This window comes from Columba livia, chromosome 1, assembly GCF_036013475.1.
Source record: "Columba livia isolate bColLiv1 breed racing homer chromosome 1, bColLiv1.pat.W.v2, whole genome shotgun sequence".
Taxonomy (NCBI): Eukaryota; Metazoa; Chordata; class Aves; order Columbiformes; family Columbidae; genus Columba; species Columba livia.
The window spans coordinates 79107035-79232651 of record NC_088602.1 but is presented as its reverse complement, the minus strand read 5'-3'; the positions used below and the strand labels follow the sequence as shown (position 1 = coordinate 79232651).

Genomic DNA, 125617 nt, shown 5'->3' with positions numbered 1-125617 from the left:
CTGGCCATCGCCAGGGAGGTGTGCACTGAATTCTTCATTGGCCAGAAATCCGCTTCCCAGCCAGAGGCAGCAGGAGCAGTTTGGGGCTACTCAGAGGATTTATAGCCCCAGAGTGCAGAACCACGAGTGTGAGGAGCTTCCTTCCAGCAGATGTCTCTGCCAGGCAGCCCTACTTCCCCATGCCGCTTTCAGTGTTTGACGAGTACCTGCAGAGTCATACAGAGCATATTAACCTTTTGCGATTGTTACCCAAATTCTTGTAAAGGCATAAGTCATGAAAACAGTGCCTCATTTTTCACTACAGTTTATTTAATTGCCTTGACATAACCATTTCACTGAACCCTCATGAAATCTTTTTGAGGTTAACAATGAATTTACTATTTCCCCTTTCATGAATACACTTGCAGTGATAATAGTATAACACAACCCAGTAGATGTCCAGGAAAAACAGTCTGGAAGAGAAATGAGATTTTCACAGGTCTCTCTCCCACTTCTCCACTTGAATTTCAGTTGGTCTGTGTGCTTATACAGCTTGCTGTGATGTGAAACAAACAAACAAACAAACAAAACGCAGAGCTTTTTTATTGAAGAGGCAAAGCAGGTTTGGCACTTACTGGAGTTACTGGTCTGGTAACTGAGAGTTTCTCTTCCCGCTTTGCCTCTGTGCCATCTGGGGTAAGTGTTGCAAGACCAACAGCTGAATGGCAGCTGTGAAATTGGCTGAATGCACCCCAGCCACTGGCAGCCTGGGTTAGTGGGGCTGAATCGTGTCTTTGCTTGGATCTGTGCTGATGTCTGGAGCACATCATCCACCCTCTGCTCAGCTTGGGTGTCCTCTGTGGAAGCAGGGAGAACAATACTGCAGAAGCTCCAGGGGTGACAGGGAGACTGCTTGCTTGTTCAACCCTTTGGTGACAAGAAGGGGCTGCAAAGTGCAACCTAGAGCACAAGGGGGAGGATATGACTGGGAGTCTCATCATCTGCATGAATCATGATAGTGATAATGATAATGAACAAGAGTCCAAACAGTCTCCCAGGAGGCCGTTTTCTCATTCACGTTGTTGCTGTGTATATGAAATCCATATGGACGTCAGTCAAGCTTGTCAATTTTATCTATTAGGAATGACAACAAAAGGATAAACAGAGGAATGCACTCAAATAGAGCTGCTTTAACAGTGAGCTCCGAAGGCAAAGGAAAAGAGGTTTTGCAATATGTGTGGTTAGAGAAGTTCTGCTTTTCTTTTTGTGGGGTACTGCAGCTAAAGTCTCAGAATATCTATTTTTACACTTGTTCTTTTCCTGAAGGTATCACTTAGAGTACTTGAGTGAGTCTGTACACTGGGTAAGAACTTTTGGACTTTTGCAATGAATCTTTCCACTGGCACAGATCTATTTCAATTATCCCTTATAAATAATGTTGTGGTATTTTACGAGGAACTGTGCCATGCATATTTTCATAGAAGAGCTAGTTCCAGACCCAAATTATTTCTAATCCAAGTATATAGGAGAAATAATAGGTAAGAGCGTATGTTATTCCTCTTTACACAGTGTGAAATGGAGGAACACAGAAACTCGGTGAGTCAAGAACAAACAACAAGACTGGGAGCCCAAATACAGTTTGAAGCAAGATGTCTCAAACACCATTCCTGAGAGCTGATGAGAACACTGGCCTTCTTCCATTCTTTTAAGGAAAGGAATCTGTATAAAGGAGGGTCAGCAAAAATATGATGGGAGAGAAGTGTCGTCATTTATAATTGCTGTTTGGGAAAAGTGATAGTGGCATTTCCTAATGATCTTTATAGCACATCTGTCCTGCAGGAACCAGATTTTTCATTATTGTATGAATATCCATCACACTTCAGTTTATTCAATACATAGTTCAAAGATGACTAAGATATGAGCAAGCTCATCTACCGTTACACAAATTCAGTTTGGTTTTATTTCTGAATGTGATATGTAAAACCGATAGCACTTGACAGCGTATCACACAATGCCTCTTCCATACTCTAGTCCATCTGAAATAGGGAAAGAAATGTTGAGAAGAAAACTCAGTGTCATCTGCCTCAGTCAAGGTCCTTAGTGTTGATTTGTACCTTCCTAGAACTTCTGGACAGTTGGCATCCACTTCACATTAGAGTTTGCCTGTGCCAAGGCTTGCAATGTACCTGGAGGGCTCTTAAACCTATTTCTGACAATACTGATGGAATCATTCCGACATTAGTCAGATTACTCTTACAAGACAAGCAAAGATGTTAGCCACGGCGTGTCTTCTTTTCTCAGCATCACTCCCGCATGCACTGTCATGTGAGTAGCAAGTGTCTGTTTAGCCTGGAGAGAAGTTTGTTGGAAGCAGATACTGTAAAGCTAGAGCCATTCTGGAAAAAGTCTGCGTTCCTACTGAAAATGATCCATCCACAGAAGCAGAAATGAGTCTTTCTGTGTGATCACAGTAAAAGTTCCATGCCAGCTTTCCCTCTCTTTCTCGAATGATTGTGCTGTGTACAGGTCTGCTGGACTTCTTCAATACCTTCTTGCAGCCAATAATTCTTTGCCATGCTTTTGGCTCAGTCCTGCTGCTCAGATATGCAAGTGCATGCTTTTGCCTATTTGAAATATCAGCTATTGCATATGCACACACCAGCACAGTAGTAGACTTTACAAGATATGTGAAATCTGTGTGCCAGCATATTTGTGGGCACTGAGCCCTTAAGCTTCAGAATATTTTTACTGAATACAAAATACTGATAAAAATGCAACAGTATGTTTACAATGTGGTTCTAAGAAATGTTTCTGACTATGTGCAAACAGTCTCATTGGGCAAGGACAGCTTTTGTTTTGTTTTTTTCTGTTTGCAGTACAAAGCACAAAGAGGGCTGGGGCTTTCGGGATGTTGAAGTGCTCCCACAGTACCAATGATTTACAATTAAACAGTGGTGAGAGGGACAGATTTTGTGATCTCAGAAAGATGTAATAGAAGTATATTCATTTCTGCTGAATTGTTGGGACAGAGAGTGAATCTCTTCATGTGTTCTGGAGAAGGCCCAAATGTTTTCCATCTCAGTATAATAGCTCTTTTCTTCCTGTCAGTCAGTCCCAAAGTGAGCAGAGCTGACACATGTCGATTCATTCAGATTTTCCCTTTCCTACGGACCTTGACAGCTTCAGCTGCAGGAACAACAAACCTATTCCTTTTTTATTTTTTTCCTTACCTGTTTACTCCCACCGTAGCTGTCCTCTCTCTCACAAGGAGACATAAATTCAGTTTGTGTCATGCGACATCAGTGTGTTATCCTCACTTTGCTGAAAAGGATCCAAGGCACAGTAAAACATGCCACCTGTCCTCTGTCTGCTGTATGCTATGGTGACCATCTTCCATGCTTTCATTTCATTAGCAGTTAGGTATGACAGAAGAACTGTAGGATAGATATAGAAATATAACAATGTGCTACTCAAAAAGAATATAGTTAGGCAACTGCTACACCTCTACAATACCTGCAGTACTTGTATGTTGAAAGATGTGTATGCATTGTTGTTACTATTACATTCATTTAAAACAAAACAGCAGTTGTATGTCAAACTGTGTATGGGCACAGTTAGGCAGCTTTTTGAAGTTGGCTTACACATTCTAGCTGAATATAGGGAAAATATGGTGTGTCTGGATAGTTCAGAAGGGTATGTGATTGGGAGACAAATAGTTAAACCTCTTCGGTTATTTGATTTTGTACAGTAGATCTCCCATAAAATAACATTGAGTTGACTGTTACCTGCAGTCACAGAGGGCTAGTAATACACTGCCGTTCTGTTTCTTCATTCTGATTTCTGTGTGTGCTATGGATAAGCCTGTTTCTGTGTGACTGGTTTATATATTTTAGTTTTGAATTGCATGACCCTAATATCTGATCAGGACCAGCAAAGCCTATTTATTTTTCGTGGTAAGTTCATCAGTCAAAAAGCTTCACTAGCTTAAACTTTTCCCCAGTTCTCAGAAGAACTCTTTAATTTTTTTCAGTGCACGTTGATGGATTTTAGCTCAAATGTGTGATAAACAGTTAGTAGCAGAGCTCTTCCTGTAAAAGGCCGTCCTAATAAAAATGCAGTTTAGTTTGCAGGCTACGATAATCTTAATGAGATTATTAATGGAGGGTCTGTCAGGAAAACCAGCTCACCATCTCTGTATCATTTTTAAACAACGTATACTATCTATCTGTTTTTTCCTCCTTTTTTGACAGAAACATGAAGATTTATTCTATACCCAAAGATGGCAAACGAAATGGAGAAAAAAAAGCAGTTTTCTTTTTAAACACAAACATTTTAAACAACTTGGGGGAAATGACTGCTGCTGGGAAACTGATCCACCTCTCTGCTCCTCCTGCTGCTGATCTCCATCCAGCTGGGTGCTTTGCAACCTCGCTTGCACCTGTGCTGTGTGGCACTGCTGGCTTTTCCAGCTCATGGAGCACTGGGAGAGCCCGACACACAAAACACGGTGAATCACGTGCCTGCCCCTCTTGTGGGGGAGCATGCAGTCTGATAAAGTGCCATCCAATAATTTGGTCTTGCTGTCTCGTTTTCAGAAGTTAACCAGAAAGTCCATTGCAAACCCACCTATGCAACAATATTTAGAGCTAAACAAAACTGAGAAAGTCAGGACTCAGGAGAAAACTGTTCATAATGAAATAAAAAGGCTACACTTGTTGGATAGTGCTTTAGCCAGCCCAGCTCTCTGGTTCAACCTGCTCTCACCATGTTACACATTTCCACATCTGTTTCCCAGCTCTTATTTTTTTTAATATAAAATAAATGTTCTGTCTACCATTACATTTACGTTATTGTATGTGACTAAAACATTCTGCTTTTCTATTTGAGCAGGCTCTGTTCCATCTGAATGGCAAAATGGATAGAGGATTGTAGTAGTTAGAGGAGGAAAAACCATGAGACTGGAGTCCATCATCCTGTAAAGGTATGATATAATACTGTGACAGAGGCCATATCAGATATTACATTGATATAATACAGAAGTGTTTTACACTATCTGAAATTATAATGAGAGAAAGTAGGCAAGGAGTGGATTTCTAGTTGGTGCAGTAGCTGGGAGAAGGATGTAATGGCCAGACTATTACAAGAAACAGGCCATCGGGTTAGTTCACGCAGTGAAGTCTCCTCCAGCATCAACCCTGTGTGTTTGGGACTGTAAGGTCCTGAGCGACATGCTCTTGCACCACGGCGGCATGCTGTGATCCCTTCAGCTCTCGCTAGCCAAGTAGGAAGGGGTTGATACAGTCTTCAGCTCTTGAGCCAAAATTTGTCAAAGCTGAGGGGAGTTTCACCTATGGTTTCAGACACAACTGATGCCAGGCTCTGCGCAGCCCTGGAGGGGAGGACAGGGCTCGGTGCCGCGGTAGGTGGCACTCTGTCCCCAGACAGCTTGGCCTCCCTCCCTGCATCCTTGCAGGAGGCACTGGGCAGCTTAAGGTGGTTGATTTTTGCTTAGCATCTAAAAGCAACTCTGATGTGTTGCTGGGAGGATGAAAAATCCCATGGCATGCTTGCAGAAAAAGGGTTATAAACCTTTTGGTATCCTGGCTGGACCCAAAATTAAATAGAACTGTTCTATCTAATTTCTCTTTCATTTTAATTGATTCAGCTGTAAGTGATGCCTTGCTTCTCCCAGACTGGAGACCTTTAAATATCTATTCCCTCATTCCTCCCCACAATGTCAGGTAAAACAGCATATAACAGTGCTTGTTAAATTTGCATTGCACATTAATACAGTTGTGGAAATTGGCACTGTAGAAATATTGCTTTTCATAAGTATTTTATGTGACTTTTTTAGTCAGAGTATGAAACCGTGGAACAGAAATGCTCTTACACTCTTCTGCTGCTGGAGATATAATTGTGAGACAAGAAATAACTTTAAACTCTCACAACAGTTCTTTTTCTCAAAATACTTGTAACAAAAATACATTGCACCAGGTGCCCTGGTTTCATTTCTGCATGCTCTCTTCTCAAAGGTTTCAGATAGCTCAGAAATGGAAAGTTAAACTACACAGCATGCATTTGCTGTTGATGGGCATATATGCAGGGTTAGACTAATAAAAATACCACATTTCTTCTCAATACAGTGTACAATTCCAGTGCTAAGTAAATACTAAACACAGTGTCTGAAATATCCTGTTACTAAGGCAACCAGTTCCCATGTTATCTTTATATATATATATTCATGCTCCCTATGCTACTCAAAATAAAAGAAGTTCTTGTCAAGATTGGTGAACTGAATTCTTGATGAGATCTGCCTTATTAAATGCTAAATATTGTAGATGCCTCAGACTGGACTTTGGGGTTGACAATAAGAATAAGAACAGAAGCTGATAGATAGGATAATGAGTTTTAAGTTGTAGAGCGTTGGCCAGCTTGTACAAAACAGGTGTTAGGACAAAACTTTTCTAAGGTCTATGTATGCCATAAATGCCCTCGCAGAATTCACATACGTAAGTATTTCATAGTATCTCCTTCTGAGACAGCTCTTTTCACTTGCTCTGTTATGCAGACCAATTTATTTCTCTAATATGGTAATTCTTGTTACTAATGAGCCTAAGCAAGGAAATTGCCAGCAGCATGGAGTTTGGTATGTGTTAATAGTCTCTGCATCTTGCTGTTAGTATTTTTTTCCATATACATATTTTCAATATTAGAACATGCCATATACTATAGCAAGCAAGTGTGCATAACTCAGTGCTGCTCCAAAAGTCAAGAGTGTAACTGAGGCACTACTTACACAGTAGTTCTTGTTTAGCTGTCTTGGCCATGACTGGCTGGTGATGGGTTTTTTTTGCCATAAATGTTATTTTGAGGGTTACTCAGCTGTATTTCACACCCAATAAAAAAAGGGGCATTCCCTCAGTGGGGGTTTAGTGCTCATGGTGCTGGTGCAGTGTCAGTTTAACTCAGAATTGAAAATGAACTCAGCAGCAGCACCTCAGCAGGGAGGGTATCTGAAAGACCAGAACTTCATGGGCTGACCTAAGTCATCCTTGGAGGCAATCTTTGTTTTCATGGCATGTTGCCTGGGAAGTACATGTGCTTGTGTGGACCTTGGACTGAACAAGTTTGCAGCTTCTTACAACTCTCCATGCTTTCAGCAAAGTGCTACAGGTGATAATAAGGTCTATATTCAAGTTTTTAGGAGTTACTTTTTAAAAATAAATAAATAAATAAGTAAAAGGATATTAAATAACTCCAGCATAGTGCCATATCCCAGCAGCTTGGGACACTAAATGAAGTTATCTCTGAAGGTGTTATTCAGCCCCATGTATTCACTGACATTGAGTGTCCCTGAAGAGCCTGTTTTCGGCAGGTGTGAAAGGTGTCACAGAATAAGATTGAGAAACAGTGAAATGGTATTAGGTGAGAGTTCCTCCTCCAAGTATTGACCCCAGTCCATCTCTCACAACCATAAGTACTGAGACAATCCTTTTTCCATCTTCTCCATTATGTCTAAAAATTTATTTTCCAGAATTGGGGAATTTTACCTGTGCCACACAAAAATCTCTCGCTGTGTTTGTTTTATTTCTGTTTTTTTCTTTTTTTTTTTTAAACTCTGAGAGAAGTGTGTCCCTTCTCTCAGGTCATTTAACAAGGCTAGGAGGTCCTTATCCGTGTCCCTCAGTTAGATTTCTCTCTCTCCATGGCTTAAGTCGAAGTACTTTCAGCAATTTTTGACATCTCAGAAGTGACGCCATTCTGTTCCCATTTTTAGAAAATACCAGTGATACACTGAGGCTGAGAAAAATCCTTCCTCCTAAATCTTCCTCCTGTTCTGAAGCAACTTTTCTTGTCTCATTTCTTTGCCAGCCTTTTCAGAGGTTTCCCTCATGTGGTTGTAAAGGCGGTGCTTATAATTAGGGAAATGCTTAGTTCCAAGCACAACTAATACAGTTCTTTTGCCAGTTATTCCCCAGCAGGGATAATAGTATTTTATTATCCTTAAATGCAAAGGTTAAGTGCGTTTTAACCAAAGTGCCCAAACCCAGTGCTTAATGCAATGTAAAAGATGTCTGTCCTGTACAGTCATTTTCCTGGCTCACCAGCAGATGCTGGAGGAACGCAGCCTCCCCTTGGAGGCTTCCATCCATCTGGAGTTCCAAGCAGCCCTTAGGCTGCACTTCCCCCTTTTCATCAGCAGTAAGCTGCTGGCTTTCAAAACCTTCAGGGAACAGGGATTACACATGCATGGAAATGGGATTTTTAGTAACAAGTGGCCAAATGTTCAGACATCTCTAAAGACATTTGTGCTTCTAGTGAAAAAAAAAAAAAAAAAGAGCCTGATCCCAGTAAGGAATCTATTTCTAAATTAATAATAAATTTTAAAACTCCCCAAGTCTGAAATACATTAAAATAGAAGGTGACATTTGAATATGTACTGTGGGTCAGACTCTGATGCTCTAAGGCACATTGAGTGCTGTTTTACTTGCAAGTAGTTCTATTAATTTCAGTGACCCAGTTATGGAGTAACACACCACTCATCAAGAGAAAATATGTTAAAAATCTGCCCACAGTATTGGATGATAATTTGATTTCTGCACTGCCTCCCAGACCCAGTCACCCCATTTTGCTTTCACCACAGTGCAGCGTCTCTTTCACAGATGCTGACATCTCTAGATGGCTGTCAGCCTTTGTGATGAAGAATATTAGAATAACATTGTAGCTATGTCAATAAAGCAGATATGCATCCATTCATAAGGAGGATATTTTTTCAGTGATTCTTGTAAAAATCTTTGGCTTTTTGTCTTTCAGGTTTGATATTCAGGTTTTTGTGGCTATGGTAACTTCTGTGCATTTGCATATTGTAGGCTGTGCAGCCACAAATCTGCATTGGAGATAATTGATTTTCTCCCTGAAGTAATTTGGTGCTCTTCACTTCAGAGATCAACCTTTGGATTATCGACTCCTTATTATTAGTCATTTGCAAAATTATTGCTATGGCTATGAGGTTCATAGCCCTGTCAGACTTTTGGCTTCTTTTCCTCAGGGTTTGCTTCCTGACCAGGAAGGTTTTAATCCTCTTGTACTTGTGAAAAAAATTAAAAAAAAAAAATAAAAGTCAGCTAGCTGTGCTGACACCTTCTTCCATAACGACAACATTTCAAATCAGGTCTTTATCAACACATGCTTCTTGCTTGCCTCTACGATAGCCTCAAAAAATGTTACAAAGAGCTCAGTCAGTGATGATAACCTCTGCAGAGCACTGACCTACAGCAAGGAGAGGAGTGTTTCCAGATGACTACAGTATATTTAGCAAGTAAGTAGTTTGTGCATGCGCTTGACTACATTGTCACCCTTTTCAGTGTTTCACAGTTGGACTAATGCTTTGTTTATGATAGCTCCACGCCATTTTTTTTTCTGCTTCTAATGAATTTATAGCTTCAGCACCAAACCCAGTTTGAGGCTAAATGGCACATGAAATGCCTGCCTGCAATTAATTGTATTATTTAGCCCAAAATTTAAAAAATTAACAGAATAGCCTTTGAAGATTCAGCTGAACCAAATGTATGAGCTTTTTTGGTTAGGGTTGGTTCTTCTACTGGCAAAAGGTGAAATTCAAGTTTTAGAAAAATTTCACCAAATGTGTTGGTAGCTATTAAACTTCTAAAAGCACAGTGGTTGCTTAGGCTGATTTTGAAAGCATTTAGGACTTCACAGAAGTGGTAGTGATAATCTAAATCTAAAGGAATATTTGATCTTCAGATACTGCCATGTCTCTGCACTCTATTTTCATAGCAAGGAAGTGGCATTTATCAGGCTCTACAGGGTTCAAAAACTGCAGGTAGTAGGAGTGACTCAGTACTTCCATTAGCATCTGTGGTTTCCCGCTTGCATGTTTGATGATTTCTGGCTTGCATTTAAGGTAACCATTGAGTAGGAAGAACCTGGGTTTAGTTGTGCAGTTTTATCTGAACTGGGCATAGGGGTGAAAATGCTGTCGCAATAGCATCCATGGCAGTAGCACAGTAACTTGCACCATTGTATGTTCTTTTTGTTGGAAATCAAGCTCCATCCAGAGTGCTGGAGAAAGACTGATGTGGAAACGTGGCATTTTGGGACAAAACATAGGAGAACAACAAGGGCTGTGACTACTGATAACATTTCTTTTGTTGTATAGTGTTAATTTCAGCAGTATTTATATACATGCACATGCATGTGCGTATACACAAACTACTCATTTTCCCCTGAACGGATAGATTTCTGTTTACTAAGAGCCCATCTTGTCTGCCCCTGAGGGGATCAGGAAATCCCCATGCACTGGGATTCTGATTGTCATCAGTCTTAGCCCAGCCCTGACAGATGAGTCTCTAATCTCAGCCATTTTTCCTCTGGTGAGGGCGATTCTGCAATCTTCTCTGTAAACTTGTTCAGTTGCCTAACTTTTCCAATAGTTATAACGTTTGCCTGATATTATATCTAAATTCCCCCCTGCTGCATCTTAAACCCATTACCTCTTGTTCTGTCCTTGTTCTCTAATGAGAATAATTGGCCTACGTCCTCTCTATAACAGCCCTTTGCATATTTGTGGACAGTAATGCTTCCCCTCAGTCCTCTTTCCTCCAGACCGAGCAGGCCCTGCTCTCATAACCTTTTCTCAGAGGTCTTATTTACTAACTCTTTAATCATTTTTGTTGCTCTCATCTGAGCTCGCTCCAATTTTTGTCTGCTTTAAAATGCGGTGCCCCAAAATGAATGCCATTCTCCAAACGAGGCCTAGCCCATGCTAAGTAGAGCAAAATAATTGTCTTGCTTGTTTAACATGAGGTATTTCGCAGCGTGGCTCTCGCCTCATCTGCCAGAGCTTGGTCCTCTGGTCTCTCTGTCCATTTGTTATCCTTTATAACACCACAGAAAGCAGGAGCTTTCTAATGCAATTTGTGTAGGGCAAAACCAAATAAATTAAGTACTGATGTGTTAACTATGCCCCTTTCCAAAGGAGAGACACTCCCCTCCCTGTTTCCTTACAATATAGAGGAGCACCCAGCAGCCAAGCTGTCGTGTCTTAGGGAGGTCCATGAAGCTCTGAGGTCCCTCATCCCACCCCACCAGTGCTCCTCACCACAAGCCATCACACTATGGCCTTGTGCTCCCCTTACCCACACCCACTGGGGGGCTGTCACCTCCCACGCCTTCCCCTCACACTTGTCCTGCCTGCTGCTCATGGCAGCTCCTGCCATGGGGACAATTGCCCTGTGTGCCATTAATGGGGACCAGCCCTCCCCTGAAACGCTGCCATGACCGAGGCTGCGAGAGCCGCCAGTCCCCAGGAGGTTTTGCTTGGCGAGGTAGTTTCATGTTGGTTGTCCCCACGCAGGCACAAGGGTGGGAATTTCACCACTGTCTCCTCACACCACCACCTAGTTCAGTGTTACTTCTCAGGTAAAACCAAATGTCGAGCCCAGGTTGGCTGCTGCAAGTCCACCTCACGTGGCGCTGTGGCATCAGTGCTGCCAAGGTCCCACCTTCAGAGGAGATGCACCCTACCATTTTCAGTGAGGATCCACCATTGCCCTTTTGGCCTCCTAGGAGTTGAGCCTTGTGGCTTGGCCATTGGATTTCCCCAGTCTGCTGTGGCTCTAGACAAAGAAGGTTGTAGCGAGGTGGGTGTTGGTCTCTTCTCCCAAGTAACAAGCAATAGGATGAGAGGAAATGGCTTCAAGTTGCACCAGGGGAGGTTTAGATGAGATAGTAGGAAAAAATTATTCATGGAAAGGGTTGTTGGGCATTGGAACAGGCTGCCCAGGGAAGTGGTGGAGTCACCATCCCTGGAGGTGTTTAGAAGGCATTTAGATGAGGTGCTTAGGGACATGGTTTACAGGTGGAGTTGGCAGTGTTAGGTTTGCGCTTGGACTTTATGATCTTAAATGTCTTTTCCAACCAAAACAATTCTATGATTCCCTGACAGGACTGGGGAAAGGGGATGACTGTCACCAGCACACTGGTGACAGAAGTAGCAGCCTCAAGAGAAGGAAGCATGCATGATTTTTTTAAGTCACACCCAATGAGAGGAGGATGTATTTATCTTTATTCAGAAATGGTTATCAAGGCAAGGGTTTTTATTTTGTTTTTGTGTCCATACCACAAATGGTTTTCTTGAGCATAATTCTTGATAACTTGTTTGGGCGCTTGGTGCAGAAGGTTTGAGGGGTGAGGCCACTTGGCAAGGGCTGCCCAGCAGCATGGGAACTGCTCGCACAGCGTGGCCTCACAGCTGGTGTATTGCTGCCCCTGACAGGCAGCAGCATTTCAAAGCTTCCTTGCTGATGGTAGCTGAGGTTATTTCCAAATTCTCCCCCAGCTCATACCAGTGAGAGCTGAAGTGGTGATACCCTTGGAGGTACATGATCCAGGGAGAATGTAGGGAAACACAGAGTCATGCTCATAATAGCAGCTGCCACTGTTTTGTGTAGGAACCTGTAGCAAAATTTGTGTCTCTTTACATTACAATTTACTCCCATAGTACAGGGACAGCAATACTGTTCAAGGAGTGCTACGTGACATATTCAAAATGTCTGACAGGCTTTGAAGCTGAGTCCAGAGCTGTCTCTTTCAAATATCCCCTTTGACTTTGCAGAGCTTGGAGTCAGCCCTGGAGACCTTCTGACTGGAAGGGCTGCTGAAGATGATTACTTCTTTCAGTGAGCAAGACAATACCTGCTGACACACGATTTGGCCTGTGAAGAATTAAAAACTCAGGGAATGAATTCTGCATAGATGTTGCAGTCTCAGACTTTAAGGGAGAATGCAAGTGGTAAAAATACACCCACATCTCAGGCTCTGTGTTCAGCAAAGGCGCTGGGCCAGAGCTTCAGCTTTGCTGAGTCCACGTTTGTTGAAGCGGAGTGAGGAACTGGTTATGGCTTCTTAACTCCCCGGCTGGCTGCCAGCCCACAGCCAGGTTGGGGCAGCCAGGGAGCTGTTCTGACACATAGCATCTAGCGACATCTCCAAGGCTTTAGTCACAATGAATATGGATGGGCAGTGCTATTATCTGGGCGTATGCCCTGTGCCCTTCTTTCTCCTCGTTGTTGCCTCCCCTGATGACATGCCCCTTGGAGCAAAGGTGGCAAAGGAGCAGCAGCATGCTCTGAGGGAGTATTTCAATGCTGGCAATCAATCATGCATGCAGGTCGCACAGCTTCTCTCTTTTACCTCGGTACCTTTTAAGCGATGCAGAGAACATGCCCACAATTTACGAGGCTCGTGCTGAATGCAGTCAGCATCATTGACTGCTACATTTTTCTAGATCGCTGCACCAGTATGCTGCTTAATAGACCTCTGGCATAATGTGCAACAGTACCGAACACTATACCTTAGAGCTGAAAATGAGGAGACAGGAAGAGATGAACAGCATAGTTGTTTTTCATGCTGCACAAAATGAAATTACACAGGAAGTAAGTCACCTCCTGAAGAGACTAGATGCAAGAGGAGTTATCTTTCTCAGTTAAATTAAGAAGAGTGATTAAATGACAGATAGAGCACATATGGCAGGTACTGCACAAGCACTTTTCTTGCTAAAAGTGACCACATAAGTTAGCAACTGACTTTAAAACGACTGAGAAAGTGTAGTTGTAAAAATCGCTACTGCTAATTTACCTTCTGGCAGGAGCAGGAGAAACCAGCTTTGGCAAGGCATATTACTTCACACAGTGTTAAAATACTGTGGCTTGTAAAGAGCATCTGAGCATGTGAGGACATGGTGTCTAGGTTGTTCCATGCTTGACTGATGAACTTGCATGGCCCTCACGAAAGCTTCACATATTGAGCAAAGAACTGTGAAACCCAAAGCCAGCTGATTGCATAGTCTGCTGTCTCTTTTGGCTTTGCAGAGAAAGGTATGGGACGCTGGGTTCATGTAATCTGACTGAAGGTGGGGTCACTGGAACAAGGTGTCCTCAAACCTCAAATCAAGCATCTCTTTGCCATTTCTTATTAGCCAGGGTCAGCACACCCACCAGAGGAAATCCTTTTCCCAGGGAATTTCTCTTGCTATCCCAATGCTAACCCTGTTCTACCTCAGTCACATCAGGTAAGCGGGACAAGAATGGTCCCTCCAAAGCATTAGAGGCTTTTCAGCACAGCCTGCCCAGAAAATATCTCTATATCAGATCTTGTACCCAAGGACAAATTTTTTCACCTTGCTGATTTAATCGCTTTCACTTTTCACCAGCAGGCACATTACTCATATTTAAAGGAAAAGTTCAATTCATTTTAAAGACCATTCCACTCTGTATCAAAACCTTTCCACTCATCTCAGCAAATGTTGGTAAGTTGTAAACCTAACTACTAAGAGATAGTTCTACAGGGAGGGGGACTCATCCCATTTCTAAGCTCTCTGATTCTGGAGTTTAGCAATTTTCTCTTTGTGAAGATTTGCCTCATCCAAAAAATATGTGCATTAACATTTTGATTGTTTTGGGCTTAAGTGGAACTGATCTGTACAAAACCTTCCCCTATAACCCCAGTTTCTTCATGAAGAGGAAAGAATTACTGTATTACAGCAGGATAAAATTGTCTGCACAAAGACGTGGCACAGTATTACTGCCCCACATGGGCTGTTTCATGCCATCAAGCTTTAAGTTAGAACCTTTCACCCACAAGCCTTTCAGCTCCCCAGCAAGTTGGAAGTTTGGGGAATTTCTTCATAGGCTCCTGCTCTTTCAAACTCCCAGCATTACCACAGATTCTCTGACTCAGTGGAATAATAGTTAAAAATAAAGGAGGGGGTGTGAACACATCTGTCTGGTGTCCTAGGACGGAGAGAGAAGCAGAAAAATTTTATTATTCAGATCAGCAGCCTATAAACTCAGTTCTTCCGTGCTTGTCTTTGGTTACTTCTCTGATTGCTGTCTGAGGGCAATAGGGGAAGGAGAATACCACAGCCTAATATTTTCAGTTCATACCAAAAGCTAACCAAGCCAACTTAGCCTCTTTATCCCCCACTGTTAAAAATGATAGCAATAACCTTTACAGGGTAGAATAGGAAGGGATCAAACAGTTGTTATTATATCTTGCTTCTTTGAAATATGTAATTCCAGTTGTCCATATCTACTTTGCTACTGAGCTCCTAACAACATGATAGACTATCTATAAACTTTTTTTTTTTTTTTTAAATAATCTTTAAAGGATGAGTGGGACAGAAAGCCCTTCTATCTTTTAGAGACCAACCCCCAAAGCAGATTCCTTCTAAATCCAGTTATTCCAGTTAATAGGGCTTGGCACAGCCACTATGTCTACTATCACAGACTTTAAAAGATAATTTATAACAGAACTTTGAATGTTTCCTGGCTCAATGCATTTTTTAATATACTGGATCGTTTGCATCAGTGTCTCTGTTCACCTTATATTTCGTGAGTAAGTAAATTGTGGAAGGTTAGCCTTTTCTATAAAAAAATAGGACTTTATGTGGAAGTCAGTATTGGCACAGTCTGTAGAAGAAGAGTGTCTCAGCTGTCTGTGTGAATGTTTAGTTTTGTTTTCCTTACAATTCTTTCCCTCCCTTCCTCCCTCACTCCATCCCTTTCTTTCTTTCTTTCTTTCTTTCTTTCTTTCTTTCTTTCTTTCTTTCTTTCTTTCTTTCTTTCTTTCTTTCTTTCTTTCTTTCTTTCTTTCTTTCTTTCTTTCTTTCTTTCTTTCTTTCTTTCTTTCTTTCTTTCTTTCTTTCTTTCTTTCTTTCTTTCTTTCTTTCTTTCTCTTTCTTTCTTTCTTTCTTTCTTTCTTTCTTTCTTTCTTTCTTTCTTTCTTTCTTTCTTTCTTTCTTTCTCTCTTTCTTTCTTTCTTTCTTTCTTTCTTTCTCTCTTTCTTTCTTTCTTTCTTTCTTTCTTTCTTTCTTTCTTTCTTTCTTTCTTTCTTTCCTCCTTCCTTTCTTTCTCTCTCTCTTCCTCTCTTTCTTTCTTTCTTTCTTTCTTTCCACTTTCCCTCTTTGTCTCTCTTCTTTTCCTTTCTTTTCCTTTTTCTTTTTCTTTTCTTTTCTTTTCTTTTCTTTTCTTTTCTTTTCTTTTCTTTTCTTTTCTTTTCTTTTCTTTTCTTTTCTTTTCTTTTCTTTTCTTTTCTTTTCTTTTCTTTTCTTTTCTTTTCTTTTCTTTTCTTTTCTTTTCTTTTCTTTTCTTTTCTTTTCTTTTTCTTCTTTTCTTTTCTTTTCTTTTCTTTTCTTTTCTTTTCTTTTCTTTTCTTTTCTTTTCTTTTCTTTTCTTTTCTTTTCTTTTCTTTTCTTTTCTTTTCTTTTCTTTTCTCTTCTTTTCTTTTCTCTTCTTTTCTTTTCTCTTCTTTTCTTTTCTCTTCTCTTCTTTTCTCTTCTTTCCTTTCCTTTCCTTTCCTTTCCTTTCCTTTCCTTTCCTTTCCTTTCCTTTCCTTTCCTTTCCTTTCCTTTCCTTTCCTTTCCTTTCCTTTCCTTTCCTTTCCTTTCCTTTCCTTTCCTTTCCTTTCCTTTCCTTTCCTTTCCTTTCCTTTCCTTTCCTTTCCTTTCTTTTCCTTTCCTTTCCTTTCCTTTCCTTTCCTTCCCTTCCCTTCCCTTCCCTTCCCTTCCCTTCCCTTCCCTTCCCTTCCCTTCCCTTCCCTTCCCTTCCCTTCCCTTCCCTTCCCTTCCCTTCCCTTCCCTTCCCTTCCCTTCCTTCCCTTCCCTCCCTTCCCTTCCCTTCCCTTCCCTTCCCTTCCCTTCTCCACTCCTCTCCGCTCCTCTCCCTTTTTTCTTTTTTCTTTTTTCTTTTTTTCTTTTTCTTCCTTTTTCTTTCCTTTTCTTTCCTTTTCTTTCCTTTTCTTTCCTTTTCTTTCTTTTTCTTTCTTTTTCTTTCTTTTTCTTTCTTTTTCTTTCTTTTCTCCCTCCCTTCCTCCCTCTTTCCTTTCTCTTTCTTTTCTCTCTAACAGTAAAAAAAGAAATGTAATAAGCCAACATTATTATCAAATTCTTTAAATAGTCAACTCATACTTTGGCTAGCCTTTCCCCCTATATAGTACTTTGTGCCATGGTGAACATTTATGCTTATGGCACATACTTTCTTGAGCAATTTATAGCATTTAAAAGCTTAGATGATCTTGTGGACTTCTCAGTTCTTTGGTGATTAAATGCCTCTTGGCTCCATAGCAGTGATTCCAGATCTAGCAGGCAGGAGTGTTTCACTGCTGATTGTTGCCATACTCATCCAAGGACAGAACTAGCAGTGTGAAAGATTTCACCAAAGACTGATACACACAATTAACTGAATTACTTCAACAGGCTGTAGATAGGATAGATTTAAAGTGGAACCTGTTACTGTGCCAGTGGCTGGATGAGGATCCTGCTGTGCCAGTCGAGGGGGAAAATGCTTCTCTGCCAGTTCTCAATGAAGAAGTTCTTGCTGTGACAGCAGATCTAGCTCACATGCTTGATTTAATGCCCCCAATTACCATATCGTTGTAATTATCATCCATGTCTGATAAGTCTTGTGGAAACTATCAGGTCTTGAGTAGAGGATCTAGGAGTCTTGTAAGAATATAATGTCTTGAATTGATCTTTCTGTTTAATGTTTCATCACTCTGCTACCGATTGATCATTCTTTGAATAAAATGATAGCATAGCTGTATGCCAACACTTGTGATTCATTTTCACTTAGCTAATCAAAATGTTGTTTCACAAGACCCTGATGATGTTCAGGATGCCTTTTAGGAGGTATTACCTTACTCCAAGCTGGCTGACTCAGATTGTCTATTTCTTTTAATGTTTGCAGATCAAACCGTATGATTTACGAGGCATGTTTTCCTCTAGCAAGTAGTTTGTATGGGGGTACAGAACTGTTTCGTTGCAAAGTTTTTCAACTGGTGATAAATCATAGTAAATATATTTTATTTTTTTTTCAGTTAAAGAAACTGCAGGATCTCAGCATATCCTGGATCAATAACTGCACATTTTCTCTTTTTACATGAAATTTAGAGATTAGCAGAAGATTTCAAGCCTGGTCCGTACAGATCAATCATTCATCATTAGCTAGCCAAGCCAACCATCTGTTTTAACTCTGTCTCATGCTGAAACCATAATGCTAAGGTTCAGACACTGGCTTGTTTTTAGGAGGGCTTCTTCTAGCAATGTGAACAAATTAAAATGATTTTTTTTGCTTCTTCAGTAGTCATGAACTGTGTTCATGTTTGTAGCTGAATTTTGAAAGCACATACCCATCAGCCAGGGATGTGACTCTTTTATGAAGAACAGTTGCTCTTCTTACTGATGTAATCCTAGTAAGTTAAACATTGTAATGAAGTTTGATGTTTGCTATAGCAATGAAGTGGTAAGTGAAGATCACCTTTAGGAACACTTAAGCACTGAAGTAGGAAGGAGCGGTGAGTCAGGATACGCTAATGTTGTTAGGAGACTCTGCAGTTCTTAGGCTACAATAGGAAGCAAGGGTTTCATAGGCCTTAGGGACACAGGTGAATTTTACCCAGAAAATGAAGCATTTTCCTACCTTTTTATGTCTAGTATAATTATGTTCTCAAGTTTTAGCATATTTTTTTATAGTACATGAGCTTCAGTAGCATTGGGAAAATTACACTCAACGCTGTCTGCCTACAGCAAAGACAAAGTTCGTAAAAGACACAGAAAGCACAGAGCCCCTGTTAACCTTCTGTGAATGAGGTTTTGTTAGTACACTCTGAGAAAGCAATCTTTTTTTCCCCCTAGGTCTTTCTATAGTCTCGTATGTTTTCTTTTCTAAAGAGAGAAGACACCACTGTAGTAATTTTGTAACTACCATCAGCTTCAAAAAGACTGTAGAAACATCTGGTAGGGCCAGAACTGAGGTTCATTATGTCAGCCACTGCCTTTTGTGTTATTTTTTAAGAAGTGAGTTAAACCATCTCTCAAACACTGATAGGTTAAGCAAAGTCTGAGAAAACAAACCTTTTTCTAAGTCCATTGATTCACCTTTATATTCCTGAGTGTGATTATAAATATTCCCATTTAAAGTGTTGTGCATATTCCTCCTTCACAGACCAGTATGTCAGACTTCTAACCACTTGCTTTGGCTTTCTACAACATTGATAGTCCTTCGAGTTAGTGATGCTTGTGCAATTCCAGATGAGAGCTCCCAGTGCCCATGTGGTACAATTTCTTCCTGATAAAGCAGAACAAGTGAGCACCTGATTGACTTTTACCATAAATGCTGACATTCTGCAGCCAAAGGGGAGAGGGGGGAAAAAGAAAATCTTTGATAGTGCTTAAAGCACACAGGCCATTTGCAGCAAAGATTTCCATTTCAAGAGATTTGTTAGTGTAGTCTTGGATTAGTGTATGCATCAAAAGCTTTACTTAGGAAGATTTTCAGCCTTGCACACACTTATTAAAGCTCTTTGCTGTTCTGAATCCATATGATTATATGCTGAATAATGAATATTTTTTAAAGCTTTATGCAGCCACACTGTGACACCTCACCAATTTCAGCCAGTCTCATTCTCTCTCTTTTTTGTTTTGGCATTTCCTAGCTTAAAACTTTTAGCAAAGACTTTTTGCAGTTTACAAGTTCTTCAGTGCCAGGCAACTGAATTGCTGAGATGCTGACTTAAAAAAAAAAACAAAAGGTATCTTATGCTGATTTTGTTTTAGAACACGCTGACTAGTTGCAATTGAGGTTAATTGACCTTTATAATGGATACACAGGACAGTACTAAAGCTGTATACATAAACTGCAAGTTTATTTGAAAGCAAATTGTGTTAATTGACATTCATTGTGCATCTTTCTGTTGTTTATTGCTAGTTGCTCATGTGAATAGTTTGTTGATATTATAGATAGGACAAACATTTGTTTCAGATAAATAGGATTTTCAGTTGAATAGGTTTTAATTAAATGATGCCCTGTACTCAGTTTTGAAACTGTGAAGCACTATACAGTATGTAGCTAATCTTGTTATCTAGGATCTTAAATTGTTGAATCACATCACACACAGATTTGTTTATTTTTGCCAAATAACATCTAAATTCTCTGCCAGTTGTGCAAGATTTAGGTCTTTTTCCAGAGTAAAATCTGAAATTATTGTGCTGCGGAGACTGAGTTTATGCAAGAATTATAAGTGTTTGGTTTGCCTCACAGGGCAGACCACTGTTGTATTAAACACATATTCACTGCTATATTAAAAGCATAAGTCAGAGTGTTTATAGCTTCTCTCATACATGGGTCCTGTTCTACTAGACACTCGGACATTGTCTTTAATTTCATAGGCCTCACTAACCACCTGTAGGGCCTGGCCTATAAAGCCACAGTCTTCATGCTTTTCACAACATACAGTATTTTTGATCCCATAGCTAAATTCTGCATATGTCTACAAATTCAGTCCAAACCAGCCCGCTTTCCCATTTCTTTCTCTAATGAAGGGAAACCCCAGCTGACACAGTCATGGGTCACACAACCACTTCCACTAACGATGGCTTTTCCTTCACTCTGAAGGCAGAATGGAAAAGCGACCCTTCCAAAGCCCTAGATGGAGGCCTTTTCTAGGTTACAGAGCATATTTTGCTTAACAAAGTTAGGATGAGCAAAGATTGCTAATACATTTCATCTAAAAATAAAGCAGAACTGAGAAGACAGGTAGATGTCCTGTAGGCATGTTCATAGCATTAATTGAGTGGTGCAAAGCTATCAGCTACACTACTAATCGAGCTCCTTCTGATACTTCATCACTGTCTTTAAATAGCCATGTAGCTAAACAGATAGGCAAGGAAATAAAATCAGTATTAACTGTATATTGTTACCACAAAGGTATTTAAAGAGAAATAACTGCTCTTCCAGTAAGTTACATTTTATTTTAATGTGCTGGTGTAAAGAATGATGCTAGTCATTCAACTCTTATGTTAGAGATGAGAACAAACTTAGGAGGCAAAATAGTTAGGTAATACACAGAGAGATTTCCTTGAAAATTTGCAAGTTCCTCAGTTTTACTGTATTCGATTTTCTCTGAAATGCATTTTCCCCACATGAGTGGCTTTCTCTTTCTATTTCTTTTACATTTGCACTCTGTAAAGTGTAAGGTTATTTCCAATAGTATTTTAAGATGTGCTTTCCCTGGTGGATGTTTTTTTGATAGCCAGCAAGGGACTGCTCGCAAATATGATGGTGAACGTTTCAGAGAGATTTGTAATATAATGTGTTTCCCAGATACAACTTACAAGTGCCTTATTTCTTGTCACAGAAGAGTGGCAAGAGGCTGGGGCCTGATTTTCAGCTCTCGCTGAGCTAGCCAGCCCCAGGAGCAGTGCCTGAGACCTGCACGAGTACTGAGCACCCAAGCAAAGCAGGTCAGCAGTGCTTAGATGAGGACGTTTCAAAATCTGAAAGAGTAGAAGCAGCAGAAGCTGTATACTGCTGTATTCAAACTTGATCCCAAATCACCAAGTAATTACTTGTATGTTAGTTTGCACTCAGGGCAGCTACATGGCACACAGTCCAGCTCCTGCAGGAAAGCTAAGACTTGGGAATGATTCAGGTTGAAATCCTCCCACTTCCTCCTTTGGCCATATGGACACGACTAGTGGTGAAAAAGTGTCAGCCAGCTTGCCCACAGTCTGACAAAACTACTCCACAGCCCCACACCCTCTTGGCCTGTCGCTGTATCCCAATGCTGAGTTGCACAACATTTCTACACCTTGAATGTTCCACCCCAAAAGGCTGAGATATGGCACACAACAAGACAGCCCTTCCATATGTGGAGAACACCTCCAGAAACCATGACTGAGGAAGGGACACAGGCATTCTGGAGAACCTCGGTTGCACCCCTTCTATAATGGGAAAGTAATGGGGCAGCAGGAAGGGTGCATCTGACCTTCACTCACTGCGAGCACAGAGAAGCCGTGGAGAATCAGACTGCAAAATATGAGGTCTCTGACCATCATTTGAGAAAGCCCATGGTTTGCCACAGCCCCACATCAGAGCACCAGCGGGTAGGGGGGCATTAACGTAGTTGGTTGGTGTGGGGAATGGGCCCTAGGAGGTGAGGACATGCAGGCGTTGCCCAGGGAACACACGCATTTTGGAATGCTGGCCAGGTTTAAATTAAGCAGCCAAGGTATGTGAACTGCTAAGGAGCACCCCTTGCCCTCCAGCTCTCTTGTTCCTCGTTTGTTCATGACTTCCTGGCACAGGCAGATTTTCTGTGTTTCTGCTGTCAGCAGACAGATCTCATGCCTAGCAGAGATTGCTAGGCATGTCAGACCAAATTCTGCGTAGCCACAAAAAATGAGATGACCATCTCAGCTCCCCCTAGCCTATCATAGATGCTCTCCCACCTGTTTCCTCCTTCTAGAGAATACATATTTCCTAAGAAATTCAGGTTCATTACAATGAATGCTGTTTATTATGTTTATTAAAATCTGTTCATTGCCTAAAATAATCTGTTCATTGCCTAAAATGGATGAAAGATCAGGGACGCAGAATCACAGAATAACAGGATCACAGAATGTTCTGGTTTGGAAGGGCCCTCAAAAGTTCATCTAGTCCAATCCCCCTGCTGGAGAAAGAACACCTAGATGAGGTTACACAGGAACATGTCCAGGGGGGTTTTGAATGCCTCCCGAGAAGGAGACTCCACAACCTCCCTGGTCAGCCTGTTCTGGTGCTCTGGCACCCTCATCGTGAAGAAGTTTCTTCTCATACTTAAGTGGAACCTCCTATGTTCCAGTTTGCACTCATTACCCCTTGTTTTACCATTGGTTGTCACCGAGAAGCACCTGGCTCCATCCTCATGACACTCACCCTTTATATATTGGTAAACATGAATAAGGTCACCCCTCGGTCTCCTCTTCTCCAAGCTGAAGAGACCCAACTCCCTCAGCCTTTCCTCATAAGGGAGATGCTCCACTTGTTGCTCTGTGTTGGACCCTCTCCAGCAGTTCCCTGTCCTTTTTGAACTGAGGGGCCCAGAACCGGACACAATATTCCTGATGTGGTCTCAAAGAAGGTGCTTATACGGTCCTGTGTAAGGTATTCCTGGAACTGACCAAAGAGCGTCATTGCACATAAGCAGTAGTACAGCACACACAGCCAACAAGCATCACGGTGTGACACAAATAACCTCTTCAGTGGCTAATGTAACCAAAAACCTCAACTTCAAGCTGTGAAAAAGAGCCAGAAAGCTTGCCGTGCTGTTACTAGACATGATGGAACTGCTTCCATCTGATATGAAGGAAGGCTCAGCCATTGATGGTGACATGTGACTCAGTTGCAAAGCTGCTATTGAGGCTGTCTTAGGGCAGACATCAAGCTGCTACTGTGACCTAGGGCACCAAAAGAATCTATGGCATTTCTTCCTTTAACTGTTGACACTACAGATTTGTGTGCTTTCATGTGTGTGTGCCTATGTGTGTATTTGTGGGTAGAAAGAACTGTACTGACCTTGGCTTGTTGGAACAGCTAATTTCCAGGGAAAGGGGCAGGTTGTACACATCCTGTGAACCTAGTGATATCTAGAAACTGGCCTGTCAGGTTCACAGTACCCAAGATATCCTTTTTTTCTTTCAATATTGTCTTGTGCTTGCTGCACCAGCCTTTTTTTATAATAGCTCCACCAGTGTGATGCAGATCCCCTGACAAAGCCAGAAATTATTTTAATTGCCACTACCTGGGAGCAGGCACTATGGTATCAAGGCCCCTTTTATATCATACCAAGAGAACTGTAGGCTTTCTCACATCACAGTAGAGACTGGTCACTCAATGGTAGGACTGGTAGGGTATGGGGTGGATAACTGGCTGGTCAGGTGAGTGGAAAATTGGCTGAACTGCTAGGATCAGAGGGGTGTGCAAGCATTGCAAAGTCCAGCTAGCAGCCAATAATTAGCTGAGTCCCTCAGAGACCAGCCTTTCAGAATTTCTACAGGTATGCCCTTGTTCTGCCTTACGCTTCATGTGCTCATTCACACCTCAGCAAAAGGAATGCCAAACCCTCCTTATTGCTAACATCTACCCACAGGTGTCAAAGTCATTTTCACCGGGGCCACATCAGCCTCACGGTTGCCTTCAAAGACCTGAATGTAATTTTAGAAATGTATAAATGTGACTATTCCTACAGTTATACAGTCCTAAAATTACATTTGGCCCTTTGAAGGCAACCACGAGTCTGATGTGGCACCTGGTGAAAATGAGTTTGACACCCCTGCTCTACATTGATGCATTTGTACCCACTGACTTTTACAAGTTTTGTTACAACATCTGAAGAGCATCTGAAGATCACTCCAGTGATCTGCAGGCTGGTCCATGTGGATCACAGAGCTGTGATATGGCGCTCTGCTACCCTCTTTGAGAGTAGAGTACTCACATGGGGTTGAGCATGAGGCAATGCCACTATAAGCAACATTAACTTTGACGAGAGATGGTTCTTCTCTGAGGACAAGGGTGCTGCTACCACCTGAATTTTTCTGTGGGCCATCTAATTCTTCCTGAGTTACTGGCTTTGTGCCATGGGCAGGTGACAGTGGCTGTGCCAGCAGCCAGCCCAGCACCACAGCCCAGGGGGAGTCTGATGCACCTGCACCATGGCCCTCTGCAGCAGAGGAAATCCCCACCAGTAAAGGTTGGCAGGGCTGGCCTCCTTAGCTTCACCTCCGCTATTAGTGGCTGGTTTTGCATCATTTAGTTACACTTTGTAACTGCAAGGAACAGTGGACTCTCAGTTATCTTCAAATAAGAGACTAAAATAAAGAAGGGGAGATAGAGACTAGACATAAGGAAGAAGTTTTTAACAGTGAAGGTGCTGAAACACTGGCTGAGGTTACCCACAGAGGCTGTGGATGCCCCATCCCTGGAGACATTCAAGGTCAGGCTGGATGGGGCTCTGAGCAACCTGATCTCATTGAAGATGTCCTTGCTCATTGCAGTGGGGTTGGACTAGATGACCTTGGAAGGTCCCTTCTGACTCAAACTATTCTGTGATTTTATGATTCTAAGAGACTTACAAACCATCTAGCCCTCCTTAATCGTAGAGAAAGGTTAATGAAAATAAAAAGGGACATGACACCATTGAGCAAGTGACAGCGAGGAACGAAATCTCTGCTGCTTGCTTTTCTGTCCTGTCTCTGGAACATTTCAAAGATTCCTCAAAAGTAGTTCAGATCTGCACCTGACTGTCTCCAGTGGTTCCTAGAATTATCTTTTATTCAGATTACTAAAGCTGGTTGGAGAACTGTTTGTGCTATTACAAACAGTTTAGTCCATGATCAGTGTGATTAACAAGACCACTGAGAGATGAAAGAAGGTTGGGTACACTTCTTGTAGGAAACACACTTTTTTTTTTTTTTTCTTTGTGGTGTGAAATTTCCTCATTCTTTTTCTCAGAATAGCTCGAGAGAACGGAAGTTTCTCAGTTTGAGATCTAATCTGTTCTGCCTACTCAAGAGGTTACAAATGTCTCGAACAAGCTTTCAGTTGACACATTTTCTGAACAAGAAGCCCTTTGGACAAAGTCTTACTGATTAGAGACAGCAGTGGTTAAACCACAACTCATGCCCATAGTTACCAAGTAGTTAACCTTACACCTTTATCCTCTTGCCATCAGCCCAAGCTACGCAGGGTTTGATTCCTGTAAAATAATAGCAGTTGTTGGGTATTTTGCTGTGTTTGAAGCCTTGCCTCTCTCACTGTAACTAGTTAGGGAGGGCTGTTTTCATTTGCAAACCTATGGAAATAAACATTCTCAGAACATTTGTATCACAGTACATCTCTGGTGTCTATGGTTGTTAGTCTTTGACACAGCTAACTTAGCTGTTTCTTGGCAGTGATAATTGTATTTAAACTCACCTCAACACATTTTTACCTGTTCAGCAATTTTATAGATGTCTAGATAGCAGCAACTTGAAGGCTAAATGCCTCTGCTGCAAAAGCCAAAAGACAAGACCCTCTTAGAGGAATTCAAGCCCTTCTCTAATACGAGATGATAGAAGCTAATCCAACTACATTATTTCAGAAATTATTAAAGTCATATTAAGTGAAGTCAGTACTGTGTGTCATGATACACTACCAGTTAGAAAAGCATTAAGAAATAAATATAGCTCTCACATGCTTTGTCCCATCAAGGAATTCTGCATCCTAACCATGCCTGGTAATACAGGGTCATTGCTGCTAAATTATGATGATTGTTGCCAGTGTAAAAAATTAAAAATATCTCCATTCCTGTTTATATTTCTAAGCATTTTCTTTATTCCAAATCTTGGAGTCTAGTTAATACATTTTTATAAAACGGCCATTTTTATACTAGCCTTCAAAGTAGATCTGTATATCAGGAGTCTGACAGCAGTTGCCGTTTAAGGGGTCATGAAAACTACAGAAAGCATTTTAATTGGTGGCAGGGGGCGGGGAAAGATAAAAGCTTTCCATTTGTTTATAGAGCCTTTGAAAAATATTCTTTTGGGGGTGGAACTTCCTGTGTTTCGTCTCTTCTGAAGGTGTTTTTCTTTTAAGCTATCAGCAATATGTGAAAACTTTTTAACATAAATGCAAAATGCCTTAAAATAATTAAAATTGTGTGACTAATCAGTGAGCAAAAAGTTTCTCTATTGATTTGATACACAGATTATTATGCATGATAAAAATGCTTGGTGGAGTTGCCATTTACAATGTTAGTCTTAGAAAAGAGCAGTCTTTGAAATGTAATAGTCACATTAAAAATCATGTTTTTAAGGGGCTCAAACACATGATTCTGTTTATTATTGAATGAAGTACTCTAAAAGAAGACAGGTGGTTAAAATGTGTATTCCAGTGCAAAATATAGTGGGAAATGACAATAAAATCTCATATAAAAGACAATAGTGCACAATAACCATATTAGCTTCTGAGTTCTGTATACAAACAAATACTCTAGTAAGAAACTTCACACCACGCACAAAAGGCAAGAGTTTCACAAAAAGTGGTCATAAAAGCATTGCATTGATACTGATTTTCTTCTTGCTCCAAGCTTGCATCCTCGATATAATGCTTGGAAAGAATGAGAACAGGTGTGAACATAACAATAAAGAAATTGCCTGTGCATGAGCCATTCAGATGGCTATGTTCTCTAAAATAGAATGAACACAGAGAGCTTGATTCAAATTCATACTACAGTTCTTTTGTACCTCCAGGATGACATGTAGGAGAGATTAGTCTACTTTAGAGCCTGTTTTGGATAAGAATGAGATGAAACAGCTTTAATATCAATGAGAATTAGCTTGGTGCTTTTCAAAGTGGGATGAGAATGTATCCACCTTTTTATTATGATGATATATCAGTGAAAAAACATTCTGTACAAATTTCAACAAAACACACCTGAAAATAGAGACAGTGTGATTAATCCTTATATTTTTAAAATAAATATGTACAATATTTACATTTTGGACAGTTCCAGAAATGAACATGTCCATATTATGTACCACTACCTAAAACAATTCAGTATTATGAAGAAAAATGCATTTGCTGTACAAATCTTTATAAATACATGTGTATAAACTCTTTCAGTGAAATGTCTGTGGATTCATTGAAAAGAAAAGCATGAGATATTCTTCTTATCAGCTAATATTTAGCTATTGGGTGTCCACATATTAGACAGTCTAGAGCATCATACATCAGACAGAAGTAGATTTTCGGTGCTGAAAATATTGTGTGTTCTCCTTCTGTCCCATCACACTGCAAATCTGCTTGTCTTTTCTGAAAATCTGCAGAAAAGCAGCAGGACTGTATCAGTTTGACTCAGTGATTGTTATTGACTGCACCATGTCAGACAGGGTTTCTGGGTCTCCTTCTTCTTTACCATTATCTGAATTTTCTGATGAGATGTAACAGCCAGAATCTCTTGGACAGTCATTTAACAGTGATTTGTCAAAGCCGTGGTGAGGGCTTAAGCTCTGCGTTTCCTGGTCACCCTCACTTTTCTGCTGTTGTTCAACTAGAAAGAAAGAAAGAAAGAAAGAAAAAAATTGTCAAAACAAGTATCCTGCGAAAAAGTTTGAGATAGAAACGTGACTGATCTTGAAGAACTGTAGAAACAGAGTAGGTAATATACACATGATGAGATCAATATCTTTTTTCTGTCAGAAACAGAAACCTCAGCATCAAAGAACTCAGAATATGATTACAAGAGTATAACATCAACTAAGTTGATGTTGAGATTGTCTTTGATCCTGTAGTATGTTGCTCAGAGATGAATACTGGAGATTTTGGCCTCATCCTTTAGACTGAGGTCCTTTAGGCTGTCCACAGGTGCAAGAGTCACCATGTGTGGTCGCTATGACCACAGGAAAGGTGGCAGCTTTTGCCCTCCCACACTCACATATTCCAGAGCCTATTCACGCAACCAATCACGTAGCCTTACTGCACCTTGTTTATAACGTGTTGCATTAGAGATGTTGCATCTTCTGAATGCAAGTTCCACCATTTCACCTGCTCTGTGTACTGTGTAGTGAGATACAATGTGCTGGTCTTCAGAGGTGATAGATGTAAAGATGTGGTAATCAGGTTTTCTAGAGCACTGAACTTTTCAGTGGGAGTGGGTGGCTGATGGAAACTTCCTAATTTTAGCTTGATATCCAGAAGGTTATTTGCTGAAACACAAGGGCCTCAGAGAAAGCTAAAATGACTAACTCCAGTTGTATGGTTTTTGAACACTGTTCCGACACTAAGTAGAAACAAATTATCTTGCAAAAAGCTTGTCCTTGTTTAGCTGCTGTATGACTAATTTATTCAAGCTCAAAAATCTACAACTTAGGAAGGGTATCGACAGAACTCTCAAAAAAAGCCTAACAAGCTGGTGCCTTGTAGACAGGATATACCTGTATATCATCAACGTAACATATCTTGTGGTTAAAGTTCATATTCATATCTTCTGGCTGTGAAATACATGATGTTTACTCACAGTAAATTTCTTCAGAAAACAAGCTATAAGATATAAAATCTTTCATAGTTTTCTTTTTCCTTATCACCCTCCTGTAACTTCATTTTTACTTCAGACTGGGGCTTGCTTTCCAAAGTATAAGGAACGAATCTCATGGGAAACAGATGGTTTTACCCCAGATTTTAGCCCTTTGGAAAAAATGAAGCCTTTTTGCTTTAAGGTTACCTTATAATAAGGTTCCCTTATTTCACTTGACTTGTTTCTCAAGGGTTAATTAGTTAGCTTCAAATATTTAGTCAGATTTAAGTTGTCTCAACTCAGGTACAGGCAGAATGGAAGTTCCAGTTCATGAAGGATTTTATCCTTTGTCAAAATCTTTATCTAGTTTAACTCCAGGATCAAATCCCAGAATAAAATTTCCACAAGGAGAATTTGTACTGACATTTGTTTCGGTTGTTGGAAATGATAAGCTTTGGCAACATGGGAAAGATTCACAATTTGGATTATTATTTATTTTTTCAATCTTGTGTTGTATTGTGTAACAAAGAATAACTTAGAAATTAAAAACTGAAACTTTTCACTCTGAAAATATTTAAATGAAACAGCAGGAGAGTCAGGACCTGTCTTCATTGTGTGAGATTTCAATGAGCTTATTTCACAACATATTTTGATATATTGAGAAATATTTCTAGGTCCTGATGGAAGTCTTGTAGATTTGTTTGGGCTGATTAATTCTGTTTAATATTTTCTGTATTTCAGTTGCCTAATTCAGTTATCAAACTGATCTGATTTTGAAGCAAAGAATACAATGACCCAGTCATTTTTGCATTAATAGGTTATAGGCATAATCTAATGTATTTTTTTAAAAAGTCTGATTACTTTAAACACTTTCCAAGGAATAGAAATCTCACCTTGTTCCCAAATAAATTAATGATTAATTGCACTTGCATGAAGGAGTACAACTTTAATCAGATTTAATTGATAACTGTAACTGTTTGATCTCACCTTACAGAGCACAGTTTGTCATGTCCAATGTTATCTCTCTATGCAGGGAAAATATTTGGTCACGTAGGGTCCAATTGATTTTTGATTTAAGTCAGGGAGGAATTACAAAAAGCATTACACCAGTGAAGGTATTACTGCTGCTATTAGTAGCAACAGAAGTAGTTTAGCACAAATAACAGCAGATGCTCCAGCAAAGCCTTGTCTAAACTGTGTCATTAGCTCCTTGTACCCATCCCACAGGCACCAAGATGACCCAGGTCTGGGTCGCCAGTGTCTGGGTGAATCCCCCCACCCTACTGCGGTCAGGGCTCCCCTGCCCTCCCCGTAATCCCCTCATCAGCCTAATGCTGCTTGCCGGTGCTTTTATCAGCTTCTGGAACATCATCTGCTGCCCCGGGAAGCAGTGACCTAGAAAGTGTTAATCCTGTTTACATTTTCAAGGTCAAAAGAGGAACCTCCATCCACTTTGTTTGTTTTACAATGGAAAGAAGACCAAATAATAGTGGATTAAAAAGAAAATACACTTTCATTCATTATATTAGTGCCCTGTAACTAGTTCTGATAATCTGAGTAGTCCCTATGTTAAAAACAGATCCTAAATTCTGTTGTAGCGATGGCTTTCCCTTGTGAATTTCAGTGAAAAAGGCACAGACAAGCTTGGAACTGAGATTTTTTTTTTTTTTAAATCTGAATTTAGATCAGTTAGGAGAATAAGAAATTTCTAGTTAGAAAACATATAGTAGTGTAAAACTTCTCTCTTTTCCCCTGACAGTAGATTTTTTTTACATGAAAAACTGAAAACCAAAGATGTCCAGGTGTTTGAGACAGTAAAAATACTGTATTTTCCATTTTTCTTTCTGAGCAGAAGTTGAACACACCCCTCATATTTAAAAAGAGAAGACTGAAAGCAAACTTTGGCACTTTTTTTGTTTTTTTAATTTATTTTTTAAACTTTAAAAAAAAAATTTAATCTCTTTTTAAAGCAACCTTAAATATTATGCGCTAGCTACAGAACCACTTGAACAGGATGTTGAGTATTATAAATATATGCAGCAGACAACTTTTTTTTTTCTTTTCAATTCAATTCTACTTAATTCCTTCCTCTAACACATACATGTTCAGGTTCCACATTAGTAAAGGTAAGTTTGCTGTCAATCTTTTGGAGATCAGAAGAAAGAGACAGTGCACAGGAAACAGGAATTAATAAAGTTAAACTGTCATTAGATGTTGCAGAATCATCAGAAATAACCATCTTATTAACAAATGGAAGTCCTATCGTTTTTCTACAGTAAAGCAGTTTCAAATAAGATAAATAGCTTTTAGTCTCTGTTGTCTATATGGCCAGGAAAGTCCAAGATATGCATCATTTTGACACACATATTTTAATTCTACTTTAAACGGTAGGACTGTATTCAGACTTCTGAAAAAAATGTGAGGCATTTAGCCTTAATAATAGATGTGTGATGCATACTAATCTTCCTTGCTGTTTGGATCTTTGAAATGAATATTTGTTATTCAAGGACATAAATGTGCATGGCATATGCGGGGATAGATCTCCTTTTTCCTTCATCAGCTTTTTTCCTTTTTCTAATGAGTTTAAAGTCCTGATTAGGAAAACACTTTAAGCTTAAGTTTAAGGCTATTCAGCTCAAGAATGTACAGAGGTCATACTGGCTCCTGTGTGGTTATCTCGGTTTAAACCAGATGAGTGGCAGGAGGCTTGGAGCTTGTCTTGGAAAAAAAAAGTCACCCATCAGCAAGCCATACTTCATGAGTGTGCCCTCTGAGAGTTTGCTTTCACGGGTTTTGCCCAGAAGGCGAACTGGGTTAGGAGCACCCTGCTTTAGGCAGAATCACTTGTGCGCTTTCCTGTAAGGTGCAATGGTGACAGACAGAGCAGCACCATATAATAACTAAGTGGAGCAAAGTGTGTCTTCAAGGCTGATGTTGGACCTCCGAGGTACATACGAAGGCCATGTGTCAACCTGTAGTGCCCATATTGGTTAGAACACCTAAGTGTTGAAATGAAAACTCACAAAGCGTCAGACTCAGAAAGGATCATTTTGAAGCAGCAAATGGCATTATTTCTGGAAAAAGAAGCAGAGAAACCTGAAGTGGTTCTGCACACACATGCAATACTTTGGGGACTCAAAGAAGTAAACCTTTTGTGGATGTTTACAGACATGCAACCTGAAAAATTGCACTTACTGAAGTCAGTGGCACAACTTTTGTGGGAGGGATACTGAACCAACACAAGACTCTATAGTGAAAAAGGAAATGGGAAGCTTCTTTTTTTCTCTAAAATCTGGAAGCAAACAGATGTGCCTGAAAAAGGGTGAAAAATACTCATGCAAGGATGAGCTTCCTTGAGAAATCTGAAAGTATTAATGTCCAGATCAATAATTTGTACCACAGTATAGAAGAGGAGAGTGTCTTTGAGCACCATTTGACCTTGACATGATATTGTATGATCCCAAGCACTTAAAGGGACTGCTCAGAATAGAATGGTACTCTTGATGTGCTAGGTCCTCACTTAAGGAGTGCAACTGAGAACTGAAAGTTGTGTCCTCAGCTATGTACTATATTTCTGTCCAAGCACAATAAATAATGAACAAACATTATCTGGTACTGGCAGTGGGATTTAGAGTACGATCTGGCACTTAAATAAGAAAAATAAGCTAAGGAAGTGGGTTTTGGGACATAAGTGTAAAATATTGTCTGCCAAATTGCACATATGCACCTTTTTTTTTTTCTACAAAATGAATTGTATGCACATATCTGATGAAATCTGACTCTTCCTTAACTCAGAATAGGTTCACACTAATTTAATCCACTGGACTTCAGGAATGAACATCTTGACCTGCACCATCTAAATGAGAAGAGAGTCAAGGCTATTTTGCACACACAAAAATGTCCTGGGAAACGGTCAAGAAAAAGTTCCAACATCCTTTTATTACTTTGTTCATTAACCATCCAGCAACTGCTTCGCTTTAAAAATAGCATCCTACAAAAGCACAGACATCCATCTCCTGTCTAGAGACCATCTGGGAGAAGAATGGAAAGCTATTAAGAAACACTTTATGAAAAAGAGATTTTTTTTTCTTTTTCCTCACCAGCCATGAATTCATGGAAACCAATATTTTTTTCCCAAATATATAGGTCTAATAAACTTCTAGAAAATCTAAAAAGAGATCTGGGAAGGGAAGGAAGGTCATGAGTAGCTTACAAGACCTTGCAGTTCTAGGATAGCATTCCTGCATGTAGTGCTTGAAGATGGTGAATTTGGGCCTGGACTCCCAGGAAGTGCAGAAAAAAAATAGTGCAGTACCAGGAAGCAAAATATGATTAAGAAACACGATGTGGTAGCATTTGCTAAATAAAATTTTTAATTCTGGGCGTAAGATGGGTAAATCTTTTCCTTTCAAATTCATTCAGGTCTAAATAAAATGTAAGACAAAAAAATTCTTACTGCCAGAAATCCTACATTTTGGATGGCTTTAAGAAGCATATAATGTGGAAACTATTTCTGCAGGTCTTTTGGTTAGAAAATTCAATAACTGTTTATTCTGCAACATTAATTATATGGTCACAAGTATGTGGCATGAAGAAATCACTTACTATAACAAACAATAAATGTCAAGAAAAAGCCAAGGCAAGAAAAAAATATCAAAAGCCCTATAAAAACATCTGGACATTTCACAATATCAGATATCACATTAAAGAAATACTAAATCTTGTTTTACTACATTTATAGTAGAATCTAGTAAAATGAGGGTATATTCCAGCACACTTGGCTCTTCTAATAGTAACGGAGTCACAAAAACTCAGATACCCTTGCATTCAACTCTGGACCACACCTGAGACTCCACTCCTTAATCAAACTTGTGCTTCACTGAAGCACAAATGTAATGCAAAGACATGGAAGTCTTCCACACCCTGTGAGAACAATGGGCTTAGATCTTTAAATATGGTCTATGGTCTTAGTATTTTTTTCACAAAGCTTATAAAAAGAATGAACTTTTACCTGGAAAAGTGCTGAAGTTATACTAGAACACTCTTGGCCAGTAAACAGATTACCTTGTAGTTGTGGGTAATTATGCTGCTCACTTCTAAGCAATGCAGAAAATCAATTTTAATTAAAAAATCATTTATGCTGGACTGAGTCATGCCCATTTAGGAAAAAAAAAATATTGACCTAGGAAAGTTCAGTTCAGATTCAGAATTCACTTTCACAGTAGCACCCAGTTCTTTCAACCCAATTTTCCAATCAGATTGACAGAAGGACAAAGAGGTCAAATGATTCAGACAAAGTAAGACTCATACTGAGCTTATCCCCAAAATCATTCTAACTCCCTGTCTTTCGCTATAACAACTTGACAGATAGTTTTTATCAATTTTAGTCTTTAGTATCTTCCTTTTTAGGGAAGGTTGTTAAATTCTGTCCTGTTACTACCAGTCACATGACAAATGCTATGAACCTTTGGCAACCAGACAAGGCAAGGCTTTGGTTCAGTCCTGATTCAAGGCAGTATCCCAAACCAAGAAAGTGTTTATGTGTGACTTACCTGAAAATATGCACCAGTCTTATGCACCTCAACTGGACTTAAATGAATACTTATAGCTGTCATGGTATATAAATACATCTCGTTTCTGGGCCTTGTGAGTATTCACAAATTCCGGGAATATTATTTTATTGAATTTGAATATTAGAAGGATTTGGTATGCCTATCTATAGTGGATGTGAAGCAAATATTTGTTTTATCTCTTGATCTAAGACTACAATGTCATCACTGGTTTTGAAGCATGGGCCAGTTTATAAGATTTGATGTTCCTCTTTCCAGAACCATGACAAGAATTTAAACTATTAGACTACTGTGCAGATCACATCAGGGATACTGTTTTGCCTGGAGGAGTGACTTAATCCCATGCTGCCAATTATGAAGAACCCTATTTGGATAATTAAGGTAAATTTATTAATATTCACTGTATGGACCATGTAAGGACCTTGTTAGGTTTGATGCTTGCACAGGTGTATGTGGAATATTAAGTGCTAAGACACCGTCAGAAAAAGAAAAACTTGTCATATTCTATAAAGGTTACATGTCTAAGGCCGCTTACTATACTTTTTGATACACAAGGAACATAAGTAGTAAACCATATCCTGAGTACCCCAGAATAGTCTGACACTCGCGTGGTCTATTAAAAGCTGTTATGCTTTGGTTTTGTTTTTCACACTGTTGCAAAAATGCAAAATTACAATCTAGCATTAATTTGCTTTGTGCTTTCATTAATTTTCTTAATAATGCTTTCATTCATTTTACTTAATAATGCTTTCATTAATTTTCTTAATAATGCTTTCATTCATTTTCTTTGTGCTAAATATTGATATAGAAAATCATACACAAAAAAAGGTGCAGAAAATTCAGCAAGTCTAGTTACCAAAAAGTATACACAGACATACGTATCCTTAGCTTAAGGGCAAACTAGGGAAAAAAAAAACATATTTTCAAGTGATTTACAGCTACATTCCTGCAATATAATTATTTGAAAATGTAACCTTTTTTTTTTTTTTTTCCTGGATTCACTCTTTCAATCATTACTTCTACACAAGCAGCCCTGTAAGAGTGTTTTTGTGGCCTGTCATCTCACAAAGCTATAGAGCAGAAAGAGCTACCCAACGTGGCGGGCAAGAAAAATCCTTTTAATGCCTCCATTGTGTTTGCAAGAACCTTACCCTTCCCTGGAATCTGACTAAGAACAGGAAAGACTGCACGTACAAGTGGGGTCCCAAAAAAACCACAAACGTAGAGTAATAAACAAGGTCAGCAAAGACACAAGGAAGGTCAGAGAACATTTGCAGTAAAAGATGAGTGGATGAGATAGCCAAAGACATGCTTAGAAACCCAGCGAGATTTACATACTGGCTTATGTATATGTGCATGCAGGTATGTGCATCCATATGTATGTGTGCTGGAGTAAGAATTGGAAAGCTGCCTACCTACTGAGCAGAGAAAAAATGGCAAGAATTGATATTAAAATGTCACAGGAAGACATTGCTTTTCCAGGTCTCCTTTTCTTTCTTTCAGATGCTTCTCAATTGTGAGTGCACATTTGATAAGATGGCTGCTCAGCACAGGGGTTAGTAAGCATGACTGTTAATGAAGAGGAAAACATTTCCTGTTTTGGCCAAGTGTCTAATTAAATAGATACTTAGTTGTAGTTTCTATGAATTTGACATAAATTATTTAAAATTTGAAGTCAGGTTGAAAATATTAAATTTAATATCATTAAAATATCATGAGAACAATATTTTCTCTTCTGTATCCTAGGGCTACAAAGTTGGTGAAGGGTTTGGAGAGGAAGCCATATGAGAAGCAGCTAAAGTCACTTGGTTTGTTCAGTCTGGAGAAGAGGAAACTGAGGGGAGACTTCATGGCAGCTACAGCTTCCTCACAAGGGGAAGAGGAGAAGCAGGTGCCGAACTCTTCTCTTTAGTGGTCAATGACAGAACCCAAGGGAATGGCAGGAAGATGTGCCAGGGGAGATTCAGGTTGGACATGAGGAAAAGGTTCTTCACCCAGAGGGTGGTGGAGCACTGGAACAGGCTCCCCAGGGAGGTGTCACGGCCCGAAGCCTGACAGTGTTCAAGAAGAGACTGGACAATGCCCTCAGACACAAGGTGTGAACTGTGGGGTTGTCATATGCATGGACAGGAGTTGGACTCGATGATCCTTGTGGGTCCCTTCCAACTCAGGACATTCTGTGATTCTATGATGCTATGATCCGAACTTTTTTACTCCCAGTGAAAGGAACAAGTGAAGAAAACATCACGGTGATCAATACACACCCCATATGATCAGCTTTCACAAGCTCACCAGAAATTTGAGTCAAATTCATTTTGAGAAAAGAGTGCAAACCACCTACTAGGAGATATAGATGATATAGATAGATATAGATATAGATATAGATATAGATATAGATATAGATATAGATATAGATATAGATATAGATATAGATATAGATATAGATATGTTCATTTGTTGTTTTTTTTTTTCTTTTTTTACAAAACCTTCCTAAAAACTAATCTGATATGGACAAGGATTTAAGTGTGGAATGAAGTGAGAGAAGGAAAACCTATATTCTACTGCAGAATATTGTTTAAAAAAACTTAAAGAAAATTCTTTGCTGTAGCTATTGGAAATAAGCTGTGTTTTGGTTAAGATACTAGTACAGAATTTTTATTCTCTGTTCTTGTACAGCCCTTACGACTTTTGGGAAGTCATTTAACCTCTCTGGGGGTTGGATCCCCAGCCATAAATAGGGTTGTTCTTAAGCAATAGTTGCTACCAATCTACAGTACAGGACCTAGAAATAAGAAATTTTAAATCACCCACATGTTACTAGTCTAGTAATCATATGTACATGTAGAAGAGATGTACTGTTTTCTATCTGAACAAATAAGAAAACCATCTGAATCAACACTTCATATTTAAAAAAAAATCAATTAACAGATCAGTGTGAGAATCACTATTTCTTTAAATGTGTTTCTTAAGTTAAAACTTTCTTGTGACTTTTAACAAAGTTTAAGCACTTACTGTCATAGTCCTGTAGATTTTCAATTGCTGATAACAATCTTGCCCTGTCTTCTGGGTTTGAAACATTTAATTCTATCAGGTGGCTCTCCTGTAGATCCTTTAAGTCCTCTAGAGTTTCATATCCATTTAGCAAGAGGGTTGAAGCATATTCCTACAAAAAAGAAACAAGCAAATCCTCTCACGTGAAAAAGCACTATGTTTAGTAAAGGAATAGACACAATTTCTCTTTTGTCAGGTTGAAATGGGCTCCATTCTGTAGTCTGATTGACCCACCTTTGGTGTAAACCAGAGCTGGAAATCAAGAAGGGACAGAGGTGGTGAGGCCTGGAGGTCCTCCTGGCCATCCTAGCATCTGTGCCTGAGTTGTCTAACAGAGTCTGGCAGCAAACTGGACCAGGGCAGAGCTCTGCCAGAAATACTTTAATCTGCCAAGCATCTGGACTTTTGTGGGCCACCTCATGAGTGCCTCCTGTGCTGGTTCCAGGAGGGTTTCTGAGGCAGGGTGTGCTCTGCCTTTGCACAGAAGGAGCCCTTCAACATAAGCGAGGGTGACAAACTGAGGGAGCCCTCAGCCGTGTGGTCTCACACATGGTGCCCTTTGAGCTGTGTGTTGACGCAGTATGAAACTCTATGCAGATGCCAGGAAAAGGAGTGTTTGCATCAGCACCAAAGCAATAACCATTATTAAAAATGTTACCTGTAAATCATGACCTAATTATGCTTTGACACTCAGTCAAGAACCAGGGCTGCATAGAGGGAGGGAGGCATAACATGAGCATAGTGCAAAAAAGATTATTACTCTCTAAAGGTCATGAGAGATTAGAAACCCAAGTTCAAAATGTTGGCACTGGAGTCAGACTGCAGTCCTGTCCCTGAGGTATCCACAGTCACACACCTCCTATGCTCAGGTGCATGATTGTAGTCAGGTTACAGTGACTTGACAAGTCACCTCTGTGCCTCTTTCTGTGAAGTCTCTTAGCCTAACCAAATGATGTGGTAAAATGAAGGTCTATAAGCCACTTACATAAGATAAAAGACAGACATGAAGCTGATTTGCTTTGTTGACAACAAAACTACTGAAACCTTCCTTTCTACTTCTGCCTGTAAATGACATCCAAACCCAAGCACACAGAAATGAAATGTTTCAAATACAGCTGGGAAATGTATTGGCTGACCTGCAGGTGGACACAATCCAGGAGCTCTTGCAGTGTTTTAGGCTTGGTCCTTTTGCTTCCTCTGTGCGGCTTTATCTTTCTGGGTGCAGCTTCCTCTTCCAAGATAATATCCACATAAATGAACTTGAAGTTTCCTACTTTGTTGTTCAGCATGCCTGTCCATATGCCCATGGGGGTTTTACAGATGATATCTATAATGTCTCCTTTCTAGAACAATAAAAAAAGCACAGCACTGCTTCAACATCTGGTTTGTTACATGTAGCTTTTCCTCTATGGACCAAAACCAGCACAGACAGCAGAGAATCTTAACTAGCCAGTGCAAAGTACCTTTTAAAAATTACTGAGATTTAGCTCCTTTGCTTTTATAAAAAAACCAAAAACCAACAAAAACAACAAAATAATTACAGAAAATGGAGTTAGTTGGTATCTCCAAACCTTTGTGAAGGAGCGGTGAGCAAAAGCAGACCCTCTCACCGTTTTTGTGCTCTACTTGGTCCCTGAAAGGGGTAGGGTTGCATCAGCAATCAACTTTTGCCATGGATAGTGGGCATAGCTTTGACAAAAAGCCAACTGCTGAAGTTAATTTTCAAATATGTGCCAAACCATTTTCACGATAATCTTATCATCCAGCATCTCAAGGGTCTTGAAATACTGACATCTAAGCTATGTGAAAGGTGGACTCTTACCCATTTATTTTACAGTAAAAAAAAACTGGCTACATGTCTCAAAGGCAATAAAGAACATTTAACTCCCTTAATATCTCCCTGTCTGTTGTTCCCAAAGGACTGACAAATTTTCCCACTATTGTTAACACAATTGACTGAGAAATTACTGGGAGGCGTCTTAGCAGACAGATCTAACCCCTTCAGATCTCCCAACTTGTTCATTCACTCACAAGTGTGAGTGCAAAAATGAGTGACAACACAGCTACTTCAAGAGGGCTTTTTGGTAAAGGTGTTTGCAGCCACACTGTGGGAACCAAGGTCTCAGCTCAGCAAAAGTCATTCTGAGTAATTCTTGTAGTAAAAAGGCTCCCTTGTAAGTCATACCACCTACAAAACTTGCTTTCATGACCTCAGAATTGAGTCCTCTCTTCTGGGCAAGTATCACAGAACTTATAAAAATGCTGAAAGTCTTGAGAGACTTATCTAACAAATCCCCAGGTACACAATTCATTTGGCTTTCTGCAACAAAGTTAAAAATCAAACTCTGTTTTTTAAAATACTTGTTAACAACTCCAGGGCTTTTGTGTTTTTTGTGGTCTGGTCAAGACACTGCAAGTCAAGCAGTCACCCTACTTTTGGTACAAGCCCAGGTGTGAAATTGACTGTTCCAGCAACCTGATTTTGTTAGAATATGGAGCTCAGAGATATAAGCATGTCTGAAATGGAACTAGATAAACATTTATTTAAAGGTCTATAAGCACGCATATTATTCTACACACTCATGGAGGGTCATGAATTTCAGATGTAGAAGCAGATCAGGACTCAGCAGTAACTTTAAGCCAAGCTGCAGACACACTTTGTATTCAGATTCAAGGTACCGGTGTTTTGTGAGATAAAATTAGGGTATTTCAACCCTAAGTATTCATCTATAATTTTAAAATACAATGCCCCAGTGATTAAAAAAGTAACCTATGTGAGCCATCAGACGTTTGCATTTTGTGGCCAGTTTAACTGTTTTGAAAGAAATGCCCTAGGTGTGGGTGGAAGTGGAGGGCAAGTGGTGAAGACTGCAAGGACTGACAGAGCAATGGCTGTAATGTAGGCCAGAGAGGAGTAGAGGGAGCCCAAAGTGAGATACAGATGAGGATTTTGACAAAAAGAAGAGTCTATGAAGAAGAAAAAAAGATGCTGAAGTGTGAATATGATCTGGATATGAAGGTTTTTACAAAGATGGAAAAGAAAGAAGTCCATATTACAGACATTAGTAGTCTGAAGGATTATGATATTAAATGTATCTGTGTGTGTGGAAGGAGAAGAAAAGGACTGAACTTTTTTAGTAATGTTCAGCTGGGCCCATGTCTGAAGCTCCTTTTTCTCACTCACACAGCCTGAACACCCCTGCATGTTGTCAGGGCCAGTGAAAATTCATAGTTCAAAGGTAAGCTTAAAGAAAACCTTAATAATGGAAAGGCGAACTGTTTTCATTAAAGACAATGTGTGCCACTGAGCTTTTGATATGTCCTAATTGTGACTGAAAAAGGCAACATGACATCCCATGACACTCAAGGTTTTCTTACTCCAGGTCTAGTATGTGGGAAGTAACATGTATTTTACTCTGAGGAAATCTGTGGTATCCAGGTAGATACCATGATGAAGTAGCTACCTGGAGTCTATGCCTTAAAAAGCCTTTAGCAGCAGTTGGCTTTGCAGCATTGTTTGAACTAAGTCCTTATAGAAGCACTGCAAAACCAGATTGGTCTTGCTTTTAGAGAATTACACGTGCTTAACAGTTAAAAATGCATTCATAAACATATTCTTCACATGTAAGAAATGCCCCTCTGGCATTCTTACTGGCAAAGAAATCCTGATGGTTGTCTTACTTTGATTTTCAGAGAGTCGGTGTCATAAGGACTTGGTGTGAAGTCCGTGTGAACTTTGGCTCGACCGCAGAAGGGCCCAGTGTAAGGGACTTCGTCATCAAACCGGAGGCTGTCCCTGTTGCTTGTTCCATCTGAGCAGCTGGTCACCCCACCTTAAAGAGAGTCAAGTTGAGAGATCTCCTGCACCAAGTGCCCAGACAGGCAATTCTGCACCGCAGTCAAGAGTAAAGTGTTCAAAGGCACAGAATTAGAGGAAGAGTGTACTCTCTGTGGTTTTGACACATTCTAGGAAAAATACATTCAATAAAAAGCATATGACAAGAGACTGAAGAAAATAGGAAGCAAATCTTGCATTAACATCTTCCCTGCAATAATCTTTTTCTGTTCATGATACTAATAGACTAGACATTTTACTTACAGACTTTTTGAAATATTACCTCTGCAGATTAATAAAATGTACTCTAAAAGTGCAATTTAGGGAATTAATTCTGCTGAACTTCCCCTGTTTATTCATAGAAATGAAAACAAGTACTGTAGAACTTATTTTATTTCATTAGAGAGCTAGCTGAAACATCAAAGGAACCTGCATTGCAGAGGAAAATTTTAATCTTATCAACATTTCTGCCTGTCATTTTATCCAAGTTGAGCAATAAAATATCAGCAGAGTAATTCAAGCAAATTTGAGCAAGCTCTGCAATATCCCATCCAAATATGTTTTTAGATAAGAGCAGCAGTGTGTTGGAAGCAAATTCCCATATACAATTTTCACAAATCACTTCATAGAAAATGATCATAAAAATGGTTTTGTTTGAGGTGATTGCTTAAGTGCACAGCTCCGTCTCAGGGCCAGATTAACTACCAAGTACAAATGGCCTGGACTGCAATTTGGGTCCCCACTTAGGGCTCAGGTGATGCCTGCAGTGATGGCACAGCTACATCATCATGGAAGCTGTGACCTACTGCCCAGCAGATGTCCACAACGGAGCAACGGCTAGACAAGTGGACGCAAACTCCTCTTCAGAGATTCATCTGCTCTCCAACTGAGACTGCCCTGTTGGGGGAGGGTTTTTGGTGGGTTTGCAAAGGAGCAAACTGTGCCTCTCTGCATTGAGACCTGAAGGTGCCAGGTCAGCCCCCCAGGCTCCATCATGTCAGAGATATCTCTCACTTTGTGTGCCTCACGTCTGCAGGGCGAAGGATGGACTCACAAGCACTACCCCCTGAGAGAGGATGCTTGTGTGGCTGCACCCAGTGACTGCAACCCTGTGGGTGCCAGCACCACAGCAGTCACAGTCACCCAAAACAAGTATGGCTTATATACCAGCAACATCCCCTACAATCCATGGTGGTTTTCTCTGTGTGTTTGTTTGGTTTTGTTTGTTTTGGTTTGTTTTGGTTTGGTTTTGTTTTTTCTTCAGTTAGTATTTCCACTCTTAAAAACACTGAGCAGATTTCTGGAAAGAGGTTTCCCTACCCTAGCTGACACCCATTTAATCGAATTACACTTTTGTCTGCCAGACTGAAGAGCTTGCTACTATCACATTTTTGATCACTAGCTCTGATACCTCAGACTTAAACAATGACAATATTGATCCAGTGACTGAATAAGAAGTGTGAGTATCTTGTACTTACTAGATGAGCTCTGGCCACTGTTCAGACTATAGAGACTTTCCATAGAGTCACTGGTTTTTAGGGAGACCTTCTCTGTGTGTGTTCCACCACCAGGATCACTGTCATCTTTTCCTTCTTCATTCTTTAACACAAAAATCAGATGTTAGCCACCAAGAGATGTATTTTATAAAATTTATTTTTCTTTTAAATATTTGTTGGAGATTAAATCATCATTACACTTTATTAAGAACCACTCTAAGAGAGAAAGCATTTTAGAATTTGATGCCTGATAATAAGGATGTTTAGCACCACCACTTGCTAGTGGTGATCCTTAGGATCTTGGAGAAATCCTCTGTCTCCTCTCTGCCCCACTCAATTCATTCCACTCCCACTCAAGTGGCTAAACTGTTTCTCCATCTCAGAAGACTGCAATATACCACAACAGTGATGAAGGCTTGTAGTGGGAAATTCGCAGATAGCCATATCAGGTGATTTTTTTGTCTGATTGTCTCTGAGCAGGAACTATAAAGTTTAATTCTAAAAGCATGTGATGAAGTGCTAGCTGAGGCAGATGTATTTTCTGAAAACCATGGGCACCTGGCAGCAGGCTGGCACTCCATCCAGGCTGCTCAGGAGACAGCTTGCACACATGTACAGCATCACTGTGTTCTACCACCATGCTCACTACATTGCCCGACCTACACATTGGCCTCAAAATGCAGTGCATTTCAGAATTGACAGGTGCAAGTTTCTCACACAAAAACTAACAGCATATGAAATTGGCCCCTTGAGTTCATAACATTAAATCACACCTCAGGAATCACAGCTTATACACTTAATGAATTCAAACAGTAAGATCTATATTTCAGTCACAGGTAAGTTAGGGATGGCGTAAAGCTAAATGAAATAGTGATGAGCTTTCAGAGGAAGAAATTTCTTCAGCCAATTTCATCATGTTGCCAATGTGTGTGAAATCCTGATGCATACAAAACATCCTGCAGTACTTAGGATGTTACATAATATTTGGGAAATGTTAATTATTCATCAGTTGACTGATGATATCAAGATTACAGTGCATGTATGAAGTAGGAACCCATACAGGTATGTATAAGGCATAGCATTGAAATGAAAGACTATATTGGTTTTCAAAAGAACAGTACTTGTTACACCAGTCAGCATCACAACCCATACTTGAATCTGTGGACTGGTATTGATTATCATAATCTCCTGCAGGAATGAAGATCATGCTACGTGTGTGGCCAACCAGATAATTCATTGAATTTCTGTCATGTGAACAGTTGCTGCAAATGTGCAGAAGGTAAATTTTGAAATTCTGATTTTTCTTTCTTATCACATATGGATTGCAACCTCCCAAATTTTAGCAAAAATGCAAACTAAACTTATGAAATAGGAATTCTTGTCTTTGACCTCCAAAAACTGTCTAAAGGTATCCTGTGAAATGCTATTTTCTACTTATGAAGTTTCTTATTTATTTTGCCTACTTATTTGATATTGGCAAGTGTGGCATAGGATGCAGACTAGCTAGATTTTTTAGGATGGTTAAGTATGACAAGTCCTTTTTCCTTATGTGTTTTAAAATTCAGAACTCACTGACACAAGATACTGAGAAAATAGGGTTTGCAGTGTATGAAACATTATATGTTTTTTAGTTTAAAAAACATAGGTTCACTAAGATTAGGTAAGGTAAAAGCAGATAAGGTGTGTAAGTTGTCGTGCTCTAGGATGCTGGATGATCTCTACAAAACAGACTTCAGAAATAATTCTTGCATTGAAAGATAAATTCTTCTTATGAAGTGTTTTGCTCAGGTTGAGTATCAGCCTGCTGATGGGGCTCATCTGATACTCCCTTGTGTCCACTTCAGGAGATTTTTTGTGATGCTTATAGAAATGGTCCTTGATGACAAAACAAAATTCAATGATGTTAAACTCCTGTCTATCTTGGGTTCTTACTATGTGATGCTGTAATTGTATATGTGCATGTGTGTGTACATTAACATGCACATGAAAGAAAAGGTACATACTAAAAGCTGTTTTAATTTAGTATGTGTTACCATGTTTTTATGGATTGTCATAACTGATGACAATTGAAACGTAAAAAGGAAAAATGCACATAACACTTTTACTTTGCATATGTTATCATCAAACACGAGATTCTTAAGCTGTATTTACCATCTCCTCAGAGAGTGCCTTGATGTACTTTTTACCCATCTTCTTCTTCATGGTAAGGGAAATGGCTCTCATCTTCTTACCCAAACTTCCTCCGTTATTTGCTGCTTTAGTTTGTACTGCATCTCCAATGTCACTTATAGTCTCCAACTCAGATGTCTGATTTGAAATTAAAAAGTAAGAAACAGCTCACCACAACAATGAAATTCAGTGTAGTGGAATAGCAGTAGAAAAGCACTAAGGACACCAATGCAGTTAGAATGACAAAAGTCAGTCATAATCATTTTCCTGGGGAATCACGTACCTAAAGAGGTGTACAGCACACCAGTGTATGTGTGAATGACAGAAATAAAATATTTTTTGTGATAGAAAATGTTGTTTCCCATTGTTTATTGTCCTTAATCCAAACAAGAATTGAGGGGATTTATGCCGGCTTCTTGTAAACAAAAATGACACATCTGTGGTTTGCATACACATGCTGGTCACTTTGGGTATGCACCAACTTGAAGTGTACTTCTGTCTTTTTGAAAAACTGTTTCTAGTCTTCCCATCAAAGCACCAAAATTTAGGTGTGATTCTCTTGTTCATTTTGGCAAGGACTCAGTTGCCCAGACAGATCCAGGTACACCAACAAAGTTCTCACCAGTGTAAAATTTACACAGTAGTTTCCTAATGTTTTTGCATAACTGTCATGGGAAAGTGAACTGAAGAAAGTAAAACTTTGTGTTATACAGACCTCAGCTGAATCGTCTGTCTTTGATATCGAGTGGTGCCTGAAACGGTCAAAGCTTCCAAAGCTGCTCGTGCGCTGTAAAGAAAGAGAAGACCAACCTTGACTCACTGCTGGCATTTTATTCTGTTATTAAGATTTAAATACAACTGTCAAGTCACCTGTTTGTGTTAAAAATTCCTCCCAGATCAGTGGACCGTGAACTGCTACATCCAGCTAGAAACAAACTAGGAGGTGACTACAGGGAAAAAAATTTATGACTGTACTGCCAGAAGCAGAAAAATGAACAAAAAAATCCTAATACTGCTTCAAACAGTAATTAGATGGTGGATACGATCATGAGTTTTTCTACATTAGTTTCACATTACTCATGCACAGATATCTATGAGTTACTTCTCGGTAAGATTTCTGTCCATGAGGAAAAAAGCTGTTTCCATAAATATTATACAAGCCATAGAGTCGGTTATGGTGATGTAAACTGTGACAATTCACAGTTTACTCTCACAGCTGTAGAGAATCTATGGTTCTTTACCAACAGAAAACAGCAAGGACCAATACATGTTGTCCGAAATGCATATATTGCAGAGGAAGCAAGTAACAGAATAATCAAGCAGGCCACATGCTTTTCTTCCTAATCCTGCAATTCGAATATCTGATTTTTTAAATCTACATGGGTACAATTTTCCCCTGTGCCACAGCTTTGCTTAACATAAGAAAGGCTGCATTACTTGAGCTGTGCATTAAGAGACTGTGAATGGATTGTTTAACTTCCTTCTAATTTTCACTCTTTCTGTGAGTGGATAATTGACATGGTAAGGAGATTTTTGCAAGAGAGGTCATGCAGAAATACCTGCCAGACATGCCCAGGCAGAATTGTCTGACACTGCACTGCCAGTGGTGGCAAACTGCATAAAACTGGCACAGATGACAAGTCAGAAGTCCCTTTAAGTGGGGCCCTAACAATAACCAGAAATCAGACATTTCTCCAGTCTACCTTGTCTCAAAGAGCTTGTTTTTATGCCTTCACCAATACTCAAAGCTAAATTCAGAACGAGTCCTTTTTTTTGAAGTTCTTCACTCTTTCATACTAAATGACAGTCTTTTAATGCAGTATCAGAGTTTGTGAGCAGGGTTTACTGTTATATACTATATTATATCATCTCAGTATATTTCTGAGTGTTCAAAATCCCCTGTGGGGGAAAACAATGCTGAACTAAATAGCAAACCACAAAATAAACACATCCTGAACAAATTAATAAGTGATTTCACTGTTCGGTTACAGGTTTTCCTGTATTTATTAATCCATTTATCCTGGCCATGTGATGTCAGCAAAACCAGTTCCTTGCTCCGTTGCTTTCTTCCCTCCTCTAATCACAGGAGCCATCTTTTTATCTTGCCCTTGGTTTCTAATGCAATTTCCATGCTTTCTCCTGGCATCTCCAGCTATCATCACTGTCCATCTGGGAATGCCACAACTCTCTAAAGAACCTCTGAGCTTCTGGCTCTGCTCTATCATAATGGCTTTCCCTTCTTCTCTGCCAGCTAAGAGCTTTCACGACGTAGCCTCAGAGGTAGCTGACTTAGACCATCCTTTGAGCAACAAAAGAAGAGGAGAAAAGAACTGGTTTAATAGCCAGTCCCATTGCCTGCCTTTGTGTTGCAGACATGCTTAATGCCAGCATCAACCTGCTTCCAGTCATGTTAAGGAGAAATCTCTCAGTGATGGTGAGAGGAACAGAACTGCCTGAACTGCATGGAAGACCACCCTTCCTGCACCCATCCTCCAGTTGCTGACCTAGGCGGCAGGGTTATCAACACTGTGGGAGTGCTGTCTTCTGGAAAGCTACAAAACCGAAGACCTGCTTGAGCCAAGACCTATGTAACATTTTCAGCTGCTGGCGAATTTCTGAATGCTGGTACATCCCCATATCTGTTCTGCTCACAGCTGCCAAGCTGCTGTTTGCTGCTTTGTCTCCTGAAGCGCTACTTTCCTGGCAGCAGTCAGTCCTCTGCGAGACTCACCAGGAGTGGTGTCAGGCTCCTGATGCCACCATGCAGGGTGGCAAGGTGGCGTTCAGGCTTTGCAACCATGATCTTAAGGAAGGAGTTCACCATTGAGATGGAGAGAAGTTCTCTTTCCCCTCTACCCTGCTCTGGTGAGACCACACCAGGAATATTGTGTCCAGTTCTGGGCCTTTTGGTTCAAGAAGGACAGGAAACTGCTGAAGAGAGTCCAGCGCAGGGCAACAAAGATGATGAAGGGAGTGGAGCATCTCCCTTATGAGGAAAGGCTGAGGGAGCTGGGGCTCTTTAACTTGGAGGAGACCAAGGGGTGACCTTATTAATGTTTACCAATATATAAAGGGTGAGTGTCATGAGGATGGAGCCAGGCTCTTCTTGGTGACAACCAATGGTAGGACAAGGGGCAATGGGTTCAAACTGAAACACAAGAGATTCCACTTAAATTTGAGAAGAAACTTCTTCTCAGTGAGGGTGCCCAGGAACAGGCTGCCCAGGGAGGTTGTGGAGTCTCCTTCTCTGGAGACATTCAGAACCTTCCTGGACACATTCCTGTGTAATCTCATCTAGGTGTTCCTGCTCCAGGAGAGGGATTGGACTAGATGATCTTTTGAGGTCCCTTCCAATCCCTAGCACTCTGTGATTCTCTGTGAAAATGTTACCAGCTATGTGGAGCACACACGTACTTCCCCTCAGTGTCTCCATCCAGGAAGGACCTGATCTTATTCTGTCCGTGCTCATTAATCACAGAGTTACTACCCATATTAGCCCCTTAATCTCTTACACACAGTCACTTTTAAACTAAAAATAGTTTACGGAGAGAAAAAAGTAAGGCAAAGAAAAGCTACAGGATACCATATGAAAATACTTTGTCTTAGAGTCTCCATTTGAGAAGAAAAAAATCAGCATCCCCTGGAATACAACTGAAAATATAATCTCTTTGCTGTTTCATTTCCCCGTTTTCCCACACTTATTTAGTAATGATTTCACCCTCCCCTCAAAAAAAATCGATGTTGACATAGCAGTGGGAGAGGCCTGAGTACAAACAGATGGAAAAATGTACCCACATTTTGGGTCCATGTTCTAACCGCTGCAATTTAAGAAAAAAAGAAATAACATCATTTTTTTCACTAGCATTTCTGTGCACATCTAATCTGAAAAATATTCTAGCCAAAGGTTATTTGAAGAGGCTGACCCAGATTTGTGAATATTTTTGGACGAGTAAAATTACATTTACTACTCACTGGGGAGGAAAAAACAAAAAAGAAAGAAAAAATTACACAGCTCTCCTTGTAATTGATTGTAATCTCCCAGAAAATCTCTGTTGGCTAAACATTGTGGTTTATTTGTTTGTTTTTACCCATTGAAATTGAAAAGGACAATTTGGATTGTACACTTTAATTTTATCTAAAATTCCCATAAAGAACTTTGCTATTAAGTAGATGAACAATATCCTGTGACAAGGGGTTAGCTCAATAGTATGATATAAGAACACAGCCCCAAGGATTATGGTTCTATTAGACAGGATTAACACCTTTCACTGGCTCGTCAACCCAGCCAAATGTTCCCTGCAGCATGGAGTGGGAAGGATAGAAATAGGGAGGCTGAGATTCACAGCAATATTGGGAAAGTATGAAATAGTCTCACACAGCTATCTCTAAACATACACTGACCTTTCTGTTGCATTCAATCACTTCAAGATGTCTAGTAGGAATAACTGTATATTAAAGTGCAGATGTGCTGCAAACACTTTAAAAGGAACAAGAGGAAAAACATTGTTTATTGTTGGTCTTACCTATGAACAGCTTGAGCACAGGGAAATCAGTTACTCTTTTTTGACCCTTGAAACAACCTTATATCCTACATGTGCAGAAGCCTCAGGCTATTTTGTAGTGTACTTCAATGTTGCTTCATCCTTATTAAATATTAATAAGGGTTACAGGATGATTTCCACTATTCCAGATAATGGTCTTGTTGCACTGGAGAGCACTAAATAGGGCTGCTTCAGCAATTCTCCATACTAACTTTTTCCATTAAGTAATCAATAGCTACCACCTTTTAAAAATATATTCAACCCCATTATACTGATAACGAAAAGCAGATTTAGGAGCTCTGGGCTGCAAGGGGAACAGGGCTATTACTTTCAGTAGTGTCAGTCACTGCATTAGTGTCAGGGAACACCTACTTTGTGAAGATATGGACAGGCTTTATTTCCAGGTGAAGGGAAGCTTTTAAAGTAAATGCAAAGCTACTAGGAGAAAATATGCTATTGACTTTTGATACCAATATTCAGCATCCTATAAAGTTAAATGATTTTTCTGTCTGGGATCATGCAAGAGCTACCAATGGATGTGTTAAGCAAATAAGAATTTGCTCAGTAAAATCTAATGGAGACATGAGCAGGGGAGAAATATTTTTATTTTCTCACACAAGGACCGATCATATAATTTCTACATATCGATGCATTAACTTTCATCCCTTCCCCTTCACTATACCAAATTAGCATGATAGAAAATATCAAGGATATTTTTCAGTATTTTAAAACCTTCTTCTGTCTTTTCCTATTTCTTCAATTCCATGAAATCCAATAACTTTAAATAATAATTTTAAAGGTGTAAGTGCTATGTGATTATTGTTTATCTTAATTTGGACAGTCTGCAGTTGGTGATCTAACTTTTCTGTAAACAGCCTATGATTTTTCCCAGAAAATGTTATGGTATGCAAATAGAAAAACAACAAGAAGAGGTTCTGCAGTCTGTGTGTTTTTGTTATAAAACTTCCTTCCCTTGTTAGGCATATCATAGGAGAAAAAAGGTAATTCTTATGATAAACTAGTCAGAGCTTCTCCATGTCTAAAGACAACCTTTGAGCCAAAACTGGCAGCAGTTATCCTGCTAAATAATTATTATGGGTGATACTCATCTCATAGTTTCCTTTGGACAATTTACACTTCTCAGAGATCTGGTTCCCTGCTGTGAGAAATTCTAGCGCATTATGTTTTGCTTCAAGTTCTATTCAAAATAGCTTTTAAGTCCAGCACGAAGCAATGGCTTTGTGCTGACCCTCTTGCACAAGTAAATCTCTTGAAATTCCTCCATGCATTTTCATTTTTAGTCTCAATTCATCCTTAGACTACCCAGACTGTGCAAGCTGTACAGGGGCAAATGCGGTCATTGGGAATAACAAAAAGAGAGCTCAGCATGTTGCCCAATTTCCTCGCCTGCCACAGACACTTTTGTTCTTCCCTCTCTGCTCAGAAGAAGCCACAGTAGCTCCCAAGAGGACAGTCTGTGCTTGCTGCTGTGATCGATAGAGATAAGTGGAGCTCAGGATTTGATTCATTTCATCTGCTCTCTGATGCTCCTAGTGCCTCAGGAAGGAGGAGACTACTCTGGGAAGGAAATGAAGACTCACCAAAGTAGAAATGAATATTGCCACTCTGCTAGCTTATTTTGCTGCTTGCATATGTAATCAAATAAATGGTGTCCTAGACTTTCACAGAAAACAAGATAGCAAATTTTAACTTTGGGGATGTTCTGTCAAAAACAAGCAAGCAAACAAACAAAAAACCTCAAAAACCAAAAAACCCCACTGCAACTAAAATCCCCTCATTTCTGTTTAAAGAATGAGAATTCGCATACAAGATTCAGTAGCTCTCCAAAGAGTAATAGAAAAGTAAAAGAAAAAAAAAAAAAGACGTTGTGACCACTTTACCTCAGGATTTTTTTTTAATTTACACATTAGTTATGCATATAGAATGTATGACCACCAACCAAGCCATTAATATAACCTTACAGCTCATGCAAAACATGGCCTAAACCTTGTACTTTGCCAGTCAAAAGCAATAAAAAAGATACAGTTTGTTCTTGCAAACTCAAATAGGGCAATCTACTGAAATGGCATTTTTAACTGGCTTAAAAATGACTCTATAAAAGACTGGTTGTAATCATAGTCTGGTATTCAGTAACTGCATGGAGGTGGGCAGAGAGAGGATCAAAGTGGTCTCTGAATAAAATCGCCACCATGAAGTGTCAGAGCATATACCCTAATTTTAATGACGGAAAATGACTGGAAAATAAAAACTGTATAAAATACTGAGTTAATCATAGTCAACACTCCTCCAGGTCAACAAGCTTTGCTTTCCAGAGTAAACACTGAGTGGCTGTTTTATCAGTACTGCTATCTTGTACCAGCCTCTGTCTCTCAAGCCTGAACTGATGCTGACACGAAGTTCGTGGTTCCCGATAACCCAGTTTGCACGTCAGAATTTCCACTAGAAATGCGGTTCTCGAGTCCTTTCAGAGGGCACCTTGTGCAGGACAGGTGCTGATGCAGCTGAGAGCAAGGGGGAAGCTAACTTTCATGAAGTTGAACAAGGGCAAGATGGTTTGCAAGGTCTATAAGTCTTCCTCAGGCAAAGGCAAGCCATGTAGGAAGTCTGAGCAAAAACACAATTTTGTCTGGCAAAAAAAAAATGTGCTGTGTTGATTGAACGAGTTTGTGAGGGACAAAATAAGGAAGCAATTTAAGAAATGCTGATCTTAACACTAAGAAAGTTTTTTTGCAACTGAGTGTTGCAAAATGTATAGGGGGAGGGGGTGGGGAGCAGATCTGACTCCTCTTTAAATACACATTGACCCTGAATTTTGAGGATCCCTCGTTCCTGCCCAGTTGCTGCAGAGCACTCTCAGTTCCCAGTGAGAAAAGTCACTTCAAGTGCTCTCCTGGCAGTCTGTCCAATTCTGGGAGTGTGCACACAGGTATTTGCAATAATTATGTAATTAAGACTTTATTATTTATATGACATTTAATTAAAAGTGACTTTCAGTGGCACACAAAACCATGAAAAGCAAATGACTTCAAAAGGAGGTTAAGGATGTGTGACAAACTCACAGGAGCTATGAAAATGACAGTTAAGGACTTGGCATGATGTGCACTTCTACCTCCCCGCTATCCTTTTTTACCCTTCATTTACACATGGGCAGAAACATTGAGGGACAAGCCTGGAAATCTTCCTTCCACAGGCGGATCACAGATCTGCGACTGCAGTAAAGCGGAGCACTGTCTGAGTAAAGATTGGTTAAATACAATATAAGCACTGCAGGTGTTGATCTCTAAGCCCTTAAATACCAACACCTTTCTTCTCCTGAAACTTCATCTTTTCAGAACCAGATGAGTGCACAGACAAGTTCATATTTTAAAAGTGAATCACCTTGCTTCAGTTAAAGTCCCTACCCAGTTTACTTATACAGCACAATACTGTGTGTTATCCAGGTCCTGACTTTGCAGGGTTCAGCTGGATTTCTCAGGGGAGTGAAATTACTCACATGCGTTTTTGCAGAATGGGCTTTAAATAAAGAAGAAAATACCTGTGCCCAAAGAGGAGACGAGCAGCATGCAGCCCCCAAGGGCTCAGTTTAAAGGGAGCCCCATGCCTGCCCAGCACACAGGGAGTGGGCAGCCAGCATCCTCCCCTAGAGGAAGTGGGGATCTCCCACACGCCACTACCATGAATGCTCCCACACCGGAGCAGAAGTACTGATAAGGATCCTACCACCTCGTCGGGCTATACATAGACAGCATGCAGAACAGTGCAGGGAGACACAGCATGTCTGAGGGCTTTGCTGTTCCTTTTGGCAAGCCTGAGAAGCAACGACAGCTGCCAGCTGCAGCACGCTTGCCTGCCAGCCCTGGTGCAGAGCAGCAGGAGATAGGCAGAAAGTACTCTTGCCTGGTGTGACAGTGTTTTGGTCAGAGCCTCTGCAACTCAGCCATTGTAACACAGCCTTACAAGGTCCTCTACAGGGGTTATTTTGGTGACAGAGCCTCCTTGCATATCTTGCACTTCGTTCGTGCATGTTGTGGGAGCTGGTCCTGCTCCTAGGGAGTCACCAAGAATAAAAGGCAGCTTCTGCATTCCTTGCCAGGGAGAGGCACATATTCTGTGGAAGGTGTTCCTTCAAGTGACCTTCCAGAAGGAAATAAGATTAAAAAAAAAAAAAATAACCTCTAAGTCATGGTTAGGTCTGACCATCCCAAAAGCTCGTTTGGATTTTTGAAGAGTAAGCAAACTTCAGGAAACCTTTATACAAGTTTTACCGCTGTCCTGGAGTCTTATCCTTGACAACAGGTAATAACCAATAACAAGCTAATTCTAAGAAACTTGGGGGAGAGGGGATAAAGAGAGTTAGTTTTTATTACTTTTAAATGAGTGTTTGATACATCATGTTGGTTCCCCTGATTAATGTTCACAGCAAACTCAGCCATTGGAGTTGTAATGTTTCTGCAAGCTTCCCTACAGCAAAGCTCAGCCATTAATTCACCGGCATATGTCAGCTCAGCAGAGCAAGGTCACTCTTCTCTTTCAAGGGGAACCTTTTTAGAAATAATAAAACTGACAGAAAGTTCTTTTTTGCATGCTTTATGTCACCTGAGGTTGAGTGCTGCAGTTAATATCACAGAGCTTATAAACATTCCCATCTTCAGCAGTCTCCAACCCCACTGGGCTCCTGGAACCTCAACTTTTTTTTTTTTGTTTAAGTAATATAGTGACAGCTTTATGTGGGGCAGATATACAGTATGTAATCCTAAATGAGTAAAAAATGAACAAATCTTTTCTTAGGCTTTTTAGAGGAGAAATTTTGGAAGGCACTAAGAGACTGCTGATACTGCAGTATGCATTTAGGATGCTTGTGCTTAGAGAAAAACATGTAGAATTAGAGACTTTGTCTCCATGGATGCTTGCAGCTTTGGCTAAAAGGGAGCAAATTTTAAAATGCCATGAGTCCGCCTTGTTTCCATTTCACTGTTAACTGATACTGCAGGGTGGAAATCTGTATAGGCATGCAAAGTAAAGAGAACACAAAGTTAATTGATCTATTTATGGAAAAAAATTGAACTTGTAAATAAATAAAGATGTGTTAGTCATCTGTTATGATAATTGATTGTGACTAGAACTTATTTATCGGGATACAAATATTACAGAACATGATATACAAACTAACTAGCTGAAGAATAAGATCCAAACAATAGGCCAATTTTCTTCTCCTCATTATCTCCCTTCAGACATCCTGACTACACTTGATTAATGAATCCATAGTGAGATTAGCTGAAATTGCCTTAATGGAGATGCACTACAATAGAGAAGCAAAATTCAGTTCAGTATCTATCATCAGCCAATGTGAATTTTAGTGTTTCATCAAATATATATGTCTATTTATTGACATAATTTTTTTCTGGGAAATAATAAATAAATAAAAGACTGTACTCATTACAGTGGGATAAATTTTGACTCCTTTAAAATGATGACCAGTGTCACCGTTTTTTCCCCTTCATCTATCCTCCCTTATCACAAGATTGAATTCCAATGTCGGCTTATTGCCATCCACGAGCCAAAGTTATCCTTATTGTCTAGTTGAAGAAAGCACATGTGCTGCTTTACAGCAGTTTTGCAACTTCAAAAATGGGACATCTTGCTCAACATATACCTGGGAATCTAAAATATGCTCCTTGGAAATCTGAACTGAAAATAAATTCAGTAAGCTTTTGGTTTTGAACCAGTGTAGGACCTGAAAGAAGGTTTCCAGCTCAGGCTTTCCTTGTGATTTAGCACTGCTGAAGATACTTCTTAGTGCAGAAGTTATGATGTGTTAAATTAGGTATTTTATCTTTGTAGCAGAAGTTCTATAACTGCAATTCCAGGAAAAAAATATAAAGCAAACCAAACAAACAAAAACCCCGTCCAACCAACCAAAAACCAACCAACCAAACAAAAACCACAAAAAAAAACAAAAACAACCTAGATGTCTGAAGACAAGATAGCATCCTGATTCGAGTCACCCTTATACCAAAATCACCAGCTCACTGGGGGTACTGGGTACAGCAAATGGTACTAGTTTAGTATGGGCACATCAACTCCCCTCTCTCTGTCTGATTTTCTCTGTGGCAGTGGGGTTATTGCGATCACAGCTCAGTGGAAAACTACAGTTTCATCTCGTGAAAAACAAATGTACCACATGCTTGAAGTGTGCTTTCATTCTGACACATGATGAAATTGAGACTGAGTTTCTCACTCCCCCTCTGCTCCTGCAACTTCTGTGAAAACCACACATAGTTGAGATGATGCTGCCAGGGCACAAACATAAGCAAGGACTTTGAGGTGTTCTTTGAGGTTATTGCATCTGGAACATTGTGTCCAGTTCTGGGTCCCTCAGTTCAAGAAGGACAGGGAACTGCTGGAGAGAGTCCAGTGCAGGGCAACAAAGAGGATGAAGGGAGTGGAGCATCTCCCTTATGAGGAAAGGCTGAGGGAGCTGGGGCTCTTTAGTTTGGAGGAGACTGAGGGGTGACCTCATTAATGTTTATTAATATGTAAAGGGTGAGTGTCATGAGGATGCAGCCAGGCTTTTCTCGGTGACAACCAATGACAAGGGGCAATGGGTGCAAACTGGAACACAGGAGGTTCCACTTAAGTGTGAGAAGAAACTTCTTAACGATGAGGGTGCCAGAGCACTGAAACAGGCTGACCAGGGAGGTTGTGGAGTCTCCTTCTCTGGAGACATTCAAAACCCCCCGGACACATTCCTGTGTAACCTCATCTGGGTGTTCCTGCTCCAGCAGGGGGATTGGACTAGATGATCTTTTGAGGTCCCTTCCAATCCCTAACATTCTGTGATTCTGTGATTCTGTGAATCCCAAATTCAAGGCCATACTCCAAATCTTACTGAAATCTGGCCTATTGCTGCAAAGGCGATCGTGCCAGCTAGAAGTTTTTAAGCTTTGATGAACGGGTAGGAATGTGTTGTCTCTTCCCATTCCTTCAGATACTAACTAAAATCCCAAACACATAGTTTTCAAACATTTTACCACAATTACCAAGAGACCTCAATCAAGCAAATGTAAGTTCCATTATAGAGACAGGAAGAAAATTATGGAAACAGCCCAGTAGACAACAATAGAAGAGCCTTGTCAAGTACTTGTAACTAGAATTGAATGACTACTCTACCACCATCAGTCATTTCATGGACCCTTTACACAGGCTCCGAGCTACTCATCCATCAGTAAACTATGACCCTTTTCCAGCTCTGTTAAGTAGTTTTTTGATCTAACATCTGATTTTTAAAAAGAAGGCAGATAGACAGAAGTATAAAACAGAACAGCTGTGCTGAGTGAAAGCAATTCATGAGTGGTAAAGCTCAGCACCTACTTTGCAGCAGAGAGTCAACCTGCGTGAGCTTGTTCAGCTGTCTCAGCCACTTTGTCATCTCATCTTCACACATCTGCTTTTGGCTGTGCTGTTGCTAAGTGAGGCTGATTTCTTTATCTCACGGCTGCAGGCTGTCAGTGACAAAGCTCCATCTCTATCTCAAACATAACAGTAGAGAGAAGACATGAAACTGCATCATAGCTTTTCGATGTTTTCTGGTTGAACAGCACTCGTCCAGTGCTTCTCCTCTCTGAAGAAGCCATGACAAACACTGCAGTAAACCCTAAAGCCAAGTACTCAAGTATTCCAGTAGCCTCACATCTCGCTTGCCTTTCTACATACCCAAAAGAACCGCAAATGTACCACGCCTTCTGAATGAGGTCAGCATGACCAAGTCAAGGAACTTACAGTTTCCTGTGGTTCTCAAGGAAGTAACCATTCAGCATCCCATGGAAATCAAGGACAGGAGTGTGAGGTTGCTTGGTTGTTCTTGTGAAGATTATAAAAGAGAAAAAGACATCAAAGCTTGTGCTGGGTGATGGTTAGAGATGACAGACCTTTTGCTGCTGACATTCAGCTTAGCAGAAAGATGGCAGTAGGTGTTACGACTGGCAACTAAGCAGCCTGAAGATTGTGTACAGGTGAAGCTGTTATCCAGATTTCTGTGTATACATGGAACAAAACAAAGAGGTGTGGAGAAAAAAGTAGCAGTACAGTATGTAATATGAATAGTCAAAGAAGAAGCTTCCATGAAGCAGTTAAAAATCTCCAAACTTTTCCCTAGGCTGGAAGTCTGGGAAGAGGAAAAAAAAGTAAGAACTATTGTTAAAGGGGTGTAATTTAGGGTTCTGTTGGGCAGGGAGGGGTCAAGTGCATCCACCACAACGTCCTCTTGGGTGCACTCTAAGTGGAATAAGATACAAGAAGCTAGAAAGGTATGATCCAGAAGATATACAGGAGAGATTTCACTTGGGAAAAAATAGATGGTCATTCATCTTCCCATGGAATATCAACACGTGTACAATACACCTTCATCTGATGTATAAAACAAACTTTTCCATTAGGGTGGCTTAAAGGACATACGTCTTGCTAAACATTCAGAACATATATAATCTGGAGCATGGTGCCAAGCAGCAAAATGTCTAGCAAAAACACTGCCATTACTAATTTGTGGAAGAGAGTGTATCTGTTTCTAGCAACTGAGGTAAATCTGCTGTCTCTGTTGCAAGTTTTCAGAAGATAAAGGTTAAGGGATAATGTGATTTCTGAGGCCCAGAAGAGGGTTTTTTTTGCCTTCTCTGGAGTGAGTATTGCCAGAGGTTTCTGCCCACAAATCACAGGGTTGATTCTTCTGGCTGAAGTGTTTGTAGCCACCCACAAATTGCTTATACCAACTGGCCATTGATGGCTTTATAATGACTTCAGTCTGGATTTATGCTATGACACAAATTACTAGAAGAGTGTTGAAACCTACAGAAAACTGTAGGCCACATCCTCTACCTGTCCTGCCCATACATAGTTACTGCTTTTTTCCAGAAATGACAGATATGCTGGCCAATGTTTCATTTGGGATACTTTGCGTTTCCTAGAAACACAATATTGAAGTATGTCAACCACTCTGTAAAGCTAATTAAAATATTAGAAGGCAACTAATGCTGATTTATGTCACCTTCATAATTGTACTACTGTATTTATCAGAGAGTACAATTACAAACTATGTGGTTAATAGCCTGGTTTCTAAAAATGGCTGGAGAAGGTGGTACAGACATCTTGAATGCTCTTGTTTGCTTCGGAAAACAAAGAACCAAACTGGATTTATGACTCTAAGCAAAATGAATACAAATGTGGAAAATATTCTCTTTGGGAAATTTTCTCTTACTTGTTTTAAAATATTCTGCTATTAAGAACTTAAGCTTGTCTAGTGAAGGAAAACCAGGACAGGGAAGAAATAAGAAATTACCCAAATTTTGAATAAAGTTGGTGAAAATTTAAAAGGTGATGTAGACAAGGGAACACACAAAAAGGCCAGGACTGGACCAGTCCACAGATTTCATTTTTTTCCCTTTGGCGCATGAGCTATTCAAGAGTTGTATGAACCCTCAGTGACCCTGTGTGTTGATCTGAGCGTCAACATCTGAAGTTTGGTCATCCTAATCAGCCTCTTGTTCTTTCCCCACAAAGACCCTGGAATCTTACTTTCTGGTGAGAAAAGAAAATTCAAGACCTTACGAGAAGAGATATGTTAACATATACATTAAGATGCAAACAACTTTCTGAAACTGCTCTAGAAAAACAAAATTGGCTGATGATCAAGAAGATGGTAATACAAATGGAGAAAATATACCAGATATAGGAGGAGCAGCAATATGATTTTTAAGGCTTTCCACTCATACAGAAAAAATAAAACGAGATTAACTCTAACCTTGTTCTGTGTTTTTTTTTTGTTAAGCCTGAGGGAGACAGGAAACACCTTCTGAAGTGTCACCTGCAATCCTTTTTACCCCTTCTGCACATACATGGTTATTACAAGTATTATTTTTTCTTTCTCTGAACCCTTCCTGATAAAGGCACACAGGTATTTTTTTTCACTATGAACTAGGTTCTTAAAATTACAGCCCAGATGTTGTCATGCATTTCTTCTTATTTAACAGAGTTCAAATGGATTTTGACAAACAGTCTTTCTTCAAGAGGCAATGCAGTAAAGACCTTTAATGACAGAACTATGTGTCATCTTTGCCTATAAGCATAAATTTGCACAGCGGGCAGCACGGTGAAAACAGCTTATCATCAACTCATCACCTCTCATCATTGTTAGAATGAAATGCAAATGGAAGCGAACATCACTTCAGTCATGGTTGTGAAAATTAGCATCTGTGACATTAGCAGTGGCTCATTTATTATGTGCTCTAAATATCAGGAGGAAAGAAAAGAATATAAAACTTGCTATTTTCAGAACTCTACCAGTCTTTACTTTTGAAATAAAATTAAAACCCTCAGCTTTCCCAACTCAAGGATAAATCATAGTTAATATTCATTTATACTGAGCATCTCTTCACTGCAGATCTTGTCCTACAGAAGATCTAATAAAGTCTTAAATTATTTTTGGTCTTTAGATTTGCTGTACATACTTTCTATTTTCTTTAATAAGTGTTCTCAGGAACCACTGTCTAAAAAAAAAAAAACAGTACCAAAAAAACTTGCTTCTACATCTATCTGCACTTCAGGCTCCAAACACTTAGGCAAGCAATAAACTTTACTCAATGACAAATCTCATTGAACTCGATGGGATCACTGCTAATTTATTCTTTTAAGCATTTTCAAGACCAGAATCAGGCCTTTTGTGAAGAGTATATAAAAAGTGGAAATCCTGGCCTCAAGTTGATGGCAAAAAGGTGCATTGATTTCCATGGATGCAGGGTTTCATTTAAAACTTATAAAAAGCAAAATTATTGGTATGAAATAGTACTAGGGAACAAAGTTGCACATTAAAATATTTCTTTCCATTGGATTTGCCACTATTTTCTCATAAACCTGAAAACAAGAAATTTTTTATCACCTAAGTAAGTGAATATTGATTTAATCAGAAGCTTGGACATATTTTTGCCTAAACAAAATGCACAGCCATTGACCCTGCATTGTCTTACACACCAGAAGTAAGTTGAGTTTCAAGCACCAAGTATATTTGGAAGCAGAATAAGGAAACAAAAACGTCTCAAACCTTTAGCATAAACATAGATCAACTGTCATGTAGAATTATGACACAAGACTTTCTTCAGTCAAGCCAGAAAAAATGACACAAAGTCATCTTTGTTTCAGCTTGAAGTAAAGCCAAGAATCATCAGGCAGTTCTCAAGTTTACTATGTCCGTAGGAATTTGAGAGAAAGAGACAAAAAAGAAATAGGCTCTAGCAGTACATTACACCCTGCGAAGTGGCCAAGACAATACAGGAATGTTTTACAGATTATTTGCACCTTCCATTGTCATTTGCACCTGGTCAAATGTGCAAAACAGTGCAAAGTTGAATGCAAGGCTGCTGTGAAGTGCTTCAATGGTGTTTTATTTGTATAGTGCCAGGATATGGTGCTTCCATATGAAAAAGAGAAGACTAGATCCTGTATAATTTCTTAGAATGCTTTTTCTTACCATTTTCTAAATCTGCTTCATGCCACTCCCCACACACACTGACACTTGTAATGTCATAAGGGCCAAAAAGGGAAAAATCCAGGTGATTTAAGAGGTCGTTGTTCCATCCCCTGAATCAGCTGTTCTCCTCCTCGCCAGGTCTCTAAGGGGTGATGGGACAGACTGCACAAACTGAAGCACATCTAGTACAAGCATCCTTCCCCCCACTTGCTGTAGTACTTTCCTGTCTGCAAGTAAAACCCCAGCAATGCAGGTGACACATGTGCTCCCTGCAGTGAGCTCCTGCAGCTGGGCTGACTCTGGCCATCAGCACGACCACAAACCTCAGGGCTCGGTGCAAGACCTGGTTTGTTTGACCTCACCTGCCCACAAAAACAGCTGCAGAACAGCACAGCTACACTGTATAGATGAAGCTGTGTCTCATCTGTCAGAAAAGAAAGGGGGATAGATGAGGACTGAAAGAAGTGTGGAAAGTGAACTGCCTCTTGGTGGCTGTCCTGATGGGGGGTGCACAGGCTCTGTCATGAAAGAAAGTTATTTAAGGTCCCAGATAGACAAACAGACAAGGTTAGACAAGCTTGAAATAGAGAGCTTAGCCCTTCAGTTAGTTGAATTTCAACAATTTTAAGGAGGGTATTTTTAAGCTTTAGGACTTTTCTTTTTTATTTCAACTACCAGGATCCTCAGCTGATGTACAAGGTATAAATGTACAGTTCCATGGCAGTACATGCAGCTATAATGAAAAACATTAGCAAAGGATCAGAATCCTTCCAGTACCTCTTTTGAAAACATTTCTCTCATGCTTCTCTCCCTGTATTCTCTGGGATGACACCAGGTGTAGGTTTTTTCTGCCTAGCAATGAATGTTTATTTATTTAGTTTACGTACAAAGCATATGGTAGTTATATGCATATTGATGCATATGCAAGAGCTGCCAGATATACAAATAAGTTGTTAGCCTGACCGCAATGCTGCGGAAGTCCTGCTCTATAAAGAAACAAACTTGCAACTTTACTTTTTCATTACAATGGGCAAGCATCAACCCTTTAACAGCAGACACTGAGAGTTGAAAGATTCTATTTTTTGTCTATGTAGCACATAATGGATCTGCAGAACTCCCTTAAGCACCACAGTAATCAATGAAGTAAAGTAAACGCATTGCATGCAGAGACTGGCAGATACTGAAAACATGTGTTAGCCCTGCATAGGCCATTGACTTGCCCATCGCTACTAGAAGCTTTATACAGGTAAAACAAGTTGCCTTGAGAAGGGTTTTAACATCTGCCTGTATGGCATTCCTTCATCTTTATCAAAAGGCATAACTTGATGCCGATATGCTTCACATCAGAAAGTAATAAAAGCAAGAGTATTAAGAAGAAAATCCTGCTGAAACATTTGAATTAATGCACAGAAGCTCATCCAATTGTGTTAAAGACAACTGGTCGCTATGGGTAAGAGTCAGTTACCTAAAAAGATCTTTTTGGTGTCCTCTTTGCAGCCCTAAGTAGCAAACCTGATTTTCACTTAACACTCCAGACCTTATGGCTCTCACGTAGGTCTTGTGCCAGCCCCGTATAGATACATTGGAGACACTGGGACATCTAAGCCACCTAAAGGCAAGGTGAGGTAGCCCAGGACCTCCACAGCGACAAGGGCATCCTGCCCTGCGAGTGTGCGGAGGTACCAGATGTGGCCTGTGCAGAGCAGGGGCAGCCAGGAAGTGATCTAGGGAAGACGCTTGGGAAATCCTGTAACTTCTGTCGGGAGGTAAGGACCTGCACCCTACCTTACACAATTCTGTATTAAGCAACCTAAGTATTTGCGTTGCTTCCACAGGGCATGTTTCGAAACACGCTAAGATTTCTATTCTGTGCAATGCAGGGCTGTCTCCTCCCATGCTCTTTTCATGAATAGCACATTCAGCAAAAACATGCACATTGTGGAAAGTTTACACAATTCTGTGCACAAGTGGGACTACAGTAGGTGAAGTGTTTCAAAGCACACTACTGAGGCAGAGAGACATCCTGAGACACTTCACCAAGACCTTTCCTTTTTTGTAAACATTTACAGTAAGACAAAGTCAGCACAGCGAAGTCAGTAGGTTTGACCGTCAAGTGGTTAGACTCTTTTTATCCCCGTTTTACACATACGGTGAATTGAATCCAAGACCATGATACGTATATATATTTTTCAGAAGCCACAGTGGCAGCATCTGAACAACATGGAGTGCATTCATGAATGAATAACTAACTGTGGAAGATAAAAATTCAGACTGTTAAGGAATCTATTATTCTAGAAGAGAGAGACCAAAACGTGCTTTTGTAATTATTTAACAGGCAGGAAAACAAAGCCATCCAAAGAGTTTCTCAAACTCATTCCTTGCTTAGCCTATAGTGTAATTAGATATTAATTATACTTCTTCCATATCTTTAAAAAAACATATGGTGATTGAACAGAAGAAAATGCATACCATACAAACTAGTGAAAGACTTCAAATCCCATTCAAATATATGGGAAAATGGATTCAGAATTCTTTGAAATCCATGGAAAAACCATGAAATTTAATTGTTAATGAGTCATAGTCTAAAACTACAAGTGCAATACACAAAAGCCAATTCTGAATAAAACCAGAAGATATTCCTGCTGAAATAGTGTCTGCAACAATATGTAGGACTCAGAAATTACAAAGTGAGTTGTATTCCCAAACAATGAGAAGATAGGTCTGTAAACTAGGAGAGAGTGAGTTACTGAGACCACTGATACACTAAAAGGCTTTTCTAATCACTTATTTAAATTTTGAGTACTGGTAATTTGAGGTAGAAGTGGAAAATGAAGCGCTCAGGTCTAGCAGTAGCTGTTTCTTTTCAGGCTTATAATACGCTTGCAAAGGTCACTGCACCCAGTCCAGGGATCGAAATTTCTAGTACAGGACACATCCTTATGCATCTTGCAAAACTCTGTCTTTCTTGCAACTCCAGACTGTAGAAAGTGTCCAGTGTAGCATATTAGCAATTGATTCAGAGTATTTATTTCAGGTTGAAAGTATAACAATTCCCAGAAAAGTGAAATGCCAAACACAGATTGCCAAGTACCCCCTCCTCCTCTGGTTATGATGATGCAGAAGTAAATTTATTGAAATAAGGAACAAATTTAATAGCTTTTCTAATTCTTTACTGACTCTCACCCTCTTTTGCAGGACATCATCAGTTTATCATAGGTGAAAGGGAGAGAGGGGATTTTTATGAGCCTCTTTGTGAAAAGACTGAAGCAGACATACAACAAAGTCCAGAACAAGGACCATTCAGCACAGCTATAGCAGCTTCACAATGATGATTCTTTGAATTAGATCACTACTTCTATAAAGTAAATATACACAAATACATTCCTGAGATTATGCCACGGGGGCACTTGCACATCAGGAAATCCTGAAGCCAGGATTTAAAGGAAATCCTCCGTTTAAAAATTGTTAACAATTCCTGCTATTATTCATTGTCAATAAAAATTCAATATTCTTACCTTTGGCTTTTGACTTTTCTCCTTATCAGACACGTTAGATGGTTTTCTCTTCAACATTTTTGATTTAGGCTTATCCAGCTGATGTGCAACTGCTCCTGGCTTGTGACCAAACTAAGTGCAACAAAGCGTACTGCACAAGCGTACACCACTTACGCCGTTCCTTGTTCTACCAGGATGTGACTTCACGCTGCTGCTCTGCAGCATGGGTGAGTGTGCTGAAATCTTCGGCTGGGGAGGGAGAGAGGAAGAAGGGAAGGAAGTGACGGGGAAGGAAAGAGAGAGGTGCGCTGAGGAGATGAGTTGCAAATAAGGATAGAGTTCAGGGTGGGAAATGCTCTAAAACTTATCTCCTTCTGTGTCACCATCAGGCCTAAGTGAGTCTTTGGACCATCTCAAGAAAATCGGCCTCATCCAATCTCATGTTTTCTCACTCAGCCTTGTGCCACTAACCGCACTCTTCACTTCAACTTGTGCTGGGACTTGAATCTGAAGGAGTGCTGTGCTTCAGAGGACCAAGGGCTATTACACCCCAGCAGATCTGTGCTGTGGCACATGGTCTAGCTGGTCCCTAACACCTTCCTTTCTCTCTTAGCTCTACATTAATGCAATAGAAGCAAGGAGATTGAATGTCACCATTTGGTAGAGAAGGGAAGTTTTCTAAAACCATCTGTTTTCTTTTACATGGTGCTATCATTTTTTGCCATTCATCGCAGAATTTGGACTCCCTGAACTTTTCAGTGCTCCATTATCCTTGATTTGGTGACAAAGTCACAGGGAGAAGTAGCAAGTCTAACAGAAGGCTCACAACACAGACGCAGAGGAATATGACAAATTAATAGTCCCTTATATACCCTTTAAAAATAACCCAGAGGCTAAAGGAAAACAGAGGTGTTAAGATAGTTTTTAATTTCTGCTTATTTTGCTTGATATTATTTGTCAAAGTCAAACAAACAGAAGTTCTGAGTATCCAAAATGAAACTTATTTGTTGTCAATCATAGGCCACAAAACCTGAAACCATGAAAAATTTCCAGCTCTTTGCTGAAAGTTGAAGACAAATTCTCAGTTTCAACCTCCAAACTTTTGGACAACCCACAGTTCTTCAATTAAATCTTCATTTAACATTACTACAAATGAAAAAAATAAATCTATTTATAAATGAGTTGCAAGAAAAAAGTTCAAGAGTAAGTGTAAAGAAAAAACTTTGGAAAATTCTTATTTTTTTCAAAATTTTGATAGCATTTTTTCAAAACTATGATTTTTTTTTAAAGCAAATATATTATAAGCAATTTTCACTCATAAGTTTCACATGGATACAAACTATTTTAAAAGAAGCAAGTCACTGTGGAGGTCTGTTGCACCGAATGAAAATTCAGAAGTCTCTGTGAATCCAAACACAGTGCACATACTTTTCTTTCTCTATGTCATCCTTTTAATATGAAATCTGGTTGAACTCAAATTTCAAGGAAAGAAAAAACAAGAAACCATCTAAACTGAAAGCCAAAGGAAATGATGGCTGAAAGCTGATGGGAAGTGCACAGGTCTTATTTCTTAGAATTGTGTTCCATAAATGCTTCTAACTTTTTGAAGCATGCATGATGAGACAGTGCTAGATAGGTAGGTAGTCACTTGGCTGAATTGTTCCCTTCTTCCTCTCTTATGTGAATAGACCAGGGAGGGATAAGACATTGATCAGCTGATTAATTCAGGTTGCTATTTGGACTTCTATTTACACATCTGAGAAAAGTTTTAGAGGCCTTCTTGAGTAGTGATGGGTGGGCAACTGAATGGACTGAGGCAGAAGGATGAAAAAATAATTATTGTATGCTAATGGTATGATGATATTTTCCTTTCCAGGCCTTCTAAGAATGCAGTGGGTAAAAAGGGGAGGAGAAACTGGAGTTAAGGTGCTGAGATTCTGCCAAATATAATGCCAGATTGTTCTCTAGGTTATTGGATTGCAGTGGAGTATGTGTTGAACCTCAACCCATTAACCAAGATGCTTCACTTCACATTTTAGTCTGAACTACACTAATTTGGAACAGAGTTGAATTTATTATTGTTATTAATAACCTATCAATCAGTGTTCATAATAGTTATTATTATTACTAATCAGTATTTAATTAATAATAATAATATTGACAAACTCTGAGTGGTGTGTTTCTTTCCTGTATCTTATAACAACACCTGAAAATTCTATTTAAGTTTCTAATGATAAGGAGGTTTTACCATGGACATTTAATCAACCTTAGTAATTCAGTAGGGCCGTATTTTGTTATAAAAGCTGTATATATGTCTTACAGTAATTAAACCTGATTATTTATTGACCCAGAAGCACATTGCAGTATATTGTTTTTATTTTTAATCTGATCCAAATGTGAGGATTAAATCAGACTGTGCTGATCATTAGACTGTGATTTCCTGTCTCAGGCCACTGTTAAAATCTTCATGATTAATAAAATGGGAACTCATCTGAAGAGTAATATATGAGCTTCCTTTCTGTAGAATATTTATTGTTAAACAGGAAGAAAGAGGCCATTTGAAGAGATATAGTACCCACCCATATCTATTTCCTTTCCTCATCCACATATCAGAAAAATTATAGCAGCTTGAAAGCTGACCTGATTATGTTCTTGCCCTTGGAAGGCTGACCCACACTAGTTTTAAAAAGCAACAAAATGAAGAAAATCAAACATACATAATGCTAAGTTCACTTAATTTAGTTAACCAATACATACCAAAGGGGGCACTTTTGAAATAAAAATTAATAATAAGATCGGTGCTTATATCCTTTAATTTTTCAAAGGGAAATGAATATCTATGTAAAATTAAACTAAAAATTCTCATACTTAGTTTTCTGTTGGACACAACTGCAGGTAACTTATTACATTTCCATGCTGGTCTTTGAACCTGATCCAAACCCCAGTGAAATCAATATAAATTTTTCAGGTGAATTTTATGGGACTTGGATTGAATCCTCCATCCTGAAATATTCAGGCAATTTCACTCATCTTTCTGGAAAGTCCTATGGGGAAACAGGCTATCCACTTAAAAATAATTAAGACAACCCCATGAGAATTATTCCCACTGTCAATATATTTATAAAAGGCAACATACATTATAGCTTATCATTATCATCATTGAGTTCTAAGGAATGGACCATGATGAATGTTCCTGGATATTCAGCTGTTTTATGTGCCTTCCTCCCACACAATATCAAGTGCTGCGACAGTGTCATATCAACTCAGTGGCCCCATCCCATTGCCTTGCCTTGAAAGGAAAGACCACTTCCAGTCTAAACTGCAAGCTTAAGCTTATTCTTTCAACACTTGATCGTTCTGATAAAACTAAAATGTAGAGTGAAAAGTAGATCGAAGGGTTTAACATACTGGCCACCTGTCAAAAAGGAAATGAAATGAGACTTTTTGTTTATTAGCAACTTGTTTTGCACTGCCCATCAGATAAACCTGGTCCAAGTTTAACCAGAGTCTCAGAGGTACCTTAGGGCTCTATGTTGCTTTCCCTAATGTTAAGCAATCCCATAGCATATTAGTTTGTTTATTTTAATTAAAATAAGACTTGTATTTTGTACAAGAAAGGAACCATGCCTTCAGCCTCTGCTTTTATGGCCATACCTCTCCCTGTATGATCTAGCTCCCTTAGGTATTGCAGAAATCTCAGAATAGCAAGAGGAGCTGAGTGACTAATTTGCAGTGAATAATTTACTTAACAAATTTAATCCTTATTTCCTCAAAGAATGTTCATGAGAAGAACACAATTTCCTCACATGTATTATTTATGGGCCAGAACATAGCTAGATACTTCCCTTTCTTGGTCTAATCTGAGCAGGGGCCAGCCCCAGCTACAGTCATTGCTACTCCTTGGCAGAGCTCTCTCCGTAAACTACTGCAGCAAAGACTTCATGGAAAAGAAAAGAAACAAGTGTGAAAAACTGGAGTGTCAACAACCCATGGAAGAAACCAGTGGTTGCAGGGTGGGCTGTCTTTCTAACTATTTAAACTAAACACTTACTTTTGATTTTAACTCCAAAGATTGAGGCTATGAGTTTCCACTGGGATGCTGAGGAATGTAGCTGGATGCTTAAGGTGCCATCTTTGATGCTCCCATACTCACTGCAAACCCATCACTGTAAGCATCCCAAACTTAGTACTGAAAACTGGTCCAAAATGCTTAGGGGCTGTATGCAAGAAGGTGTGTAATTTCCTATTGGGTAGATTCCTATGCACTTTTTATCAGGAATGAAAAATGAAGAAGCTAGAGAAACTCAGAGTCCTGGAGAGGCAAGAAAGGATTAAAGAATATTTTAAGTTTATGGGTTAGGACTAAATGGAGGGCAGACACAGATGACATTATAGTGGGGGTCTGCTACAGGGCACCCAACCAGGAAGACTAAGTGGATGAGGCCCTCTATAGACAAATAGAAGCAGCTTAATGTTCATGAGTCCTGGTCCTCAGAGGGGACTTCAGCTACCCCAACATCGGTAGAAGGGACACACAACAGGGCATACACAATCCAGGAAATTCCTGGAATATGTTGATCATAACTTCCTTCTCCAAGTGATAGAAGAGCCCTTGAGGAAAGGTGCTATGTCGGACTTTTTTCTCACCAGTAAGGAGGGAAATACAGCCTCTCTCAGACTACTGGGCTTTCTTTTTTTCCTGAAAAAACGTTTTTGTGATTCTTCCTTCTCTTATGCTAATCCTTTGCCACCAAGGTCAATGCAGTCACAAAGAAATATGTCAGGGACAGGCTATAGAGCATCACTACCAGAGCTCCTACTGAATTTAACAATGTGTCTGGTACAAAAAGGGTTGCTGCTCTGTGAGTAAGAATAAGTGTCTCCTTGCCAGGCCCTCAGACTGTGTCCTTGGCATGCTCCCAACACCGCCTGGCCTAAAGGGAAAATGGAGTACCAAGAACTTATCTCAAACTTGCCCCAACTCATTCTCTTGCATTAGCAGTAGATGAACAGATCAGTCATACCTACACTATATCAGGTTAGCACTAACACTAATAAAAATCTATACTATTGTGACAGAAGGATTCTTAAGGAGACTGGCTTTCACCAATTGAACAAACCCCTTTCTTATTACCTTGAAGAGTAAGAGTCAAAGTTGTATCTATATCTTCTAGGTATTCCTGTTGGGAAAACTCAAAGTCAGCAAGGTTGGTGTCTTGTAAGATACAGCCACAGGCTTATCCAGCATCTGTGTAATAATTTCCAGCCAAAGTATGTACGTCACTGGTGGTTTTCCTGTACAATTTAGTGTAAGCAGAATACACTTTACTGTTGGTGATGAATAAGAGAAAGTAACTAGTAGGGCGATGCTGCTGTGGGTTCAGGCATGTAAGTGAACAGCATACTGTTTCTCAGAGTGAATGTTAAAATGAATCTCAAAACTATATTGCAATGTTCATGCCTAGAACATCTCAACGGATTCTGGTAGTGAACACAGCAATTACTAATCAGCTACAAGGGCACTTTATCGCACGTAATTTGAAGGTTTATGACTGTTGTTTTATTGTTCTCCAGCTCAAGCTCAACTTCCCGGAAATGCATTTATAGATAAAGAGTGGCAGTTGCCTTGCACATCTATTCAGAAAGCTCAAATATGAGATTTTCAACAAAGGGAAGAGATATAAAAATAAATTTAGACTGTTTTAATCTCATACTAAAAATGTGACATGTTTCTTTTGGCATTTAGAAGACAGTCATAATCCACAAGCACTGGAAGTGCAGCAGGGGATTTTTTCAAGGTATGTACATGATGTCTGCCAGCCTATCTCTGATTAGAATCAAAATCAACAGAAGTAAATTCCGATTAACTCTAATGTGCAGCCTGCTGTCAGGAAACTCTTTGTAGTTTGAACCATCTTTTACCAGTAAACATCTCCTGCTGAATTTCTTCACTGAGTGGCAAGTCACTATGCCATCACAGTGTTAGGACTGTTGTGCAAATGCTAACATGAAAAGAAATAAAGTGTGGAACACTGCATATTCACTTGCAGGACTTCAATTTAATTTTCCTTCTAGAGGAAGTATTCAAGTGGGTGAAAATTGTAACTTGGAAGTGACATAAAGGGACAATATAGCTTTATTTGTAACTTAAAGCTTTATTTCTACCCATCTAACTGCTGTGATACCTGAGTGATAGCCAGCAGAAACATAAAAATGCTCCATCTTCAAGAAAAACGTGATTAGTTTCAACCTTACATTTTATTTTATTTTCTTAAAACCCTCAGTACCAGACCTGTGGGATTATCTGTTGCAACACTTGATTCAGGTGCAATTGAAGGCAATACCTTCAAAGTCAAGCAGGATGTGGGTCAGACTATCTCCATCAGCAGACCTGCCAAATCGCACATATTTCAGCTGCTGATTTGCCCTCACACTTACTTCCAGGCCTGAACCTCACTGCAGGGACGTCTGGATCCTGGTCTGTATGTCTGTCTGGCAGGTGTAGGTGTTTACACTGATCCATCAGCTATTTGCTCCAGGGCAGGGGAGACAGAGTGTGGGTAAGCTGCAGTCGTGCTGAGCTCCCCCATAAAGAAGAGGAGGTATTTTTTCTGAAGGATTTTGGGACCAAGTGCCTCACTGAGGAGGACTGGCCAGGTGATTACTGCATCCTGTACTGGTCATGGTTAGTATCCTGCTTGTCTCACTTGGAATTTCATAGGGCACTTTGGGCCAGGGCTGAATGATCACGATTGAGTCAGTTGTCCCAGGTCAGCTGAGCTTCATTAATGAGGTGGGAACATGCTCTTAGCCCATCAACAAGATGAAATGAAGCACCATCATGTAAATTTATTTCATCAAGGATTTAGGATAATATGCTTTATCTCCGGCTGTGGGCTAAAAGTAATCACAGAGACAGTCATGGTACTCCGTAGGTATAAGTTAATTACTCACATGTCAGTAACTTGTCTTTGGGGAGAGAAGGAAATGGAAAGGGAGGCTGTCTCCAAAACTGTGCTCTGTTGAAAGAGAAATGGATGCTTTGTCTCTTCACAAACACCCCATTTTTCTTCAGGATTCCCTCCAGCTTACCTCGCTGCTGACACAGAAAGCAGAGGTTGATGAAAAGGCAACAAAAGTTTTCCCTTTAATAGCTCCATGATCTACCAAAAGTTCTAGTGATCTACAAACAGCAAACTGGAGAGCACCCCAGGAGCAGCAAAACTCTGAAAGCTAGATACAGGGCTGCTATGTACAGCAAGTAATTTTTAAAATAGATGTACAAACTTGTGAAATGCTCCTCTAGTTTGGGAGGTGAAAGTTCACAAAAATCTTTGAAATGTTTTTGGGGTCAAACACCCATATAAACCTAAATAATAATACCTAAAACCCTAAAAAAATAGCATCCTCATGTACCATACACACACAAACTTATTAGATTTAGAAAACAATATTTTAAATCCAAGGGAAGACAGAATTAACACCACCTGTGATACCTGAATCTCACCCCTAAGCACACATGTTTTATGATGTTTTTTAATTATGTGGCTTCAATATTTACCACATTTTCTCTACTGAATGTCTGTCTCATTCAGACATGCAAAGAATGATTTTGAGTGAAGGTGTCAGACCCTGCAAATAAACTGTTTGAACTCCTGTCCTTCTGGTGCATAAGTTAGTACTTGTACTCTCGCTCAAGCAACAAACATCTGGTGTGTAAAACAATATTATCCTCATTCTGCAAATGAAGCCTGGGGCAGACAAGTTAAGTGATTTTCTAATATTTCAGAAGAGGTCTGTAGAAGTGCAAAGAATCAAATCTGCATTATCTACATCCTAAATCACTGGATCATGATTCACAGATTTAAGGAAGCTATGATACTATGAAGAACTAGCATAAGGATTTATTTTGTCATTATAGTTTAGTGAAATGCTAAGAAATTGTGTTAAAACTTATTTACTTTGCAGATGATTATTGACTACACAAAATCCTCAGTTTTTGACCCTGTGGGTAGGTGTGCCGAAAATTTGAATGAATATAACTGCAAGTGAAGTTTTGGGAGGCTGACTTCAAGTCTTTCAGACTAAAATATCTGAATAATATCTTGCCTATCATCTTAAAATGGCGACCAGAATTAACCGATTTTGCCTTTTTCGACCTGTACACATCTTTCTGTAGGATGTGATCTGTCATCTACATTTATCTGAGAACAAGAACTATCTTGTGAGCTAGCATGGCATCTAACACCCTAGTCCCCTGTCATAACTGAGGCCACACGTGTTGCTGTATTGCCACGCTGGTTAATTTTTGGGGGACTTATGTGGAAGCAAGGATGATCTGCAAGGAAGGAAATCTAGGTTTTAAAACACCTACACAATCCAAAACTAAATACAGAAACCCTCAAAATACCTGCAAAATTTTCTGTCTCATGATCTTAAACTATCTGAACTCTTGATTTTCCCACTTCCCACACAGTTTGTCGTCATTTCTTGTGGTATGGTATCAAATGTAAGTTGTAAATAGAAATGAACGAGAAGTTTCGTGCCATTTTACCTAATTAATTTAATCCTTTCATGAAAGATATTGAGCCAGATTTCTTTAAATGGATTGGAGTGAAAGCACTTCCAGCAAAAATTATGTTAGGTTCAAGTTTCCAGTTTGTTTTGCTTATATATTAGGTAAGGTGAATTTTTTTAATCAATTAAATGTCTACAGAAAGTCAGTTGAGAAATTTCATAACCATAGATGAATTCCTTCCAAAATAAAAGAGAATACTGAGACACAAATCACTGCCCAGTTCTTTCTGAAAAGCCCTGATCTTTGGCTTCTAATCATCTGTTCATATACCTGAAAGTGTTTAAATAGAATTAGAGTTGTGTCCACTGTTTGTCTGTTGTTTCACTTCCAATCTTATTTTTCAGACCCTGTTTTTGTTCATTTTACCCACCATTATTTTTCAAAGCTGGATGAAAACCCAGTATTCAAATCAAATTTTCAGTTTCTAAAAACAAGTTTGAAATTATGCAAGACATATCCTGCTTTTGGAGAATGTCACAACAAAAGTACTTGTTTTACTGGACTTTGAAACACATTCATCTTAATAATGATGCAGTACTGGAAAACTTCATGCCTTTCTGGCACTGAAAATCTCTCTTTCATTTATGCCATTGCTGAGCACCGATATTTTGTGACTTTTCCTACATTTCTATGTGAGGGAGATGGAAACAGAACTAATTTCTTCTCATTTATGAAAGGCTTATTTCCCAACTGGGCATTACAGGAACACTTTCAAGCACACAAAAATGACTTATCAAAGAGAATAACTAGCTCAAGCTACACTCGCAAAACAAACAAGCAAACATAATCAGCTCCTAAGCCAGATCAGAACTTCCAGAAAATTAATGTTCCCTAAAAGAAAAGTCATTTGAATTAGCAGGGAAGAAGACAAGGAATATCAGGCATTGTTGTATTCACTGCTACCTACCACTTATGTATTCTTTTATCTTAAGGTTGGTAAGTATCTTTGAGTCAGCTTGTGGCTTCCTTACTGAAGCCTAAGCTTCAAAAATGTTACCAAATTAGTAAAGTGGGCAGCACTTTAATTTCAGCTTAATCAGGGACACTGAAGAAATCTGAAGCTAAGCTTGCTTGTTCTCCTGAATAAAGATGAACACACATAAAAGGTATACTAAGTTAATGCAAGCAAAGTGAAAGTTGAATATTTTGACTACAAATGAGAAGCTTGCCGCCAATTCAACAAGCACGAGATCAGGCCAAAGTTTTAGGTTTCAAAAGTGAATCTATGCAGAAGTGAAACTGCATTACTTTGTGTAAGGAGATAAATGGCACTTAAATATTGCAGTCTTGGATAGGCAGACCCCAAAGGAACCTGATGTCTTCATTTGTCAAAATATTGCTACCAGTATCAGGAGTTAATGCATTAGCACAACACAGGATGAAAACACAGCCTGTATTAGCTGATTCATTCAGCAGGAGGACTGCTCAAGAAGAGTAATGTATATATGTTATTCTTTTTACAGTGTATGAAAAGAAATGATAGCTTTTACATTTTTTTTTAATATAAAAAATCAAGAAGAAAAATGTCAGTTATAAAATACTGGACTGATAGCAGATCCACAGAAGGATATTATCACAGCACAGGTATATAAAGCAGCAGACATATAATACTATCTTATTTCTTTCTGTACACAAAAGTGCACCATTTTGGCAATTCTAAAGGATGCTAACAGGAAGTCATCCTTTCATCAGACAGTTTGTTATCAACAGCTGCACTTAGTTTAATTATATTTTGACTCTTAATCATGTTTCATGAAGCAGGTGGCATTCCTTTTTTCTATTAAGAATTCACATGCCATTTACGAAGAATAAGTATATGAAATGCAAAATTTTCCATGCACTTTCAGCAACTCTGTTGCCCTTCATATTACATTCATGACAGTAATTGAAAATAACCTTTCATTTCTCTCTCTAGGTGTAGCTCTGCAGTACCTAACAGCTATATCAGAAGCAAACCCATGAAATCTGCTGAGGTGAATTGAAAAGTTCTTCTGCAGTTATCTGCAACCATATTAAAGATGTTATGGTACTTTAAAATATCTTTTGTTGCAAATAAATTCACTTAATTATCATTCTGCTGTTAATACACTAGCAAGTACTAGATATCCAACTTACAGAACAGTCCAGAAGTGTTTGGAGGGAAAAGTTTGGAATTGTTAAGCTTTTTAGTAGAGTTAGGTATATGTACCTCTAAGATTAATGGACATAATTCCCTATATCACTATGAAAAGTCTAGTAAATTATTAAAAATATAAAATAGGACAGGAGTTACCATAGTGAAGAGCAGCAGCATCAGATTTTTTGTGTTTTTTAAAACCTACTTTAAAACTACATCAAAGTCACCACAGATGAAGACACCAAATTACTAAATTTTTCACCTTACTATGAAGGAAGTAGCAAAAATCACTGTGGGATGCAGAATGGCAGTGGCAGATATTTGCTATCAGCATGGTGCAGTGGTGCAGCTATGGTGAGGCTGGGTGCCCTCCCAGGCTCCTCTCTTAGAAGCACAAAGCTTGAGAGATGAAGCCTTGCATGTTAAGAGGTGATTTTCTCTCACTTTTTTGTATTTCAACTTCCTGATATAACAGTTTCTTAAATAAAGCTCCCTGTGAGAAGACACAAAGTAAGGCTGTAGACACTGAAGCACTGAGAAAAGGAATGCTCCTAAGTTCACTAGCACTTTTATCTTTTTTTTCTGCCATGGATCTTGACTTTTCTTCTGTTTTAAAATCAAAGCCATTCAAATTTCATCAGCATTTGACTGCAACAGACATGCATAAATATATCTCTATTCCTACCCCTTCAAGAGGCTTAAAATCCAAAATAAACTTTCACAAGATTCTGAGACAGAGTTTGAACTAGGAAATAGGAAGTGTCTTCGAATTTAACCATGTGCTAGATTTAGATGTAGCACTATTCCTTTTTGTTTATCAGTTCTTGTGTTTTTGAAGGCTCTGAAGCCTGGGGAACACAGGTGCTAACAGGGTGAAGGACTGAGCCAATGGACTAATGGGGAGAGCAGGGTAACAGGTGAAATCAGTTAGAATGTTATAAAAAGCAACAGGAAATCTGTCAAGGGACTTATAAATGAAGATAAGATGAAAGAGAAACAGCTGGAGGTAGTTTCATATCTTAGAAAACAAATCCTGTGCTCATGTCTCAGCCACAGCTTGTCACCTGAACACCTTCCATCATGGTTTTAGAATCATAGAATAGTTTGGGTTGGAAGGCATTTTCCAAGGTCATCTAATCCAACCCCCTTGCAATAAGCAGGGACATCTTCAACTAGATCAGGTTGCTCAGAGCCCCATCCAGCCTGGCCTTGAATGCCTCCAGTGATGGGGCATCTACCACCTCTCTGGGCAACCAGAGCCAGTGTTTTACCACCCAAATACTGGAACAGGTTGTCCAGAGAGGCAACCTGTTTTGACTGCTTTGGTTGCTGCCACCCTTTCAGCTGCTCTTTATTCTTCCCTGGGCAAAGACTTTGGGCCTCAGCTTGCATATAGCAAAGCAGGACTTCCTAACACCAGTAGAAAACAAATCGATATTTTGTGAGAAGCTGGCTTCCTGCCTTGTTACTGAAATAGGAACGAGTAAGAGCTACAGCTTTGGAAAGGATCACTTACTACTGACATGGAAGCATCTAGAGTGACCAGAGCAGTTGAAAATTGGTGTGTCAGAAAAGCAATTTGGGGATTTCAAGGCATTATTTTTGGTTCTATTTCTGTGCCAAATGAGGATTCAAAATGTAATTGAAAATGCTCTTCTAAGGCATATTCTAAGGCACATTCAGGTGTCTCTCAACAGAAAGACATTAGCTGAAGAAAGAAAAAAAAAAGCAGAAAACTGTCAAATTGCATAAGAAAACTGAGCAGCCAGAAAGTCCATTAAAGCCCACAGCATTCTAGTGTGCTGGAGAAACTGCTGGCTGAAATGAAGTGGAAATCTTCCAGCAGCCATTCTCTGGGCTGAGCAAAGAGTCAAATGCAGCTTTCAGATTTGAAGCCCATTTGAACACTATCTGTCTTGTCCGTTCATTACTGGCCATCCATACTCTTCTTCTCCACTCCAGTAACCTGGTATACCCCTCTGGTATCACAGGAGATTCAATAGCCCATGTAAACCTTAAAGCACTTCTTATAGCACTTCTTTGAGAAACAAGATGGTCAGGAGCAGCAGAGGCAGTACAGAATGCAGGGTAAAGGTGATCATAGTAAGCAAGCAAGGCTGCTTTGGGGCAACCAGGAACCAGAACTTATTAAGCAGAATGTGTCAGGAGAATTCAGGACAAGAAAAATGTCCAAAAATAGAGCTGAAAAGAAGAGAGTTTCTTCAACAAACAAGGGAGTGTCAAACTAGACATGCCTGCTAAGGGTCAAAGGGAGATGCTGAGAAATGGCTTGTCTGGAAAGAAAGCCAGCCAGACCTCGAGGAAAGCAAAAAGCCACAAACCCCACTGAACTGGCATAAAACCATGGCCATAATGGCAGGGCTAATGTAACCATGATAAGACCATAACATATTCCTGAGAGAAATATGGAGAGGATGAACACAGGCATTAGCCAAAAAAGTCACTTGCAGTTTTCCCAGAGTTGATGTTCATTTCATTGCAATGTAATGCATTCATATGGGATAGAAACCAATCTCTTGAAGCTTTCTACTCTCCTCTTAACCTAAAAATGGGAGAGAAAACGTACCTTGCTCCACAGCACCCTTAGAGTTTTTCCTCACCAAAACCCCAGATCTTCTCTAGCCTTGGGAAGTGACCCTTGGCTTTTCATCCTCACTGAATATCAAACACAGGTTGCAACAGCTAAACATTCTTACAGTGTCAATGACTAAATTCTTCTTCTGTTAAACCTAACCATGCTTCTAAAACACTGCAAGAAAAGAAATCCACTTCCAGTATCTCTCTACTGATTTTTCTCCAACAGATGTGTCCTCTCCCTTTGCTGTAAAGGATGCCTGTGTCATCCAACAAACACAGCTTTCCTACTGGACAGTTATTGGGAGAGTGGATGGACTGGTCAGTGAAGCAGCATGTTCAAGTATTGAGGGAGAGGAGAAAGGGACCCATCAGCTTTTTGCTCTCTGTCTCAGGCTGTCCGAGACAGTCTGGGAACACTTTTGTGAAGATGACTCCTCAGTTGTGAGCCCACTATGTGCTCCATTCTGTGCTTGTTTCAGGGCCAGTAAAGCCCATTAAGATCCTGTACTTTCCAAGCTTCTGAGTCTAGATTTCCCATGCCTTACATGAGGTTGCAAAAGTCTTATGCAATAACATAGATAGAGAAAAAGCAACAGAAGGCTGAAAATGGCTTGTATAAAAGTCATATGGACATGGCACTTCTAAGTATACTACTCAGTTAAGGTAGTGAAGATCTTAGTGTATCATTGAACCACAGAATCTCCTGTGTTGGAAGGGACCCACAAGGATCACTGAGTCCAACTCCTGTCACTGCATATAACAGCCCCACAGTTCACACCATGTATCTGAGGGTGTTGTCTGGGAGCCACAGTATAAAAAAGATATAAAGTTACTGGAGAGTGTCCAGAAGAGGGCTACAAAGCTGGTGAAGGGTTTGGAGAGGAAGCCATAGGAGGCACAGCTAAAGTCACTTGGTTTGTTCAGCCTGGAGAAGAGGAGGCTAAGAGGAGACCTCATTGCAGTCTACAACTTCCTCACAACAGGAGGAGGAAGGGTAGGCACCGAACTCTTCTCTTTAGTGACCAATGACAAAATCAGAGGGAATGGCAGGAAGATGTGCCGAGAAAAGACTCTTCACCCAGAGGGTGGTGGAGCACTGGAACAGGCTCCCCAGCAAGGTGTCACAGTCCCAAGCTTGACAGTGTTCAAGAACAGACTGGACAATGCCCTCAGACACATGGTGTGAACTGTGGGGTTGTCATGAATAAAAGGAGGGCAGCTTCTAGTAACCACATTTTAAAAAAAAATAAAAAAAGAGAAAAGAGAGTCTGAGACAGACAGCTGAACTGTTTTCTGCAGGGCTAAGACCCAATAACCTTTCACATTAAGGTCAAGTGGTCGTTAGAGTGGTGTCTGGACATTATTTTCTTCCATCCTCTGCCTGATTTTAAGCTGATTCATAACATTATGAACACTGGCCTGGATCATTCCTTTCTCTCCCCAATGTATTTTGTGGTAATATGAAAAAATGCAGCAGCATAGTTGTTTCTTTATCTAAGAATGTTCTGTTTGTTTGTTTGTTTTCTTTTTTCCTTTATTTTTTTTTTCCTGAAGTATTCAGTGTTTTCTTAAATATATTCTTCCACTTTCTAAGGAAGAACTATTTACAAATTACATCTGCTTAGGAAGAATATCAGTAACAATGATTTCACATGGCAATCTTGACACACCAAAAAAAGCAATGATCTGTGTTGCCCCTAGCAAAACTTCCACCAGCCACTAATGATATTGTAAACAGCTGAACAATGCAGAAAAACATTACCTATGTCTCAGTTAACTTTGCACAAAATTGCTAACAGTGGCACCATATCTATAAAATGGTAACACAGCACACTCTGTTCTGTATTTAATTCAAGAATAGAAATGCAAACATTTAAAATGTTTTCATAATACACGAAGGTGGAAAGGATGGGTGAGATCTGAGTTCTCTCCAATGTCTCTGTGCTGGAGGCAATCAGCTAACACAGGTGTTTATAGTGTGTTTAACTGGGGGAGGCTGAAGGAAGAGGAGGTCTAGTAATTTGGTGAGCCTCTTGTAGCTCCAGAGGAATGTGACTTTTGCAGTGTGTTCTCACGGTTCTTATTTAGGTGACCAGCCTGGATGATCTCTGTCAGACTTTTTATTGTTTTAGGTGAAACAAACAATGGCAATACACAACACCATAAGGGAGGTCATGTAAAGTGCTGAGGAGGAAGAAAGGAAGAAGAAGAAAGGAGTCAAGGGAAGAAACTGGAGGAAGGGAATCAGGGTCACTCTTATTTTGTCCCTCTAAACAGCAATCTGTCATGAAGAGATCTAGTTCTTTTTCCTTGTGAATATGTAAGAGCACTACTTAATTTACTAGCTGTAATTCAAGTTTTAATAAAGACTAGGCTGAATCAGCTTTGCATACGTTGCTGAGTCTGGGTAGTATGCATCCAACGTAGATATTTGTATGTCCCCCAAACCAGATCAGACAGTTTGTTGACGGAATAGCAGAACCTTGGATCTTAGTCTGGCGTCTACCAGTTTGGCCTGTTTGCCTTAATTCAGGACATACCAACTAGCCTTTCATCAGTACATGTCAAGCTATCTCCCCCATATCACGCTGAAGCAAAGACAGCAGAGTAGTAGCCAAGCCAAGATCAGCCAAGAAAATTAAATGATACTTTACTCATAAAATCAGAAAGAGTATTATGGAATATATTGGTTTTACTCTAATAAGTAAATCAACATCATAAAGAACATCTGCATCATCCCCAATGTCTGATCCCCTCATAGTAAAACCACCAGTGTCTACTTATTTGATTCTTAAAAAGCAGAACTGAAAATCCAGTCTTTTTAATCTTCAATTGAGCCAGTTGGTAGAATGCAAATGCAAAGACTGAGATGTCATGCCATTGCCTGTAATCTAAATCTAAAGACACTAAGCCCACAGAGATTCTTTAAAGTCAGGGATCCCATCAGGAAAGCAGATGGCAAAATAAACAATAATACAGAAAAAAAAAAAGCACTAAACCTCTTGCTGGCACTTAATAGTAACACGGGTAGGACAAATCACACCAGGATAGAGAATGTTAACAGCCTGTTTGTAACAAAATGAAATAAAATTATTTGAATTGACAGTTACACTCTCATAAATCTGACTGACACATCTATAATTATTTTGCCCTGGGACTTCAACCTTAACTTCAGATGCTGAAAGTTGTTTTCATTAGGAGCAGGCATACAATGGAACCCAGCATCTCTGACACAATTTGGGTTCTGCAAACAGAAGGACTTACCCAACAGAGCACAGTATTTGTTCACAGGTCCCAGCCTATTTCTGCCAACACCTTGCCTTGAAGGTCTGTCTCCAGGCTATCTCCTGGGGGTTTGCAGTGCTGAGGCTGTCCAGGGTTTCATTTTTGCAGCTTTCTCTTATTTTCCAGGGATAGTTTCCTTTTTCTCTCTTCTAATTAGACTTCCATCAATCAAAGCTTTAGCCTTTCTGTTTTCTATGTCAAATCCCAGGAAAATCTTCTGGGCTATGTTCAGCTAGATAAATCCCATGTTTCAGGTACTGCCTGTTGTTATGTCAGCAGCTGTGTCATTGAAAAGAAACTGAATGACTACCACCATGTAACAAAAAAATATGGTTGTGTGTGTATGTTTACTAATGACATATGGACATGCATTAGAAAAAATTGCTTTTCACAGCAGGAGACTCTCTGATCTAAGGTTCTGGTTGCTCAGGTCTCCATTTGAACACTCAGCTGGCAGGTTTCAGGAGGCAAGCTGCCTCCTGTGGTTTAGATGTATGTTCTTGGGGACTGGCCTTATCGCACGGTGAGAACCAGCTCTGTCCCTGAACCAGTGTAGAGGGAATTGGCATAAAGGGAAAAGAGGCTACTCTTTACCTCTTCCTTGATATTCTTCAGTCAAGCAGTCATCCTCCATGTTCTTACCACTATGTGGAGTGCCAAAAAACCTGCTGTGACCAGTGAGGAGAGGGAGAAAAGCCTCATTGCAGCAGCAATATTTTGCAAATCTCATCAACTAAGGTGTTTGTTTGTTTGTTTTCTAGTTTTAAATAGCCCTTTAAAAAAGTCAGCAATTAAAGTAGTAAAACCTCCTCCAGATAGCTATCCAGAAAGATAATTTCAGACGACGGTCAAACTCTGCTCCTTTATATCTGTCCCTAAGAACTTCTTGCTGCCACAAAGGTAATTGCTAAAGTAGGCTCGACCAGCTAAGCTGATCCAAGAAGGAGGAAACATCAATGCCGCTTCAACCTCTGACATTTTGTCTAAGTATCTCCAGTGTCCTTTACCAGCATTGCAGTGACCTCTAGGGGCCCGATCCAAGCCCACTGGCTTCGTTGGCCCCTACTGAGTTACCCCAGACTTCCAGAAAGTTTTCTAAGCCTGGAAGGATGACTATTTAATGTGCAGATGACAAAAAAAAAAAAAAAAAAAAGCAAAACAGTATGTCTGATGAGAAACAGAATAGCCTAAAGCCTTCCATCTCAATGCTGCTGATGTTTGCATGATTAAAAATGAACTACCTAGGGCTATACAAACCCCTAGTGTTAGGCTGAACAATGCATTCCCAACCATTTACCTGAAACCTAAATTAGGTTTATTGCATTTCATAACCACATGGAAGATGACAGTACCTCTTTAATGCTGAATCAGAGCAAAAAGTTTCCACTTTTTATGAATATCAGCACAAAAGAAACCACTTCGACTTACCCAGGAATACTGTAGATCCACATCAGTTAGGGAACAGGTAAGATGTGACTGATGAGAAGAACAAGTACAGTTTTCCCATTCTTCTATTTTTGAAATAAAGAAGTCACAAGGACAGAGCTGGTTATCAGGAAATGGTTTCCAATCACTCCACAAGTGAAACTCGGTTTCAGAATGGATTGAAATAGTTCCAAAGTTATTAAGCCTGGAAATGTATGAGCGGCCCAGAGATGCGGAAATAAAATCTGCCCTAGTCTCAGTCTCAGTCTCTTCTTTTCTCCTCACATTGTCTTTCCAGGTCTTCTTTTCCTGAGGTTTTGTCAGTTTCATGCAAGAAGTCAGTGCTTCTTCATCCTCTTCAGAGAGATGAGCATCTTCTAATGTATCTTTAAAAAAGGCAAATTGTCCTGTTATAAAATGTTGCAATTCATAGAGAAAATAGAAAACTGTCTGTTGCATTCTGTGTAATGAAAAAGCCAAGAACTCCATAAAAAACAAATTATAATGATAATCAGGGAGATGGAAAGGATTTTGTACTGGGTCAGACATCTGAGCCAAAAGCAAGATTTATTCTCTATTTGGTAAATGTGTCTTGTTCCCTCAAAAGCCTGGAAAATTGTACTGGTTCTGCACTGAACATGAAAATTTGCTAATAGAATGTCAAACTGCTGCATAGTTGCAGAGAGCATGAGTTTAGCTTAAATACTGGAAAGGTTTGGAAAGCTTTTCTGGATAATTCCTCTCCCACCCCATCCCAGGATGTATGTTGTAGTTACAGAGTAGTTGCTGAAGTCCACATTTCTTTCTATGTTTCAACCCAGGCAATGATTTGGCTGTGTCAGTAGTTCATCACCCAGCTTACTCATTTTGATAAAACTGGTTTAAAAATAAGCATATACACGAATGCATTGTACAGCAAATGCATGCACCGATAAATTAATATTGGCAAAACAAGTTCAGACAAAGAACTGCTGCACAGTCAGATCAGTGATCTATAGGAAGCTCAAGAAAATAACCTCAGCTCAGCATCAGTTCAGAATTCCTGTGTCTTATGGCCACAGGCAATGATGAGAGGCTGACTTGCTTATCATACCGCAGACCTTCTTGTGCTCCCAGCTGCTACTGACTCATGGATTTAACACTGAAAGTTATCTTTGCATTTGTGAGTTTTGCCTTTCTGATCCGAAATGTGATACAAAACTAAGAACTGCTCTAAAACCAAATTGTCCCCAGCACAGAGGCCCCACTGTTATACAACTCTATTTAGCTAAAATCCCCACTTGCGAGATATACTGTTACAAAACTCAAGCTAGTGTGACAGGAAACAGGTTTTCACACTATGAGGAAGTCAGCACTGAAGTGGTATCACAGTAACATCTCAGCTGGGGTTTGAAAATCGTTGGCGGTGAATGACAGACCAGGACAGGATTGTTTACACTTATATTCAATACAGTGTCATTTACCAAATGCTGGAAAGAATGCTGATATGATGCTTTACTTACTGAGCGGGAGCAAAACATGTTTGACATCTTCCAAGCTTTGTGCACTTGTTTTTTTGGTTCGGACTAATTTCTGTAATCGTTTTAATGTTCCCATGGACTCTGCTTTATCATCTGGTTCTGTACCCTGGAAAAACAAACAAACTAACCAACAAACCAAAGACGTCCGAAGTATGAGAACCCTACAAATAAAAACTAAGGGTAACATGGTGCTTATTTTGAGAATGAAAAAGTCTGAAATTCAAAGAACTAATCATCTACACAATGCTTTAAAAGTTAGGCACTTCCTCCTTGGGACCAAGAGATACAAGAAAGGAAAAAGGCAAGTCACAAGAGGCATCAAACTTACATCAGTCTTTGTATTGCTGTTTACATATTACTTTTCTTTAATGACCCAGTATTAAATAATATTTAAACCAGATTAGTTCAAGAAAACTTTTTAATATATGCATCCACTACATTATCCAGAAGCATTTAAGGTATGCACAGAAACCACAGATGTGGTGAGTTACTGCATTTATGTGTGTATGGGCATGTGTTCTGAAATATTGATGACTTCCTTTATTCAAGGCCTTGTTTCCATTCCTAGATTAAATGACAATAACTTAAATGACAATTCAAATCTGTCATTGTACATTTCAACAAGGTCCTACTGAAGAAACTCAAGTTTTGGATACTACAGGCTCCTAGAGCAGGAACTTGATGAACGCTTAGGCATTTCACATGATTTCACTTTTGTTAAACTACCTGATATTTTTCAAATCAGTCCAGAAACACTTGAGTTCTCTTCCAACCTGAACCTGAACTCCTCTGTGAGCTTCAGAGAGAAATTTCATACTTTAACAGCAAATAACCTCTCTTCCACAGTCAAATGCTGTGTTCTACATAGGATGTCTGCTTTTCATTACAAAACAAAACAAAAAATCATAAATGAGTAAAACTGTACTTCACCAGTTCCACTTTTTGGAACAATACTGTCTGGTTTCTAGGAATATTCACCTATTTATACAGATAATGACTTTGGCCTACTGTGGCACTGTATCTTTGGTGATATTACAAGTGATTAAGTGCTAGTGCTGATATTATCAGAAGGTAGAAATGCAGAGACCTGTAATGCACTCTCCTCAACAATTAGGTCACACATCATAGATCCTTTCTGCTTCCTCATATGCATAATCCTCTGAGAGAAAGTCATCAGGGAATTTACCAGCACAGTCTAATGAACAGTGGGCAGGCTGCTTAGGGATGGATCTCAAGAGATTCTGAACTCCTCAGCTTTCATTTCAGTAAGAGTCTTTTTGCAAAGTCTTAGCATGAAGCACTTCTGAAGTCCCAGCATTCACATGTTACAAGTTACATCCATCCCCTGTAGCAATGATAAGGGAGAGGGTGTATATTAATTTCAGATTTTAAAAAAGACCGCCACTCACGTGACAGAAAACTGCTTATAAAGATGGCTGTGCTTCAAGTGCCAAAGATTCTGATATTTTTCTGTGAAGACATGAGGTTCTGTAAGCAGAAAGAGAAGTCCAAGACTTTTACGCCCAGGCAAAGGACATTTTTCTGTGTATTGAGTTAGTCTTGTGTCACTAGACAATTGTATTGAAGTTATTATAAGTTGTAGCAGAGTTAGAGGAAGTTAAGTGAGAATAGGTGAGATGTTGCCTATATATTCAGATGTTTGATTTTAAACTTTGAAGGGGTTTGCGCCATATGATCTGCACCACCAGTTCATCTTGGTCCAGCTATAAATTAACGTGGGAATTTAATAGCCTACAGAATCTGGTATAACCTTCTCACGTAAGACCAATGGACTAGCAGAATATTGGAAACTGTCTTGAGCCAAGCATGACCCCGTAAAATAAAAATATAACCACATGTATAAAGTTACACACAAAAAATCTGAAACTACTTCATTCTTTCAGGAATTATTCTGATGAAATATTCTTAGCTATGTAAAACCTTGGTATTATTATTATTAGTCTATCTCTAGATACACCTTTAATGGCTTCCTTCATGGCTGATACAGATTAGCAAAATTCCATTCATGCTGATGGAACCATGTTGACTTCTGTCCTTAAGGATAGGACCTTAAGAGTCCTCCTGTTTTGAAACACAGTCAACAATGCACAAGTTCCCGTAGTGGATAGCACTAGGGTTTAGGCTCCCTCCTCAGCAGCATATTACATTCCTTGAAATCTGGAGACTGTCCTGGGAACTGGGACTCAACCACGGGAACATGGGAGGAAGCCAGAAAGTTGAATGTAAATACCTTTTCACGTCTCCCATGTCTTTTGTAAGTTATGGGTGCATCAGTATTTTAGTTTCGATCAGGACTCTATATTTAAGATTTATTTCACACCTATCCCTGTAAGCCATGCTTTTGTCTCAAAGTGCCACAAACTGAATTAATCACAGATGAAATTAAGATGAAACATGCTTTCCAAGAGTTCAACTGATAAACTCTGCTGCTATTAGGTGTCCAACAGAGAGGATCTGAAAACAGGTAGATCTCCCGTAACACATATAGCGTGGGCATCAGGCCATCAGCACAAACTGTTCTGTGGTGCCGATACATGTTACTCTATGCTAGTTACTAATATAGGCAAAACCAAGGTGCTTTGCATTTCTACCGTTTGAGGAATTAGTTATTATTTTTGTAGACTAACCTAGTACGTTTTGAGTTCAAAACCCTTTAGGTCTTCTTGAGGATCTTCACTGTGGGATGAGGTCTCAGCAGATCCACCTTAAAGCTCCAGTAAGTTCAGGGCCCTTTTACAGCTTTTATCTGCGTGTTTGTCACCCAGTGTGGGCCAAATCTAAGCATCCTTAGATTAGTCATGTTCTGCTTTGTATTTCAAGCCCTGTCTTCCCTGTTCCAAATTCAAGATCGTAGGATTCCAGTTTTAGATTAGCTAAAGAGAGACACTGATGGGTAATTTTGCAATCACTCATTGTGAGATGTCTTTGCAAAATAAATCACGGTGGGCTAAAAATGCTGATATTGCTCTAAGATCTCTTGTAGTAATAATCATTTGTTCACTTATAAGTAACGCTACAAAAGCAACATGATGACTTTGAATTATGATCTGGGATTTCTCTAATGGAGACATCAAGATAAATGGAAGATAATCTGTTTAGATAATTTTATTAATGGCAAACTCTAATCCTCTTTATCTTAAAAGCACTCATTTGGTAGAGTCTATTGTTAGTTAAATGTCATAAGTGCTTAAATAATAAATACAGTAACCCCCTTTTATGCAGGAAAAAGCTCATGCAGTATCAGTTAGTGATGGGACAGCTTTTAAATATACAGTATTTTATTTTAGTTTACCTAAACATTCAAATCCAGAAGTTTAGCTGCCTATCCAGAAGTAAAACATTCTTTGATGTAGAAAACAGACAGACTATCAGAAGAACGGACCATCCTCCTCTCACAGTTTTGGTGTATTGTCCTGGAAACTGTCAGCCACAGCTTAGTGAAAGCATGCATAAAAGTGGGAAAAAACCCCGTTAAATGTTATGCTCTGGTTTCAGGCCATTTTCTTCTTGCTGTTTGTGTTGTCTGGAATATGGTATCTAGTTGCTGCTGTCCAGAATATGAGAGAAGAAGTCCAGTGACAGGATGTATAGCACCACTGGTTGGACCAGTAACCTACACTAACTTGGAGTGGGCAACTTTCCAGTAACTTCCTTCTCTGTGAAAGGGGAATGATGTTTCAAAAGGAACTGGACAGGAGGCAGGACTGGATATTGAAGAGCAGTGCAGAGAGCAGTAAGTCTCCACTGCTAAAAAGCCATTTATTTAAAACACATTTAAAGACTTCTAAATTTCTCCCCCACCATGTTCTAGCATCAGAACATTTGCTCACTTGAATATTATAGCCGTGCTTGTGTTTTGCCCAATCTATAAGAAAAGCTATCTATAAGTAAAGAATTCCCTCTTGAACAAGAATATTCTTTATTTCCCTGCTTAATGGGTTTTATTCATGCAAAATCATGTCACACCACAAATAAAAATAAATTGTGTGAAGAAATAAATCACAAGCTTGCACTTTAGTTGCAAATAATTTGCATGAAGTATGCATGAATACTTATTGACAAAAACCCTGTATTTAAAATATGCACTTATAAAATGTATTAGAGAAAAAGAAGACCTAAGTTGTGTCTGATAAACTGCTTCCAGTTTATCCTAAGATATTCTAAATACTTTTCTCACTGAGATGTTGTGAGGATTAACCTGGTGACAGAAATACAGCAATTTGGAAGCCAAGTGTAAAACACTGTTGGTCAGATTCCAGCAATCTCAGCCCTGTTGAGCACTCTCTTTCCTGAGTGTAACTGCATTAATTTCAATAAAAGTACTTGCATAGCATGTCACTTCTCAGCATAAAGAATTTAGTCATGGCAAAGTCTAATCTCCATGATTTTTCCTCAACTGGTTTGCCTTTCTCAAGGAACTGCAATGATTTAATCATTATAATCTATGCACTTAAATTCAGAGTACAGTCTAGTAGTGAGAAGGCAAAAATTACTGTATATTTACTGCATCAATGATGCTATCATTATTGTACCATAGAAAGTTTTGGAAGGTGTCAGTAGCACTCTTGCTTCACAAAGGGAATTTTAAAATAGTACTTTCTGCTCTATCTATACAAACAGTTCTGTAAAATGCACTGAATTTGGATAAATTTTATGTTAAAAAAGGTCAGTAAAGCCATGGTCAACCACTATATAGATAAGCACTGTACAAACTTCTTTTGTGTGCTTCTGCACATACATATGTGACCTTCAAAATATTCCCATTATTTTAGTCTGGTACTCTACCTACTCAAAAATGACTGCAGAGTCAAACTAAGCAGGCTAGAATTATTGACAGATTTTCTTCTGGGAATCACAGAGCAGGAACGAGATATTCAACAAAACATAGAGATATCCTGATTAATAGCAGATCAATTACAAGGTATTCTATAAAAGATAAAGAGATATCATGATTAATAGCATGGATACGGATAAAGAACTTCCAATTCTGATGGAAGCAACAACCAATAAAAAGAAATCCTACTAAAGCAGAATGTTCTTCCAGGCTCCTAGCAGCTGCTGAAAAAAAATGAGCAGTTTTAATGAGAACTCACCATTTCACTGTTACCAGCCACACTTGGATTGTGAGCTCGTGGTGGAATCCACTGCTCATAGTTTATCACCTAGATGGTAAGAAAAGTAAAATTTAAAAAATCCAACATAAATAAGATGAGTAGACATAGTGTCCTGTCATGGAATACAGACTGAGAGCTCAGCAGTCTTTTAACCCAGCTCTGTGTGCCTATAAAAGGAATGGCTGACATACATCAGCTGACACCCATTGAAATCAGTTTGATTTTGAGCTGCCTTAATTTCCATAGATACCTGGGACTCAGTAACATCTTGGAGAAATCACAGTATATGTAGTACAGCAGCAGAGCCATGTGTTATATCGTGGGATGCTTGGGTCTCATCCTAGACCTTGGCTCTCCTGTCTCAATGAGCAGGAAAGCCACAGGCTTTCTTCAGCAGCACCCCCCCCACCAGCTGAGGAGCAAGTGTCACTGCTGCATTTATAAAAGGGTCTTGTTCAGTTTGTCTCATTTTGCCTGGGATGGTGAGAGCCAAGGGTGTGAGTTTTAATTGGATTAACAATGCAGAGAAAATGGGAGGATCTTCAGAGCTAAGCAAAGACTATATACACTTCATCATCTGCCCATAATCCATTTCTTGGTAACAATGACCTCGTGATAGGAACACCATGAGAATACACTCTCCCTTGGGCACTGATGCAGTCCCTAGTGGGCAAGCCTGACAGTGCTTATAGCTTATCAGTGAAAGTAATGAACACTAGCCTTTTTTCTTCATGAATATGAATGACACTTTGAAGGCTGAATGCAACCTAAGAATTTACGTGAGAAATGAGGCATGAAACATTTTTGAAAATGTATTAGCCCAAAGACTGTATTACTTCATATTTTATGTGCTTCCCAATATGCTACGAAGAGTTTGAGCCATCAAGGGAGCCCTGCTAGACATGAACAAACAAGAACAAAGATATGAAAAGTAAATGCAGAAAGTAAAGCCATTTTTTATGGTAAGGTACAATTACTACAGCGTTGCTCATGCTTCATCCCTCAACCTGTACTTCTGTTCCAAGTTTGTGTTTTCAAGCACTTACAGAATGGATGGAATGAAATGAGCATCTCTTTAAAAAACTGAGAGGGATTAAAGTCTTTGTGAAATGTTCATCTATTCTGTTTACTCTTGCTTATGAATTGAAGCCTTACCTATTTAATAGAATCACAGACTCACACAGATCAGCTGAGGCAGGAAGACACCTCTGAGGATTGTCTGCTCTAACTCCCTGTTCAGAACAGGTCCATCAGAACAAGTTGCATAGGTTTGTGCCCTGACAGGTTTTGAGTATCTCCGAAGATGGACTTTACACAGCCTGTCTGGGATGCCTCTTCCAGTGTTTTCTTCTGTGAGGGGAAGTCAAAGTTATTCCTTCATGTTAAATGAGATTTTCTGTATTTCAGTTTGTGCTAATTGCTTCTCATTGTTTTGTCACTGGGCACCACTGAAAAGAGCTTGGCTCCCTCTTCTTTACTCCCCCCATCAGGTGTTTGTACATATGGATCAGATTCCCTGAGACTTCTCTGCTCCAGTCTGGACAGTTCCAGCTCTCTCAGCCTCTCCTGGTATGACAGGTGCCTCAATGATCTTAATGGCCCTTCACTGGATTTATTCCAGTATTTTCCCTCTTTGTCTTGCACTGGAGATACAATAACTGCACTCAATACTCATATGTGATGGGTCAGCTCACCACTGCTGAGCACTGGGCAAGATTCACCTCCCTCAACCTGCTGGTAATATTCTACCTAATGCAGCCTAAGAGGCTGTTGGCCTTCTTTGCTCTAAGGGCACATTGCTGGGTCATGGTCAACTTCGTGTCCACTAGGACCCCCAGGACACTTTCTGCAAAGCTGCTTTCCAGCCAGTTGACCCCTAACCTGTACTGGCAGAATTCCTCCTAAGGTGCAGGACTTTGAACCTCTCTTTATTCAACTTCACGAGGTTCTGTTTGCCCATTTCTCCAGCATGTTGAACGCATTCTGATGGGCAAGCACAACTCTCTGGTGTATCAGTCACGCCTCTTCATTTTACACTGACTGTAAATTTTCTGAAGGTGCATTTTGTCCCATCAACCAGCTGACTAACGGTGGTGATAAACAGTACAGCACCCAGGATCTACCCCTGGGGTAGACCACTAAGGACTGGTCTTCCGTGGGACTTGGAGCCATTAATCACATTCCTCTGAGCCCAGCAGTTCAACCTGTTTTCAATCCATCTCACTATTCACTTTTCTAGTACCTGTTTCATTATTTGCTCCATGGGGATGTTAATGGGGGGCAGTCTTGAAAGCCTTAGTAACAAGATAAACAACATCCACTGCTTTTCCTTCTTCCATGAAGGTAGTAATTTCATGGTAGAAGGCCCCCAGGCTGGTCAGGCATGATTTCCATTTCATAAATCCATGCTGACTACCCCCAATCTCTTTCTTATCATTCATGTGTTTGGGAATAGTTTCCAGGAGGATTTGCTCTGTCCTGTAGTTCCCTGGATCTTCTTACTGGCCCTCTTGAAAAGAGGAGTGATATCCATGGCAGCTTACACTCCAGATATGTGAGCTATTCCATCACATTTCTGTGATCCTCATGAGACCGTAGCCTTGCAACTGCATGCAGACACCTAATTCTTCCCTGTTTGTTCCACATGCTGTGCGCATCAGCATACAGGAACTTCATAAGGGCACTCATTTGTGCTGATTTTGCAGAAAAAGTGTGAGAGCTTCTCCAATAATGCTATTCTCTCAGCATTTCCATATGTGTGTGCGTAACACAGTACAGCAAATGAAAGCAGACATAATCAGACTATTTTGGAAGCTTAAAAGGGCACTATATCAATGTTATCTTGATGATAATGAAGGCCAGAGATGATAATCACTAAAACTCAAAATAATGTAATAAAAAAATAAAAAAACAAGTAGTAAAAAACAAGTTCAATAGGTCTTAAGATGGTACCAAAGTTTCGAGGTACCCAAGTCTCTACAGCTTGTTAGTCACGTGCCCCAAAAGCATCTTAAAAAAATAAGAGAAGTCAAAAATAAAGCTTCGCTTTTAAAATGGAGGAGTGGTCCATGAGGAGGTGCTTTAAAGGATTTTAAGGAAACTTATACATAAAGAAACGTAGGCCTTACTCCCTATTATTTCTTCTTCCCTTTTTACCTCCATATTCTATCATATCTGGGGAATGTCCTCTAGGATTTTAACCAGGAGTCAGCCCAGAGGCTGCCATGGGAGGATAGGGGCAGAGCCAGAGATCCCTCACCTCACACTAAGGGAAGAACTGCTGTGGGAAATCAAAGAATAATCTGTCTAAATACTATAGAAGGTGAGAGGAAGAGAACAGAGGGAGAGAATGAGAGATGCAGAAGAGAAAAAAGTTATTTTCTCCTTGCCTTCCTCCCCATCTACTTCTTGGCAGCAGGGAGAGGAGGTAATCATGGGAACAAACAATACGGATAAAACCCTAAGGGAAAGCAGAAGAAACCTGGAACATACAGGCTTTGAAGTCACCAATAGGGTCATCTGTCCCCCAATACACAGATCATTTGATGTGTCTTCTTTTTAAGCCAAATCATGTCTCTGGCCTACACTGGAGCTGAGGACTGCCTAAAGTCTGGGTCTTCACAGCTTTCTGTCTTATCTCAGATTCCTTCAGGGTGAAACATGTACAGTTTTTTCTTTCTTTTAACCTAAATATCTACAAGGACTCTTGACATTGTATAGAAAAAACAGCAGAGGAAACTCAGCTTGGAGCCTTTTATAAAGCTGAATGTTCACCTTGAATGTAATATTCTTCTATAAAGGAATATATACCAGATTTTCAGCTTTTAAATAATTTATTGTATTAATTCCTCATTTAGACACACACACTTATATAAATGTGTGTGTTAGACACTTTAAGTCGGATCCCCAAACTGATTAAACTGTTGTGCCGTGGGAAATCAGCAGAGCTAAGCTGATTTGCAACAGATATGAACTGGCCCTTTAAGTAACATATTATCAGGGTAAACATTAGACTAGAAGTGACATAGAAAGTAAATGCCAGTTGTTCTAATTCCAGAGCTACAAGTTCTTCTCCCCACTTCTCTGCTGCTCACCAGCTGATTGGTTGTTACCTACTTTTATGTTATTACTCTTCTTCAAATTAAAGGGTCAGGATTCCTTTATTGCTCACACTGGTGAGATAATTAATGCAGTATTATGAATAGGAGATATGATACATGTTTATAGAAATTCAGAAATCATTGGGATACATAGGCCAATATGATTCATGCAAGACTTATCTAAACACTTTGTACAGATCTTGCTGGACACAACTGCAGCACACAGATTTAACAGAAATATATTCACTCAGGGAAATAAAGTTTTCTAAGTGTTAAAACTCGTACATTCTGCATAATGAAAAAGGTGCATAACTCAGGTAGTCACAAGAGTCTTTTAAACTCAGCTTCTAAAATACACAGGCATACTAAGTATGAAGCTTGGGCTAGGCAAACATTGAATGGAAGCAAAAAAGTAAATATGCATTTTATTTCAATGAAATCTTAGATTCTGAAAAGTAGTTCTTTCACCTGGCGTGTGGTTTCTTCTATCTTCTTTCCCTGCAGCAAATGTATCCCGTCACCAATAATGTTATCTTCTGTTAATTACAACAAAAAAAGAAAAAAGCAAACGGGCTTTAAAATGTACTCTCGAAGTTATTCTGAGAAATATAATTTGAATTACTCTTGATGTTTTGAGCTGACATTTTGACTCTCTGAAGTTAATATTATATCACTAAAGCATGCATTTTATCTCACACCACTTTGAAGTCAGACTACAGAACAAATTAGGAAACTGATTCACATAAAGAAAACTCAATCATGCTTACTTCTTTAGCTGTAGTTAGTGTTCAGTTTACTAACCAAGAATCGCACCCAGTGCTTCCTTTTGCCCTGCTAATTTCTAGCAGAAGAGTGTAGAATATTAATAGGAAAAATTAAGGCCCTGGGAAAAAAATTATCTTTGGTACTAAGATCTCTCTAGTTTAGAATATGTTAGAAATTGCTTTCAAAGTCTTAATGTCCTTCCACTTCTTTCAAAAAATTAATGATTTGCATGAGAAGAGTATTCACCTTCATTACAACAAGGAACAACAATAGCTCAAACAACTCTTTGAAAAGTTTACTTTTGGTTGGTTTATTTTGAAACATCTACACTTACTGCCACTCTTATATCAAAACATCCACCATTATACTACTGCAGAAAGGCCCTAGAGATTAGATTCCATGAACACATGTCAGAGGCAGTCAGTTATTTTACAGGGAAAAAAAAAAAAAGAAAAAAAGAAAAAGAAAAGGATCTGCCAATCACAGCCCAAAGTGCTATCACATCTTTTCAAAGTTACTAGAAACAAGTAGGAACGTTTTCTATTTTGTTTTGTTTTTAACCATGAATCTTAAATTGGCCTCCTTATTGCTGCTGAGGAAAACCTTACATCAGGTTGCAAAAAGACAGCTAACAACAAACAGGTTCACAAAGGCTAAAGTAGGCAAATGAGACTGATTGCATTGTCTACGATCAACAGATAAAGAAAGACAAGTAATTCCAAGTGACTGAGATTCTTCAGCTATCACATAAATAAAGTGTTTGAATATGACCATGAAAATTTATATTCAAAAAGGTAAGATCCCAGTCCTCAAAATGTCTATGCTTACCTTGGAATTAAATGACACCACAATGTATATAAAGCTAGCCAAAAACCCCCCCTACAATCATGTGAATTAAATACTCAAAGGGCAGCAAGTTACCACATAAATTTTCCTATGCTATTTTTAAAGCAAATTCTGAATGAGGAGATTATTATTATTTTTTTTTCCTAAGAGAAAATCCTCTGCAAACAAAAATTGTAACACAATAACAAAAAAATCTTTCTTATAATTTTGCAACTTGGATGTTGTAAGACTGGGTTAAAAGTCACAAATTACAATTTGGCCAGACAAAGAACAGCACTCTTCATATCCTAGTTCTGCCTTGAAACCATAGGTCAGCCACACAGAAAACCCCATCAAATGATTTCCTTTTTTTGCCATGTGCGTCAACAGGAAGAGGAAAAATGAGTCACAGAAAATTTTGTTGCATGAGTTTGCAGTTGGAAGCTTCTGTAAGAGCTTCTATGATTATAGGACAGTGTGTTTCTCCTACAGACTTGATAGTTACAATAAAACAAAAATCTTTACCAAAAAGTATGTTACACTCCAAAATCTAACATGACTGACCAGATTTTAAGATGTCTCAAGCAACTGCAGATATCCTTGAAGTCACTGAGGGCCAGGTATCTGATGATCCAGCTGTTTATTTAAATGTAGATCTAGCTGCTCTTCTAGAAGCAGTATAGCTCATATCAGGTAGTGCTTATGCAACACCAGTTTCACATAAGTGGGTTGCTTCTCATCCTCAGGCTAACTTGTTCTAATCTCCTGCAGGCATCTCTGCACACTGAGTCCCTGTGCTCTGTAAGCTGACTCTAAAACTTAAGTCTTGTAGTGTTCAGTCCTGTGCCCACAAATCCTCCTACAGTCACATCCAAAATAGTTATTATTTGGTAGCTGTTTGCAGCTGAACCATGAAGAACTGTGGGGCAACACATAATGACCTTAGCCTGATAGGCAACTTGCAGTGACACTGTTTTAATGTAATTTTGTTCAAAACCAATCAAAAAACAGCAAGAAATTAAAGCAAACCTTAGTGGTCACTCCTCAATCATGATCCCTTTTGCTAGCCCTAATAACATGCATCTGCAGTACTCTTAAATCTTGCTTAAATCAGCTCTTCAATCCACTGAAATATGGAATAGGGTATATGGGTAAAAAACAAACAAACAAAGGCAAAAAGATATATGTAAGCTGCAGCGTTCTTTTCTTCCTAGTCTGGCAAGGGATACCAGTCACTTTACTGTGGAGTGAATTAGGAGCAGTGGAGAATTATGCCCACTGACTCTGGAAACTGTCAGCTCTTTTTCTGTTTTTCTCTGTAATACCCTTTTATGGGAGCCCAATGACTGTGATTTGCATAGTCAACTTTTTCGACAATGGCAAATCTGGTAATGACGCTTTGATTTTGGGCTCGTGAGCAAAGACAGGTATTCCCGCTATTGTGTCTGTGGGATAGGTATGTTTTTACTGCCTTATCAGTCTGGAAAACTGATTTTTGTAGAGGTTATACACTCAGCAGCATTAAGGCTACCAGTGTCAGTGGATGTCTTTTCATCGACTTCAGTGAGATTTGGATCAGGTCTGTGAATACAGCTCTGAAGTAAGCAGAGAAGACTATGCTGGCTACCACACATGGCTTACTATATCTAACAGAAATTCATATTATGCAATAGACTTGCAGACTTTGAAGGATTATCTCTGTTAAGAGAAAGGTTTGATCAATAGTGACAAATTATCAACAGCAATACACTGTAAATCTCCTTGCAACGGCTTTTACCTCTGTGTGAAGGGGACTTCCCTTCAAATAATTTTACTGCAGTAGGGGAAAGGAAGATTTTTATTTAGCTGTCAGCTTTGCTTCCTGTTCCCTCTGGGCCCCTGCCCTTCAATTACAACACTTGTCAGCTTTTAAAATGTGCACTGCTTCTTTTGCATGCTTTGGATATTTAAAAGGGTAAAGAAAGCCTTGAGTAGAAAAGACTGTCTGGAAGAAGGTCAAAAAGTTCTGTTTTCTCTTTCAGACTTTTTCCACCTCCACACAAACAAAGTCTGGGCTAGTTTTAGGAATCATTCAAAAATGTTTTCAGTTAAAAATAAGACTTATCAGGAGAGAAATGCCTTGTTTTTCTTTCACCTGTAGTTGCAACCTTTTCTCTTGTAAGCCAATGAGACTCCCTGAAGGTCCCTTTTCCCCTCATAAGTTCATCACAAGAACAGAGTTCCTCTAAATTTTCCTGTCACCTTTCTGGTTCCAAGAAAACAAATTTGCCCATACAGAAGTATTGTCATTCCAGCTCTGTTTTCCAGCATTTAAGACTTTATCTTCAAGCAGTGAAATGAATGAAATCCAGAAGGAAAGCTGGTGCTCTGTCCTGGCCTTTTTTTGGCATATGCAGGTAAGAGTGGAATTCCCTAAGAGTGAATGGTATCTAGACCATTTGTACAGTAGATATTAAAAGTTAAGACAATGACCATCTTCCCACTTTGTTGGCTTAAGTAGAGAACAAAATACACATCCACTTCAATCTCACGTATCTTGGTATCTGTTTCTGCTGAACTTTGTCTGGTTTGATTTGATTAGGCAACTATAATGTATTTACCTGGACTTTAAAAAGTACAAATACAAATTCCATTTCTGGAAGCAACATTAAGCAGATTATCAAAGCATTTTAATTTTTAAAAGTCCAGTTTTCATTTAAAATTGACAAGGTGACTGCTCACTTGTTATTTCTCATAGATAATTTATGAATTTGTATTGATCAACTCTTAAGCAGCGTCACTAGCAATTTCATATATATTAGCTGTAAGGTTGTTTCAATCAAGTTGGTCAAGACAGGTTCAGAAAGAGACTTGGACAAAACAGTTGCCTACAAAATTTTGCCAACATTCTCTTGCACCTGCCCCAAGGTTTGGTTGTTGTTTTTTTTTTTTCTGGGAAAAGTTACTGTTTCCCTGTTGGATCCTTGGAGCAGCATAAAGTATACAGGGAACATGGGTTCCTAGAACAGGCTGATACTACAGCTGGCAAGTCCTATACAACATGACTACGGCAATTTACTGCCATGGAAGTCTTCGGCCTGTGGACTACAGACTGAATTGCTCACAGAGTGTGTTCTTAGCTTCCCGCTTTTAAGGTTAGCTTTATTTTAACTACTTTTTTTCTTCCCTTGAGGACAAGATAAATCTCAAAAAGACTTGACAAATTATTTAACTAGATTATTGGTGAAAAATGATAAATTTTCCTAGGTGCCCTTTAAAATACTTTGTGGAAAATGCGAAATCAGCTGAAATATGTTTAGCAATTACCTTCAAGCTGACAGTACCTTCTGATGTACGAATCATTCTCTGGCTTCTTGGAACCCTGCCAAAGTGTGCCATTCACATTTTTTCTGTCTAAAGTAAAAGCATAGAGAGCAGTCACCTGAATTCATAGCAAACCTGTGAAATAACAGGAAAGTCTATAAAAATAGCATCAGAATGGAAATCAAACAAGCTTGCAGAACACTGCAGTGTCTGCTCAAACACATAAATGATGATTTCACAATATAGGAAGTTTGATGGACGGGTGGTATTTATTTTGGGCAGACCTCAGGTTTTATCATCTTTTGTTGCTAATATCTCGTTCAACACTTTTAAAACATTATCAGAATGATTGTTATCTTAACACTGGTTTTGAGATCTAGGAAATCACAGAACACATATGTCTTTATTTTGCTTCCAGGAATGGTATAAATATTATTTAATTTTACAGTTATCTAGCTAGTGTGCTAGCAAGAAATAACATCACAGATACCCACATCCATGTCACACGTGCTCCATGGGCGAAACGAAGTTGGCTTTGAGAACAAAATGGTCATTCTCCTGTGAGCTTTAAAGCAGTCAAGCTTCATGGCATATTGATAACTATTAAGTTTTTGTGCTTTTGTTGTTTTTGGGTTTTGTTTATTTGTTTTTGTGTTAGGTTTGACTCTATGTCAGAAAATTTTCTTTATGAAAGCACTTATCTATTCTGTCAAGTACTGGGAAGGCATTACAGTCTGGCTGCTGTGGACTAAATGATACTGTTCTACATGAAACTCCCATGCAGGGCTATAGAACAAAGTCTTAACATGGGGGAACTTTCAACTGAGACACATTGTAATGGAATGTGTATAAAAGTGTATATTACAGGCAGATATAATAGATATTACAGGTAGATATAGTATAGGTACAGATAAGATATATATTACAGGTGAGTATAATAACCTTTTAACTTAGTAAGAGCTAGATATAGACAGCTAATAAATAATAGAACGTTAACAGGAAGCTCTCGCTGAAAAAAATAGTTATTCTTCCTTTTTAAGAAACTGATGATTATTTCTTATGGAGGATTTACAAAATAGAATCCACTGAATTACAAGTATAGATAATAATATGCAGTGTTAGGATGAGTTGAAAAAAAACTTGTTGGTGAAAGCCGAAGCAAAGCAGTTTACATAGAAATGGGCAGGGGCCAGGATTTGATTTGATCAGAGATATTTCAACTTTTTATTGAAGTGATTAAAAGGAGTATTTCTCATGCTGTCCCATAATAGGTTCTTTAAACCTAGGTTGGTTTCTATGTTTAACTAGTTTATTTTCAATATCTACCTACAAATGCATCTGTGGAAAGCAGGGAAGGGGGTGGGCAGAGGGATGTGTTGATAGGTTAACTGTATTTTTTCCTTCATGTTTGCTCCAACAGCTGTAAAGCAAATCAGACCCTTAATTAAAGTTGGCTCTGTGAGATTAGCAAGCATACAGTAAATGATTTAAGCAGTTACTAACCAAATGCTTCATTTTCAGACATGGACTTCTGGATGGATCTAAAAGAATTAAAAGAATTTACCATTAGCTGAAAGTCATAATGAAAAATGAAAGCACATTTAATCAAATATGGATATTTTCAACCTAATTCTGCAAAGCAGAGTACAGGGATTTAGCTGTGCAATTCCCACTGGCTTTAATTGGAGTTACTTGGCTTTTCTCATTCACTCAGTCATCTACTCCCACAGGCCACACAAAGCTCTGAAAGCTTCTAAGTTTTATTCTGTAAAAAATTGTTTTTTGAGTTTCTTTTTGGAATTAAGTATTCATGACTGAACCAGAAAGCCCATCAGGAAGAAGCATCCTCCAACATTTTGAAATTAGTGTCTGAAGTTCGGCAACATAATAATAAATTGAAATAAAGACCTTTTATTGCTCGAATAAACATTGAGCTTTTTGCACATTTACATCAAGGAATAGTCCTAACTCTTATGAGTTAAATATACTAACTTAACAGAAGAAAAAGAAATCTTTACATTAAAAAAGATTCACCTTGTGAATTAATTTGTTTTACTTTATCCATAAAATCCTAATGGATAGTAATTTATGAGCTAGAGGATGAAGCCAGAAGATTATACCAGATGAGACCAGACACTCTCTAATCTGTGACAATGATCAACAGAAGAGAAAGAGCACAAAAATGGAGATCCATCTCTCAGCTTCAGGCACATAGGTGCTGAAGAGTTTCCTGAGAGAGAAGGTGCAACTGAACTATTGGTTTTTAAGGAACTGGTCTGTAGGCACTAGGTCCTTTTGAAATTACTTGGATATTTTTGCTTCCAGAGTTCCACAATTTAATTCTTACTGTCTAAACAAGGCATACTTCTGTTTATTTTATTTCTGCTGCTCTATTTAATTTGGTGCTTCCTTGTTGCCCTGTTGTAAGAAAAAGGGAATGAGAATTCCTCATTCATTTTCTCTATAGCTGCAGAAAAGGCCAATGTGAAGATTTCTGAATTATCAATGAGGGGATCATGGTGGAATAGTGATGCGTGGACACTCACAATGAAATAATTTTCATTACAAAACCTTTTCATGTTGAGTGAAGATATTTTCATCCAGCTTACTAATTTTTTATATTGATTAGTCAAATGATCTAGACAGCCCTTCTAAATTCTGATAATTCATTTAGAATAGGATTAGTTTTAGAGCAGAATACTTTTGTTTGCACTGTAAGATTTTACAGTCTAGCTATAGACTACTATTTCTATTCCTGGGATAGAGTTAGTACTGATCTAAGCCAGAGACTCCTAGGCAGCTATGTAATTGCATCATATTTGGTAGAGCTTTGTAAGGTAAACCTTGGGTAAGGCCTACAGAGTAGTTTGGCTTCATTAAAAGTGTTAGAGAATCACAGAATCACAGAATGTTAGGGATTGGAAGGGACCTCGAAAGATCATCCAGTCCAATCCCACTGCCAGAGCAGGAACACTTAGGTGAGGTTACATAGGAAAGTGTCCAGGCGGGTTTTGAATGTCTCCAGCGAAGGAGACAACCCCCACAATCTCCACAACCCCCCTGGGCAGCCTGTTCCAGTGTTCTGTTACCCTTACTGAGAAGAAGTTTCTTCTCAAATTTAAGTGGAACCTCTTGTGTTCCAACTTGAGCCCATTACCCCTTGTCCTATCATTGGTTGTCACCGAGAAGAGCCTGGCTCTATCCTCGTGACACTCACCCTTTATATATTTGTAAACATTAACAAGGTCACCCCTCAGTCTCCTCTTCTCCAAGCTATGAATGATGAGAAAAACGTGAATAATAGAGTTATGTCCATACTTTAATTAACGTAATTGTGGGAGCATTTTTGCAGAGCCCTGGCTGGTCACCGATAACTGAGATCTCATAATTCTGGGAGTATACATCTCTGTGTTTGCAGTTGATAAGTTACTAGTGTTTTTATCAGATGACCAGAAACAGATTAAAACTGTTATGTAAGACAAAGGAGCTTCTCATTTTATTTGAAATCTTTATCTATTTTGAAATTTCTCAGCAACAGGCATAGATAATGTTGATGTTCTGCATTTAGTGGAGCCCCACCTACAAATGAAAAAAAAAGTCTAGGGATTTTTATGTCTTTCATAGCCAGACAAACAAGATCTGTCTCTACCATTTCATTAGGCAGGATTTCAGATTTCATCTGAAGTGGACCACTTCAGTAATGTAATAGCCTTCAACCTAAAACCAAAAAATTATTTTCAAAATGAATTCCTCTGCTTACTAGTACATATTAATCGTTAGCCCAAACCACAGCGTGTTGTCTTAATGAATAGATGTAAAGCACGCTGCCGTCACAAATATACTTGATAAAATACAATCTGACCTGCTCTATCTGAATCATTTTGCAAACTAATTTTTTATGTGGATTAAAAACAGAAACAAAAAACTCTTCAGGAGATTATCAGGTCAATGGTACAAACACGCTACAAAATAGGTTACCAATTCCATCTTTCAGAAAAGCAGACATATGGTTAAACCAAGCTCAGATTAACTGCATTTTATTTTAGCTGTCCTGGTTCAGATATTTTGGAAGAAATCTTTATGTATACGAAAAAAATTATGGCAAAAGAGCTTTAGTAATGCATTACAAGCTTATTACTTGCTTTCCAACTGCAACATTAATACATGTATTCTATGAGAATTAAAGCAACATTGACAAACATTAATAAAACAACAAGGATGAAAGGTACAGGCAAATATAGTGACACTGTGTAGACCTCGAACTGGTCTCAACTTACTTTCTTTTTTTGGTCACTGTGTTGTCAAAGTCAGGAAATTCCTTTTGAAAAGACAGAGAAAAAGGTCTATGAAAATCAAAAATGTTTAATCAAAATATAGTATTTTCCTCACTGGAAAGACACTGAATGATGTATTTTTAACTCCTGTTTTTCATATCCACTAACATTTCCAACCTTTCTTTTTCCAACAGCTGAAGCTGTGGAGGACATAGTACAGCAGAGAATATTTGTAGTTTTGTGTTCTGATTTTAGGAGGTTCCAATATTCACAGCTCCGAAGAAGCTGACAACTGTAATACCCCTGAAAAACCAGAGAACAAGACTCTTACCCAATAATGAATATAATATTTCTTTCCTAGTACTGTTCTTTTAAATTTGATGAGGATAAAATGCCCACACATTACAAAGGTATGTGGCTTTCTGAGGGACACAGAAGGATGCAGACTCTGTAACCCGATTACATGCAGGGGAGTGTGGAAGAGAGCAAGAAACTCTGCAAATAAAACCAAAAGCTGGGCAAGCTGGCCTGGCAAAGCTCTGAGGGGCACCAAATCAGAAGCAAGCCCTGGCCTGGAGGTAAGATCACACACCCCCCAGGTCCCAGATAATACCTACCCTGACAAGATGTGGGAATGAAGAGAAGTGTTAGTTGAGTGTTGAAAGAGTGAACAAAAGGGTGTCTTACTCTGCAAGTGATGCCAAAACATCGCACTGCATCTTTGCTGTCGCAGTTACCCTGGGACTTGGAGTAAATTTTAGCTTTAAGAAAACCCGAGGATGTCATGCTAGGACAAAAGAGGTCTCTGATCCCTATACTATTTTGATATCTCCTCAGACAGAATATCAAAGCACTGTATGAATTTCATATCTATTTCTTCCAGCCTGGAAAGCAGAAACTGGGATAAAAGTGTTCATGATGAATGCCACTTCAATCTGCTGTGCAACAAAATACATTAAAAAATAGATATATCCAGTCATTATTTTATAAATAGAAAAACTTCATTGTATGGACCTATTTCTCGTATTCTTATGTTTAGTTTCTTTCCTTCGTGTAATACTATCCACATCTGCATGGCTCTGACCACAGTAATTTAAAAATGTCATCTAGAGTGCCTGAAGAAAAGCCAAAACATGTACTACATAAAACAATGTAAGTGCTTAACTGAGCATTTTATATTTTTCCCCCTTCTCTAAGTAAAAGCCATAATAGGGTTTTTTTTAAGCTTCTTCAGGAGAGTGCATTAAGAAAAGGCTGTCTTATTGCACTGAGGTTATTTTAGCCAAGTGTAGTACATCCTGTTAGCAACTGGACATTTGTGAATGCTAATAATTGTATGCAGTTTTCATTGAATATTTTTTGAATGTGTAGATTTGTTCACAGACACTGTGTGCAAAAGTGTATACAGAATTTATCATCTACTTCAAAATACTGTGAGCAATGTGAGATAAATGTCTTGCTGAAAAGAAATTCGGCATTTTAGTCTCAGAACAAATCTTTTCAATAGCTCTAAAGAAATGACTAATTGAGGTATACAGGCACACAGAGAAGCTGAAAAATGTTGAAAAAGTGATTTTAAGGCTTTTTTAAAAGGGTAGTGTAAACATCTCATTAAAAAATAACAAATATTTTCTTTCAAAGAGGCTTGTTAAAGGAAGCATTACACATAGAGGTCAGAAACCAAAGGCTACTGTAAATTATTATCTGCATATGATCCAGGGAAAAACCTGGAGATGGGGCCCTCTCTAAACTTCAGTGTGGCCATATACCTGGAAAGACTATTAATTCCTGTCTTCACATGCCAAACACCTGGTGTGGAACACAAAACGTTGGATTAAACTTTTCCTCCGTGATTTGAAACCAGTGTTCCAGTATCAGTTCCTTAAAATCCAACAAAAGATGCATTTATGGCATTACATCATACATTGAGGTGATACTGATGTGAGCTTACTGAATGTTATGGGATGCAGTGCCACAACGAAACATAACAGTGGGCTTAAATGGTCATTTAAAAATGGCACCTTTTATTTGATACACCGCTTCCTGCTATGTCTGAATCAGCTGGCTAAATTGGTGTAAAAGTATAAGTTTTTAAGTATCTCTTCAGTATTTGGCTACACCTATTTTAGGTAACTTTAACGTGAATCTAGAAATTAAGCAGTTTTAAACAGGTTTTATCTTAGAATGTAAATTAAGATTAATCTAGACTCTACTCTCCACATTCTCTGAAGTGCATAATTACCTTGTTTATGGGAACAATTATTTCCTTTCCTATCCCAAATACGAACAATCTGTTTCTTAAACTGCACATGTGGAAACTCAGCATTATGAAATTATTAATAAAATCCTTTCCTCCCTGCTTTTGTCTAACAATTCTGAATTAAAGAACTGAATTAGTCCCTCTGGTGTTTGCAAGCTGGGTGAGGAAGCTCCTGTGTCTGTTAAGACAGGAGTTTGTTAAGACTTGCCAGCAGGGAAATGATAATTTCAGGTAACTTCTTCCCTCACTGGAATCAAATGCCAGTTAAAATACTGCAGATTAAAGCAGGTATCATGACTGGTTGTGATTCTCCTAGAAATAATTTAGAAAGACTGATAAATTATTTGGCACTTTCCTGATATACATATCACATGACAGTCAGCAGTTCAAAAATATGTGGATCTCATGACATTTGGAGATAGAAATCTGCCAGGAAATATATGAAAATAGTTTCGATACTGAAGACTATTTTTTTATAAGTTTAAGACAGCTCATAAGGTGGAAAACTGTTAACATCAAGCTACAAACAGTAGAAATTCAGTTTCTTAGTTAGTAGCATGTTAAGGCAAAGAGCACCCACATGATTCATTACTGTTGGACACCAGCTGTTTCTGAGGGAGGTCTGATTCAGCTTTGCTATGTAAAAGTTTCAAAAACAATCCAAAAATATATTTTGGTTCTTTCTGTCTGACAATATTACTGGAGCTGAGTAACATGCAAAGCAAACAAAATGTTAACAGGACAGTTCCCTGGGAGGATTAAAATCAAAAGGCAAGTGTGTATAACAGGCACGACACGGGACCATATGAACCCAGAGTGGGAACATCCTAGTCAAAACATTTTGTATACTAAACAGATTTTCTAAGTTTCTTGGAGAACAAGACCAGTGTACATGAGAGATTATTCTTTGTCCAGGATGTGTCACTTGGGGCAGATATTTAGACAGGAGCAAAAATAATTATGGTTCAAAAAGGTGCCCGAAGGGTATGTTCACCAAATTATGTCCTGCACAGCTTCAGTGAACACAGTACCCTATATTTCCTGTGTTTCCAGAAGAATGTCACAGCCCAGCTATGATTAGGACAAATCACAACAGACAAGATAACTGCAAGAAAATAACTACCTTGCTGCAGAATAAGGAAAAATTTCCTCTAGCACTAGCCTTCCTTTTTTAAGTTGAAGGGAGCAGACCTTGAAAGCTTGCCCTGTTGATGTCCAAAGCTGTACAGAAAAAAGGAAGGAGGCAAAGCATCCTAAGGAGGAAATGTGCTGTGCCAGGCTGCTCCACCCTGAGGAGATTTAACAGCTCCATGGAATCTGCATGGCCGTGGTTCAGACAACCATTTAAACATACACTTGAGCCCATACCTACTTAGCAGTGCACTTAAGTATATGCATTACTGAATAATGATAGATGGCTGCATCGGGGCCTGAGGGAGCCAATAACGCTCTGAATTTATCATGCTATGGGGGCTGCCCTGCAGCCTGGAATGAAGTGATGGAATTAAAAATGGAAGAGAAGTACAAATGGGCTCAGTTAATAAGCTTAACGGCTTCATCCAAGGTGTAGGTCTAATAACTCACATGCTAGAAATAGCAGATAAGATTACACATAGTCCTCTGGCCTTAGCGACATTTTTTCCATAGGTCTTACTGCTGACATGTCATCACTAATCTTGTTTTCCATTTCCAGAGAGTATTTTATAAATAATCATGTTGATTCCACAGCCAGCACAGTGACACAGCATCCAGCCGTTATATTTAGTTAAGTGCTGAGCTGAATATTCTCTCAAAACAGAACAAAATAAAACTCACAGCCAGTCTTAGGAAGCTTCTTGTTAATGTCTAGTGAGTCAACAGTTTCCTTATGGGTTTAGCATTGCTTTTATTGATGATGAAATTTAAATTCACTGATGAATAAATGTGCCATCAGTAAAACATTCCCCTTACAAAAACAGAAATATTTGATAAGAGTTTGCAGAAACCAAAGTGTTGGATTCTTCTGTTCACTGCTTCATGGACTGTGCGGTGCTATCCCACAAAACTGGCACTGAGCAATGTGAAAAATGCTTTGTTATCATTTGTTCAGAATAACATACAGGATTTTCTAATCCTACACTAGTAGCTAATCTGCTTCTCTAGGCTGGTTCAATGAAAATAGAAAAAAAAAATATGAAGCCTAACTCTATACTAATATAATGAAAATTCTGAAGTTCTGCTGCCAAATCAGAAAACAGAACAAGTCAAGGTAAGGAGAAATATCTCAGAAGGATCTGAGAAGAATTCTCCTATCCCACCAGCTCCAGCACTCTCTCCATGCCAGTCCTGTGTGCAAACCTGCTTTGTGATATTTGTGACACCATAGGCCCAGCAGTCTCATAGGTACATGGTACCTAACCCAGAGTACATATGGGTAAAGCCTGGCATAATTTCTGAATGGAGGACAGTCTCTCTTCTTTGAATAATGAACAACCTGTTTTCTGTTTATTCTGTCACCAGACTAGATCGTATGTTGTTATAGATATAGCAATTATAAAGGATGAAGCATTGTAAAGGAGAGAACAGAGATTATTAGATGAAAAAAGATTATGAAATGTAATACGCTATGTTAAAGTATTTGTCAAAACCTCAATGATATATTATACCAATAACATACCAATAATAAAGGATTAAGTAGGAAAACACTATTTAAGAAGAAAACAAAAAAACAGAAGACAACCTCCTTCACATGTTTCCCTAATGAGGTCTTATAAAATGTAAAGGTTATTCCAGAGGCCATCAGTTACAATAGTCATACAACTCATGCTTTAGAAATGCATTTTTTTATTAATAAAAAGTACAACCAAAGACACCTATAGCATATCCTGTAGAGACAAACTCTATTAAAATCTGTACCCAGCATTTTCATATGATATTACTTGCAAAGATAAATTCCTTTGTACAGTGAAGCTGCACTAATCTCACTTTGCTGCTAGCTGTATAGAAACTCATGACCTGTTTTTCAAGTGTGCTTGTTAAGACTGGACAGAAATCGGGTCATTGGCTACAGAGACGAGATTTGAACAGTGGCTCTAAAGAGCCTAAATAGTTCAAACTGGCAGTTAAGCCAGCTGAATACACGTCCATGCATATAGAGATACAATTTTTTGTAAAATGCATAGCATATTTTGCAATTAAATTTTACTCACCAAAGACATAGCCCTGTCGGGTGGTCCACAGTTTACATTTGTGCTCACTGGAGTACTAGCCAGGCTGTCAATTGTGGTTGTATCCTCGGGTTCTCGATGTTCTGGGACGGGCTCATACAAGCTGTCCATTGAGCCCTCCTAAAATACATTTAAACAAATTTTCAAAGATGAACACTTGTAAATACATTTAAAAAATAGTAATTAAAAAAAAATAGTTTATGTAATTTACAAAATAGAGAGTAATTTTCCTCCTCTGTCTTCTGAACTCCTTTATTTACTTCTTTCTCTTTAAAAAGCATATAGAAATTGATCACAGTTAGTACCCAAATGCTGGACTTCACAATATCATGGCTTAAATTCCACAGATTGGCAGGAGTAAAGCTGACTGTAAAGCAAAACTGAACATTATCTGCTCAGGAGTAAAATCAGGTGTAGGTCTCCACATGAACACTACAGGAAAATTCCTGTGAAAACTAGAAATCATGAAACTTCATATATAGACTATAAAAATATTTTATAGTTAGTACATCTTTTTAATGGGAAAAAAGTTAATTCAATGCAGAAAGGTAACCTTCTTCCTTAGAAAGAAATGGAAAAAGTTCTGCCAACTCCCGGAGTTTGAAAGTCATTATCTAGGTACCTAAAATAATGAAAATGTCTGGAATTAAAAATAAATTCCATTTGCATTCAGATTTTTGAACTCTATGTTATAATGCATGTGTAAGGGTTCTTTTCCTCCAGCCACCAAGGACTGAAACATTTTAGCAGAAACTAAGATTTTCACATTTATCCCACAACTCCAAGAGTCAGGATTACATATACACACCACCATTCCATAATTCAGGATTTATATGAAAGCAGATGGCAAAACTAAAGCCACTCTAACTAATGATCCTAGATTTTAGATGTTGCTACTTTGATCTGCAGTGAATATTTTCCCGATGAATTTTGATTACTGATTTAAACTGCATTAATTAAGGAATAAATCAAATTAATAACAGTGTGACTTGCTGCAGAGCAACACCATTAAAATTGACATGGTATATTATAACTTAAAAACACTTGTTCCTTCAGTACAGAAGGTAAACACAGATGTATATTTGAAGCCATATGGTTAAAATGCAAAGCTTTACAGGCAGTATTATTGACTGGTGAAACAGCAGTACAAAGACATGACTAATGTTCATAACCACAATATCTATCTATGGATCTTTATTTGCTTCTGTCTACTAGAGTTGTACTAAGCCGAAATAAATGTTGCATGAGACATATTACAAGTTGAACTTCTTGAAAATACTCAAGTTATGTACTGGAGTTTATTCTAGGAACTAATGAGTTAGTGTTTCCCAGGAAAGTGGCATGGCTTAGGAAGCACACTGCACATGGCTTGTGCTCCTAACAGCCGGCTAAGCCTGGGGTTTGACACCGTGTGTATTTGTTAGAGTAACTATAGTGTCATGTAACAATGATGGTTCAGGCTCCTGGTCTGAAGTTGTGGACTGAGCATTTCTAGACAAAAACGTTGAGTTTAAAACTTTGTTACACACTTCCAGGGTTCTGCAATGTAACTGCAACGCTATACTTCTCCCTCGATAGGGAGCAATAAAGGACTATGGTGAAGAGAGTATTTAATTAAGAGATGGAAGCATAAAAGAGAGCTTGTGTGAAAGAAGGTGCATGAGAGAAGGGAAAAGAGAGTGAGGGTGAGTGAGAGGGGAGAAGAAGAGGGTAAGAAAAGAGAGAAAAAGAAGACAAAGAAAGAAAAATATATAGTGGAGAGAAGAGAGGAAAAGAGCAAGAATAAGAAAGGGAATGAGGAGAGACAAGAAGAGGGGAGCGATAACAATAGAAAAAGTGAAAAAGATCATAATGGGGAGCACATGAGAATGAGTTCTCAAGACGGGAAGAGGGAGAGTGTGAGAAAGAGCTTAAACAAGACAGAAAGCTCATGTGAAAAAGATGGAGCTCAAGGCTGCAAGACAGGGCAGGCAGATGAAAAAAGCAAATATGCAGAAAAAAAGCAAGTGCATGTGAAAGAGTGAGGGCATGAGGACTAGGAAGTACATGAAACATAATGAAGGCACGAGAAAAAAGATGCATGCAGGAAATGGAGCACATGAGAAACAAGACTGCACATGAGAAAGAGCACAAGACAAAGTGAGTGCACAAGGGAGAGAAAACACACAGAAGAATGAGCAGGCAAAGAAGAGAAAGAAAGACACAAGATAGGAAGGAAGAGAGAGAGAATGCATGAAAGCAAGTGGGAGAAACCATGAAAGGGAGTGAACAGGAGTGAGATGGCAAGAAAGAGGGCATGAGTAAGAGCTATCAAATAAGAAAGTTTGCTTGAGCAAGGGTGAGCATAAGAACATGGGAAGGGATATGAGTGCATGGGGAATCATGTGAGTGAGAGAAGTGGAGAGTAGTGTGATGGAAATAACAAGTGTACGAGAGGAAGAATCGGAGCATGAGAAAGAGGGAGGGCACCAAAAAGAGTACATGGAAAGGAGCAAGGATGCAAGAAAGGCAGGGCACTCAAGAAACAGAATGCACAGAAAGAGTGCATTCTCTTCATGAAGAAGAAAGTGAGCAAGAGAGAAAAAGCATGAAAAAGAGTGAGTACATGTGTGCAAGAGTGTGTGAGAAAGACCATGCAAGAAAGAGGGAAATAGAGAGTAAGAAAGAGAATGAGTGGAATGGTGCAAGAAAAAGATGGCATGAAGAAGAAAATGAACATGAGGAAAGTGCAAGTGCATGGTTGCAGGAAAGGCACAAGGTCACAAGAAAGAGTGCAAGGTTGTGAAAAAGAAAGTTAAGGTGCAACAAAGAGACCAGACATGAGAAAGAGAGCGAGGATGTGAGAAAAGGAGAGGGCATGATAAAGAGCGTATCACTATCCAGAAAGAGCAAGTGTGCAAGGAAAAGTCAGCATAAATGAGGAAAGAGTGTGAGCATGACAGAAAGGGAAAGGGAGCGAGAGAGAAGGAGCAAGAAAGAACAAAACCCAAATAAAGCAGGAAATATTGAGAGAGAATGCAGGAAGGTGGGATCAAGAGAGAGAGAAAGAGCACATGGGAAAGACTGCTGAAGAACAGAGGAAAGGGTGCATAAGAAAGATTAAATGAGAAAGAAAGCCCACATGAGAAAGTGCTAGGGCACAGGAAGGGGGGGGCACAGGAAAGGAAGGCATAAGTATGGGGTAAAGCACATAAACATGTGAGAGCGTGGTTTCATGAGAAACAGAAAACATGTGCAAGAAAGAATGAGGGTGTAAGGAAGAGGGAGGGCACAAAAGAAGCAAGTCCACGAGAAAGAAGGGGCACTCCAGAAAGGAAATGCACAAGAAATTAAGAGGGAGACAGCAAAAGAAGGAGAGATTGCACAGGTGTGGTGATGGGGAATGCAGAGAGATGGAGTAAGAAAGCAAGCATGGGAGTGTGAAAAGCACAAGATTGTGAGAAAGTGTGTGAGGGCACAAGAAAGTGAGAATGTGAGAAAAAGAGAGGGCATGAGAAAGTATACTTGCATGAAAGAAAGAGTGAGCACATGAGAAAGTGCCCATGAGAGAGAAAATGAGAAAGGAAATACAAGTGAGAGAGTGAGCACATGCAAGAGGGAATGCTCACAAAAAAGAGAATGCTCACAAAAAAGAGAATGCTCATGTGAGAAAGAGCAAGCATGAAGGCACAGAGAAGAGCAAAAGTGTCGGAAAGGCAAAAGCATAAGAAAGGGTAAGTGCTTGAGAAAGAAAGTGTGCCAAAAAAGTGCAAGCATGCATGAGCAAGGGTGCAAGAAAGTGCCCATGTGAAAGATGAGAGTGCAAGAGAATGCGAGAGAGTGTGCTGGGAAAAGATGGCATGTGAAAGAAAAATCAGCCACAAGGAAGTAAGCATGAGGGCATAAGAAAAATGGAGTGAGAGGGTGCAAGAAGGGGTGTGAGGTCAGAAGAAGGGGCATGATGGTGTTAGAAAGGAAGCACTGGCACAAGAAAGGATGTGATGGCCTGAGAGAAGGATCAGGCACAACAAAATAAGTGTGGGTGGAAAAGAGAGTGCACATGAGAGAAAAATAGAGGAAACAGAGTGGAAGAGCGAGAGAGAGAGGAGTGAGGGAGAGGGAAAAAGTGAGAGAGATCATAAGACAGCTTAAAAAGAGGGAGGGAGATCATGTAAATAGTGCAGAAAGAGTGTGTGTGAGGCAGAGGTGGCTCACAAAAGAGAGATTGTGCAAGAAAAAGAAAGTGTGTGCAAGAACGTGAGTATGTGGACATGAGAAACAGTGAGAGTGAGGTTGTGAGAAAGGGGATGAGGTTGTGAGAATGGGGGACATGGTATAAGAAAGGCTGCAAGGCCACAAGACAGGGTGTGAGAAAGAAAGTAAGCACAAGAAAGAGTAGGACAACTTGTGAGAAAGAGTACGCATTAAGACATGGCAAGTGTGTACAAGGTAGAAAGTGAACACTTGTGAGAAAGACAGCTCTTGAGAAAGCTGGAGAAAGAGTGCAAGAAAGTGAGCATGAGGGCATGACAATGAGTGACCATGAAGTCTCAAGAAAGGGAGCAAGGGCATGAGAAAGGGTCTGAGGGTGCAACAAAGAGAGTGAGGCCATGAGAAGAGAAGCAGGCAGGTGAAAGAGCAAAACCATGTGCAAGAAAGAGAAGGCACAATAAGATACAGCTGTGAGGGCACAGGAAACAGACCTGACATGTGAGAAAGAGCAAGTGTGCAAGAAAGAGTTTCAATGTGTGTGAGAGATGGCAAGAAAAAGATAGTGTCTGAAAGAGAGTGAGAAAAAAGAAGAATGAGGTGGGCAGAGGAAGAAAGAAGGAGAGACAGAAGGAATGGAGGGAGATAAATCTCAAAAAGTGATTGAGGTAGGGACCACACTGGAAATCAGGAGGGAGTATGGCAGAATGAGAGAAAGCATGCAGGAGAAAATGAGTGTGAGAGCATGAGAAATAACAAGAATGAGGTTGAGAGAAAGAGTGTGAGGTCACAAGAAAGGGGGTGAAGTCACAGGAATGGGGATTGTCAGAAAGGAAGCAAGGGCACAAGAAAGAGAGCAGGATGAGAGAAAGGGAACAAGCACAAGAAAGAGCATTATCAACTGAGGGAAAAAGTGCATGTGAGAGAAAGGGAGCTAGATAGAGGGGGAGAGAGACAGAGAGATAAAGACCCCCCAAGTAAGAAAGCTCTCAGGAAAGAGGGAGATAAAGCTTGCACGAGAAAGGATGGGTGTGAGGGCACAATAAAAAGATCCAGCACACAGAAACAAGAGAGAGCAAGCATGCAAGAAAGAGCATGGTTGTTATAATGGGGAAGGGCACAAAAAAGTGACATAAGAAAGGGAGTTAGAGAGTGCACACATTAAAAAGTAATAGAGAGGGAGAGATGAAGTGGGGAGACAAAAAGGGAGAAGAGAATATGAGGAGAGAGAGAAAAAGAAAGAAGGAAGATGAAGTGAGAATGAGAGGGGAGGAGAAAGAAGAAGAGTAAGAAGAGAGAGAAAGGGGAAAGAGTGAGGCAGACAATGAGGGCGTGTAAATATGAGAGACAGGGATTGAGGGGGAGACAGAATGCAGTAATAAGGCAGGGTGTTTAGGAAAGAGAGGTGGTGTGAGAAAGAAACTGAGCACAAGGGCATAAGAATGCACGAATAAGCTTGTGAGAAAGGGTACAAAGTCATGAGAAAGAAGGTAACATGGGAATGGGGACACAAGCATAAGAAAGGGCACAAGGGCACAAAAAAGGGTGCATTGGTGCAAGAATGAGGGAATAAGAGAGTGAGAGAGCAAAGAAAAGCATGATCATGTGTGATAAAGAGCAACTGCACTTGAGAAAGTTTGTGTGTGCGTGTGAGAGATAGTGAGTTAGAGATTTGGCCAAAGCAAGAAACAGAGACGAAGACACAAAGATAGGAAAAAAAGAGAAGGATAGAGAGGAGGAGACCAAGATATAGTAAATGAAAGAGAAAATGAATGAGGGGGAAAGATAAAGTAGTGAAATGGAGAGAGAACTCAATAAAGAGGGAATTTGTGTGCAAGAAACAGAGAGAGCATAGAAGGGAGAGGGAATGTACACATGAGAGTGTGACTGCAAGGGTATGTGAAGGTGTGAGAGTGAGGTTGCAACAAATGGCATGAAGGTGCAAAACAGGGTGTGACAAAAAGCATGCATATGAAAAAGACAGTGACCACAAGAAATAATATGATCACTTGCAAGAAAAAGCAAAGGTGCACAAATAAGAAATATATGGAAAAAGAGGGAGAAAGGAAGAAATGAACAGAGGAAGACAGCATGCAAGGAGGGCAGAAAGGGAGCAAGAAACAGGGAGAGTACAGGAAATAGAGAGGTGGTACAAGAGAGAAAGTGTATGCAAAAAAGCTATCATAAGTGAGTAAAAAGGAGCAATCATGAGTTAGTAATACAGGGCACAATGGCTTGTATTAGAAATAATGTGGCCAGTAGGTTTAGGGAAGTGATTGACCCCCTGTACTCAGCGCTGGTGATGCTGCACCTCGAATCCTCTGTCCAGTTTTGGGCCTCTCACAACAAGAAAGACATTGAGGTGTTGGAGAAAGTTCAGAAAAGGGCAACAAAGCTGGTGGGAGGTCTGGAGCACAAGTCTGATGAGGAGTGGCAGAGGGAACTGGAGCTGTTTAGCCTGGAGAAAAGGAGGCTGAAGGGAGACCTTATTGGTGTCTACAACTACCTGAAAGGAGATTGTAGCATGGAGGGTGTTGGTCTCTTCTCCCAAGTTGCAAGTGACAAGCTAAGAGTAAATGGTCTCAAGTTGCACCAGATGAGGTTTAGAGTGGATACTAGGAAAAAATTCTTCACTGAAAGGGTTGTGAAGCACTAGAACAGGCTGCCCAGGGAAGTGGTGGAGTCACCATCCCTGGAGGGGTTTAAAAGTCATGTAGATGTGGCATTTAAGGACATGGTTCTGTGGTGGACTTGGCAGTGTTAGGTTAACAGTTGGACTTGATGGTCTTGAAGGTCTTTTCCAACCAAAATGATTCTATGATTCTATGAAATATTGCAGACTCGAGAGAAATGGCATGAGGGCAGTAGGCCAAGCACACAAACATGCGCAAGAAAGGACACACATGACAGAAAGAAGGAGAAGGAGAGAGAGGAGACAATAGCGGAAAGACGAGAGAAAACGAGAGGAAGAACTTTAAACAGAGAACAATAGACTGAGTGTGAGGGTGGGGGAAAGAGTGGACACCTGAGAAAGTAGGGGAAAGGGTGCAATGTGCATGAATATGTAAGAAAACGCAAGTGCAAAAAAAGCAAAGGACATGGGAAAGTGAGAGCATTTGAGAAAGGGAGTACACAAGAAAGCATGAGTGTATAGAAGAAAGGGAGCACAGGAGAAAGAGAGTGAGGGCCTGAGCAAGCAAGAAAAGGATGGAAGGAGTGAGCAAGGAACAGAAAGTGTGAGAGCTCATGTGAGAGAGAGGTAGAAAGACAAAGAGTGAGGCAAGAAATTGAAGAAATACTTTGTACCTGAGAAAGCAAGAATGAGATTGTGAGACTGACTGAACGTGAGACTGCAAGAAAGGATGTGAGGCTGTTGGGGTACAAGGCTGCATGAAAGGCCATACACTTGCAAGAAAAGGCACAGTGTTGTGAGAAAGTGTGAGAGGCTGCAAGAAAGAGTATGAAAATGTGAGAAAAGGAGCGGACATGAGAGGATATGGATAAGAGAAAGTGAAAGGGAAAAAGAGAAGGAAAGAAAGAGAGAAAGAGCGTGAGAAAGCAAGTGCTCAAGAAAGCAGAGAGAAATAATATGAATAAAGACAGTGTGCTGGAAAGAGACTGCATGTGGAGAGAGGTGGCATGAGAAATTACATGCAAGGGCATGAGAAAGTATGAGAACAAGGCCACAAGAAAGGGCACAAGGTTGCAAGAAATGGGGTGGGGTCATGAGAAGGGGCATAAGAAAGGGAGTAAGGGAGTGAGAAATGGAGTGTGTGCAAGAAAGAGTGACTGGGAAAGAGCAAGCATGTGAGCGTGATTGCATGTGAGAATGAAAGTGTGAGAGAGCAAGAGCAAGAAGAAAAACGAAGTGCTAGATAGAGAAAGAGTAAAGGGGGAGAGAGAGAACTTTCAAGAAAGAAAACACTCAAGAAGGGGAGAGAAAGAGACAGTGTGTGGGGAAAAGATAGAGGTGGCACAAAAGAAGTGAGAGAGCACAAGAAAAAGCTTGTGCACAAATTCAAGCATGGGTATGTAAGAAAAGGCACAGGGTCACAAGACTTGTGAGGATGGAAAGAGCACAAGACATGGAGTAGGCATACCATCATGGTAGAAAGAGTGAACATGTGCATGAGAGAAAGGATGATTGAAAAAGGGATAGGAGGAGAGAAAGAAGGGGGAGAGAGGGAAGGGGAAAGGAAAGAGAGAGAGAAGAAAAGAGAAAGGAAATGAGAGCATGTGAATAAGAGTATGCAGGAAACAAAAACATGACAGGAGAAAAAGAAAGTGTGTGCAATAAGGTGAGTGTATGATAAAGAGTGAGAACAAAGTCACAAGAAAGGAGGCAAAATAACAAAAAAGGGGGTTGAAAAAGCACATATGAGCATGAAAAATGTTCAAGAAGGGCAGTCAGAGAATGAGGTCATGAGAAGGAGGAGTAGGCATTAGAAAGATTGTGACCATTTGTAAGAAAGAGCAAGTATGGGAGGAAGAGCAAGTTCATGTGAGAGAGAATGAGGATGAGATAGAGGGTGAGAAAGAAAGAGTGGGCATGCAGGAGAGGAGGATAAAGCGCATGTGAGAAAGAGTGAGTAAGAAGGTGCAAGAAGCATTGGACAGGAAAAAGGGCACAGGCACAAGAAGGCATGAGCACATGAAAGAGCACAAGTGTGTGCAACAAAGTATGTGAGAAAGAGCTAAAGCACGAAAAAGGCTTGTGTGTGAGAAAGGGAGAGAGTGATTGAAAGTGGGAGTGCAAGAAGAAGAGAGCTACTGAGAAGGGTCACGAGAAACAGAATGCAAGAATATGTGAGAGACAGTGCCATCAAAAAGGGAGCATGAGAATGAGAGAACTTGAGCAACACAAAGAGTGAGCACAAGGGCACAGGAAAGGGTGGGCTCAAGAAAGGGCAAAGGTGTGGGGAAGAGCCAGAGGACAATAAAGAGGGTGTGTGAGATAATGGGCTCGAGTAAGAGCAGCCAATAGCAGGAGTGAGTGCACATGAGAGAGGGGAGTGCGAGAGAAGATGACCAAGAAAGCAAGTGCAAGACAAGGACCGTGCATGAGAAAGCACCAAAGAGTAAGAGAGCACCTAACAAAGTGCACCTTTAGTTTACGAAAGAGTTTTCTCTGCTGACTGGTCTTACACTTTGCAGGAGGGAAATATAGAAAGAAGTAGCTTTCAAGGCAACACAAAGTTTTTAAATGAAATTAAAATTTTCATGCTTCCTGTTTTGTTTTGTTTTAATGTATGTCTACTTTTATAGCAAAAAGCATGATGTTGGTAAAGTTTCCCATTTCACACACATCAGCTCTTTTAGTCATCCGGAGCACACTAAGCATCACAGAACAATATGAGTGATAGCAGAAGAAAACATTAACTTGATACTGGAGTAGTTAGTTAGTATATTTAGTTTCTCCTACATGGTATGATAAAACTTTTTGAAGCACTTTGCATCAAGAATTTTATGGAGAAAACATCCTGGTTCAGATCCAGAAGAAAATAATTGTCTGTGGCTCTTTTCTTTAGCATGCAGAGGCTAAATCAATCACAAAGTAGAGAGAGGTGCATTTAATAATGCAGTCAGGTCATTCTCCATCTTAGTGTTTAAATGTGAACTCCTGTGTGCAGTGGGATCATAGAAATCCAGCTAAAAAAGACAAGGAGTATATGTAGATGATTACATGAGAAGCACTACAAAGCTCAACCAACCACTCAGACATCTTCTACTCACACTACACTTTAGAGGATAGTCTTTCCGCATTCAGGTAATTCTTCTTTGTTGAAACACATATTTTTAAGTCCAATCTGTTGCTGAGTAACATCATGTCCCAATAGCCATTTCACTGTTAGCATCTTTCTACTTACTCTGTGATTTCTCTAACACATGGAGGCTCTCCTTAATTAATAATTTCTCTAATACACCACTTTTCTTAATACTTTCTCTGCCTCTTGCACCATAGAAACCATAGTTTCTAGCGCCAAGGGCTGTGTCAGTTTATAGCATTAGATGTAATACATTTTTACATTGTGGTGTCAGCACATCTTTAAACCATCAAAATAAAATATGTAACTAACTCTATGCTACTGAAAATCACTAAGATGATTAGACTTTCACTCAGTACTTTATGTTTTACTAACAAAAGTGGTGGTTAGCGAGCTACCATATGGAAGATAAAGAGACAAATGCAAGGGGTGTTACTTGGCTTAAACCATAAGAACAGTGCTCAACTTGAACAACTGATCTGAGCAACATTGTGACTAAAAGCATTGTATCCATTCTCTACCATCCTTCTTACACAGGTTTTTGAGATACAAGGTGTCAGCACGTCTTAAGTATCTGTAATTTTCCCGTCTTCCTTAGTTCCATTACTAATGCTGCTGTTCACTGCCAAAGAAGTTAGGATGTAGTGTTTCAGCATGTGTACTTTATTAAATGTCATTTTTTTTAGGCAGAGTATCAAAATAGATGGTTTGGCAAAATAATTTCTTGCAATCCATACATAAGCAGTGCTTGATTTGGGTAACTCGCTGTATATTGTCCATAATACAAACAGCATTGTTCTGATTTTATTGTCTGACATGCTAAGGATCATAAGATGGAAAAGACACTGCAAATTCAGGGTCTGATGTTTACCTTTTTACATGATACATCTACAAAAGAAGCAACATTTATGCTTCTGATAGTTTTGTAAATGGAAAGGGGATACAAGGTTTTGAAGGCACATCTAATTTGTCTGCAAATCCCTTGAGACCAAGGCAATGAGTCTGACACAAAATTAATCTCAGTTGAGAAACCAAATAATTCCAAAGTCAATTCAGGACACAAAGTGCTGCTGGGGAAATACACCATGCTGGATCACTCGTGCTAGGAGATCAACGGGCTCTCAGGTGGCAACAGATTGGAGTAATTTCTGTCTGCCTCCCTGGGAAGGGCAGAGTCCCGTCCAGGCTCCAAAGCCCTTACAACCCTCTTGTGACTCTTGAGTATCTTCAGCTTCCACATCATGTCTTGCTAGACAGGCCCATAACATTGTGTCTCTCATGCTAAAAATATGTCTCAGTTTCGTGAAAAGGTATGAAAGCAAACCCAGAGAGAGTCAAATCCAACAACATAAACTGATGTTCCTTTAACTTACATAGTAGTACCATCACTTTGGATCATCCAGAAGTGTGGTTCTACTCTGTTTTTAAACAGAATATACTTGTCATTCCCTCAGGTTGTAGCTTACTTCAACCACTATAGTCTGTAGGATAGAAAACTACTTTCTGTGCTATAAAACAACATATTTTAAAAATGTATGTGTATGTATGTACACACACAAGCACACACCCATTGTAGGGTGAAGTCTTGTCAGTCAGTCTGCATAAGGAAAATACTTCCATGATAATATTGTTTTTCCTGAAAGTTCTTTTTGTTCAGTCTGGTGGTAGTCTAGACTTCTCTTTCATGCTTTCAGGTTTAGTAGTTACTCCAGATGTTCACTTAATGTAAAACAGCAGTGATTTATATTCATCAGTGGCTATTTGCATCTATAAAGGAACTGGCTCCTCTAATGTCTTTGGAAGATTAATTAGTTTGTTGCTGTGCATCACTTCTGACTTTCTTCTCCTGAAGAGAAAAATACCCTTATATTGATATTTCAACCATTTTGTTGCCAGCCTTTTCACAGTCACAGGCTGACAAAGTAGCTAGTGTACATAGTTGGATCACCAGCTTATTTCCAAGCTGGACAATCTGATTACAGAAAGCGACTGCACTGCATGGCATGCATAGGGAGGACTGCACAGGGCTCTGAGTTTTCTTAAATACATTAGTGTTCTATGAATTATCTTTAGATCTTGCTAACTTGTGAGATGTTTTGCCAGGTGCTCAGAAGATTACCATGGCAGACAGAATGGCTCCCATGGAAAGCATGTGTGGAACGAAGGTTATCTTCTTAGCAGCAATCTTTAAACAGAACCAATTATTTCATTACAGAAACTATCATGGCACTAGCTTTCACTTGTCTGAACCATCCATTATTACTGCAGTCATTAATTCTCTCACAAAAACCCGAGTTTTTGCATGCCTGGTTTAATAGAGAAACTGCAACTTGACCCACTCTCATGCACACAAACAAACTTGCATTTTGTCTAAATGTGGATTTCTCAACTGATGCAATGCTCAACATCTTTTTTAAAAAGAGAACCACATAGAAAGCAAGAAGCTGCCCCAATGGAACACAACAGTTCTGTCCCAAAGAACTGCAGGAATTAGTATTTTCAAGCTGTTACAGACTGTACCACAAAGCCATTGTTAACTTTGAACAAATGCACAGGTATTCACATTAAACTATGATCAAAAGTGTCATTGAATTCCCACAGAGTTATTTTTTATGAGTGACTCTTGCCACAGAATCCTTAAACACCACTGCATTTTACTTTAAGTACTCCAAGACAGCTTTTAGTCCTTATGATCTGGAGGACACCAATACTCTTCGCTAAGATCACATTAGCAATCAGGAACAACAGTTTATGCAAAGTAGCTCCCCTGTTTTAATTTGTGTCTGTGCAGTCTGAATATTTATTTTTATTGTTCTTTCTAAACTTATAGGGAAGATATAATAAATGTCTGGACAGAAGGTGAAAAATGGGCAAACAGTTCTGCTGTGCAGTGTAAATGCAGCAAATATACTAATTACCACTACTAATACTGAGAATTGGTATTGGCAGATAGTTAGGCTTTAAAAACAGAAACAGTTTCCGTGGATTTCCTATTGCGATTTACCTGTTCATTCTGACCAGTTCTCTCAGGGTAAAGAAAGAAAGGGATTAAAAAAAAAAAAAAAAGAAGAAGAAGAAGAGGGTCTTAAATCAGCTCCTCTGTGAGTAAATATTGCCATATGACTGGATTAGCCCTGATGACTATGTATTCATGCTCAGCTAATAGAAAACTAATGCTTGTAAAGTTCTAGCAGTTCTCCCAAACTACTGCTGTCTTGAAACAAAACAATACAAGCTAGTTTAAAGCAAATTATAGTATACATACATTTAGTAATTTTAACATACACATGAAATGTTTTGCTGTGTTGGGATCAAATGTCCCATGCTTAAATCTGCATGGTTTTGTAATAGTTACAGTTCATTTATTACATGATTTTTACTTAATCTTATTTTTACTGAAGCATATTTAGCTATGTATAATTTCTCATCCATAAACTTTAATCTATGCTAGAGAGACTCAGTGTCATTACACAACCCTTGCACAGTTTGTGATATAATACCTTGACTTTTTCCATCCAAGCATACCCAGCAGTTCAGTTTATCAACTCTGCAAACAGCTAAATAAAAACATGTCTGTACACTTACCAGAGAAAAACAGAAAAGATTCATGTTGTTATTGCGATCCTTTCCAGCACCCAAAATTCTCCTTCACAAACTCCGGCCGCACAATACAGCTCCTCCTTGCTGTCCCAGCTGTTTGTACATCTCTCCCTGGAGATTACTGCAAGATAAAATCCCTGCAATAATCCACTGGATTCAGAGCCCATTATCAAATGAGACAAGCTTCCCCAGGTCAGTACAAACTGTTTTCTGAATTAAAGAACAATGTTTACCAATGAAACAAAAGCATGGTCTGAATAATCATGAACTCAGAAATGCTCTCTTGCATGCTGTTGCTTCCATTTAATTTATCATCTAATAGAAATAAAACTCTTTATGCCTAAGACCGCTGCAACATACAGCTAACTCCAAGGTAATTCTTCTCGGTTTGCTGGGATTATCGAAAGACACTCAGAAATTCTTGGAAAACACTGACTTTCTATACAGATTAATTAATTTACAAAATTCAATTATGATTGTTGAATACATTTTAAATGGAAGAACCTTACTTAGGGACCTTGGAAAATAAGCCAAATTATCTAAACACAAACAAACAAACCACAAATAAGCAAAACCAGCCAACCAACAAAAACTCACACTCTAGGCCTGTACACTAAGAATAACTACCAAATTGATGTCTGACATGTTGACTGTTTGACGATATAGGGTTAGGACTAAACCAATTTTGTTATCATAAAACAAGGTAAATCCAGAAATTAAAAAATTTTGAGTATTCAAAGCTGTTCCATGGGTTATAATGAAAAGTATTATACTCTATACAGGCAGGCAGGTGAAGGATAAGCAATCGTAAAGAAAAAAGGTAGCCTATGTCACTAACTGGTATAAATCAGCAAAATTCCAACACCTGGAGTGGAGTAGAACTACTGCCTGAGGAAGAAATAATGATGAAAGCACTGTGAATATATCAAATTGCTTCAAGATTATGAAATATCTGAAATTAGACTGGTTTTGGAATAATGTTTCCTCCCAAACCACAGTTTGTTTCCCACAGCTCTTATGTGGATGCTATAATATTAATATTCCGTTACATGAACATGCAGGAGTTGGTACCAAAGAGATGAGCTGAAATTCACCACAAATGGAAAGGCAGTGTCATTTTGTGACCAAGATCTTGATTTCCTTTCTTTGGGCCCAGAGCTTCATGTTCGTAAATGTCAAGCATTTTGAAAAACCGAAATAAAAGCACAAATCCAATGTGCAAAGTATTATGAAAGTACTGATCAAAAGTGTCCTGTCCCAGCTATGGAGAATTGCCTTTTTTTGTTGTTGTTTTTGGTTTTTTTTCTAATGCCTATTTACACCAATAGCTATCTGGAAAACTCCAGAAAGACTGAAGAGCTACTAAAATGAGAATATATATAATAAGGAACCAACAACTAAGTGAGTCATGGGAATGTGTTTTTTATTCAGACTGGTTTAATATCTTGGCTTTGGATTGTGCCTTTTGAGCAGGTTTTGATATGCTTATTTAGTCTGAAACCTTTAGGAGGAAGTTTCTTAATTTTGTACCACAGGTCCTTAAAGTAAGAGTATCTAAGAAAGCACAGATTTTATACTGAGCTATTCAGTTTTCATTTTGCTTTTATTCATAGACATGCAGAAAAGATAACAATTTAAGAAGAAAAATGAATTAAAAAACAGCCTGTATCTACACTTACAGACATATACATATATAGGAAGTAACTAATGCAGAGCTGTACAAGACTGCCTTCTGTAAAGAGAGATAAATGCTCATCTGGAAATGTTCTAGGGCATTGGGCCAGCTCTTGTTTTGGTTGTTCTTGCTTCACCATTTGGACAGGTGCAATTCATCACATCAGGCTTGAAATCTCATGAACTAGGCACTATTACATTGGAGTAATATGTAAAAAAAAGAGGCAGGCTTTTTGCAGTTACAGAGATGGAGACTGGAACTGGGAGTTATACCTGTTTGGACTCTGTGGATGTACCTCCTGAGTGCATGCCCCAGATGACTTGTTTGATTTCCTTCATTCTCCAAAAGGCAGAACTCCAGAACTCAGTTGCTCTCATTTCACATCCTGGTGCATCCATCCTTTTGTTTCCAGCTGTGTCAGCTCTCTGCATATATCTGTACTGAAGGCAACAGGGTGATAGCATTGGGTGAAAGTTATTCAATCGGGTTTAAAATATCCAGTTCAAATATCCAACTTGAGAAACAGAGAAAAGTAACATACTTTGATTTTTATTCTGCTGAGTTAATAGCTTTATAAAAAGTAGTTTTCAGTAGAAGACTTCAAGTGGGATACAAAAGCACTGTTGCAGATATTCTAGATGGAAGACACTAAAACCTTAAGACTAAAGACTGCAAATTTACTATTACATGGCTTTGAGTACTTACAGTGTTAAGACTCCTCTTATGAAAAGGTAACATTTTAAACCTCTACGAATTCACTGATATAGCCATTGGTAACAGTCAAGCTTGTTGATAGGCCTAAAACTATAGATTACATTATCCATCAGGTTCCAGTCCTAGGCTAATGTATAAAATACCAACTGCGAGGAAATTCCTAACAAAATAATTAAAATAACATTCAACAGCTTGTGATTGGTTGATCAGGATGAATAATATAAATAAAATACTCAGCAAGAGTTCTTAATACCATGTCATATCACAGCTGTCCGCATAAAAATGCGAGCTTTGAAAATAATTTTTAAAATAGTAACTAAGTTGAGCGAATTTGAAGGTAACATTAGTATTGTGAAATCTATGCACATTTTCTCTGATATAAATAGAGTAATTTGCAGCAGCACCAGCATACCAGAACAGCAAACCCACATTATAAGGAGGGTACAGAAATCAGCTTTACCAAACAGTAAACACTTGAACTTCCACTTCCTAGCTCTAATCTTGCACTACTGCTAGCATTTAATTCTGCTACAAGACCTCTACATTTTTGGGCTCTGCATCCTTGGAAATAATTCAGGCACATTAAAAAGAAAAAATGCCCACAAATCAGGACTTTATATACATAGGTTTCTATTCCTGCACAATGAAAAGATTTCATGGCTGAGATCTCAAAGCATCCATGTCCTTTTCAGGAGACTAGATTTCATCTGTGCATTCACAGTAAGTGGCAACCCATAATCTAGCCTGGCATACATGCAGTTAAGGTTGAACCATGACTGAGGTACTCACAATTCCTCCTTGGCTCCAGGCCCCCAGTGCTATGCTTGTCATTCTACTGGTGAAGTTTCAGCTGTGACTATGAGAACTCACCAGCAGAGCTGTGCAACTCACAGATTTCTTCGGTTTGCTGGACAAAGGAAACAATAATGTGTTAGTAGTTGTCAATCTGGACACATTTCAGTAAACCTAGATTTAATATTTGGCCCTTTTTTCTTCTCCCTTCCTTTTTTTCCTCCCACAGCATATCTATCCTTAATGAAAAGATATATCTGTTTATCCTCTAATCATCTTCTATTGATCATCTGAGCATCTTCATACAGATTTAAAACTTAGAATAACAATGCTACTGCCTCATATAGTACAAGTGTTAAATATATAACTAACCATATGCTAAGTGGTCACGTTTCTCTATTCACTCCACATAAAAGGCTAAATCATTTTATCACGAGCTCAGGGTAAACACAGTCCATTTTCTAACACGTGAAGGCAACCATGTAGGTGGTGCACTGGATAAAACCCCTGTTTCATTTCACCTCTTTCTGTTCACTTAAAAAAGAAATTCTGAGTAGAATGCTTTTTTTGTTGACTCACAGCCCATGAACAAATGCTCTATGAGAAGTCATCATTTGAACTTAGGAAACTGCTATTATAGAACTAGTTTAAAATTTTCTGTCACGAACACCCCCTGAAGATACTCCAAATGGTAGAAAGCTCCATTTCAGACCACAAACATTTGATATTCCTGAATCAAGTGTTCCAATCACTGGCTCTAAATTACATCTACTTAATAGTTTGGAAAGGACTAATGAAGTACTAACTAAAAATCTGATTCTTTAAACGTTATTGATTTTTTTTTTTTCTTTTAGATTCTACTTCAATTTAGAAACAGCTTCTTCATTTCTTCCTTTTACGTTCAGCAGGTAATTAAAAATTGGTAAGGAAAAAGC

At 39.3% G+C, this 125617-nt stretch overlaps 1 protein-coding gene and 1 long non-coding RNA gene across 4 annotated transcripts; one reads left to right on the top strand and one right to left on the bottom strand.

Moving 5' to 3' along the window:
- Positions 1-4689: 4689 nt before the first annotated feature.
- On the top strand, positions 4690-36878 carry LOC110365381 (uncharacterized). Its single transcript, XR_010472916.1, has 3 exons — positions 4690-9298; positions 34695-34817; positions 36183-36878. It is a non-coding gene; the product is annotated as an uncharacterized LOC110365381 (long non-coding RNA).
- Positions 26660-123590, bottom strand: SAMSN1 (SAM domain, SH3 domain and nuclear localization signals 1). 3 transcript variants are annotated; one of them, XM_021299695.2, is made up of 16 exons: positions 123449-123590; positions 121487-121622; positions 107931-108068; positions 102486-102526; positions 99712-99749; positions 93784-93851; positions 89195-89263; positions 84063-84186; positions 82564-82946; positions 45703-45774; positions 44970-45125; positions 42801-42921; positions 41169-41320; positions 38624-38830; positions 37449-37599; positions 26660-27903 (listed from the first exon to the last, which is right to left on the bottom strand). In XM_021299695.2, the coding sequence occupies exons 2-16, from the start codon at positions 121508-121510 to the stop codon at positions 27698-27700; spliced, it is 1950 nt and encodes a 649-aa protein (XP_021155370.2). In that variant the 5' UTR covers positions 121511-121622; positions 123449-123590; the 3' UTR covers positions 26660-27697. The 3 variants fall into 3 exon arrangements, with proteins under 3 accessions (XP_021155370.2, XP_005511495.1, XP_064920195.1); XM_005511438.3 differs by lacking the exons at positions 82564-82946; positions 84063-84186; positions 89195-89263; ... (4 more) ...; positions 121487-121622; positions 123449-123590 and adding an exon at positions 64580-64835; XM_065064123.1 differs by lacking the exons at positions 82564-82946; positions 84063-84186; positions 89195-89263; ... (4 more) ...; positions 121487-121622; positions 123449-123590 and adding an exon at positions 57329-64558.
- Positions 123591-125617: the final 2027 nt, after the last annotated feature.

What these genes read in the sequence shown, in the direction of transcription:
- SAMSN1 (XM_021299695.2), bottom strand. Translation starts at nt 121,510, where the DNA reads ATGAATCTTTTCTGTTTTTCTCTG. An exon ending in GTCTGAAAATGAAGCATTTG is followed by an intron (nt 93,852 to 99,711) that starts GTTAGTAACTGC and finishes TGTAATTAACAG; the next exon opens with AAGATAACATTATTGGTGAC. An exon ending in AGGCACTCTCTGAGGAGATG is followed by an intron (nt 42,922 to 44,969) that starts GTAAATACAGCT and finishes TTTGTGTTAAAG; the next exon opens with AATGAAGAAGGAAAAGATGA.